At 31.9% G+C, this 144179-nt stretch overlaps 8 protein-coding genes, 2 long non-coding RNA genes, 1 other non-coding gene and 1 pseudogene across 17 annotated transcripts in view; 10 read left to right on the top strand and 2 right to left on the bottom strand.

Moving 5' to 3' along the window:
- The window catches only part of LOC125855463 (uncharacterized), a 22745-nt gene extending 12716 nt beyond the window's left edge, over nucleotides 1–10029 (top strand). Inside the window, exon 2 of the long non-coding RNA XR_007445492.1 lies at nucleotides 9698–10029. This is a non-coding gene — a long non-coding RNA (uncharacterized LOC125855463). The remainder of the gene's footprint in view (nucleotides 1–9697) is intronic.
- Nucleotides 10030–43615: 33586 nt separating this feature from the next.
- Nucleotides 43616–43771, top strand: LOC125857315 (U6 spliceosomal RNA; annotated as a pseudogene).
- Nucleotides 43772–47786: 4015 nt separating this feature from the next.
- Nucleotides 47787–49219, top strand: LOC125854270 (phosphoenolpyruvate carboxylase kinase 2-like). Its single transcript, XM_049533767.1, has 2 exons — nucleotides 47787–48570; nucleotides 48686–49219. Exons 1-2 carry the CDS (start codon nucleotides 47787–47789, stop codon nucleotides 48739–48741), a joined length of 840 nt encoding a protein of 279 aa, XP_049389724.1. The 3' UTR covers nucleotides 48742–49219.
- Nucleotides 47807–78371, bottom strand: LOC125854272 (uncharacterized). The gene is made up of 2 exons (XR_007445393.1): nucleotides 78128–78371; nucleotides 47807–47915 (listed from the first exon to the last, which is right to left on the bottom strand). It is a non-coding gene; the product is annotated as an uncharacterized LOC125854272 (long non-coding RNA).
- LOC125854269 (inositol phosphorylceramide glucuronosyltransferase 1-like) lies at nucleotides 57809–64292 on the top strand. 2 transcript variants are annotated; one of them, XM_049533766.1, is made up of 10 exons: nucleotides 57809–58295; nucleotides 59515–59635; nucleotides 60326–60511; nucleotides 60811–60974; nucleotides 61768–61875; nucleotides 62127–62264; nucleotides 62345–62449; nucleotides 62701–62968; nucleotides 63059–63182; nucleotides 64037–64292. In XM_049533766.1, exons 1-10 carry the CDS (start codon nucleotides 58068–58070, stop codon nucleotides 64176–64178), a joined length of 1584 nt encoding a protein of 527 aa, XP_049389723.1. In that variant the 5' UTR covers nucleotides 57809–58067; the 3' UTR covers nucleotides 64179–64292. The 2 variants fall into 2 exon arrangements, with proteins under 2 accessions (XP_049389723.1, XP_049389722.1); XM_049533765.1 differs by having other exon boundaries at nucleotides 62683–62968.
- Nucleotides 77971–79721, top strand: LOC125854271 (phosphoenolpyruvate carboxylase kinase 2-like). Of its 2 annotated transcripts, XR_007445392.1 has the most exons (3): nucleotides 77971–78782; nucleotides 79314–79432; nucleotides 79476–79720. XR_007445392.1 is itself a non-coding variant. In XM_049533768.1 (2 exons), the coding sequence occupies exons 1-2, from the start codon at nucleotides 77999–78001 to the stop codon at nucleotides 79361–79363; spliced, it is 834 nt and encodes a 277-aa protein (XP_049389725.1). In that variant the 5' UTR covers nucleotides 77971–77998; the 3' UTR covers nucleotides 79364–79721. The 2 variants fall into 2 exon arrangements, 1 of the variants encoding a protein (XP_049389725.1); XM_049533768.1 differs by having other exon boundaries at nucleotides 79314–79721.
- Nucleotides 79722–94508: 14787 nt separating this feature from the next.
- LOC125856201 (beta-amyrin 16-alpha-hydroxylase CYP87D16-like) lies at nucleotides 94509–101189 on the top strand. Its single transcript, XM_049535746.1, has 10 exons — nucleotides 94509–94846; nucleotides 97300–97434; nucleotides 98077–98209; nucleotides 98974–99123; nucleotides 99276–99533; nucleotides 99653–99742; nucleotides 100037–100115; nucleotides 100340–100446; nucleotides 100545–100672; nucleotides 101096–101189. The coding sequence occupies exons 1-10, from the start codon at nucleotides 94509–94511 to the stop codon at nucleotides 101187–101189; spliced, it is 1512 nt and encodes a 503-aa protein (XP_049391703.1).
- Nucleotides 101190–101850: 661 nt separating this feature from the next.
- TRNAR-CCG (transfer RNA arginine (anticodon CCG)) lies at nucleotides 101851–101923 on the bottom strand. Its single transcript has one exon. It is a non-coding gene; the product is annotated as a tRNA-Arg (tRNA).
- A 108-nt stretch (nucleotides 101924–102031) lies between these two features.
- Nucleotides 102032–107456, top strand: LOC125856585 (uncharacterized). 2 transcript variants are annotated; one of them, XM_049536168.1, is made up of 10 exons: nucleotides 102032–102211; nucleotides 103264–103360; nucleotides 103468–103572; nucleotides 103680–103757; nucleotides 104113–104168; nucleotides 104832–104889; nucleotides 105986–106108; nucleotides 106318–106413; nucleotides 106581–106652; nucleotides 107285–107456. In XM_049536168.1, the coding sequence occupies exons 1-10, from the start codon at nucleotides 102090–102092 to the stop codon at nucleotides 107345–107347; spliced, it is 870 nt and encodes a 289-aa protein (XP_049392125.1). In that variant the 5' UTR covers nucleotides 102032–102089; the 3' UTR covers nucleotides 107348–107456. The 2 variants fall into 2 exon arrangements, with proteins under 2 accessions (XP_049392125.1, XP_049392124.1); XM_049536167.1 differs by having other exon boundaries at nucleotides 103249–103360.
- A 1830-nt stretch (nucleotides 107457–109286) lies between these two features.
- Nucleotides 109287–114634, top strand: LOC125854356 (cell division cycle 5-like protein). Of its 2 annotated transcripts, XM_049533877.1 has the most exons (5): nucleotides 109287–109665; nucleotides 110707–112401; nucleotides 113122–113403; nucleotides 113661–114105; nucleotides 114181–114634. In XM_049533877.1, the coding sequence occupies exons 1-5, from the start codon at nucleotides 109489–109491 to the stop codon at nucleotides 114513–114515; spliced, it is 2934 nt and encodes a 977-aa protein (XP_049389834.1). In that variant the 5' UTR covers nucleotides 109287–109488; the 3' UTR covers nucleotides 114516–114634. The 2 variants fall into 2 exon arrangements, with proteins under 2 accessions (XP_049389834.1, XP_049389833.1); XM_049533876.1 differs by having other exon boundaries at nucleotides 113661–114634.
- A 10234-nt stretch (nucleotides 114635–124868) lies between these two features.
- On the top strand, nucleotides 124869–130674 carry LOC125855327 (low-specificity L-threonine aldolase 1). Of its 3 annotated transcripts, none has more exons than XM_049535048.1 (11): nucleotides 124869–124960; nucleotides 125545–125606; nucleotides 126799–127251; nucleotides 127687–127798; nucleotides 128198–128248; nucleotides 128468–128539; nucleotides 128613–128745; nucleotides 128821–128879; nucleotides 129539–129639; nucleotides 130265–130331; nucleotides 130420–130674. In XM_049535048.1, exons 3-11 carry the CDS (start codon nucleotides 126809–126811, stop codon nucleotides 130459–130461), a joined length of 1080 nt encoding a protein of 359 aa, XP_049391005.1. In that variant the 5' UTR covers nucleotides 124869–124960; nucleotides 125545–125606; nucleotides 126799–126808; the 3' UTR covers nucleotides 130462–130674. The 3 variants fall into 3 exon arrangements, with proteins under 3 accessions (XP_049391005.1, XP_049391003.1, XP_049391004.1); XM_049535046.1 differs by having other exon boundaries at nucleotides 124944–124960; nucleotides 126804–127251; XM_049535047.1 differs by lacking the exon at nucleotides 124869–124960 and adding an exon at nucleotides 125119–125133 and having other exon boundaries at nucleotides 126804–127251.
- Nucleotides 130675–133445: 2771 nt separating this feature from the next.
- Nucleotides 133446–141290, top strand: LOC125855029 (uncharacterized). Its single transcript, XM_049534668.1, has 6 exons — nucleotides 133446–133467; nucleotides 135329–135610; nucleotides 138368–139019; nucleotides 139099–139298; nucleotides 139386–139630; nucleotides 139893–141290. Exons 2-6 carry the CDS (start codon nucleotides 135342–135344, stop codon nucleotides 140684–140686), a joined length of 2160 nt encoding a protein of 719 aa, XP_049390625.1. The 5' UTR covers nucleotides 133446–133467; nucleotides 135329–135341; the 3' UTR covers nucleotides 140687–141290.
- The last annotated feature ends 2889 nt before the right edge of the window (nucleotides 141291–144179 follow it).

Raw genomic sequence — 144179 nt, 5'->3', positions numbered from 1 at the left:
TCCGCCCAATAATTAATATGCAAAGAACAATATTGATGGTTGTTGTAGATTTACCTGAGGGTACCGCCGTCTCGTGAGTTGCAGGTAAGCATTCGCTCTATTGTCTCGTCTTTTAATTATTTAGGGTTAATAATTATCAACTAATTAATAATTAAATAACTACTAAACCCTATAATTTCTTTCTACAGAATATTTACTCCTTAATTGTTATATAAGACCAACTATAAAAGTGTGAAAGCAACCCACTATAAATTTTAATGTTATTTTCTTTAACCACCAACTAAATAAATTATTAAAAGTACCCCATTAATTATATAATTGTAGTTATGAATAGTCCAAAATATCCATTTAGAATCTATCGGAAAGTATTTTATGAAATAAAAAGCTCTAGTACTCAAAACGACCAAATGGGTCGTTACAGATTCCACCACTGTGAACTTAATACGGACAAGCGAAGAATCGATACACAAAAAAATTAGCTCTTTTTTTTTCGTCCTTTCAATGTATGAAACCTCTATATATATTTTTTTAGATGGTAAAAATCTTTTTTTTTCCCTCCCCTAAACAGTGATCATAAGAGAGCAATATATATCTGGAAATTCGGAGGAAATCCCGTGAAATTTTGAATTCGTTCCGCCCCTTTTAAGACAACCCTAGAAAGCTTTGAAAAAATCCCTTAAAATGGGGGAAAGGGGACGTGAGGGGATGAGTCTGCAGGGTATGGGTTTTGCAGGGTAGTTGGATGATGGCGCTGGTTTCATTGCAAAGAAGAAAAGGCGTCCCGGGGTTAGTTTCTGATCGCGTGTGATTCTGGGTTTGCAGCGCAATTTGCTTGCTGGATTTCGATTATCACGTGAAGCAGAAGAATACGATGTACAGGGGTGGGGTCGTCTGGTTTGGGCGTCTGCTGTAGATGCTGATTTATGTTGTATTTGATGGGTTTTTCACGATGGAGAAGAAGATACGGTGGGGTCAGTCGATGGTAATCTGTTTGTATGTATTGTAATCTTGATATATTGGGTGGGCCTTTTACTGAAGGAGAAACGGGCTGGGTCGGGAATTAAATCGGGTTATTAGGATAGAAAAGAGGTGGGCTGCCGACATTGCATTTGGATGCTGGAATTTGGGATTGGCTGAAGGGAATGGGAATAAGAATTGGAAAAATGAGATGGGCCACTCGACTTTACAAATAGGGCCCAAGTTAGTTTATCACAAATGGATTAGTGAAGGGAGGTTAAATTTGAATTGATAATTTAACTCATTTGATTAAAATTATAGCTAATTGAATTTAAGAATTTAGCCGAATTGAGCTTAATTGGTGATTCGGCTAAAAACTAATTAAAACGAATTGATATAAATTGATTAATGAGCTTCTTAATCTTAACAAAATAAAATAATTAACTTAATTATAAACTAATTAACTCAAAATATAAGCTATTAATTAATTAAACTAAATAACCAAATATTTAAATAAAACTAAAATCTTTTTGAGCCAATTTTCGAACATTCGTAAAATATACTAATTAGACACATAATTATATAAAATATCATATTTATTATTTTAAAATTTATAAGAGTGACAAAACTACTTAAAATGACTTGAAAAATATTTTGAATTTTATAAAGTCAATTATTTCAAATCATTTAGAATTTAGGAAGCTCGATGATTAATATATATTGTGGAGGTCCAAAATTGGGTGTCAACAGTCGCTTTCATTAACTTATACTTATTTTAACTATCTTTCGGATATATTTTTATAGGCCATGATTTGCTCACATTTTTTATTTGTTTAACTTTTATTAGTCTTAAACCGGATGCATAACTGCATTCTCGATCTTGACATTTGGAGATATAATTGTCTTCCCCTCTCGAGTTCATCACACTTAATAATCTCAATTTACACCTCTTGGTTTGAATTAACAAAAACTAATTATTAAAACAATTTGGACAAGGTGCGTCATTGCATCCTTGAGTTTCTTTTAAGTGTTTCAAAGAAAAATGTGTAACCACATTCTTAATTGAAACCGACCTTTGAAACGGGTCTGTATGTATAGTACTGTAGTACGTAGTATATGTGTGTGATGTGTTTTCTAAGGGTGTGTAGTATATAGGAGTGTGTAGTACGTGTGTGGGTGTGTAGGTATTGAATGTATATAGGATGGGTTGTGGGATCTGATGGTATGTGTGTGTGGTGTGTGTTGTGTGGAGTGGGAAATGTGGGTAGAGCGAGGTTTAGGGGTAATGGGTAGTGGGGTAAATTTTTTATTTTTTTAAAATAATATAATATAATATAATATAATATTATTTAGTTATTTTTTAAAACAAACAAAAATTGAGTAGCTATTAGTAAATTATAAATAAGAAATACTAATTTATTTATTAAACTAGTATAAAAATAAAACATATCTTTTTTGTTATTTTTAAATCTTTTAAAAGAAATTTACTAAAATAAGACAAAATTAAAATATCTAACTTAGACATAAAAGAAACATTTAAGGAATAAAAATAGTATAAAATTTTATGTTCGGTCAAAAATTATGTGTCTACAATATTAACTAACACTTAACATATGTACACCATATAATTTTCTGACGAAGGGTGTGCACCGGAACACCCTTTGCCTAAGGTGGCTCCGCCCTTGGGATGTTGAAGAGTCCCACATCAAATGAAAAGAGATGAATGGTCTCCTTATATGGCCTTAGAAAATTTTCTCCTCATGAACTTTATTGCTTTAATTTCGAGGTTATGTGTTAGATACAAGATCCATAATTTTACGATAGCTACTTCTTCATTTTTTTTTTAATTTTTAAAGAACTAACTATGTACGTTGTCTAATTTTATTACCCCTCAACAAAAATCTGTTAAATATATAGTTAAGGGACCATTTTAGACCTACTACTATAGTTAGACAACTAGTCAGGAAAGAACCTCGTTTTGACCTTGTAGTATGAATTTGAGTAACATATACGTACTAATTATTGTACATTAAACTTATATTGTCATCCAACTATAACAAATAGCACCTTGATCAATATGGAGGTGGGGGTGCGGGGAATAGTACTTTTGGCTTGATTTTGTAGTGATCCTTCAGAGAAGAGCGGGCCAATAATTCACTTAATATAGACCAACAAGCCTCTCATATTTGACTTTTATAATAGTGCATTCATCCTCTCAAAATTTTGTGTTTGATTGGAGGTATTAGGTTATCCTGAGATTATTTATCCTAATATTTATACCTTAGTGATAGGATAAGTTATCATATATACGTGATGGAATAACTTATCCTGAAATAATTAATTCCGAACACATCTAATTTTATATTCTCAGAAAAATTATATTCACTGATTAAATAATTCCATTCTTGTTAATCCCCATATTATAATCTTATCATTAATTATAATTCTCATATAATAAACTTGTTCACTGATCAAACAACTCATAAACATTTCTCCCCCTTTTCCTTCTCATCCTTTTAAAAAAAAAAGAAAAGATAAAGAAAACACACAACCACAGTATTGTCACAAATTTGAATTTAGTCAGATTCTAATACAAGTATTAAAATGAGGGGGAAAAAAAGAGGGAGAGAAAGAATGAAAGCCTTGCTTTATTATATGAAGTAGGGGTGTACAAAACCGAACCAAACCACAAACTGAGTCAAATCGAAAAAAAAAAATTCGACTAGTGGTTTGGTTTGACTTGGTTTGGAAATGGAAAAAAAACCCGACTATATTTGGGTTGGTTTGGTTTTAACTAAAAAAAAACCAACCCGACTTATATATATATATATATATGTAATTTTAAAATTTTATTTTATACATAAAAATATTTACTTTAATATAATTTTAAAATATTTCTTATACTATTTCATAGTTTTTATCTTTTAATATATTATTTCAAGTTTAAAACTTAGAATTCGGAATGGTCCAATAAAGATTATAGTTCATATATAGATGTTGATAATTATAATAAAACTTAAATCAAAATTAAATTAATACTAATGCAAAAAGAAAATCAATTCAACACTAAGGAAGACAATATTATTGAATATTTGTTCTTTAGTTTTACATTGGTTTAGACAATTAAAATACATAATCTAATTTTAATTTTCCTTAAATATTTAGTAATGTAACTAATACTTATTAAACTTATTTTAGCATGATTTAGTATTTTTAAATTATGATCATTTTCATTATAACTTTGCAATATTTATTTTATATGATGATTTCATTATTATTTTTTATTGAATATTTTAGTGTCATCAGTACTCATCTCATATTTTGTGTTATTTTCTTAAGAAACACCTTAGATAATTATATTTTGGTTGGACTAAAGAAATATTTGGAGCACAAGTTAATTATATGTTTGTATGCAAACTTTACTGAAAAAATCCGATGTTTATAAGTTTGGTTTGATTTATAAATTTAAAAATTCGACACAATGGTTTGGTTTGGTATTTGAAAAACCTGAACCAACCCGCGGTTGAAAAACCCGAAAAAATCTAAATTTTATTAGTTTGGTTTGATTTATAAATTTAAAAATTTTATACAAATGGTTTGGTTTGATATTTGAAAAATTCGAACCAACCCGATCATGTACACCCATGAAGTAAACGCAATCATATATATAGTGAAAATATGAACATGGTAACACACCATCAGTGGTGGAGCTACAATCCTACAATGTCACAAGAAGGTTCACCAGAACTCAATAATTTTGACTCAAACCCTATTTTGTATTTTCACATCTACGTATTACGTATAAATAACTTACAAAGACTCTAATGAGGTACATTTTCTAGAATTCAGAATTCATAAACTCAAAATCCTAGCTCCATCTCTGCACACCAACAAATCAAAACTTTGAGTCAACTATGGAGACAGCGGGGTAGGTGGTACAATTAGTAATCTTGGCCTAATAGGTGACGCGGCCTTTGGTGGTGGTGGTGGCGGCGGAGAAGGTCTCATCATCTCACCATAAACACCTAGTAGTGGCCATATTTCTAAATGGCTATTTTGAAAAATGGCCATTTCTTGTATAACAAGTAATGCAAAAATACAAGTTATAATCATTTTCATGATTTCTAAAAGCTTATTGTTTGAGGTTTTGGGAATATGAGTTATATATATAGTAACATTCATAATTTTTTTTATAATGTTTATGTCTTGGTCGAAGGTATTTGATTATTCAAAATTGTTGAAAAGTACAAAAATCAAAGAAAGTTCATGAGTTTGCAATATGACTTTAATAATTTTCAACCTACTTGTGTTGAACTTGTCTTCAAATTAATCGAACAAAAGCAAGTACTGAATACCAAATGAAAAATCATTATAAAAAGGAATTGTTAACGCCTATGGTTTTACAATTTTGGATCTCACATAATCCTATGATCTTGCGTACGCACTATTATCCTTATGATCTAGTTTTAGTGGTTTGAGTTAAAATAAGGGTCTCAACGTTTTTTTTATTTTAATCATAGTATCAATTATAAGTCAGTACCATCACATCTTATTGTTTACCTATTGTTGGGCTCCCATATAATATGCGCTTCAAATATTCCATCTTGTGTGTCCATCTCAACGCGTTCATTTCTTTATCGATGAAAATGCTGATCAAAAGAGAAAACTTGGAAAACATGAATTTAATAATTTCTTCTCTAGTCTTCTGTTGAAACGTTTAATAATGTCACAATATTATATTGTTGAATAATGTGTGATACATCTTTAAAAGACTGATGAAATTTCATTTTCAAGAAATTAAAAATATATTACAAAACCGTGTTTTTATAGAAGTCACAAGACATGGACAAAATAATTTTATGTATATTATTCGAGAAAGTGATGGGACTAATCCCATCCCAAAAATATTGATCATTATTTCTTATATCGAGATATATATTTTTTTCTCCGATATTTAGTGTCTGCTATTACTTGATTAATTTGAATTAGTATTTTTTTCATTATTTCTATTTCTAAAAAAAAATAAAGTTTCGAGGCCTCTATTAGTAGAGTACGCTAAAGGGGTTTCTTATCTTTGGCTAGTATCATATGTATATTTATGAGCTTTGATATACCTATGAGCAATGCAAATACTTATATTTCAATATCATTAAATTATTTCTAATTTATCTTTTTCTAACTTAAATGATAAATTTTATTTTTAAAATTTTAGCAATATTCTAATTTGAGTTCTATTTCTAAATTAATAGTTTGAATAATCTAATTGTATTTGAGGTAAAATGTTTAATATAAATAAAAACGAATTCAAACATAACATATATATGATGGTACAACACAAAGATTCGTAATAGATTAATGGCATGGAAAGAAAGCTTTGCTTCATTTATAAATGTAAATAATTAAAAGAAATCATCACATTAAATAATTGGAAGGAGAAAAAAAAACAGATATACATCATGGTATAGAGAGTACCAACTTTCGATCGAGGAGACAAATTTGGTATACTGTCTTTCCATTATCAACAGGTATATAGTAAAAAAATATGAACATGATAATATGGCCAAAAATGATCATCAATATGGAGATGGTGGTACACGAAAACCTGGACTAACTGTTTCTGCGGCCCTAGGTGTTGGTGGAGGCGGCCTGCTTCGTTGGGCTGAAACAACTAGTGGCCACATTTCTATACCTAAAGAGGCTTTCTCTGTAAAGCTATTTTGAAAAATGATCATTTCTTGTATAACAAGTAATGAAATTATACAAATTCTAACCATCTTCATTTTTATTTTTAAATTTGGGACTTGTTTATTATTGTCCTAGGTTTATGGTATATAGGGTTATATATATAGTACATACTTTAACTCTTTTCTTTAATTTGACTATTCAAAAATGTTGAAAACACATCATGAGCACATAGGAATTCCTTTAATGTTTTGCTTCATAGGAATTCTCATTTTCTTAGGAAGAAAATGACATGACATGACACTTAGGGAGTTTTAATTTTCTAATAGGAAATTTATATAATTAACAAGGTAATTTCTTCTAGTATGGAAATTTTGCATGAGATGATCAAATCATGACTTTTTAAAATGTAGCAAGAGAATAATGGATTAATGACGAAATTTACTAGTTACACAATTTGAATAAAAGAAAATAATTCTATAAATATTTTCAATGAAATTAATTTGTTGTTGAAATCATAATCTCAATCCCGCTATTAGAACACCTTTTTTCCAAGATTGGAAAAGTCATTGAACAAGATTTTACCGATCTCGATCTCATGTGTTAAAGATATTCTACAAAAATATACGTATAATTAAAATAAAATATATATATTTTACCATAAAACTCCAAACCTCGACTACTTCAATTTCTTTTGAAAAAATAATGAAAATCCATTTTAGCTTCTTGAATTTAAAGTATATACATATATAATTCTTCGAAAGGTAGGTCTTTTGAAAAATAAAAGATTATTTTCAATACACGTCTCAACAACCAATTCAAGGAAAATTATTCATAACTAATAAAACATCAAATAAATTCATCACACGTGTCACTTCTAGGAATTACATGTGAATTGGAGACTTATTGATCATTCTAAAACATGGAGGTGAAATGCAAAGAAAAGTTATAACTTGAGGTCCAAGAAAGAAAAGAAAAAATAGGGATGACAACGGTGCAGATCAAAATTTTAAGGGATTGCCATGGTGATTTAATATGATCATGATATATATTTTTTGTTTGGATTTAGTGAAATAACAATAATAATATGATTGGAGCATTAACAACATAGTTTGAAGTGAAATGTTATTGTACAATCTGATACAATGAACCAAATTGAATAAGTTGTTTAATATTTATATGTTTTATTTTACTTCTACTATAACAAATCTCGAGAGAGTAACCATTTTCCAAACTAATTGAAATACTATTATTCAAATTTAAATTTTCAAAGTAATATTCATAAGAATAATTTTTTAATAAAATAAACACTTAATTATTTTTTTTTTAATAGGAATGCGAAATACAAAATGGATACAAGCAAAACCAAACATAGAGTGTATAAAAAAAGAAAAAAAATATATTTGTTGTTATGTTTACTAACAACAATAATCTTTATTATTAGGTCCATAAAACAAAAAACTAAACAAAGATTTTAAAATTGTTCATAAGCAACAGTACGACTTAAGTCCATTAAAAGAAGGACCAACTCCATGTTCTTAAATGCATTACTCTTATAGGACTCGTTCAATATGGAGGTGGGGGTGGAAATAATGTTGACCTAGCTCGTTGGCCAGTTATTGGCCTGCCCTTTGGTGGTGGTGGAGATGGTGGTTTTGGTCACTTCTGGGTAGGAACAGCCAGCACTAGCCACATTCCTATACCTATAGAGGCTTTGTGTATACATCTATCATGTACATGCACACCTAAAGTTAGAGGGCTAAGTGTTAGCTAAGACCAAGTTAAAAAACATGAAGCCTTTGGCGTTGTGCTTGTTAAATTTGAAGTCTTTATATTAGTCCTTCAATAAGTAGGTCCTTTGGATAAAAAGATCATCTTATAATACATTCAAAGAAAATTATTTAAAACTAATGAAAATAAAGATCAAGAAATTTAGGAATTACATGTGAATTGAAGACTTGTCTTTCTCAAAAAAACGTGGAGGTGAAGGGCAAAGAAAAGTTGTTACTTGAGATCCAAGAGAGCATAGGGGGGCGATGGGGCGGGTTAATTGAAATTTCCGAGTAAAACATTAAGAAAATGACTTCTCTACATAAAATAAGAAAATTAAAACATTTTTCAAAACTCTCTTTAAACCTCTTGACCACTACCTAATCCACCCATAGACGTCATAGGCCATCGACCACTGACCCCGAACCCACCACTCGCTCCTACTCGCTATCTTCCCGGCCTCCGCCTCTCCTTCTAGAAAAATATTTTTTTTCGTACCAAATATGATTTTCAATTTTTTAAATGTTTGGTTGGTCAAGATTTTTGAAAAATATTATTATAAGAAAACAAATTAGTTAAAAATGACAAAAATTGACTTAACTCCCTATTGAATAAGTTTTATACGTACACATAAATTGTCTCCTCCCATCCTTCCAACACAGTACCCCCATCCCCACCACTCCCACTCTCTACATCCATTCGTATATATCCCAATAGTGTTTGTCTAAATTATATAAAATATTTTCACAATAATATATTTTGTTTACTTATCAAGCACCTGAAAATAAATAAGAAATAAACTTATGTTTTAAAATATTTTCTTTATAGTAAACATATCCTAAGGTTGAACTTGTATAATTATAACCGCACCACACCATTGTCATCCTAAGGAAAAGGATTCTCATTATCACTACTAAAAAATCTCGAACTACCTATTGAAAATGAAAATTAATTCATTAGAAATCTCATATTCTTGATAACGTTCCAATAGGAATGTCCATCGAAAATACCCTCTATCTTTTTTGTGAAATAGATAAAGGAAATTTCCAAATTTTCTTTTATGTTGATTTTTTCAACATTATTGACTAATCAAATGCATGGCCCCTACCAAGCCATACACACTATAAATACTAACGAATTAAAAAGAGTTATCCTAAAATCTCCAACAATAATAATAATAAGGTTTTAAGAAGAAAAATGAGGATGATAGTAATATATATCTTAGCATTTCTTGTTATACAAGAAGTGGCTATTTTTCAAAATAGCTTTACAGAAATAGCTACTTTAGGTGTAGGAATGTGGCCAATGGCTGTTTCTGCACTGAGGCCTGCTTCGCCGCCTCCACCACCACCGGAGGCCGCGGATAAGTCAGGCCATAGATCATCTCCTACACCAAGTGAAACTTTGTTGGTGTAAGTGATGTATATATATGTGTGTGTGTGTGTTAGTTTTCACTATTTCAATTATAGCATTCTTTGTGACTTGTTAGCGTATATTGTTGTATTTGTTCAATAATTGAAGAAATAAAAATTTGTATAGTAGACCTCAGTGTGTTTGTGATTGAGGCGTAGTTATTGTATTTAGTTTGTTGCTCCATTGAATGGTATATGATATTCATGTATGTGTAATTCTTAATTGGGCACTGAAGTTCAAGAAAAAATTTGAGGCTCGCATGAGTTGTATTTAAAAAACGATGGATCAGATTGTTAAAGAGATTCAGTCTGTTAATATATTGTTATTAGCAAAAGACTTAGAGATTATATTCAATCTATCCAAATATTATATTCATTTAAACAATACATACAGTACGATATAATACAATACNCAGATTGTTAAAGAGATTCAGTCTGTTAATATGTTGTTATTAGCAAAAGAGGTAGAGATTATATTCAATCTATCCAAATATTATATTCATTTAAACAATACATACAGTACGATATAATATAATACAATACAATNATATTCAATCTATCCAAACATTATATTCACTTAAGCAATACATACAGTACGATATAATATAATACAATACAATACAATATGATAAAATACATAAAAAATTAATGCTCTTATTGTTGGAGGTTTTGGGAATATGGTTTATAACTTTTTCTTTTTATTTGTTAGAAGAATAATATAAGGATCAAAAGAAACCTTGTAAATGTCCCGTTTCTTTAGAAGAATTTGAGTTACTCTAATGAAAACAAATAATGATAAATAAAATATTGGAAGTAATAGAGAAAATGATTTGGCCAAATGAATGGGAGTAGGGGTGTGAAAAAAACTAACCGAAAAAAGTGTTATTGATTTATTGTCATTGGGTTATTGAATTAACAGTTCTTTAATGGTTCTATAAAAAAAAAAACCGGGTTATCGGTTCGGTATTGGTTTTAAATTTTGGGTTATTGGGTAAACCGATAACCCATTAAGCCTAGTAATTTACTACATTTACTTGTACATAAATATTATATATCAATCTCAATATCTTACAGCTAGTTACTGTATTTATCTTTTAGCCTTCAATTCACACTTCAAAGTGATTTTCAGTTCACAACTTCACATTATACAAAACGTCAAAATCTAAAGTAAGAACCACATTCCTCTTAATTTTTCTTTGTGTTACACTTGTAAAGTTTTTTCATTACATTATCGTGTTGTCGCGTCAAATTTATTAGAGAAGTCATATATTTATTTTATAACTATTTTCTTATTGGTTAAACCGAAAACCAAGCTTTTAAGTACCAAAACCGATAAACCAAAAAACCGATAAAAGATCTCTTATTGGTTTGGTTATTGGTTTAATGTATTTTAAAATTGAAAACCGATACACCAAATCAATAATACATAAAATCAAACCGAAACGACCGATGCACATCCTTTCAGGGCCTAATTATGTATAAACATGAAACAATTAGTAGGTTAAACTAATGATTAGGGGACTCAATAGTATGAGCAAATTATTGTTATAGGGATTAAGATTAGTTCCTAGGTTGCATTTTTCGTAATTTAAATTTTGTTGAGGCTACAATTTTAGTAAAGTTCCAAAGTACCATTCATAAGGATAATTTAATAAAATAAACACATAATTATTAATATTTCTCAAGAGAAATACAAAATACAAAATGGATATAACTAACAACAATTATCTTTTTTTTGGTACATTAACAAAACAAAGATTTTAAAATTGTTCATAAGCAACACAACTTAAGGACGAATATCAAAGCTTCTTTTATTAAGGTCATTTGTACCCTTATAGGACTCGTTCAATATGGAGGTGGGGGAGGAAATAATGTTGACCTAGCTCGTTGGCCAGTTATTGGCCCGCCCTTTGGTGGTGGTGGTAGAGGTGGAGGTGGTATAGGTCTCCGCCGAGCTGAAACAGCCAGCAGTGGCCACATTCCTATACCTATAGAGGCTTTGTGTATACATCTATTGTGAAAAATGGACACTTGATCTTGTATAACTAGTGATGCGATGATAAAAGTTAAAATAATCTTCATTTCTTTAAGTTAAAATAAAGTTTCTTCACTTCTTATTCTTTTGGTTAGAATTTATAGGAATATGTTTTGTTAGGAGGCCTTGAATTAGTAAAAATAAATGAAAAAAGAAATATTATAGAAAAGTTCATGAAATTTCAAAAAGACTTGATCAATTACCAACCTCATTGAACATTATCATTTTAAATTCATTACCATATCACTTTTTTCTACATTTAGGAAATTTTGATTTTCTAATACAATTTGCAAGGTAATTTATTCTAGCAAGGAAATCTTGGAGTACTACGAGATAACCCACCTAATTAGACGTATGTTGACACCTAATTTTGACCCTCTCCGATAGAAATTAATTCACAAGCTTTTTAATTTCCAAACGATTTAGAATAATTAGTTTCATAAAATTCAAATACTTTTCAAAGTCATTTTAAGTAATTTTAGTCGATTTTATAGTATTTTATAATTATATATGAAATCAGTGTTTCTTAAATATTCGAAAGTCGTTTAAAAAAGATTCTATTTTTATTAAATCTTCAGTTGAGTTAATTAGGTTTAAAGCATAATTATAGTTTTAACTTATTTAGCTTATTAGTTCAATTATTTTATTTTGTTGATTTTGAGAAACTTGTTAATTAATTAATTATAATTCATCGTGTTTAAAGTTTAGCCAGATTCACTAAATTAGCTATATTTTGAATCCTATATGGCAAAATTTGCAATTCAAGTGGTCATTTCCCTATTACAAATCTAGCCCTTTTGACCTTTAATCCTATCCAAATTTCAGTCCATTCTTTCTCATCAAATACCCAGCCCACTCCTTTATTCTTAACCCAACCCACTATCAATTTTCAATACAACAGCATACCAAAATTATCCCATTCCAACAGCAACATACGCATACCACCCAACCCTGTGCGTTCTTCTTCTTCCTCCAGCAGTGAGTGAAACCCAAAGCTCTACGCAGCAAACTCAATCGCAAACCAGCCCAGCGATCCAACGAGAACAAACCCAAATCGCAATCCAGTCCAGCGAATCAACCCTAATACAGCAGTAGCTCACAACAATATACGGCGACAACAGACGATTCCAGCTAAACGACAATAACAACGGACACATACGAAGCAATTCGAGACGGAACAATACACAGCGACTTTACGCCTTGTACGCGCGCAGGCAGTACGTAGCAAATTTTGTCTCATTCCTCCCGTCCCTCTCAATTCGCAGCCGCAACAATAAAACAACCCAAGTTTTCGTCCTTGTAACCTTGCGATGGAGCCACGTCGCTCGCCAAGGACATTGGAGTTGATATGAGGCGTCGATTCGCCCTTTCCTCTTTCGTAATTGGGTGAAATTTTCAGAGAAAATGTGTTTATCCTGAGTTGTGAAAGAATTTTTTAAGTTTGAATTCAGAATGGACCTCATTTCTACCTATTTTTCATTTGTTTCCCCCCGACTTTGGAACCCTAGCTCCCCTCTATAGAATCCACTATTGTTTCGATATGACGGGTTGGAAAATTTTGAGTCAAGAAAAAAGGGTAGGATACAGTGAAATACATAAGTTTTCTTTGAGGCTAAAATAGACGCTAAAATCAACAAGTATTTAAAGATCATCTCATTTCCAGTTTCTTCTTCCGAACACGACCCTCCTGCTACTCGTTGGAACTTTCTAAGTTGCTGGTGGTGGAATAAAACGCTCCAAGCTCGTCCTATCTCAGTTCCTACTCAACCAAAAGGTAAAGTTCTTTCTCTTTTATGCTCTTTACCATCTTCGAAATGAGACTCTTGTGTGTTGTTTGCTTGATACTGGTTGTAAGTTCCATCTTGAGTGTTTTCAGCTCTTTGTGTTAGTGTAATCTGCTTTCATTTTGTTTCCTTCTAATCATGACAGCAAGTAGGGGTTGAATGTTAGTGAAATTTTTACTTAGTATGCTATGGTGTCGGTTTGATTCATTGGCTCATTGTTTTATTTGCATAGTAATTTGGTTGGCTTTGCTCATAATAGTTTAACGTTTTGGTTAAAATTCGGATAGCATAAGTTGTGTCACTTGGTTTCTCCACTGTATATTTTTTTTTACTTTGAGTTAACACAACATGAAGTTTGTTGCTATCTGGATGACTTGTCTATGTTCTTCCCCTTGATTATATATCTTTTTTATAGTGATTTAGCTTTGATTTAACTCGTAATACCATGTTCAATCTTAAGCTATCGTATATTGTCATTTAGCCAATGTTACTTTTATTTTCAACAAGTAATCCCCCATCATTGTCTAGTCAGAAAACATCTGTTCCAAATAGCATGTCGTTTAATTTAGTCATGGGTTTGGTATTACTACTCAATCATGCTATTCTCTCTGGATAGTTGTTCATTTATATTGGTTTGTGCTAGTGTCTAGCATGATAGTTTGAGTCACAAATGTTTTATTTATTTATTTATTTAATCATGTCTAGTCTCTTTTCTTTTCTTTGCCTATAATGGTCTGCTATGCTACTGCCTCTAATGTCTATGTGTTTATTTTATCATGATAAATTAGCATCGTTAGGTTCTATTGGAAGACCCCAGACCCCACTTTGTGGGATTTCACTGGGTATGTTGTTGAGGTTCTATTGGAAGAGCATAGCATGGGCTATTTGAGACCATAATGTGTGGACCATTTTTATTTGATGTCTTTTCTTTATACTAAATTATCAATGGATGGTACTTATGCACTTCTTTTGTTTTCTGATGCATGTGATCAAAGGACTCATCCTTTACCCTTGCATTACCAAAGGGCCATTAAGGCCTGATATCCTCTCTTCCTCGAGTCAGCTATCATGGAAAATTAGGGAAGTAGGTGCATAGGTTGAAAATTGATGAATACGGGTTGAAAAAAATTAGATTTTCATGTTCTGGAAATTCAAAAACAAGTTAAAATATAGCTTGTAGACAACGGCATACGTCAATATATATGATGAAATACAATATACAGGTTCGAAATGCAGAAATATAGATTGAGAAGGGCGAAAATACAAAGTGCAAATAAAATACAGGTTTTGGAAGGACCAAATGGGTTGGATATGGCATGTACACAATAGTATACATAGAGTGTATACACATATTTTTGAAAGCAAATAGGGCCAAAAACACAAGGAAATCACAACAGGCCCAACAACAAGAAAATCGGCCAAAGCCCAATAAAATAATAAGCAAAATTGAAGGGGAGCTCAAATGGGCCAAAACCCTTGATTTTGATTTTTTTTCTTTTAGACTTTAGGACATATTTTGAATATGGTTTGGCCCAAATTTGATATTTCCTTCCTTTACTCTTTATTTGTATTTGAATTGACTAACTTTTTTTTTTATGTGAATTGGTTTGACTTAATTAATTTCCCAAAAATAGTCATTTCTCTTTTATATTTAAAAAATAAAAAATATTCATTTTTTGCGCATTTATTTATTAATCAACTCTATTTTATTATTAGTCTTGGAAATATTTGAGTTACTTCTCTTTAGAATGATCCCCCTTAGTTTATTTCCCCTTAAAAAATAATTAATTAAAAAAATAATAGTAATAAATAATTGAGTTCTTTTATGTAGTTAAAATTTTAAAAATTTGTCAAAGTCATTTTTAGTCAAATCGTCGGTCAACCGCAAGTTAGCGGACATTCCGAGGGCCTAACACCTTCTCGGAATATACATTGAACTCGAACCTTTTTTCAATTGATTTTTTCTGTTCAAGTCTTTTGAAAACCTTAAGTTTTTTCTTGATTTTTACTAAAAAATTAAGTGGTGACTCTGTTTCTTTTGGAAATTCGATTTTTCTTAAATCATAAATTTAATCGATTTTTCGTAAACTTAGTCATTTCTTCTATTTATTTTTTTGAGTAAAACAGAAATGATGACTCTGTTGGGAAATTAATTAAGTACTAATCATAAGATTTGACTTATTTGACTAATTGTTATTAATTGTTGAATTGTTTATTTGCGCTTAATGTGTTTAAACTGCTATAACTGTCATGACATTTTCCGTTGTATGTATAGCATATTAAAGGATGATTTTGCGAAACCGCAGCCAGACTTTCTTTATAATCAACCATTTTCCGGAATGATCGGCAATTTATTGGTTCGTCATGCATCCATTGGTTGTCGTGAATTCTAGCTTAAATTCTTCACTTGGGTTCCCAGTCTTACAAAAGTCACTCTTAGTCAACTAGTGTAGAGCAAAACGAAATCTCAATTTCTAAATTATTTTGAACTAAGTCGACCCAACACCCAAGGCGTGTTGGGCCCATTAGAAGTCCACCTTGTGTCTATTTGGCCTATTTGCCAATAAAAAGACAATCATGCTTATGTGTTTAATTGAAGGATGTATATGTATTTTAAAACAAATCAATTATCTGTGGGGGTAACTTACCTATGTCTGTTTTTCTTGAAGAATGATTCCAACACATGAGCCTCTGACAACTCGAATGGTGACCACACCTGATCCTTACCTCCAAGTTTGGTGGAAATTCATGAACAATAGAGACAGGAGAAAGGTTCAAAGACACATAAGCAATCTCCCGTCACTAATAGAAATGGTGGCTTGGCCCGGTTTAATTGGAAAAATGGTACGTTTTGGGTCAGAGACAATATGGTATTTCGATTTGCGGAAATAGAAATGATGCCGACTATTGAAGAAGTCCTTGCAAGTTATGAGAGTGTCGACATGTGCAACAAGAGGAAGCGTCAACCCGATACAGATCTTCTTTTCTCCAAAACATGGGATTTTGCCGAAATTAAAGAAAAACTGTCACTCGTCAAAGCCAAATGGAAAGACAAGCTTCCCGGACAAAACATTCCGCTTAGAAAGCTCTATTATCGATTTGGACGTGCAAGAGCTTACGAGAAATTTAAAGAAAAGTTTGTCTCAAAACAAAAATGAAAGGAGACACCTCATCTTACCTTTGCAATAAGCCTACTTGGGACGATGGTATTTTCCTAGGGACCAAACTACACTATCCATCCAAGTGTAGGAATGGTCACTCATGCTATCTTTTATGGAGTGGGCTACAGGTTGGCAACCAAGTACTACACTTTGGAGCCCATGATTTTGGCCGACATTTATAAGGCTTTGGACAAGTGTCAAAGCGGCTAATTTTTCTTTCAGAAATGCAACATGATACTTCAATGGTGGCTAATGAGACACTTGACCAAAACCCATAATCCAGAAGAACTAGATTCGTTAAGACGATCAGACGAACTTGCAGGCCACGATTGGTGGATGTACCATAATCATTGCAACAAAACTGAAGGTCTAAAATTCTGGTATCCGAGACTTCAGGGCTTAAGAGAAGAAAATGTGCAGTGGTCAATAGAATGTCTAGTGGTGACCAAGTAAATGGTGATTCGAGTGCAAAAGGTCCATTACTTGATATTTGCCGAATTAAGAGGGAGTAGACCATATGCTCCCGGTCGAGTCCTTAGACAACTATGAGGGAAACAGGAGATTCCCCAAACCGCAGACATGAAGAAATTTGCAACCGGTCATGAAAATGGACGAATCTCTTATGTTGAAGACATAGATAGAGCATGGAAAACTCGAAGGCTATTGGGTGAGCCGGTACCAAACAGGTTTCATCCTGAATATTCTAAGCATTATAAGGAATGGTTAAAGAAGAGCCTCGCCGGAACTATCAAGTTTGGTCCGAACGTTCCCCATAATATTGCAAATGTTGGAGTCAAACATCAAATTTGACTTCATCGACTCCAAGAGAAGTTTGATAGGAATGAGTTAGAGCATCAACGTCGGCATTCAGAAGACGCCGAAGCCATAACTCAGTTAAAGCAAAAGCTACAAAAAGCTAGACAATGTATGTCAGAATTGGATGATAGCATGGAACATCAGATTCAGTCGGTCGAGAAGTTCAGGCATCAAGAAAGGGGTCAGTTGGCAAGAGATCACCTATGGGCGAACAGATATGCTATGTGGGAAGAGGTCAGTATTGCCAAAAGGACCAGACTTGGTGAAGGATCAAGATGAGCTTGAAGTTTGTTATCATCCCATGCGTGGGATTGCTTTATTTGTACTTTGTTTTGTGATTTACTTTCCGAACTCATTTCCCTAATTTTATGTTTGTAAAACATTTTTTAATCTTATTAATGAAATATTTTTGGGGATAATTAATTGGCTTAAAAAGACACATACACCATTCAATTCGCTAAGCCTACCCTTGGCACAAAAGGGTCAGATGTATGTTTAGGATGCGATATTTGTATGTTTACTTGTGTACTTTAACTGTTTATGTGGTACGTTGCTTTGAATGAGGACATTTTTAGCCGACTCTTTGTCAAAAAATTTCTGAAAAAATCTCTACAATGCCAAATATAAGTAACTACCAAAGTTTTTGAGTCTTGAGTTTCTCAACAAAAAATAAAATCCTACCACCAAATCCTAAAACATTACTCTATCATCTCAGAAAAGGTAAAATTGCTGCTAAGATGGAAAAAGGCAAGAATGTCGAGGTGAGTGTGAAGCTTGCATCCTCGGTCTGAAAATGGCGATTAATATGAACGTTCATGAGATATTGGTTATTGGAGATTCAGATTTGCTAATTCACCAAGTTCAAGGAGAATGGGACATAAAGAACCCAAAGATCACACCGTACGTGCAGTATATACAGAAGTTGTACAAAAAGTTCCGCAAGATTAAGTTCAGACACACTCCCAGGACACAGCCGATGCTCTCTACACCATTGCCTCGATGATTAAACATCCAGATACAAGTTATATTGATCCAATGGATATAGAGGTAAAAAGAGCAGCGTGTCCATTGTTCATATGTTGAAGCAGAACCAGATGGTTTGCCTTGGTATTTTGACATCAAAAAGCATCACTTATGTAGAAAATGCAACGTTCAACCAGAAGAAATCAATACGTCGTATGGCTAATAATTTCTTTCTAAGCGGGGAAATCATTTATAGGAGGACTCCAGATCTAGGCCTTCTCAGATGTGTTCATGCAATCGAAGCTGCGACGCTTCTTGAATAGATACATATTGGAGTTTGTGGTACTCATATAAAAGGACTTACTTTGGAAAGGAAAATCCTTCGAGCCGGTTACTTTTGGATGACTATGGAGCATGATTGTTGCAAGTTTGTGCAGAAATGGCATAAATGTCAAGTGCATGGTGATTTGATTCGAGTGTCACCTCACGAACTTAATGTTATGAGTTCACCTTGGCCGTTTGTAGCTTGGGGCATGGATGTCATCGGTCCAATAGAGTCAGCCGCCTCTAACGAAGTTTGGAGCATGGATATCATCGGTCCAATAGAGCCAGCCGCCTCTAACAGACACAGATTCATTTTGGTTTCCATTGACTATTTTACCAAGTGGGTAGAAGCAGCTTCGTATAAGTCGGTGACCAAGAAGGTTGTAGTTGATTTTGTTCGTAACAATTTGATATGTAGGTTTAGAGTACCAGAATCCATTATCACCGATAATAAAGTGAATCTCAACAGTCACTTGATAAGAGAGATATGTAAACAATTCAATACTACTCACCGGAACTCAACCGCCTATCGTTCCCAAATGAATGGAGCTGTAGAAACCGCCAACAAGAACATAAAGAAGATTCTGAGGAAAAAGATTGACAATCATAGAGGTTAGCAAGAGAAATTGTCAAATGCTTTGTTGGTATACAGAACGACTGTCAGAACGTTAATTGGAGCTACTTCATACTTGTTAGTATATGGAACAGAAGCAGTTATACCTGCCGAAGTTGAGATACCTTCCTTGAGAATTATCCAAGAGGCTGAATTAAGTGATGTAGATTGGGTTCGCAAACGGATTGATCAGCTAACATTTATTAATGAGAAGAGAATAATTGATGTTTGTCATGGTCAACTTTATCGACAGAGAATGATTCGTGTTTTCCACAAGAAAGTAAGAGCCAAGATATTTGAAATCGGTCAGTTGGTCCTTAAATACATTTTCCCCCATCAGGATGAGTACAAAGGGAAATTCACACTAAATTGGCAAGGACCCACATGGTTCGCAAAGTGTTATCTGGAGGTGCCTTGGTCCTGTCGAAAATGGATGGCACCGAATGGCCAAAACCGATCAATTCAGATGTTGTCAAGAGATACTATGTATAAAGTTTCAGTATGTTTTTCTGTTACTTCCTTGTAATCATTTTATTGGCTTGTAATCGCTTGGTTTAGAATTTTATCCCCTCTATAATGAACTACGTCTGACCTAAATTCTAAAGAATGAGATACGTAGGCGGCCTACGCGGCCTCGATCACCCTTTTATCCCCTTTTAATATTTCTTTATACTTAAACTATGTTCGACCTGAATTATTAACAATGAGATACGTAGGCGGCCTATGTCGGCCTCGATCGGTTCCTTACTTTATTTTCTTATTTTTGTTAATCCTCGAGAAAGAGAAACTACGTTTGACCTGATTCCTGCCTCAACGGGATACGTAGACACTACAACAACTCGGTTATTTCTACTTTTCTTACAGTTGAAACTATGACAGAATTTTGAGAAGGACTCAAAATTCTTGAGAAGAAAATCATTTCAACAAACCAAGACTGAAGTTACTTTGAAATTTGCAACTGGGTTAGAATTTTTGAGAAGATCTCCGAAATTCCGTGATTTGCTCACCAACAGTTCAAGATAAGCCAAGACAGTTAACTAGGACAAATATTGTTTAGGATGACCTCAAATTTTCAATAAGGTTCATCGAGAGTTTAGAACAACTTTGAATACTTCCCAGAAAATAATCAGATAGACCTCGACGCATCAACCTCAAAGGCGTTCGTTAAAGCTCGACGTGACATGACACTAGGCAGCTACCTTTTTCAAATATTTTTTTTTTGAAAATCTATTTTTCTTAAAACTTTTCTTTCGTGTTTAAATTATTTTGCATAAATATGTATTGTCTTATCTATCAAGAAGCGGGAGATCAGAAGAAATCAAATGGAGATAGTCAGACAAAGAGCAAACAACCGAAGAGATCGACACAGATTAGTTCATTTTTTAAACTAATAATTTTTCTGTGGATGCAAGTCTATAAGTTTGCCTCAAGATCAGCATATTTCTCCATTCAACGAATATGGAGAAGTCAAAAGGGCGAGGAGCTCCCCAAAATTGATAATTTTTCTGTGGATGCAGGAAATATTTTATGTTTCTTAAATCAAAGAATTAGGAATATAAATAGCATTATTTCATTCAATTCCCAGCAAGGCAAAATTTGTAATGGACATACAAGTGTGTTCAGAGATAGAACAAATGAAAACCTCGAAGATAGCAATATTGTTGTTTTCCAACAACTAAAGACACCTGGAGGACATTATCTGTATCACATTATCAAAGATAATAATACTACTACACAAAGAGTCATCTATATTGTATTGTCAAATGAGATGATACTAATATTCGGAGAGTCATTTATATTGTATTGTCAAACGAGATGATACCAATACTCAGAGAGTCATTTTTATATTGTCAAATGGGACGATACCGTCACCCAAAAAAATACCCAGAAGATCTCTTATGTTGCTTGGTAAAGCATTATCTTCGTTCGGTACTAGGGACGGCATCATCAAAAGATTCATGCATTGCAAGAGAAGACTCGTACATCGCAGAGAAAGAAATCATGCATTACAAGAGAAAGAAGTCATGCATGGCAAGAGAAGGAGGTCATGCATAGCAACAGAAAGAGGTCATGCATAGAAAGAGAAATGAGTCATGTACAACAAGAGGAAGAAGGCATGCATAGCAAGAGGAAAAAGTCATGAGTCGCAAAGGAGGATTCATACATAGCAAGAGGAAGATTTATGCATAGCAAGTGGAAGAAGTCACGCATAGCAAGAGAAAGTCAGGAACTGCGAGAGAAAAGAGTCGTGCATCGCAAGAGAAAGATTAACCCATCATAAGAAGATCAACATCGGCTGCATCATTTTCTCTACAAAAATAAAATCAAGAGAACCACCAACAACGGCATAAAGAGAACTATCAACATATTACATCAACCTATTTTATTACTTTGACATCAAAGGAAGAGTACATTGAAGATTACATTGCAAATATGAGACACAAGCTTTATTTGCTTTACGTCAAACCCGATGAAGTTAACGTCAAATGTTTAAAGAGAGAAACTAAGTGTCAACACGGTAAAAGACATTACTCTCCATTTGAATTACATTTTTATGCTAATGAATTTTATCTCAGTCTTTGTCGAGAGCATACGAGAGGATGAATTCTCAAAACAAACCACAGGTGTGGATGACATCAAAAAGAATGCAGCACAACATGAAAATTTTTTCTCAAGTAGCAAACTGGGACATAGTCCAAAGAGGAATGTCAAACTCTTAGGACGCGAGCAGAAGAGCGACTTCCACCACAATCAAACCACACCCCTATCAGAAGGCATGTGGATTTATCTTTGGGTTTGTCGATTTCAATTTCGCATCCGGAAATTTTGTCTCTACTGGAAGCAACTTTCCAATCTAAGTGACAATACACTAAGAGCTTTGGAAATGATGTCCGTGTAAGTTATTAATTATGGCTGTGAAGCGCACCACATTCATAGCTAAGAGGTTGCAAACCTCCTTTTAATACTCGATTTACTTTGTCGCTTTTCCAAAACCAAAGATGATCTAGTATAATAGATTTCCTTTTCACCCAATTGAGTCGAACTACAAGCAGCCTGATTCCCTATGTTGATGGATATGTAGGCGGGATCAATATTGAAAACTCGATTGTATTCCAATATTCGCTCTTAAATCTTTTTCTCAACCATTCTGGTACTTCCATAATTTGATATAGGGATGACTTTTGAATTCTTTTAAAATTGTGCGTCAAATCAAGAGTACCGAACTACATTTGGCCTGAATTATCATATAACCTGAGATATGTAGAAAACCCACTTTCGGGGTTCAGCCATAATTCCTAAGGTCCGTACCAAATCCCTTTTCCAAGGATGAAGATGTGGTCAGTCAAAATTGGATTAGTCAATTTCATTTTCCTCAAATTTCTTGCATAAATCCAAGTAAAATGAGGGATAGTTGTTGATACCTAATTTTGACCCTCCCCGATAGAAATTAATTTGCGAGCTTCTTAATTTCCAAACAATTTAGAACAATTAGTTTCATAAAATTCAAATACTTTTCAAAGTCATTTTAAGTAATTTTAGTCGATTTTATAGTATTTTATAATTATATATGAAATCAGTGTTTCTTAAATATTCGAAAGTCGTTTCAAAAAGATTATATTTTTATCAAATCTTCAATTTAGTTAATTGAGTTTAAAGCATAATTATAATTTTAAATTATTTAGCTTATTGGTTCAATTATTTTATTTCGTTGATTTTGAGAAGCTTGTTAATTAATTAATTATAATTCATCGTGTTTAAAGTTTAGCCGAATTTACTAAATTAGCTATATTTTGAATCCTAGCAATTTAAGTGGTCATTTTCCTATTACAAATCTAGCCCTCTTGACCTTTAATCCCATCCAAATTTCAGTCCATTCTTTCTCATCAAATCCCCAGCCCACTCCTTTATTATTAACTCAGCCCACTATCAATTTTTTTAATACAACAGCATACCAAAATTGGTCCATTCCAGCAGCAACATATGCATACCACTTGACCCTGGGTGTTCTTCTTCTTCCTCCAGCAATGAGCGAAACCCAGAACTCTACGCAACAAACCCAATCGCAAAATCGGCCCAGCGATCGAACGAGACAAACCCAAATCGCAATCCAATCCAGCGAATCGACCCAAATTCAGCAGTAGCTCACAACGATATCGGCGTCAAAATACGATTCCAGCTAAATGACAACAACAACGGACACATACGAAGCAATTCGAGACGAAACAATACACGACGACTTCATGCCTTGTACCCGCGCAGGCAGTACGCTGCAAATTTTGTCTCTTTCCTCCCATCCCTCTCAATTCACAGACGCAATAGTAAAGCATTCTATGCTTTCGTCTTTGTGACCTTGAGATGGAGCCACGTCGCTCGCCAAGGACATTGGAGTTGATCTGAGTCGTCGATTCCCCCTTTCCTCTTTTCCTCTTTCAAAATTGGGTGAAATTTTCAGAGAAAAGGTGTTTATCCTGAAGTTTGAATTCGAAATAGGCCTCGTTTCTACCCATTTTTCATCAATTTCCCCCCAACTTTGGAACCCTACTCCCGTTTATATAACCCACTACTGTTTCGGTATGAGGGGTTGGAAAATTTTGAATCAAGAAAAAAGGGTAAGATACAGTGAAATACATAAGTTTTCTTTGAGGCTAAAATAGACACTAAAATCAACAAGTATTTAAAGAGCATCTCATTTCCAGTTTATTCTTCCAAACACGACCCTCCCGCTGCTCGTTGGAACTTTCTAAGTTGCTGGTGATGGAATAGAACGCTCTAAGTTCGTCCTGTCTCAATTCCTGCTCGACCAAAACGTAAAGGTCTTTATCTTTTATGCTCTTTCCCATCTTCAAAACGAGACCCTTGTGTGTTGTTTGCTTGATATTGGTTGTAAATTCTGTCTTGAGTGTATTCAGCTCTTTGTGTTAGTGTAATCTTCTTTCGTTTTGTTTTCTTCCAATCATGACAACAAGTAGGGGTTGAATGTTAGTGAAATTTTTACTTAGTATGCTACGGTGTCGGTTTGACTCATTGGTATTTGCATAGTAATTTGATTGGCTCTGCTCTTAATAGTTTAACGTTTTGGTTAAAATTCGAACAGCATAAGTTGTGTCACTTGGTTTCTCCATTGTATTTTTTTTTTTTTACTTTTAGTTAACACAACATGAAGTTAGTTGCTATCTGGATGACTTGCCTTCGTTCTTTCCCTTGATTATATATCTTGTTGACAGTGATTTAGCTTTGATTTAACTCGAAATACCATGTTCAATCTTAAGCTATCGTATATTGTCATTTAGCAATGTTACTTTTATTTTGAACAAGTAATCCCCCCATCATTGTCTAGTCAGAAAACATTTGTTCCAAAATAGCATGTCGTTTAATTTAGTCATGGGTTTGATATTACTGCTCATTAGTGCTATTCTCTCTGGATATTTTGTTCATTTTTGTTGGTGTGTGCTAGTGTCCTGCATGATAGTTTTTCACAATTGTTTTTTTTTATGTTTTTATTATTTAATCATTTCTAGTCTCTTTTCTCTTCTTTGCCTAGAAAGGTCTAATATGTTACTGCCTCCAATGTCTATGTGTTTATTTTATCGTGATAAATTAGCATCGTTAGGTTCTATTGGAAGAGCTATTTTGACTATAGCATGGGCTATTTGAGACCATAATGCGTGGATCATTTTTACTTGATGTGTTTTCTTTATATTAAATTATCAATGGATGGTACTTATGTACTTTTTTTGTTTTCTGATGCATGTGATCTATTGATGAGTCCTTTGGGACTTAGGCCTTTACCCTTGCAGTACCAAGGGGACATTAATGTCCGATATCCTCTCTTCCTCGAGTCAGCTATCATGGAAAATTAGGGAAGCATGTGCATAGGTTGAAAATAGATGAATACGGGCTGAAAAATTTGGATTTTCATGTTTCGAAAATTCGAAACAAGTTAAAATACAACTTGTATACAGCGGCATACGTCAATATACATGATGAAATACGATATACAGGTTCGAAATGCAAAAATATAGATTGAGAAGGGCGGAAATACAAAGTGCAAATAAAATACAGGTTTTGGAAGGCCCAAAATGGGTTGGATATGACCCATATATAATGGTATGCATAATGCGTATACACAGATTTTTGAAAGCAAATAGTGCCAAAGCCCAATGAAATAATAAGCAAAATTGAAGGGGAGCTCAAATGGGCCAAAACCCTTGATTTTGATTTTTTTTTTTTAGACTTTAGGACAGGTTCTGAATTTGATATTTCCTTCCTTTGCTCTTTATTTGTATTTGAATTGACTAACTTTTTTTTATGTGAATTGGTTTGCCTTAATTAATTTTCCAAAGATAGTCATTTCTCTTTTATATTTAAAAAATAAAAAATATTTATTTTTTTCGCATTTTATTTATTACTCAGCTCTATTTTATTATTAGTCTTGAAAATATTTGAGTTACTTCCCTTTAGAATGATCCCCCTTAGTTTATTTCCCCTTAAAAAATAATTAATTAAAAAAAATAATAGTAATAAATAAATAAGTTAAAATAAATGAGTTATTTTACGTAGTTAAAATTTCAAAAATTAGTAAAAGTCATTTTTAATCAAACCGCCGGTCAACCGCAAGTTAGCGGACATTCCGAGGGCCTAACACCTTCTCGGAATGTACATTGAACTCGAACCCTTTTTCAATTGATTTTATCTGTTCAAGTCTTTTGAAACCCTTAAGTTTTTTCTTGAATTTTACTACAAATTTAAGTGGCGACTCTGTTTCTTTTGGAAATTCGATTTCTCTTAAATCATAAGTTTAATCAATTTTTCGAAAACTTAGTCATTTCTTCTATTTATTTTTTCGAGTAAAACAACGTACTTCACTATCATATATATTATTATTACCTATATATTCAAAATATTATGTATCTTACCATTGATTAACAGTTTCTTACTATATATTGAGAAAGATACACTCATATACATGCATTTTTGCTACCATATATATACACTAAAATAGGGAGAGAAACGAGTGAGATGGGGAGGGAGGCAAGTGAGATTTTGTTATGTATCTCAGATACATGCAAATAATACTAGATACACACTATATACATGTATATGGTATGATTCACATGTATCGGGATACTAGATACATAGAAGTGTGGCGAGTGAGATGGGAGAGAGGCGAACGAGATCTGTTATGTATCTCAGATACATATGAATCTACTTTGATACAATATATCTAGAACAATTTTGACTTCATATCGTGAGATACATGTATATGGACGTATCTGCATGTATTTAGACGCATCAAAATCTGGTAAAATAGTAACATTACAAACTAGAGTTTATCTTAGTAATTAGTTCCTAAGCTAGTGGATTTATGCAAATTTTCCTTTCATTTATCATATTTTGTGTTATATAATACTCATGATATTCTATATAGGAGACGTATAACTAAAAGAACATTTGAATGCACCATAACACCATTCTTCGATTCCCAACTCATTTAATATATCTTTTGGAAAAGATGTTTATAGTTCATTGTTCTTGAGTTACCTCGCTCAACAGCTCCCAACATATGCAAGACTGTTCTACTCTCATCGTTCAAATTTAATTAAACGAGTTTTTCTTTTATCGTGATTTTTTATATTTTTTTAAATATTTCGAACTGTTAATTATTATGACTTATCATTCAACTTCTTATTTCAAATATCTTATTCTTAAAACTCTAAGATTATTTGTCTGAGTTCAGGATTAAAATTAAGAAATCTAAACATCAAAATCTAAATTGTGTCACATAAAGCAGGACAGAAAAAATATATTCTAAGGCATGTCTAGCTAGGTCAAAATCAACCCTCAAATTAATGGGTCTTTTTCCTCTTTAATATCCACTCTTGGAGCATAAATTGGGATAGAAAAAATATATTCTAAAGTGTGTCTAGCTAGGTAAAAAATAAACCCTTAAATCAATGGGTCTTTTTCCTCTTTAATATTCACTCTTGGAGCATAAATTAGGATAGAAAAAAAAATATTATGACTTATCATTCAACTTCTTATTTCAAATATCTTATTCTTATTTTTAAAAACTCTAAGATTATTTGTTTGAGTTCAGGATTAAAATTAAAAAATCTAAACTTCAAAATCTAAATTGTGTCACATAAATTAGGACAGAAAAAATATATTATAAGGTGTGTCTAGCTAAGTCAAAATCAACCCTCAAATTAATGGGTCTTTTTCCTCTTTAATATCCACTCATGGAGCATAAATTGGGATAGAAAAAAATATATATTCTAAAGCATGTCTAGCTAGGTCAAAAATCAACGGGTCTTTTTCCTCTTTAATATTCACTCTTGGAGCATAAATTAGGATAGAAAAAAAAATATTATAACTTATCATTCAACTTCTTATTTCAAATATCTTATTCTTATTTTTAAAAACTCTAAGATTCTTTGTCTGAATTCAGGATTAAAATTAAGAAATCTAAACTTCAAAATCTAAATATTGTGTCACATAAATTAGGATATAAAAAATAAGTCAGATGCAATGAAGTGGTTGGCATTAATTATGCTTGTTGAATTTAAAGTCTTTATTAGTCCTTGATCAATAAGTAGGTCGTCCTTTGGGGGAAAAAAAGATTATCTTGGGGTAAAAGTCAAAAAGATGTTACTTGAGGACTAAGAGAAAATTAAGCTAAGTAGGATGGTGATGGGGCGTGTTGAAATTTTTTTTGGGTGTGGTTGGTATAAAGGATTCTATTTTTTTAATATTTGATTGGCATAAATATTTGGAAAATATTTATGAAATAAATATGTAAAGTAAGAAAATCATTTTCCTAACCTCTCTTCCAAATCTACCAAGACACCATAGGCCATCAATCGGCTCCCAATTCTGACTTGAGTTAGGTTAGGTCAGGTCTTGGGTCAGGACAAGGTTTTGGGTATGTGCTAATGGTGATTCAATATCATAATATTTGCGCAGATTGTATCTAAATGCTCTTGGGATAAAATATTGTCCTTGCTAATAAGTTATAACCAAAGAAAATAAGTTAGAAAATTACTTATTTTCCGGAAAAATATTTGATTTTGTGGAAAAAACGTTCCTTCAAACCAAATACATGTTAGTATTTGGTATGAAGGAAAATAATACTTATCAACTTTTTCAAGTTTAATTGCTCAAGATTTTTGAATTTCTTAAGAAAACAAATTCGTTAGTAATGATACAAATGACTTATCCTATTAAATTAGATAAGAAAAAAAAAGTTTCACAAACCGCATTACACATTAATTATTGACTCATCCCACCACTCCCACTCTTTACTGATCCATCCATACTTCAACCGTATTTGTCTAAATTATGTAAAATATTTTTATTTGAACTACCTTCATTGATTATTGATTTGTGTAAAACGCCACATCTTTGAGTTTGGCATTCCAAACTATTACATGATCATTGAGTAGAGACAATTCTAAATTGTTCTGCTAAGTTAAACCAAAATTTAAAAGGCACAACTTAGATCCCAAAAACTTGCTTGGAGGGGCCTCATTTATCCACTGGCCTTTATTTGGATAGCAAAAGAGTTGAAAATTAATTTAAAAAAAAACACTTATTTTCCCTGAAAACATCTTTCGACAAAAATACTTTACTTTATAGCAAACTCACATTGTAAATTGCACCAAGGCCATCTTAAAAATCCTTTTGGCCAGAATTTAACCAGAATGGTATTTTACCTTTTTGAACATTTTTACCATTTGAACTTTAATACATTTTAACTAAAAAATGAAAAAAAGATCAGTTTATTTTAAAATAAAAAAGATATTATAATTTTTTTAAATTTTTAGCTAAATTCTAGCTAAATTTTTTGGCCATTTAGCATTACTCAATTATTTTATTACAAATCTCATATTCTTGACTCATTCATTCAGATAGGAATTTCCAAAAAAAAATTGATGTTTACTTTTTCAACATTTTGACTTATCAAATTCATGCCCCCTACCAAGTCATACACACTATAAATTCTAACAAATGGAAAAAAAAATACAACCCATCCTAAAATCTCCAACAATATGAGGATGATAGAAATTTATATCTTAGCATTTCTTGTTATTCAAGAAGTGGTTATTTTTCAAAATAACTTTACAAAAAAAGACTCTTTAGGTTTAGAAATATTGTGGCCATTGGGGAGGCCGCAGATAAGTCAGATCATAGTTCATCTCTTTCACCTAAGTTGTTGGTGCAAGTGATGTGTATATATATATATATTCGCTCAATAATTAAAAAAGTAAAAATTCATATAGTGGGCCTCAATATGTTTGCGACTAAGGTATAGTTTTATTGTAATAATGTAATTTATATATTGCTCCGCTAAATGAAATATTATATTCATGTGTAGTTTTTATCATGATGATGAAGTTTTTTTTTTCTCTCACTTTTGGTCTTGATCATTTATTATTTTCTAGGTTTAGTAGCATCATATATTTTGATTTCTCCTTTCTTGTGCTAAATGAACTTTATTTGAAGTTTGAATTTGAAAGCATGAAATTTGAACTTCAGATTTGAGGTCTCAAATATGATTTTGAAGAGGATAAATTTATAATAATATATATGAATTTTGATTGAGTTTTAAATAAAGATTGTTTAAACAGTTATTTGTGCACTTACCTATATAATTTAATATCATTCTTTTATTTCATCCATCGATATTTAGGTCAAGTTATCATCTTTTTTCAGGTTATAAACAATTAACATACATTCAATTAATTCCAATAATGAATACCTTAAATGAGGAATAACCCAATAGGTTGTCCGTACAAGCGATGGAACATGTAGTTTAATAGTATTTAACCATCATATTCTTTTAGTGAATGGTTATTAAGGACATCTTTTACATACTTAACCCATTTCAAGTGAATCGGGTCAAGAATTGGGTCCGATCTAGAATGAGTGGGTCCTCAATAAATCAAAATATTGATTTAAAATTTTAAATATTTTTTTCTAAAAATTTAGAGTTGTCACAACATCAATAGATACGAAAAATTATATTTCTAATTAAAATAATCATGAAAGTTAACTGGGCAAAGTTGGAAAATCATGAAATGATTTTAGAAAGACAAAACCAAATTAAGTGACTTTGAAGGTCAATTACAACCGACCATTCCAAGTTTCATGTGAAGTCTTTTGTAAAAATGGAATGATTTTTATTAAGCAATTGGATGGACAACTTTTAAGATTAGTCTTTCTTTTAACAGAAAATTATGCAGAATAGCAAACATTTACCCTATATTAGGTACTATAGTTATAGTTTAAGAAACTTGTAATTAGCGGCTACAGTTTCCCCAATTCTTGCTATTCACGTGTTTTGTATTATTCGCCTGATTGTATAATTTGTCTGATTTGTATAAATTCAAAATTTGTATAATTCGGTTCCTAACTGTATAAATTCAGAATTTTATATAGATTTATCCTAGCTATTTGTACACGATTAATGAAAAAATCATAATAAATTACCTTGTTTGTATATTGGCAAGAGAAATATACAAACGAAGTTCTGAAAAATATGTATAAATATAGAATTTGAATATACTTACGCTATTTGTATATTCGCAAGTGAAATATACAAACCGACAAAAATATACAAATCGCAACCTTCCTAGCAAACGAATTAGAGCGCAATTATCGAGATAAAACATTATCCTATTTCTAAAATTCTCTTTCTTTTAACACAACATTTGTTCACCATATTGCCAATTGCAATTAATCCATGTTCCCTAAGATGACAGTCTTAAGTTTGGGCCAACTAATAAATCAGACCAATGATGAGATATTGGGCTGGGCCATTAAATGCATTATATCTGAGCCCAGTCCAAGTAGGACCAGTAAACATTATTGGGAGATAAATAGGACCATTTCGCGCTGTCATTTAACTTTTGATCCCGTGCAAAAATAGTTGTCACGTTAAAAATTAAAGCTCTATTATCGACGGATCATCATAAAACTTATTTTGCCACAAGTCCTAGCGAATCACCAGAATTTTAGTATAAATTGTATCATAACTTTTGAATATATGAGACCTATTTGAACGAACAAACAAAAATGAATCATGATGAAGAGGGCATATCTTCACCTTTCTCATAGCCATAGTCTTTTCTTTCGAAGCTATTTTTATTTGCCTCGAGGCATCAAGAACCCTCCAAGAATTTTATTTTATTTTTTTCACTTCATTGATCGTTAAACGACATTCTTAATTTGTTTTTTCATGCTTCATGTATGTCATGATTTAGTTATAGGATTATCTTTTTCTATTTTTCTTCCTAGCAGGAAAAGAGAAATAAATTAAATAAATAAATAAATAAAAAGTTTATGTTATGAATCAGCCCAGCCCACTAGAGATATTGGGCCTAGAATCAGTTACAAGGCCAGGCTCCACAAAAAGGTTAATCTAGGATTAATTCTTTCTTTTTCAACTTCTCACTTGATATTCAATATTCGTATTAGGGTCAGGGACGTCATAGTTATATGGAAACAAGGGAGTTATACGAAATCCTTCGACGAAAAGTTACATTGTATATTCAAAGGTTAAAATTATTGTTTTTATATATATAGTAGATGTTGAATCCTCTTGACTTCTTCATGTGTTTAATTCTTCATATTTTGAACTTTTTAATGAATCATGTGTTTACCCGCCCCATATCTCCCTGCACAACCTTAAATCTAACCTTGCCCCACATAGAGTTAAATCCACCCTGCCCCGCATCCGTCCCGCCCCATTGCCATCCCTATAGTTGGTACTAGGCAGGCAGAGTGCCTAACACCTATCATTTATTACATTAAATAATTAAAGTGAAAGAACAAAGCACATGACATGCTACCACATGCAAACTAATTAACCTACAACTACTTTATAAGTACTCTTACCTCTCTCTTTTTAAGAACCCTACTTGCTTATCCTTTTAGTCAAACGTCTTCTAGAAGAACTCAAAAGGTAATATATTCTCCATTCACTTTTACTTGTCACGTTCGCTTTTCGAGGGTCAACTTACATAAACTTTGATCAGCATTTTAAGATGTATGCTTTCATCATACTATATAAGATCGATTACAACTTATATATTTTTCATATAATTCTCAAACACCAAAATGTAAAATTAAAATTAATTCGGTTTAGTTTTTCTTCAAAAATTAATCAAATTGACTCTTACGAAGTTGAACATGAAAGTATAGGCTAATATAATTTTTTAAGGGGCGTGTATAAAAAAAAGTGTCATATAAAGTAGTCTGGACCCGGGGGGACATTAATTACATCTAGAAAAACTCCAAATTCAGACCAATATAAAAATGGTTCTTGGAACTACTAATGCCATCAATGACTAAACCTAAAAATTATGACCATTTAGAAGACAAGAAATTAAGGTTTCATAGAATATATGGAGCAAAGAGAGATTCAAAGAACCACTCACATGCCCACATGGGCTATACATATAAAGCCAAATTACACAACTCCCACATAATATTGTGTACTTGTAAATTACCAAATATAATTGCTAATTTTTATAAAATTTTGGAGGAATATTTTTAGGAAATCTTTAATTTCGTAAAAAAATAAAAAATCTGATAGTGAATCCCAACTTATTAAAATAATATTCCCTATTATCTTTCCTTAATTAAAAGCTTTAATAATTATATAGATACTATTATATATTTGAAATTAAATCCTAAGTCAAATTATGAAAAATAAGATGACATTAAACACTTTTAATAATAAGTTAGAATATGAGAATGAGAGATAAAATATTTTATCCACATTAATGGTACCCACTACCTCATCTCTAATACTATAATATACTTATCATATAATATAAATATTTTACATTATTGACAAGACCATACTCTTAGGTCAGTGTGTTCACGTGTTAGTTTGGCTCTGATGCACGTATAATAAAATAAATATTAATTATTTATACGTAGCATATGTAAACTATATAACAATATAATAAATTTATTAATTTTCTTTTATCTAATTTGTTTGTTACACATATTATAAGTTTTATTAACTTATACTAATAAAAAATATCTCCATCAAGACCTAATTTGCGTAAATTGTGCAACCTAACTTTTTTTGGACTGTTCTGGAGACTCTTTATAATTAAGAATTCTTTTAATGTTTGGTCTTCTTATGTAAAGCTATGTTTGCTTATCATTACATTTTTAATCAAATGAGCGCCTTCTAGAAATACTCACTACTAAATACTAAGGTCATAAGTTATGAATTATTTGGGCGGACGTGGATTTAAAATTTGAAATTTATGGGTGTTTTTTAAAGTTTTGATTTAATATATATAATATATAGTTTTTATGTTAATTCATGTGGTATCTTTTGAATTTCAATATTTAAATAAGTTTATTTTTTATTATAATTTTTTATATATCTTTTAAATATTTTGAATTGTCAATCTGTCTTATTTATAGTACTTTTTTACTCGAATATATAAATTTTGTTTTAAAATATTTGAAGATTCTACATATGCCTAAGTTCATTTAACTTTTGATCCCATGCAAAAATAGTTGTCACGTTAAAAATTAAAGCTCTATTATTGACGGATCATCATAAAACTTATTTTGCCACAATACATGAATGGACTTGTCACATGTCCTAGCAAATCACCAGAATTTTAGTATAAATTGTAGGGGTGTACATCATCGAATTGGTTCGGGTTTTTCAAATATCAAACTAAATCAATTGTGTAAAAAATATAAATTTATAAACCAAACCAAACTAATAAAATTCGAATTTTTTCGGGTTTTTCAACCTCGAGTTGGTTCGGGTTTTTCAAATACCAAACCAAACCATTGTGTCAAATTTTTAAATTTATAAATCAAACCAAACTAATAAACCTCGGATTTTTTCGGTAAAGTTTGCATACAAACATATAATTAACTTGTGGTTCAAATATTTCTTTAGTCCAACCAAAATACAATTATCTAAGGTGTTTCTTAAGAAAATAACACAAAATATGAGATGAGTACTGATGACACTAAAATATTCAATAAAAAATAATAATGAAAACATCATACAAAATAAATATTGCAAAGTCATAATGAAAATGATCATAATTTAAAAGTACTAAATCATGCTAAAATAAGTTTAATAAGTATTAGTTACATTACTAAATATTTAAGGAAAATTAAAATTAGATTATGTATTTTAATTGTCTAAACCAATGTAAAACTAAAGAGCAAATATTCAATATTATTGTCATTCTTAGTGTTGTATTGATTTTCTTTTTGCATTAGTATTAATTTGATTTTGATTCAAGTTTTATTATAATTATCAACATCTATGAACTATAATTTTTATTGGACCATTCCGAATTCTAAGTTTTAAACTTAAAATAATATATTAAAAGATAAAAACTATGAAATAGTATAAGAAATATTTTAAAATTATATCAAAGTAAATATTTTTATGTATAAAATAAAATTTTAAAATTACATATATAATGTCGGGTTGGTTTGGTTTCGGGTTGATTTTTTTTAGTTAAAACCAAACAAACCCAAATATAGTGGATTTTTTTTTCCAAGTCAAACCAAACCACTAGCCGGATTTTTTTTTCGGTTTGACTCAATTTGCGATTTGATTTGGTTTTTGGTTCGATTTTGTACAATCCTATATATGAGACCTATTTGAACGAACAAACAAAAAATCTAATAGGGCATATCTTCACCTTCCTCATAGCCATAGTCTCTCTTTCGAAGCTATTTTCAGTTGCCTCGAGGCATCAAGAACCCTCCAAGAAAAATTTTGGTTTTTTTCACTTCATTGACCGTTAAACGATATTCTTAATTTTTTTTTTCGTGCTTCATGTATGTCATGATTTAGTTATAGGATTTATCTTTTTCTATTTTTCTTCCTAGCAGGAAAAGAGAAATAAATAAATAAATAAAATTGTTCCATTGTAGCTATTGCTGATAATCTAAAAAGTTTATGTTATGAATCAGCCCAGCCCACTATAGTGATATTGGGCCTACAATAAGTAACAAGGCCAGGCCTCCACAAAAAGGTTAATCTAGGATTAATTCGTTCTTTTTCGACTTCTCACTTGATATTCAATATTCGTATTAGGGTGAGGGACGCCGTAGTTATATGGGAACAAGGGAGTTATACGAACCCCTTCGACGAAAAGTTACATTATATGTTCAAGGTTAAAATTATAGTTTTTATATATATAGTAGATGTTGAATTATCTTGACTTCTTCATGTGTTTAATTCTTCATATTTTAAACTTCTAAATGAATCATGTGTTTACTTCTTGATATTTTAAATCTAGTTAAAATTCTAACTCCACCACTAATTAAAATCTAGACTAATTAAGTGTAACAACCCATCCCGCTAAATTTTGACTCCACCACTAATTAAAGTTTAGACTAATTTAGTGTAACGATTCAACCCGCTAGTGATATTGTCCACTCTGGATCTAGGGCCGTACGACTTAAAATGTGTCACTAATTGATAAAAACATGTTTACTTATATACCCAACATCTCTTTGTGTTTTTACCGATATGAAATTTTTTGTCTTAAGTTGACATTCAAATTTTTACCGCATACGGCCTATTTAAAGGAGAGTGCTCAAATTTTAAACTTAAAATTCTAATTAATATTAATGAATCATATCAATCCCACCATAACCCTAATTGGTATGTATAACATGAGCAAGTCAAAGGAGTATTAGGCAGGCAAAGTGCCTAACACCTTTCAAAGAAGTTGAATTTCTGCCTATAATATGCTCTACACATCATTCATTACATTAAATAATTAAAGTGAAAGAACAAAGCGCATGAAATGCTACCACATGCAAGCTAATTAACCTACAACTACTTTATAAGCACTCTTACCTCTCTCCTTTTAAGAACCCTACTTACTTATCCTTTTAGTCAAATGCCTTCTAGAAGAACTCAAAAGGTAATATACTCCTATTCACTTTTACATGTCATGTTTCGCTTCTCAAGAATTAATTTACATAAACTTTGATCACCATTTTAAGATGTATGCTTTCATCATACTATATAAGAACAATTACAACTTATATATTTTTCATTTTTTTTTTTTTTTAATGACAAGGGAAACCTGCAGCCACTACCCTTTGGGTGCGCACAGGGTAAAACCCCCGCTCCTATGCAATAGCTCGCAAACCACATAGGAGAGGTAACCCGCACTAGGTAAGCCCGGTGCGACGAGCTCGACCCAGAAGGCAAACCCCTTGCTTTCGCTGGCAAGGGGTTTCGAACTTGAGACCTCCAACATGGAAGTCCCAAGCCCAAACCACTGGGCCACCCCGAAGGGTACAACTTATATATTTTTCATATAATTCTCAAACACCAAAATGTAAAATTAAAATTAATTGGATTTAGTTTTGCTTCAAAAATTAATCAAATTGACTCTTACGAAGCAAAACATGAAAAGATAGTTTAATTTAATTTGTAAAGGAACGTGTAAACTAAAAATGTGACATAGTCCGAACCCGGGGGACATTAATTACATCTTGAAAAACTCCAAAGTCAGACCAATATAAAAATGGTTCTTGGAACTACTGATGCCATCAACGACTAAACCTAAAAATTATGACCATTTACAAGACAAGAAATTAAGGTTTCATAGACAGAGAGATTCAAAGAACCACTCACATGCCCACATGGGCTATACATATAAAGTCAATTTACACTACTCCCACATAAGATGGTGTACTTGTAAATTACCAAATGTACAAGTCATTATCAGATAATTGCTAATTTTTTTAGAAAAAATAGGAGGAATAATTTTACGAAATCTTTAATTTCGTAGAAAAAAATAAATAATTTTCTGATAGTGAATCCCAACTTATTAAACTAATATGCCCTACTATCTTTCCTTAATCAAAAAGCTTTAATAATTATATACATGCTATATTATATTTGAAAATTAAATCCTAAGTCAAATTATGACAAATAAGATGACACTAAACACTTTTAATAATAAGTAAGTTAGAATATGAGAATGAGAGATAAAATATTTTATCCACACTAATGATTCCCACTACCTCATCTCTAATACTATAATATACTTATCATATAATATAAATATTTTACATTATTGACAAGACCATACTCTTAGGTCGGCGTGTTCACGTGTTAGTTTGGCTTTGATGCACGTATAATAGAATAAACACTAATTATTTATACGTAGCATACGTAAACTATATAACAATATAATAAATTTATTAATTTTCTTTTATCTATTTTGTTTGTTACACATATTATAAGTTTTATTAACTTATACTAATAAAAAATATCTCCATCAAGACCTAATTTGCGTAAATTGTGCAACCTAACTTTTTTTGGACTGTTCTGGAGACTCTTTATAATTAAGAACTCTTTTAATGTTTGGTCTTCTTATGTAAGTTATGTTTGCTTATCATTATATTTTTAATCAAATGAGTGCCTTCTAGAAATACTCACTACTAAATACTAAGGTCATAAGTTATGAGTTATTTGTGCGGACATAGATATAAAATTTGAAATTTATGGGTGTTTTTTAAAGTTTTGATTTAATATATATAATATACAGTTTTCATGTTAATTCATGTGGTATCTTTTGAATTTCAATATTTAAATAAGTTTATTTTTTATTGTAATTTTTCATATATCTTTTAAATATTTTGAATTGTCAATCTGTCTTATTTATAGTACTTTTTTACTTGAATATATAAATTTTGTTTCAAAATATTTGAAGATTCTATATATGCCTAAGTTCATAATTAAAGTTAAATTATTTGACTCTCAAAATCTAAACAACACAACATAAATATAAACTAATATTTTGTGAATACGTACCTGGCATGCTTGTATCTGCCCTTGCATCTGGAAGACACTAAGGGATCATTTGGTACGCGAAGAATTATAAATATTTTCTCTATTCAATAATAGTTGTGTTGGAATTTATGTAGTTTTGATGATTGACAAAGAAAGATGAAACACGTCATTCAACATGGTCCAAAGGTACACTATTATGAGCAATTAAATTCGGAAAAGCTTTCAAAATAAATAGAGACAAGAGTGCAGAAATCAAGAAATGAATAATGTTAATTTCATATAAAACTCAAGGGATCAAACTAGTGATGAATTGAAGAAAAAGAATCAATGAGTTTGATTTGAAGAATGAGTCTAAAGAAGCGAGCAGTTTGACTTAAAGAAGGAGTCTTACTTGAAGTAGAACTCTAAGAGCCCGTTTGGATTGGCTTAAAGAAAGTACTTTTAAAAAGTAACTTTTTAAAGTGCTGAAAGTTATTTTAGAAATAAGTAGTTATAAAAAAAAAAGTAGTTATGTGTTTGGATAAAAGTGTTGAGTTGAAAAAAAGTTGTGATGTGATTGGCAAATAAGTGTTGTTAAACACTTTTTTTTAATCAAAATGTCTGAAATATCCTTAAAACTGTTAGCATAATAAAAAGTTGATTAGTCTAAGGTTTTTATTTCTAAGAAAAATTAAAACAAAATTAATTTATATTTTAATTCAATTTCAATAACTTAATATTTAAGTTAATTTTAAATGTGCAAATTATTTTAATATCAGAAATATATAATTTGAATAGATCACATGAAAGAATTTGGGAATTGTTTAAAAGAATTAATGATAAAAAAGTAATATACTTGGTCAAAGTAAAATGACTTTTAAGTTAAAAAAAAAGGGGGGGTCACCCTACTTTTAACTTTTAACTTATTTTAAGTTGTTTTTATAATTGTCAAAAACTTTCACAAGTCAAAAACTGACTTTTAAGTCAGTTTGACCAACTTAAATGCCCATCTAACCAGGCACTAAGTCAAGAGAGTTGAAGTCAATAAGGAGTTTGAAGTGAATAATAACTCTATGAAGAATTGTGCTTAAATAGAGGGAAGTTGTCCAAAATACTTGTGCACTTACAGAGAAAAAAACCAATTGAAAAATTGACTTCGCAAGTGCTATCAGCGAACGGAAGGAACACATCGAAGAATCCTTTTACAGAGTTTATGTGTTAGGGTTTTTCCTTTGTGATTAAGTCTTGATGTGATTTTAGTTCAATGATTATAAACTGAATTAAGTGTGTTGTCTTTAGGTTGTGATAACTCGAAGAGTTGGGAACACATATTTTGGGAGGTTTGTGTTGAAGTTTTGGAATTATAGTTCATAATTCCTTAGGTTACATACAATTGTAATATGTTTTATGTGGAAGCTCAGTGATTTAGTGAAGTTGAAGTTAAATTTTGTAGGGTTACAGGTCGTGGTTTTTTACACTTTTTGAGTCGGGTGTTTTCCACATAAAAATATTGTGTTTTTACTTACTGCACATTAGGCAACTTGTTTACACATAGGCGAAAATTTAAAATCAGTAAATTACTAAATCGTGCAGATTAACAAGTTGTTCATTATTGATTTGACACGAACATTAAAAAGCAATAAAAAATAGAAATAATTTTATCAAATCACCCTTATTAAATATAAGTTATCTAAACATTGAATAATGAATAATATTTAATAACAATAGTAACTAGATACAACATGGTAAATTATTCATTGATTTTATAAACTGGACAAATATTATTACAAATTTCAAAACAATATAGTAGACAAGTAAAGATGGACGAAAAGAGTAACTAATTTCAAAATTAATATCAGGATAAATTTATCTTATTTTATCTGAGATAAAATTGCGAGATGATTATTTCAAAATTTACAATATTATTTTTATCTCATAAAAATAAATATAATCATAATTTTAAAATAACTAATCTCAAAATAATTTATTATATGATCAAACAAAATGTTTGAATGAAGCACAGCGATTCCAAAAACTACTCACATGGGCACATCAAGACAACTTATAAAACTTCCAAAAAAACTTCTTTGTTTAATATATTTCTAAAAAAGAGGTAGTTGCATGAAGTACATTTGGCTAAGGGTCCATAGTCCAGGGGCAGAAGGAATCTCCTGCTCCAATGAGTATAATTTACTCGATATTTACATCAAATTATATAAATTTGTTATAATTTAAAAAATTAATAAAAATGAGAGTACATTTTAATTAATTATGATAATCGCTAATTAAAAATTTACATATAAATATATATTATGTATTTATTGATTTGATATAAATATATCATACGAGTAAATATCAATACAAGAAGACATGAAGCTAAAGTAAAGATCTACGAAACTTATATGACCGTGATATTATATTTGCGATATTTTTAATTAAGAACGAAGAAATATTTATCAAATATAAATACTAGTGGAGTACATATATTAAACTAAAAACCAAGATAGCTTATCAAAACTTGCCCCACTAATCTAGATTTCTCTTTCTTGAATTAAAAATAATGATAGCTCTATTTGACTAACCACATGGGATGTCTAGTGTTGCTATGTAATTGTGTTGTTTGAATTTTTTAAAATTACTAGTGTATGTGTTAATGTTTGATATTTCAAATAATATTTTTATTTTTATTTTCCACTTGATATTTAATACTTGTTGTAGAGTTAGACTAATACAAATCTGATACATAAAATCTCATTTTGAATGTAAACCCTTCCCTTTCCACTTTTTAAAATATGAAATTATTTACGAGTACTCTGTGTTACTAAATAAAATTAGTGTCGTATTTTGTTGTTTAAATATAGAATTTGTTGATTGCTAGTGATCAACATAAACTTTATTCTCAAAATAAAATCCAGAATCTTATTAAGAATAAGGACGGAGAAACGCTTACAACCCACCAAAACCTTTTTGACATTACTATATTTCTTCATATTTGGCATCATTGGTTTGGTTGAAATTTGAGTACCTTATATAATAACTAAGAAATAATTGAATACCTTAGTAACTAAGAAAATGCCAACAAATATACTAGCTAGGCAAGTAGACAAGTTATTTTCATCTAATAGAAATTTTACACATCTTATATAAGTCCCCAACTTTACTTTGGTCTACTTGTTGGTGACTTCAAATAATTTTATTTTAAACTTAGACATGCATTTAGCTTTTCTTAAATTTAATATCGAGTCAAATTATATTATATAAATTAAACTATAAATTGAAAAGGGCTTAGTTTTGATTTTTTTTTCCACTTTCGAAGTTCTATCTCATACTTTTCATCAGAATTGATTCTCTTGTCTGATTTTGAAATCCAAACATACGTACTAAGTCAAATAAGATTTTTTCTTATTTGCATGTGAATATGCTAATTATTGTACGAATAACTTTATCCTAAACAAATTGTGTCCAAGCTTAAATGTCCATTCGATAAAACATTGAGACGCAGAATATATATATCATATGACAAAATAACATCACAAATATCTAAATCTCTTGGTTCTTGATGTAACAAATTAGGTCCACTTATTGGAAAAATTGGGACTATAATACTATTTTTTTATCATGCGTTTGGTCCTTGCATTGTACCTCACAAGTGTTATTTGTGCACCACTAAAAATTGTGGTAGGTGATAAAGTAGTTTTATATTCTAAACAATAAATTTTTAATTAGAGTTTTGAAAATATATTTTTTTGATAAAAAAGTATTGTGTTTCAAAAATGAAACTTTTTTTCTACAAGAATATAAGTTAGCCAAGTCCTAAAATAAGTATTGAATATCAGATAAAAAAGAGAAATTTAATTCTACACTCTTTACATAATAAGTATTGAATATCAGATAAAAAAGAGAAATTTAATTCTACACTCTTTACATAGTTTTCAAGTAAATGATAATAAGAGATTATTTTCACGATTAAAAACAAAAAAGTTTATTGTTATTTGTGTCATTGTTTTGTCAATTTATTTGGGGCGGTCAGTGCTTAAAGTAGTACGTACACTAATTTGCCTAACTTCCACGTCTTCAAACATTCACATTTTTTTCTTACAAAAGAAAATGTAATTAAAGAAATTAAAAAGGACTTTTGTTTTATGTCAAGAAAATCTGCGATTGATATTTTTTGAGTGCGTATTAAATAAATTAGGAACTCTACTTTTATGTAATAGTTCGTAAATAACATAAGAGAAATAAATAAACTCAATTTAAAAGATCAATTTCCTACAATCACAGACAAAAAGTTTCGAACTTGAAAAATCAATTATTAAAATCGAAGTCAAATTATTTGAGCCACCTTTATAACAAATTATGTTCTACATGTGTGTATTTAATTTGACTAGCTTAAATTTTGCAACCTAATTTTGTTGGACTATTCTAGTGACTCATTTCATATACCTAGTACACTTGAGGAGATATGGAGAATATAACCAATATAGGTTGTGGTGTAGTGGTGAGAATTTTTCACTCTTAATCAGATGTTTTGGGTTTTGAGCCCTCAATATGAAAAAAAATCATGTTTGAAGCGTGATCCCCGAATGAGCCCCGTAGTGTATAATTCGGTTTAGTCGGGGATTCGGACACCGAATGAAAAACAAAAAAAGAAATGGAGAATATACCTAAATTCAAGATTTTGACCAACCCTAATATCTCCAAAAAGCCTCCTTGTGAAAGTTTGGTCACTCTTCTTTTAACTATGAGAAGAAAAATCATCAAAAGTTATAATGTGAAAGATAAAATTTAGAATTCGTCTATTTTCATTAAAATTATTGTGTTTAACCTAATCGAATGAATAAAATTTTGATGGGAGCACTTCTTCTTTTAATAAATCATATACATTACGAATCAGATTAATCAACAATTCAAAGCCGGTATGCGAAGCAACGAGTGGAAAAAAAAACTTATAGAAGAAATTGATAATAATGTTGGTTGACTTATGATTTTTCTATAAGCATATTATCAGAATATACTTTTATTATTTTCCTTTTAGGTTCTTCTTCTTTTTTCCTTGTTTATTTTTCTATAGTCAAATGAGAAGAAAATGCATTTCTAATTGAATTTCAAGCAAGGGAAAAAAACAGTTTGAATCAATAACAAAGAAACATGAATATTTGACTAAAAAGAGAGTTTTTTAGGAATAATTTAACAAGTTTCCCTTTTTTAAAAAAAGTTTTGCTAAATAAAGTATCAAGAAAATAATTTATTATTTAAAATAAGATGCTACCTAGTAAAGAAAATTATCGAACAAGTCCCTTTGAGGATATCCGATAAAATTTGAACGATATATAGAAGATTAACATAATTTTAGCCCAAAGATAACACCCACAAATCAAAACGATACAAAGATTAACTTGACCTCTATGCAAGGATGACATGCACAAATCGAGAAATGATAACATTTTTAATTGTAGAACAAATTAACCTATCATCACTTATGCACCCTTGACTTGTAGGAATGATATATACTTTATAAGCAATTTGACATCTCTTTTTCTTTTCTCTCTTATTGATTAATTAATATATATATATATATATATATATAGAACTTAATTCATTTTAGTCAAATGAGTCTCTTCTAGGAAATTTAAAGAAATATAAAAATGGGTCCTTCAAACACTACTAATTAAGTCATATATGAACCATCTAGAAGACACGCAACGTGTGAGTGAAGCAAAAAGATTTTGTGTTTGAAATAATAAACACAAAGTTCAATAAATAAATAAATATACTAACTTAAACATACTATAATATTTGTGTAAATGTTTTAACATTTGAAACTTTGACTTATTACCGGCTACCAACACTGAAATCACCTGATATGTATAATATCATAAGATTCAAATAAATATTTTAATAGATTTTACATATGTTTAATATTCAAAATTTTAATTTTTTTTTCCTCAAATTCGTATTCAATCAAACTAATAGCATATTTAGTCAATCTTTAAACAGTTTCTTATTTTGAAAAAATAGTCTTTATACTTTTCGAGAATAACACTACATATTTGGATAAGCAATTTATAAATTATTTTCGCTAATATAAAAGTAGCAATTTATACTGTTTGACTAAGTGCTTTCAATAGTGCTTCTGAAAAAAAAAAAACCTCTTATTACTATTCATGAACACTTTTTTATCTATAAAAAAATTTGACGAAACACCTCCATTTCTTAAATAAGTATATATATTTTTTTTCCAAAAAATATGCAATTTTAATTTTCTAAAAATTGGCCAATCAAGTTATAAAACACAAAAAGTAAAATGGAGGGAGTAATTAATCTTTTTACACCCCCCCCCCCCCAACCCCAATTTTCTTTTATATATTTTCTTTATTTTTTTGAAAATGACTTAAAATCAAATCAAAAATATCAAATTAAAGTAGGGGAAATAAGATCTAAATGGAACAAAATATTGATGCCAAAAATAAAAAAAATTTGGTGTTCATGTGGTCTATAATTAATGTGGGAACACACAACGAAGATAGCTTATCAAATGTTCCAAAGGGCAATAAGTCCATGTTAGGTTTATAAATATCAATGTCATATTCTTCAAAATCAATTTGATACGTTATCAAACTGATCTTTTTTCGTTTGTTTTGACTTTTCATTCGGTATCTAAAAAGATTATTACTGTCTCGCTATAATCTTTGATGATACATAGTATTTTTTGAAGTGTGAAAACAACAACATAGTTATCGTTACGAGATAACTTATCAAAGTTACTCCCCCCACAACTCATTGATATACACACATTATGTATACTTTTATGTATAGTGCTCATATCAATGATCAATTGACTAATTTATCTTAATTTGTGCATAAAAAATTGATAGCTCCATTTACCCTACCACATGGGGTTACAGTTTAGGTGAGCTGTATACTAATAGTAACCTGTGTTTGGTCCCCTTTTTTCCAATTTTCCGTTATCGTATTATTTGATATTGTTATCACTCTTTTCCTCGTAATTTCTTTACTGTCGTATTCTCTTCTAATTCATATTTTGAAATGCTTTCTTGAGCCGAAGGTCAATGAAAACATCTTTTAAGCTTTCACAAGATAGTTAGACTTTATGTACACACATTCTCTCTAAATTTTATTTATAAAATTATACTGAATATATTATCATTATTTAATTTATACCATCACGATATTTGATTGTGAGGGCTTTAGGCAGCTTAGCCGACTTATTTTCATAAAAAATTCATCACTACATAATTAATTAATTCCACATTTTACACATTCATTTTCTTGAGTAAATAGAAAGGTCGTCCCCAATTTTACTTTGAGTTTGTTTACTTGTTTGAGACGAGACGTATAGCTATGATACTATTTTAATATTTCTTTCATTTTTAATATGAAATTTTATTTATCGTCTCCGTTCTCAACTAGCACACCTAAACATTGTTTGTTAGTGGATGCGAGAATAATCCAGAACATGTTAGGTCCACATAATGGAAAATAAGAGGATTTTTGGGACCATAATTTCTTTTCACGTATATTATTTTTGGATTATTTATGCCAATATTAATTATTGTATTGTCAATTTATTTAAGTACCGTACAATTATTTTTTCCAAGCCTCCACGTCTCAATTTTCTAACTCCTTTTTTTGACTCCATAAAACGTACGTTCATTATTCGTTTGTTGACATTTTTTTCACAAAAGAAAATGTAGCAAATAAAATAATATTTCATTCCGTTCCTTTTTAGTTGTTATAGTTTTTTTTTTAGAATCAAACAATATAAGTTTTGACTAATAAGATATATTTTTTCATCGTATTGATATTTTAAAAATGGCAAATTACAAAAATCACATACTTTTAAGGAAAAATTACAATTTATCCCTTAAAAGTTTATAATTACAGAAATCCCTCAAACGGATACAATAATATAAGCGCTGATACATTAATCTGATGCGCGAGATACAACAATATAAACGATGATACATGTGCGAGATATAATAATATAAACGATGATACATTAATCTGATGCGCGAGATACAATAATATAAGTGTTGATACACTAATTTGATGCGCGAAAATGAGGGATTTTGGAGATTTGTAAAACTTATAGGGGATAATGGTAATAAGTAAACTAAAAGGTGGGATTTCTGTAATTTTTCCTAAAAAAATTGCGACTTATAATACTTTTTGTAGAATTTTTGAATACCTAAAATTTTATATTAAAATATCAAATAAATGTAATCTAATTTAACTTTATAAATTAATCAAATTGACTCTCGAAAAATGTAACATGACAAGTAAAAAGGAACGAAAAGAGTAATAATAACAAAAAAGGAATAATCTTACATGTAAGGATTAAAGTAACTTTAAAACTTGTATAAACATGGTTTAAGATTAAATTTATCAAGAAACGCCAATAGCAACAAATCCCATGTTTAAGGGAAACAACCTAGTTTAATTATATTAATTATACAAGTCCAATTTTTCTAGTAGTGTTATTTTTCTAAAAAAAAAAATATTTGCAATTTCATAAATAAATAATAAAAAAAAGAGTCCACCTTAATTCACGCCGTTCACAATATTGTATGGAATATGCATGAAATGAAGAGTGACACAATTGCTTACGTAGTCAAGTTTTTTTTTTTTTCTTTTTGAGTTTTTACTTCGATTAAATTTGAATTCGCGTATAACAAAATCCATTTTTAAAAGGTAACACTTTCAACAAGATTTTTCCATTATAATTCAAACTCGAGATATCTAACTAAATGTGAAGAAAATCAGGATTCCTGAACCATCACAACATTAAATTCAAATTCGAGATATCTAACTAAACGTTGAAGTAATCTCATACCATATTACTACCATTGATGTTGAATTATGTATTTACTAACTAGTAGTGGTTCAAAAGATACCAAAAAAGAGAAAGTCGAATCAAATTGTGTTCCAATCGATTTACAATTCCTACTAAATCTATATTTACTATATTTTGTGTATGTTCCAAATATATTACGTTTTTGAAATATAAACTCTAAATTATTTAGAATTTGTTATTTATTTATGTCTAGCTATGATTTGTTTATCTTAGTTTATATAAAAATATGTTTTTTAATCCTACTTTAATTTGGAGAGAAATAAGAGAGCTTGTAGTGAGATTCAATCTTTTTAAGTTTTTGATAAAATATTTTATTTCAACATTACTCTACGGCTCTACCATTAATATATAAATATAATTATTTTTAATTGACCGACTAAATACTCGCGTATTTTATTTCACATAGTCAAACGATCCTTAAACGAGAAGCTTCTAAATATTACATCTCTCCTCCAAATAAAACGCACCTCCACTTATGCGAATATTCGCTTTTATTTTATTTCCATAAATACCCTTCCCTTAATTTTATAAATACACCTTATTCCCTTTACAAAAACCCCAAAAACCAAACAAAGCCTAAAAAAAAAATATGTTTCAAACCTTGAAAAACGAATTTCAAATTTGCGAAGAAATCGGCCGTGGTAGATTCGGTACCGTCTACCGCTGCTTTTCTCCGGCGACCGGAGAATCCTTCGCCTGTAAATCTATCGACAAAAACCTCCTCATTGATTCCACCGACCGTGAGTGTCTCGATAAAGAGCCCAAAATTCTTCAACTCCTTTCCGGTAACCCCAACATTCTACATCTTTACAAGGTTTATGAAGATGACGATTTCCTTCACATGGTTACCGATTTCTGCCCGAATAGTGATTTATACGAAAGGGTTTCATCTGGGTCGTTGTCAGAATCGGCTGCCGCGGCTATTCTGACTCAGTTGGTTTCTGCGATTAGCTATTGTCATCATATGGGTGTAGCTCATCGTGATATTAAGCCGGATAATGTGTTGTTTGATTCGGAGAATAGATTGAAGCTTGCTGATTTTGGATCTGCGGAGTGGTTTGCTGGTTGTGAAGGGAGGATGATGAGTGGGGTTGTGGGTACGCCGTATTATGTTGCGCCGGAGGTTTTAATGGGGAAAGAGTATAATGAGAAGGTGGATGTGTGGAGTGCAGGTGTTATTTTGTATATTATGCTTTCTGGGGTTCCTCCTTTTTATGGTGAAACGCCGACTGAGACTTTTCAAGCTGTTCTCAGAGGGAATTTGAGGTTTCCGACGAGGAATTTCAGGTCAGTTTCGCCTGAAGCGAAAGATTTGTTGAGGAAGATGATATGTAAGGATGTTTCCAGACGATTTTCAGCTGAACAAGTACTGAGTAAGTTAAATTTCTCTGATTTTCATTTAATTTCACTTTCCCCTGTTTTTTTTTTCTTCTGTAAAGTATCTCTGTTTTTTGAGTTGCTGATTTTGATGTTCTTTGTTATATACAGGACACCCATGGGTGATTAATGGAGGAGAAACAAGATCAATGGCTGATCTAAACTGAAGAAGAAGAAGATGATGATAACTGGTTTTTCCCTAACAACTCTATAAATACTACTGATAAGTTTTTGCTGTATATACACCAATGTCAGCAGCTCCATGTGAAAAAGGAAGAAAATGAGGAGAAAGATAAGCTCTTTCTTGGTATGATATCAGTTCTACAACAAGGGGTTCCCTCTTTTAACTTTTTTTCTCCTTTGAGATGTTGTTACTGTGTTGTGGAGAAGAATCTGAAGAGGATAATGAATCTCCTAAAAAAAAAAAGTTTTCTGGCTATGTAGAAATAGATGATTTTCCCACTTTTATGTGTTTTTTGGTATATGAAAGGTTGTGGAAGAGAAGGAAGGATAAGTGTTTATCCTTCAAGTTTTGTTTTAGAGGAGCACTATGTATTATGTAATAATAAAGTTTGCTTCTTTTTATGTAATCTTTGAGATATCTCCTATAATATTTGTGTCTTGAAGCACCATCTTTTGTTGATAGTTTGTTGTGGAATTGTAATTTCAGCATCTTGATTATGTATTTCTGGTTTATTGATATGAATTATCGGAAACAGTTTTTTTACCCCCTACAAAGGTAGAGGTGAAGTCTACGTACATCTATCTACCTTAGTCACCACTTGTGGGAGTGATTATACTGAGTATGCTGTTGTTGTTGCCGCTTTACCAAGAGGTAAAGTTTGCGTATTACCCGCCAAGAGTAAAGTTTGCATACATCATACCTTACCTTGGCTATACTAATGGGAGGGATTATACTAAGAGACTGTTTGGATGAACTTAAAAGTTGGTCAAATTTACAAGTCATTTTTACTTTTTGAGAGTGTTTGACAAAGTTAAAAATAAGTTAAAAATCAAACGGGGTTTAAGTATGTTGTTGTTGTTTTACTAATATGAATCTTGAATTGTTGATATTGGGTTTTAATCTTAGCTTAAGCTTTATTGATGAGGAAGTGTCCATACTCCATAGATTCTGCAATGTGTTTCTTGAGTTTGGAATATTAAGAAAGGAGTGTCTTTTTGACTTTTCAAAGAGGCATAATATTGCTTTTCTCTAAGTTGGATTCATCAAGAAAATGAAAAAAAAAAAAAAGCAAAAGACTTGAGGTAAAGTACAGTTGATTGTACTGATCCTTTAAGCACCTATCAAGAAAGGAATGGTGGATCTTGTAGTTTTTAGTTGATGTGTGGGTGGTGGTAATGGAATCTACAAAGATAAGGTCTATTTTGTATCTTATAGCATATGCTTTTTAGTTTATAAATATTGCCAATCTATTAGGTGTGGTACATATTCTTTTATTTGCTTCACTTCAAGTGTCCTAATTTGATTAAACACAATAACAATAATATATCCCGTAAAATATCACAAGTGAGATCTGGTGTAAAATTAGAGAAACACAACAACAATAACATATTCTGTGAAATATCACAAGTGAGATCTGGTGTGAAGTTAGAGAAACAAAACAACAATAACATATCCCGAGAAATATCACAAAGTGAGATCTAGTGTGAAGTTAGAGAAACACATAAATTGAAACATAACAAAGTTGTTATAATGATAAGGTATCTCCTATGTATTAGGATAAGAAAATAAAAAGAGATTCCTTGTTATGTGAAATTCTCTATACCTTTATGTAATTTTTGATTGAGGAGGCATTAGTGCTTGTCCTTTAATTATGTTTATAGGAGCACTATGTGATAAAGTTTGTTGCTTTAATAATGCAATGGATATATAATAATGTGTTTGAAATCACAGATAGAGAAAGCAACACTTTATATTAATATTGTTGAGCTATGTTTTTTTTCCTGCTTTATTGATGTGAATCTTATTTGTGTGCAACTTGTTGAAAGCTAATACTCCCTCCGTTTTAAAAAAAAATGATCTTCTTTCTTTTTTAATCTGTTTAAAAAAGAATGACCTATTTCTTTTTTTGGTATCATTTTATTTTCAGTTTTTCACATGACATGTTTAAAGCCACAAGATTGAAAGACAATTTAGTACATTTGATATAATTTTAATTTAGGACTATAAAATTCAAAAGTCTTCTTTATTTTTTAAAACTTTGTGTCAAGTCAAATCATGTCACTATTTGTGAAACGGAGAAAGTAGTATGAAAGCATCTTATTGACTTTTATGCTTTATTCATGTGGACTTCAGCTATTATGTGATGTGTTTCTTAAGTTTGGGATATTTTTGTAGCATATTATTAAAGCGTATACTGAAATTTTTAGTATGTATGAGGTACAACTAGTACTAGTTGTGTATGAGAGGAAATATTTTATTATAGATATATTCTAATCCGTGGACCCATTTTTTGTTTTTTCTTCTTTGCCTTTAATTTCTATTTCCTGCTCTTCTCTAATCTTTCCCTTCTTTTTTCTAATTTTATGTTTTTCTTAATTCTATATCCAGTTACTCCCCCAATATTTTTCAGTATATAGATGATTTTTTTTTGTTTGTTTTAACAAAAAATATTTTTTTAAAAATAATATTCTTATCATAACTACATAATATATTAATAATTAACATAATTTTTTAAATATAATTAATAAGACTAATTTAGTAAAATGAATCTCTAATACAATACAATTTTAAATTTATACATAAAAGTTATAAAAGAAAAGCGAAACACTTGTTATTAAACTAAACATTAAAGAATATTTGCCATTTGACCATAGAATTTAATATGTTTTTTTTACTGTATTTGAAATACATGGAGCAAGAGTTGAAAATAAAATTATGTTTTATTTTAATAAAAATATATTTGAAATAATATTCATATTTGAATGTACTTAAATATAATATCAAAAGTGAAAAATGAGTTTAAAAATGGATTATACTAACATGTTTTTCAAATTTGAAATATACCTTCAAGTTGAAAAGTTGTATTTCAAATTTTCATGATCAAACATCAATTTTTAAATAAAGTAAAAAAAAAAATTAAGATAAATTCTAAAAGTAGAATTTAAAATGATACGAAATATGAAGGTGAAATTTTTTAAAGTAGTATAAATGAAAAATGAGAGAAAAAAATAGAAATAATTTTAGTGGTCAATTTTTATGACATAAGTGACCATTTAAAGAATTAACTTGAACTTTTGTATGCTCATGCCTTTTTTATTTAATGATAAATAAATTTTTTTTTTAAATTCGGTTAAAACAAATAAGTAAAAAAAAATATTTTCATATGTACAAAATGAGAGAGTATTAAATTGGTTTCAAAATTAATTTAAGAAAAAGAAAACAGAAAATGAGAAAAGAGAGAAAAGAGAAATAGGAGGCAAAGAAGAAAAACAAAGTGTAGGTCTCACAAGTTCAAATATAATAACAATTAAGTAATCCCTCATATAACCAGTATAAGTTGTGCCTCATTCATAATAAAAAATTTCGTGGTGTGATGGAATGAATGAAATTTCTTAACCATCAACTAAAAATTTTGTATTCAAGTTTTAAGAGTCCTAATCGACATAAATCTGAATTGGTTAGACTAGTCCAAAAATGTGGAAATATGATTTAAAAGAAATAGTTAATAGTTTTATTGCATTTATATTATCTTTATTAGCAACAACAACAAAAAGGGAAATATATAAATGTACCACCAAATTTGATTTTAGCTGAAGTAATTATTCCAATTTTTAATACACACATTATGACACCTCAACTCGCCTTTTTTGTGTCAATTGAACATTTTAACTTACAAAATAATCATCAAGACAATTTTAAAAATTTATGTACGTCAAATTTGGTTGTTCATGAAAGTTTATGAAATATAGTAAAAACGAGTTGGAGTATTTAATGGTTAGTTAAGACCAAATTAAAGTATCTAAATATATGCCTTCAAAATTAAAATAGTTATTTATCAGCTGAGATTAAATTTAAATATCTTTTTATGTCTTATATAAAAATATGAAATGTTTCTCCAAGTGTATATCAAATAGAAATAAGATCAGCATATACTCCATCTGTCTCAATTTATGCGACACAGTTCGTTTTTTAAGAGTCAAACAATTTAAGTTTGACCGACAATTTACGCATGGAATCTTCAAAATTTTTGAAATGAAATTTATATATTTATAAACTACGTAAAAAACACTATAAGTCACAATAATTGACAATTGAAAATATTTAAAAGATGTATGCAAAATTTATGGTTAAAGATAGAATTGTTTGAATCTCGTAATCTAAAAAATATCATATAAACTAAGACAGAGAGAGTACTTTTCTGAAATATTGTTTTTATTTTTCTTTTGTAACCTAATACACTTGTTCATCATCCATACACAATCTTGAGAACAAGGTAGTTACAATTAATTAATTATGAATAAATGGACAGGTCACAAGAAGTTTGGTAGGTGATGTGACAATTTAATTGATTAATAAATGAAAGGGGGGCAGAACTGCCAGACACCACAACCAAAGACCCATGTGATAAGTCAAGTGGCCAATTATTTCATTTTCCAACTTTCAATAAGTAGAAAAATTGCAAGAGATAAAGACATATTGCATAGATCAGTGAGTAAACCTATCAAATGGAACCATGTAGGGAATGGGAATCCATAGTAGTTATAAATAGACCTTTTTGATTTGGAATGACACAAGTACTCCTGGATTATAATCGAAATTTCAAATATATACTTTAATTAAATTAAGGTTCTATTATTATTTTGAATTCATTTTTTTGTAATTTTGGCACCTTTTTGGCTTACGTGGCATTCAAATATCTCTCACGCGCTTCAACTGATAGAGTGGAGTCACGAAGTGTGTCATATAAGCCAAAAGATGTACAAATTACAAAAAAAAAGAATTCAAAGGAATAATAAGACTTACTTTAGTTAAAATGTGTCTCTACAATTTTGATCATAGTTTTTTGAATAGTTTTTTTACCCTAATTTCTTTATTCATTTGTTTTGTCTTTGTGACACATTTCAGCAAATATTTGGCAGGTGAAAGTTGAAAGGAAGCTGGTTGGATTAATGCTATTTATTTTGCAAGAAATACAAATAATATTTAATTCAAAACAATTCATTGAAGCAAGTAGATGAGGTTCACTAGATTGAGTGTGCCAAGGGGGTGGGGGATTGAATCAAAAACAAAATAGTAATGTTATCGTACGGAAAAATTAGAAAGGTTCCCACTATTTCACTGAGAATTTTTTCCGCCATGTATTTTCCTAATAAATTGGTGAGAAAATCATGTATTATAGTATAAATTTCTCACTAATTCACAATGAGAAAAACGTTTATTTCTAATAGTGTTAGATAGAAACTACTCATATTTTTGCATAAACACTCAAATAATATATTGATTGATTTCATGTAGTAATTAGGTATTTCTTCCAAAAATATTGCACAAAATAATTATTTCTCAACTGTAAACGTCAAGAGGATAAAGTGAAATTAACTCTCATTTATTGTTGTAAAAAGTCTGATTTCCTTAACCGTATTCTATATTTTAAGTTCACTTAACTTTAATATAAAACTTTTAATATAAATAACATCAATTTACTTTCATCTAAACACACACAAAAGTTCTTAATTAACTAACAAATTATAAATCATGAATTTTACTAAGTTTTTAGGAATAATTTTTCTTAGTGTGATTTTTATAACAAATGTTGAAGGTGTTGATGAAGTTATTAAAGTATCTTGCCAAAAAAAATGTAGAACATGGTGTGTCTTTGATTTTTGCTATCAAAATTGTTTGAAGAATTATTGTCATGAACGTCCTCCTATTTCTTCTAAAGCCAATAATTGTCACGTCACTTGTTCAACTCATCGCTGCTCCAAATTAAAAGAAGGTATATTTATTTTCCTAATCAAGTTTTTGAGAAATCGAAAATATTATTTAAGAGAATTGTGAAGGTGTGGTTGATTAGCTATCAAGAAGAAGAGGAGGAGGAGGAAAAGAAGGAAGAATCGTTTGTTCGAGTTTTAAGTGAAAATATAAATATTTTTTATTAGTAACCAAAAATATTTTCCAGATTTTAAGTAAAAGCAGAAAAAAATAGCTTCTCCAAAAATAGGTATATTAAAATTTTTAAGGACAAAATACCCATATAAAACTTTATATTTAATTAATTTTGATTGGCCATTACTTCTTTTTAGCTATTTGTCATGTAAAATGTTTTTCTGAAAATATTGAACAAACCCAAATTACTAAATTGAACAAACCCAAATTACTAAAAGAAAATACTCTCTAATTTACTTAAGTCAAACACAGATTATTACTCCCTCCGTTTCTATTTATATGTCATCATTTTAGATTTCACTTTAAAAACTATGTGAGTTTACTATTGTACCTTTATTTAGTATTCTCTTGAAGTCAAATTTTCAATAAATGAACATAAATTAATTTATTTTGATAAATTAAATTAACCAATGAACATAAATTAATCATTTAGGGTGTGTTTGGTATGAAGGAAATTTTATTTTTAAACCAAAAGAAATTGTAATTTGAAGTTGGAGGAAAGTTTTGGAAAATGTTTTCCTTAATTTTTGAAGGGAAGTTATTTTCCTTAAATTTGAGGAAAATGAGTCGATTTGGAAAACATTTTACTCAATCAAACATGAGAAAATTGAAAAATATTTTCCGGAAAATGTTTTCCTTCATACCAAACACACTCTTAGTTTTCCTATTTTGGTCAAGTCCATAATTTCAAGGTTAATAACTCTCAAGGGTAATATAAGAAGAATAACGTTATTTATGCATTGGTTTTGTGAAATAATAAGTACTCTCTGTCCAATAATATTTGTCCAATATTGACTTGACACATCCCTTAAGAAACAATAAATAATAGGGGTAATATTACGATTTTATCCTTGATTTTATTAAATTTAATGTTTTGAGAAATATGTTAGATGATAAATAGACACAAAAGGTAAATTATCTCTTGATTTTTTAAACTGAACAAATATTATTAAACAACTATTTTTAATATAGTGAACAAGTATTATTGATCGGAGAAAGTAATAATTTCGTAATCACCATATAAAATAGAATATGTCCATCTAAAATGGGATGGACGGAGTAAAGTCAATATTACATTATTATCTACATTTAATATTTTTTTGGCGCAGATGAAAAGCCAAGGGGAAATTGCTTGGATGAATGTTCTAACAAAAAAATGTATCCAAGATTAACAATGTTATAGTATATGCTACTTGTTTTAAAGAAACAAAGTTATCCAAGAAAAATAAAAAAATAAAAAGCTATCTTGATGACTACAAGTGTAAATCAAGATTATGCTTCTAATGAAATAAACAATTTGGCAACTCAATGTTTTACTTGAGTAGCTGATTTAATAGAAAAAACTTTTCTATTTTCGTAAGGTATAGAGATAATGTTGCATACACATTACCTTTTTCAAATTTTACTTGTAGAATTATATTGGGTATATTGTTGTTGAGCAACTCGATCTTTTGATTATTTTTTTTATGCTTCCCTTGGAGTTTGTGTTGGATATATGAATAAAAGTCGTATACTGGTAACTAAAAATAAAAAGAAGCTATATAAAGATGTAAAAATTATTTTAATAATGTGAGATATTTTGTGATTAAAAAACGTACAAATCAATTTTAAATAGATAATATCACATCATGTTAAGAATATATTTGTGTTAACTTAACCACACAACAAGTTTACTTTCAAAATTGGGATTTTTTATGATAACACAAAATATTTCGTGCATCAAGCTTCTCAAATCCAATTGACGACTTGAAATTTAAAATGCAATAGTTTGAGTTTTAAAAACTTCAAACAGACGTCTCTAGATCTATATTGGTCAGACTATTAAAAAATCGCACTATAGTGTGTCAAATCCTTTTTAAAAAATGGCTTTTGAAAAATTTGATACGCACACAATAACATTTTTAAATATTCGAACAAAATAGCTCTGGTGTAAAATATAGAAAAATTTAAAACACATGCAAGTTCTTTTTGTAAAATTCCATTCCCACAAAATAAAGCTACAAAAGCAACCTATTACTAAGCATATGCTAATAATATTTCCTCATGGAATTTCAAACTGATTCCTTCCTTTAAATATTCAATTTTCAAGAAACACATTTTAAAACAAAAAAAATAAAATAGAGGAAATTAATTTAAACAAAACCAAATCAGATGCTTTTGTTAAATATTCAACACATTTTAAGATGATCATAAGCTTTATACACAACAAAAAAAATAGTTTTTAGCGACAATAAATATATATATTAACAAAGAGTGATAAAGTCTTTATCGACATTAATTAACTGTCATTGGATCCAGTATTGGTATAGGTTTTAGGGACATTTACAAAGAATATTAAATATCGCTAAAAATATGTTTTTAATGACAATTAATCTATTGTCGTTAATTAATATTTTTTTTTAACAAAAAAAATCACCAAAATATATTGCATAAAAAGGTTATCATGAACATAAGAGAAGATATTTTTTTTGTGATCCGTAAATGTTAATGAGGTAAAGTTAAATTGACTTCTTTTTTTGTTTGAATCTCATATCCTTTACCAAATTGAATGGTGAGTTGATTTAAGAGTCCGTCTAAATTGATTTTTGACTTAAAGTTAGAAAATTTAATTTAAATTTTTGACTTATTTTGATCATTTTAATTTGAAATTAAGTGCTTGTAACTATTTTTAAAAAATTAGTCAAATACTCCAAAAATAATCAATAAGTTATTTTGATTAAAAATACTTAAATAATAAATTAATCCAAACCAACTCGAACTTAAACATAAAACTTTTAATATAAATAGCATGTATTTGCTTTCATCTAAGCACACAAAAATTCTCAACCAAAGAGAACAATTCCATTATATTATTACAAATTATAAATCATGAATTTTACTAAAGTTTTAGGGCTAATTTTTCTTAGTGTGATTTTTGTAACAAATGTTGAAGCTATTGATGAGGTTATAAACGTATCTTGCCAAAAAAAATGTAGAGACAACCTCATTTGAATTCACGCATTGAAGAGCCCATTTTAGAAGACCACACTCCCAATCAAATTTTTTTATATCGAAACTCAAATACGAGACTTACCCTTCCACCAGGACCTATGTTGGTATGGTGTTATTGTTCCTTGTTCCATGCAATTTCCTTTTATCCATATGAGCACGTTGAGAGACGGTTGACAACTCCTATTTTCCAGAAAGACAGCCAAACCCAAAAGGGAGACGACAAACAAGACTATGAACATTGCCTTGGAGCAATAAAAATTCAAGAATCCATATGAACTTTGAAGAATTCAAAAACCCCAGTTGAAAATAGATCCCCTTTTTCAATTTCCATTTGAAAAAGAGAAAAAAAAACGATCTTTTTTTCAGTGTAGTGTGATGAGAATCAGTTATTTACGATTTGGGGTTTTATTCTTGTTGTGTAATTGTTTAATTGGAGTTTATTGTTCCAAATCTGATGAAGCATATGTGACCCTTTTGTATGGCGATGAGTTCTTGCTTGGGGTTCGAGTACTTGGCAAGTCCATTAGGGATACTGGATCCACCAAAGATATGGTAGTTTTGGTCTCTGATGGGGTCTCTCAATATGCCAAACAACTACTCCAGGTAGGTTTTGATTGTAACTTTGAGTAATACTGAATACTAGTACAAGAACATAAACCCCTTGATCTCGAACTAGTTGAGGTCGGCTATACTAATCTTATTTTAATTTGTTTCATTTGTACCTGTATCGGATACTCAATTATAGTTTTTTTTATAAGGTTGAGCTGGGAGATGTGAAGACTGTTGAATTGTTATTGTTCTAGGACTAATGAATTCATTTTTTCGCCTTCTATGTGTTTGCTTATAAGAACATAAACCCCTCGATCCCAACTAGTTGGGGTCAACTATATGAATCCATTTCGTTCTGTTTCATTTGGATCCATTTTGGATATTCAATTATAGAAACATCTCTCTACCGTTTAAAGGTAGTGGTAAGGTCTGCATACATCTTACCCATCCCAGACCCCACTTGTGGGATTACACTAGGTATGATGTTGTTGCTGTTGAGCTGGGAAATATAAAGCTAGCTGATTTGTTATTGTTGCTGAGCTGGGAACTGTAAAGATAGCTGATTTGTTATTGTTGTAGGACCAATAAATTAAACTTTTTATGTGCTTGCATGTTAAGAATAGCTCAGTATTGTCTCCAAGAGGATGACTCAGTGTTTAAGCCATAAGGGAAAAACCTGGTGATTCTGGTCTGAATCCCCCTGTACAATGCTTCAGTGTGTAAGCCCATCTATCCAGCTTCTGTGAGCAGGTTTTTCCCATCACTTGCATTGTGGGTTTTAGCTGATTGCCTTGTGGATTAGTGAAAGTACACAAGCTGAGCCGTAAACATAAATTGTTAGAAAAAGAAAGTTCACTTCCTCATGGGTATTCTTTAAGAGTGTAAATTGATGAATGTTTAGTTGATTGCTTTATTAGTGATCTAGGACTAGTAAGTAAGTGAATATTAAAATCTAATTCGAGTGTTGCTCAATTGTAAGAAGTAGTAAACTGGATCTATCTTGAAGATAGATTCTTTTTTCTATTTTGAAACTAAATCACTTCACATTCTTTCCAGTCAGTAAAAGCAAATCGTAAAAGTGGTACCTGTGAATTGTGATTTACTTTACCTGGGTGAAGTCCTATAATAGTCTTTGGTTTAGCTGTTATTCTTTATTGTAGCATTTATTCTTAAATTAATTGTCAATCTTTTTGTTTATTGTGTTGCTATTTCTATGCGGTGCTTAACTTTCCTGTTAAAATGGTTGTTTTGGTGTTTGGTTTCTTTCTTGCAGGCAGATGGTTGGATTGTGGAGAAAATTAGTTTACTGGCAAACCCAAATCAAGTGAGACCGAAGAGGTTTTGGGGCGTCTACACAAAGCTAAAAATATTTAACATGACCACTTACAAGAAAGGTAATTCTATATTGTCAAACTTCAACCTAAATGCTAAAGAAAGAAAGGGATGTAAAATAGAACCTTGGATATTTCTTAGGTGTTTCTAAACTTTGGCTTGATGAATTTTATTGTCTTCTTGATGATTTCCACCATTCTATGTCCTGTTATATAATGGATGGTATAAGTGGTCTAATTTAATTCAGTTTTCTTCTTCCAATTTTATTCCTTTAATTCAAACGTCATTTTGTCAGCCTGTTTTTAAAAAACTGATGTAGCTGCAAGTACATCGAGTATGTAATTGTACTAACAGTAAAAAATAGGTGAATATATCTGAAGATAAAGAGAACCATGTTCTGCTTCCATAAAACTTTATTTAGATGTAATGTGGCTTGAGCAATTGGAACAACAACAACATACCCAGTGTAATTCCATAGGTGGCTCGAGCAATTATACTGGTAATTTTTGTTGCCGATGTTATGCGTGTACTACCAGGCTCTACGCATTAGTATAATTAAGTCATCTCTTGTGTATGCTGTTAAACGGAAGGGCCATGGGTATGTGAAAGATAGAGACCTAGCTTGTTTCATTACCTGAATATTTCAAACAGATATCTCATTACTCCTGTAGTTTTCTTTTCTGCTAAGCAATATGCATATGGTTTTCTGACTTGTAGACCTTATTCTTGCCATTTCTCCCTTGTTTTGGCAGTGGTGTATCTTGACGCTGATACTATTGTTGTTAAAAGCATTGAAGATCTGTTTAAATGTGGGAAGTTTTGTGCAAATTTAAAACATTCTGAGAGACTGAATTCTGGAGTCATGGTGGTTGAGCCATCAGAAAAAGTTTTTAATGATATGATGAGCAAGGTGACCACTTTGCCTTCTTACACTGGAGGTATGGTTTAGCTGTGAACTGCTTCGGTTTTAAGGTTATATGTTGTCATCAGTCATCACATCTTTCTATAGTCCAACTTATGCTTCGGTTTTAAGGTTATATGTTGTCATCAGTCATTACATCTTTCTATAGTCCAACTTATGTTTCTATTGAAAGATTTTGATTATCTTTTATCATCTAATAATTTTTGTGAGATATTTTTCTAGCTCTGATAGTTCGTTACACAGATTTTTTTTTCCGTTGTCCTAATGGTGAAAATATTTTTGTTTTGATGATTATTGTTGCTTCTCTTCTAACAGGTGATCAAGGTTTCCTCAACTCCTACTATGTTGGGTTCGCTAATGCTCAGGTTTATGAGCCAAATTTGCCGTCAGATGTCTTAAATTCCAGAAAGGTTCCAGAAATGGAGAGACTTTCTACTCTTTACAATGCAGATGTTGGCCTCTACATGCTTGCTAACAAGGTGTGTTTGGGTTCAAGAGACTGTCCTTTCTTTGAGTGTGTTTTTAGTTGGTTGGGATGTGGTGTGTAAGCTTTAGCCTTTGATGAAAATATGGACAAAATACAATTAGTTTTTACACTCTTGGAGGATGCTTTAGTGCTTTCCTGGACCCTGCACATAGTGGGAGCTTTAATGCACCAGCCTGCCCCTTTACTCTTAGAGGAAGGATTCAAGCTGCCATATTTGTTTGATATAGGAAAAGAAGAAAAAGTTGACTTTCATGTGATTGGAATATGCTGATGTAGTATAGCACTTAGTTATCAACAATTAGAGAAATTTGATTGGTTCATACTATATATTTTATCCATAGAATAGTCTTTTCATAGAAAGAGAAATTTTGGAGAAAGCTCACAAACCATTTAGGAGAAACTGCTGCTAAATGTGCATGCTATTAATAGAAGGTAGTGAATGAATATATCTTGGATGGCCAGAGATAAGGGAGGAAAAGCCTAATACTAGTACCTTCCACCTCAAACCATAAAGTGGGAATGGATCATTGTCTGACTCCTGTTTTCTTTGGAGGACTGGACTCGTTGGTTTTGCCATGGGTAGGCCGTGGGGGTGAGGGGGTTTACCATATCCCGGGAAAAAAAAGATTTTCTTGTATGGCAGGAAATGTTTTCCCGCTGAAACAAAATGAGAAGGTTTCATATAGATGAACATAGCCAATTGTTTGCAGTAGATATTTTCGGAAGTGCATTAAATTTGCTTCCTTCTTTTGACCTTTATCTTTTCTTAATTGATGTATCTGCAGTGGATGGTGGATGAAAAAGAACTTCGAGTTATTCATTACACTCTTGGCCCGCTTAAACCGTGGGATTGGTGGACGTCTTGGCTGTTAAAACCTGTTGATGTCTGGCAGGTATTCTTGGTGTTCTCTCCTCAAGCCATTGCTAGTGCTCTTTGCATTCTCCAAATGTGATTGTCTTTTTCCTGCAATAGTATGCTCCCTGGTTCTGTCCCCCACCCAACATAAAACCTTTTTTTGTGTCTTCATGGAAGCTTCTTTTTTCCCATCTTGGAGATGAGGATGTCTTTTGATGTGGAAAAGGAGGACTTTTGAACTTGCCAGTACAAGATTGTGTGACTTTCTTGTGTATGCCTATGCTGCAGAATGTCAGGGTACAGCTTCAAGAATCTCTACCTGGAACTAGAGGCGGCAAAAATTCCAGAGATGAACTTCTTGTCAAATTTCTTTATTTGCTTCCGTTGCTTCTGATAGCATTTTGTTACTATCGGTCATTCTTACAGGTTGGTGATTTAAAAAAGAGTTAATTACTTAGACACTAGTCAAACATTTGAATGTATATTCTAAAAGATTGCTTCTGCAGACACAATCACTATGGCATCATATCAGACAAATGTACTACAAGGTCAGAGGAGGTGTCCTAGCTTATGCCTCTGTTCCTCCATCTGCCATCAGCTCCAACCAGCAGGTACCTCTTCTTCTTCCTCTCAGTTGTTGAGTTGTGAACATCCTGATTAAGTTCTGCACCTTCCTTACTATTCATAAATTGCCTATCATACAATGCAGAGACCGTAAATTCTTGCCTTCATAGTTGACATATTTTGGCTGCTGAAATTAATGACCATATTTCTACCATAATATTTATTTACTTATTGATAAGCATATGTTGACTTTCTCACATAATCTTAAAATGATAAACAGTCCCCAAATGGTATGAAGTTGAAGATGCCTACTTATCTGGGTGCGATATCTGTCTGTGTCTGTTTTGCTGCTGCTCTGGTGTCCCTTGGTCTTCCACTTTTAATCATTCCGCGCCAAGTAATGCCATGGACTGGTCTCCTTCTTATGTACGAATGGACATTTACACTTTTCTTCCTCTTGTTCGGAAGTTATTTGCACATAGTTTATCAGTGGGGAAGGGTTGCGGCAAATCAACCTGGACAATTTCCGGCTCATCCTGTATCTTTGGATTATGAACCTGGAAAAGGTTTGTTATGTAACCAGATCACTGAATTCTATTTTACTAAATTTGTTGGTGCATTTCTTCAGTGTTGCTGCCTATTTTGTTGCTTTGTAGGTCATCAGCGGCAGCAATCATGTTGTGACAATGCAGCGTGGTACTATGGGTTAGGGATGGCATTTCTTGCCATTGCAGCCCCAGCATTGCCTGGTGTTTTTGGAGTCACTTCTTTGTTTTTGAGGTACTTTCGACAGGATTTCTGCATTTCAATCAATTTTGTGTCATTTGGTTGTTGTCTATTCAGGCTGGATTTGAATTACATGATGGCACTTGATGTCTACTTGCCATGTGGTTCTTCGTTTCACCTAGGAAACTCGAAATCTTTTAGCCATCCATACGTATGAAGTTATAAGTTTATTGCAATACCATTATATAAATGGAGTCTTAATCACATCTTTAACTCATTCATGAATACGAAAGAAAAGTACGTGAAGATGATTCTTATAGGAAGTCCATTGGGTGAGAAAATACCAAGTAAATTTAGGCTTTTGTTAGACGACTGTCTCCTATGTTCCTTTTATGTTATCATAGTGAATTGCTTTGTATCCTTTTTTTTTGCTGTCTTATTTTCTTATAGTCGTGCTTCGAATTCTTCTTCTCTTTTGAGCCGAGGGTCTATCGGAAACAACCACTCTACCCCACAAAGGTAGGGGTAAGGTCTGCATTCATCTGACCCTCCCCAGACCCACTCATGGGATTGTATTGGGTATGTTGTTGTATGTTATCATAGTGAAGCTTCAACAGCATTGCTGGGGTGTTATGTAAGCCATCTTCTGTGACCACATAGCATCGCATATAGTTTCATTGCTCAAGTAAAATTTCTTGGTGATGCTGTTGGCTTCTCTGGGCTTCCAATTTCCTGCCCTCTCCTTTGTTTTCTGGTCCATCTTTACAGATACCTTTTTCTTGTGATAAGGCACTAGAATATCTTTCTATGTAAGTAGTCAAATAACATCTCTAGTTGAAGATGATATGATACAAGTGAACGTCTACCAAAAAACATTATAAAGCTTCGTTCTTATGCTTTTTCTACAGGTTAGGTTTGATGGTGGTAGGCGGCCTTATTTTGGCGTCCTTCATGACATATGCTTCGGAGCATCTATCGATTAGATCATTCGTGAGGGGATATGAAGAAAGGAACACACCAAAGAGTAGGAGTGTGTGTTTCTTATGCTGATCATGTCAATAATTTTGGTTTTAGCTAACTACAGGCAATCATCTTCTTAATCTCATTTGTAACATGCAGAATATGCTGGGAATTTTTTTATTTCTACTATGTTCTTTTCTTTTTTTTTTGGAAAAAAAAAAGTTGAGGGGTAATTCTTTTGTAAGGTTAAAAAGGTCTTATGTTTTCTGTATATGCTTCTTAAATTTGATTGATGTGGATGAGAGGATTGTTTATCAATTCTCAACTGTTGGAACACTTCCGTACCGGTAGTCGTAGTATTACTTTTGTAGGTTTTTGCTCCTTTAATTTATGTAAATATTTATTGTTCCTTGTACTTCGATTATCATATTATTTTGTTGTAGTTATGCTTCTTTTGGGAATGCTTTGTCATGCCTTGTTTAGTGTTTTGCTTGGTTTTTCACTGTTATTGTTATCTTGAGCCGAGCGTCTATCAGAAAACAATCTTTCTATTTTTTAGGTAGTGGTAAAGTTTGTGTACACTTTATCCTTTCAAAATTCTACTTTGTGGGATTATATTGAGTATGCTATTATCATATTAAAACATTACTGATGGAATGATCTTCGCGTCTTATTAGTACGCTAAGTAGACTCAATCAAAACTCTTCTTTGCTACCGATATCTTGATATTCGCTTTGAATTTCGATTAATTTGAATTTGGACCCCCATAGGATAAGCAAAAGCTCTTTAAACAAGTGAACCTACAAGGCAACAACAACTAGTTTATATTCAATCAATCACTTTTACAAATTGGAAAAAAGTAGACAGATAAAACTGCCTCTTTTGTCTTTGCATCCATTGGGACCTCAAAAGTGAATCATCATATTCCATTGTTGTCATCTTTTATCTTCTTTTTCTTGTGTGTGTCTGTCTTTATAAGTGGTTTGGACAGAGAATTAGTATTATCCAAAATGAGCAATCAAAGGCCTTGTCATGTCCCAAGAATTTAAGAATTCTAAATTATAAGATTCTCCTAATTTTTTTTTCTAACATTTAATCAAGCTTTTGTTTGAATGAGCTTTAACTCTCTTATTTTGTGATCTAAGATGATTAGATAAGGTTTTCTATGTGTGTTGGGGAGCATCTTTTCCCATTAAGTCATAATCAACTCTTTACTATGAGTGATTATTTGATGCAAAAGATTGACTCATTGTGAAAAAATTACTTCTTCTGCCCCATTTTATGTGACACTCCTTTTTTTAGTTCGTCTAAAAAAATGTCAGCTTACTATAATTAGAAACAATTTAACTTTGAAATTTCCTTCTTACCCTTAAATGAAATGAATATCAATCACATAAATATCCAAGTTTGTTTTAAACCACAAGTTTCAAAAGTTTTTTTATTTTAAACATCGTGTCAAGTCAAAGAATGTCACATAAAATGAGACCGAGGGAGTACTATTTTCTCTCTTATAATGTATATGACATTTTTTTTGACAAATATTTAATAATATTATCAACATTTTACCTGTATTAAGTTCCATGTATTTGACTAAACATTAAGGGTAGTTGTGAAACATTACAAATCTTCTCATATTTCTCGAATTTTGGTGTACAGTCAAACTACGAAATCCGTTGGGTTCATCGGTGCCTCAAACTCAACTTACGGTGACTTCTGAGAGACAAAGTCAAAATGCAATATCCTTTTACCATACTTCGAGATGCTCCTCCCCGACGATAAAAGAGCGAGGCTGGTCGTGATAGTTTTGTTTTGATTTACTAGTTTGATTATGAAAGATTAAATATCAGCTGAGTCCAAATTAAAAAATACATTTATTTATTATGTTATTGTGAGTACATTGAATCTTTAACAGTTGAATAAAGTATATTCCAATCTCAAGTTTGGAGGTCATTTTCACTTGCTCCAAAAGGAATTATTTTCAATCACATATTTTGTTTATGCTGGCACACTTTAATATTCATTTATTGGTACCAGCATATAACTGCTATTTGTGCCATGTGCATGAGAAGACAAATTTTGATTAGAATCTAATCAAATATAATAGAAACTATATGACAAAATAATGGATAAGAAACCATAGTATAAGCATTTGTAATTTTATAATAATTAATATTTTATAGTTACTAGTAATACATCTCTTTCAGAGTGTGATTACCTTTCGTTTTCTTTTAATTAAAACATATAAATAAGTATTTAGATGGTATTGATACACTATCTTCATTATTAATTAAAGATTTCAAGTTCGAATGCTGACTAACAAAGGCCAAGTTAAAATTTGATGAAAGTGCATTTTTTTTTAATTGTGTTAACAGTGTGTAAAATTATTAGAGATAACTTTAAAAAAATTCATTAATTTAGGAGTTAATTCCATAGATTCATGCTAGTTTATAAGCTTATGAATTTAACCAGATTTTCGTGCGTCCAAATATGTCCAGATTACCAAAATTAGGTTTAATTTGTTCTAGATATACTGTATTCAAGTGAATTAGTATGCATATGGGATACATATACAAATCTCGCTCGCCTCCTCCTATCTTGCTCGCGTATCTGATTTTTCATATACAAATCATACCAAATATATGTATCTAGTGTGATTCACATGTATTTGAGTTGCATAAATAAATCTTGCTCGTGTCCTTTCAGTTGTCGTTCGCCTTCTCTCCCAATTTCAATGTATCTGATAGCAAAAAACATGTATTTCGATGCATCTGATTTGAAATCTGATATAGAATTACTAATTAGTGAGATAAAATTTAATTATCTCAAATTAGAGAGAGAATTAGTAAATATGATAGACATATTTGTATGATTAGAAAGTACTTCTCTCATAAATAGATTTTACGCGATATAAATTTAAATTATCAGGATTATTAATACGGATATCGAATACAAAATATATAGAAAAACCAAACTTTCTTCTCACTTCACAAAAGCACTTATCCTGGGACATATGTCATCACTCTTTCAAGTGGACGGCTTTGTAAGGATTCCAAAAAAGCATATTAAATGAATATTCTTAGGTTATACTTGACAAGATACTATTATGCATCCCTTGAATAATTAATCTTAATTATTGATGATTAATCAAAAACATATTTTGATAATATATAATATACTCATTTTAAAAGAGAATTTAAAGGCAACAAAACCTAAGAAATACAGTTGTATACTAGTATAATATTTAGTGTGATTGAGACTGTTTAATAATATTATTTTAAAGTGCTAACGAATTTAAAATTTAAAATTTACGTATTATTTTGATTCACAGTTAAATATTTGTTATATATATATATATATATATATATATATATATATATGCCAGATAGACATGTTAGGAATTACTTTTGAAAGATTTCAAATAATTATAGTATTTTTTTTTATAACTAGTTGCTATTTGACGACAAATTCTATTATCTATATATAATATTATTAATTTCTACCAAACAAAAAAAGTATGGAGTGTGAAAGTTGAGTCACCCCCACATTATTGTCATTTGGTGGCTCATGTGGCACTTTATTACACTAATTAATAAGATAGCAAATAGTTGAACTTTTTTATGAACATGATGTGAAAAACTATGGGCTATTTCGAAAATCTGTGGTCTTGGTATACAGGGGCGGACCCACGTGATATCCAGGGGTTCACCCGAACTCCCTCGGCAAAAATTACACGATATATATAAGGTAAATTTTTTGTATTTCTATAGATATATATATTTTGAACCCCCTCAATAACAAAGAGAAACTGATGGCACAATGACAAATACCCCTGAAATTAAGTTGTACATCACGGAATTGAATCCTAGTGATAGCACTTTATTTTTTTCTTTTTCAGTTTTTGTTAGTTTTTCTTTTAATTTTCAGTTCTGTTTTTCAAGTTTTTTATAGTTTTTTTTTTAGTTTAAGAAATGTGTTAAAAGTTTGGTTTTAAACCCAAAAGAATTCAAGGTTTTCATTTCTAAATGCTTATTTACACGTTTATACTTTTATTTTTCGAACCCCCTGAACGAAAATCTTGGGTCCGCCACTGTTGGTATAAGGTATTGCTATTTGAAAAAAATTAAATCTAATGATATAAAATTTATGGCTAGTTTCAAATATATACTCTATGTCCTTAATTACTTGTCCACTTTTTCTTTTATAATTGTCCCTAATTACTTGTCCATTTTGACAAATCAAGAAAGGACGTTTTTTTTACCTATTATACCCTCAATTAAATGACTAATTACTTTTAAAAATGTAGAACTTTTCATCCACTTCATAATTAATAGGGGTAAAATGGTAAACTCACTATGTCATTAATCGTTTTCTTAATAGGTATGTCAATTCAAAAGTGGACAAGTAATTAGGGACAGAGGGAGTATAAAATAGTTTATAATAAATATGTTAGTAATTTATTTACATAAAAAGATAGTTAAAAGTTATAAAATGTATATTGATTAAACAATATAAAAAATATATATTGATTATACAAGATAGTTTATTAGCGTACCAATATTTAAGCTATACGTTGTCTATTCATTATGATACACTCAAAAAATTTAATATAGTTTAATTATGTATAAAGTAGAGAAAATTAGCAAATTAGTGAAAATCCCTAATATAATTATTAAAAATATCTATACTTTAAAATAATTATTGAAAATGTCAATATGTCAATATTTTAGCAAATATAATGTATCATAATATAATTAATTTCCTTTCCTTTTATTTTTCAAATCAATGCCACATTGGACTCATTTTTACCACTACCTAGTGAAAAAGTAAAATAATAAAAAAACCTTATTATCCACTTTCACCTCTTTCTAGGTTTTTACTCCAAATTCCTCCTTTCTCTCTCTCTCTCTTTGATAGGTAACGTTTTTTTTTCAATTATTTTCAGAAATCTGTAAAAATCTCCCAAAAGATATTCACAACAATATATTGATTTAGCCACAACTGAAATGTTCATCATTTTTTTCAAGTAAAAAATGGGCATTTTTTGTTCTGATTTAGCACCACGTAATCCCATCAAGTTTTCCTAATTATTGTGCTATAGACTAAAGCAAAATTCATTTTGGAAGATATGCCAAATCCTTGAAAACTTAAATTGATAGTACTATTTTTCCATTTTTTTTAATCTTGAACAAATCGTGGCTTAATGAACAACTTCATAACGTTTTGTAATCTTATTTTCTTTTTGTTTTCATATTATGAATTGGATATAATTTTTGTAGTTCATAATCTCATATTTTTGGGATTATGTGGAATACAACATATTTTTATTTTTTCTTATATTTGTATGCCTGTTAATTTTGTATTTATGTCATCAAATTGTATTCATCCTCAAAAGTGGATACAAAGTTAGTAGTTCATAATAGTACCTTTGCAGCTGATTGTGTAGAATACAACATAATTTTTGTTTAGATACGACTTTTATATAGTACATAATATTATTTTGTGGGGATTATGTAGAATACAACATATTTTTTGTTATATTGCTTCTTATTTTGTATTTACTCTAACTGTATGCCTACTAGTTTTGTATTTTTATCATCAAATTGTATTCAACCTCGGCAACGTATACAAAGTTAGTCGTTCATAATAGTATCTTTCTAGCTGATTATCTGAAATACAAAATAATTTTTGTTTTTATTTATTTTTTATTTGCTTTTATTCTAATTGTATACCATCAAAAGTTTTGTATTTCTGTGCTCACAATGTATCTCAATATTTCTCTATTTAAATTTCAATTTAAAAGTTTTTAAATTACTCTTTCCCATAATTTTCTCATTTCTGTTATTAACTAATTGTATTCTTTAAAATTAAACAAATGAAAAAAAATACATAATCAACCCTATAACAAAAGAAAAATATTGGCATTTTTAATAATTATTGAAAGTGTGGCTAAGGTGTCACGCCCTGAGCTACCCCCGAGACGCGGAAACGGGACCTAGGACCACAAGTGATCCCAAGCTAACCCTGCTGGCATGATCATGAGCATACTAAAGATAATAAACTGATGCGGAAGCTAAATCATAAATAAACTGAAAAGATGGGGAATACCCATATACTATAACTGAATATATCAAATCTGTGAGTTTAATACAAAAAGAAATATCAAACTCAAAATACTAAGCTGAATCTAACTATGTCTGAAATAAGCCTCTAAACTGACTAGAAATGTTGAGACATGCCCCAACTAGATCTAGCAAAACTGAAACTAAAGAATAAAAGCGATAAAGATAAACATGTCACTAGTCCTCGAAGAATGAGGATTCACCACTGATGCTGCTGAACTGAAGATCGAGAATCGATCTAAGCGTGATCTGGATGCTGAGAACCTGAACCTACATCACGAGAAGATGTAGCGCACGTATGCATCAATACTTGAAAGGTACTGAGCATGCAGGATAGAGTAAAGCTGAAATAACATATAACTGAACAAAGCAATAAAGCAATGAAATAATCTGAACATGATATAGATACTGAAAATACTGAATACTGAGCTAACTGATGCAATGACCAAATTTATAACATACTGAGACTGAATACTAACTGTACTGAAATATGATCAATGCAATAGAGTCTGACTGAACTGTGGGAGTTACTAATAACCGACATAAAACCACATGAGCTAAATGTGGAGTCCGATGTATACGCCCCATCGAGAGGACCCAATATACCCTGCCAGAGGTATAGAGGCATGCTGGCGTGATCACTAAACTGATGTTGCCCACAGAGGGGACTTACACCTACGTGGCTCGTAGTTCTGGGACTATATGGGTACGCTGAAACCCTAGTCCAACTCGGTATTATGCTACTCCCAATGAATTAAGTGGTTAACTGGTTATGACTGAATTTCTGTAAATACTGGATAGCTCGAAACTGAACATGCAAACTGAGAATGCAACAATTAATCTGATAATGATGCATTCATAAACTGAGGCATGTAAAACTGAATACTGAAATATCTGACCTAGCATGTGTAATTCAAGAACTAAAGAAATACATAGCTAGGGTTCTGAAATTCATGCGATAAACTGAGCAATAACATGATAATCTGATTTGGAACATTTAAATAACTAATTCATGATGATCTGCTATAATTCTAGAAACCCTAGGTCTGTTCATAATCATGGAATCAAGAATCTGACTGAATTCTAGGGACCTAATGGGCGAAAGGAACCCACTAGTGAAATCCCACATACCTGGTGACGAATTCTACGGAGAAATCTTTCGATTTCAGGGCTGGAACTGATGGAACCTTGCTACGTTCTTGAACTAGGGTTCTTGACTTTTCTTCTCCTTTTAGCGTTCTAATTTTTCTAAGTTTGATTAATGATTTGACTTAGGTAAGTTCTGGTTATGTTTTTAGGCTTAAACTGACTAAAACCTCATGATTTAGGGTTTAAACGACGTATCTAAGAGGTTAAACGAAATAGGAAAAGACCAAAAGACCACTGACTTAGCTGCTGTCGGAGTGACTGACGGGCCGTCATTCAGTCGACGGTCCGTTGATTGGATCCGTAGGTCGAGTCTGTCTGACAGGGCTTCACTAAAACGAGTATAACGTTTTACTCGGAGGTCGAAATTTAGGAAACTCGGTGGCGTTGGAAAGATAACTAAATTATCTATCTAACCATAAATCCTGGGACACATAATTCATTTTGTATTAAAATTTATGACCATCTGAAGTTGACTTAACCACAATTTTCATCTAACTGACTGGTAATCCTCACCTATGGTCAGACCTACGGACCGTGGATCGATTGACGGTCCGTGCTGGTTAACCGTCAATCGGGACTGAAGGTGGGCTATTGGGGCATCGATCCACGGATACGAACTATGGTCCGTGACCTCACATACGGATCGTAAGTCCAGCCATGGTTCAACACTTAGCCAAATTTTCTGACTGAGTTCTGGGGAAGTTTTTTGTCACGAATCACGGACCTGCAGGACGGACTGTGAGTCCATCTACGGTCCGTGGATGGTGTCCGTGAGTGCCACCTGTAACACCAGAAATCTGAAATCTCTATTTTCGGATACGGGGTGTTACATTATCTCCCCCTTGGGACCATTCGTCCTCGAATGAAGACTAATCTAGCTGAAATAGAGGGATAGGGCTGCAATCCCTACCACTAAACACTGAGAACTGAATTTTTGACTGAACTGAGTTCCAAGAACATGCAAATACACTGAAAATGCAAGTATAAACTGAAGGAACATGATTCTAAGACTGAATTTAGGCATGAATAACTGAAAAACTGAAGAGGAACTATTACCTCAAGTTGGAATGGAATCGGAAGGAAAGAGGTGAGGATACTTGAACTTCATCGCTGCTTCTGCTTCCCAAGTAGCTCCCTCTACGGACTGACTCCTCCACAAAACCTTGACTGAAGCGACTTCTTTGTTTCTCAACCTTCTAACTTGACGATCGATAATCTCAACTGGTACATCCTCATATGAAAGGCTATCTTTCACGCCACACTCTCTAATGGTACTATGGATGCTGGATCACCCACAGACTTCTTCAAAAGAGAAATGTGAAAGACTGGATGTACTGCTGCTAACTCATAAGCCACTTTACCAATCCTTTTCAAGATCCGGTAAGGGCCTACATATCTGGGACTAAGCTTCCCTTTCTTGCCAAATCTCATCACCCCCTTCATGGGTGATACTTTCAGGAAAACCCAATCATCAACTTAGAACTCTAGTTCCCTTCTTCTCACATCTGCATAAGACTTCTGGCGACTCTGAGCAGTTTTAAGTCTATCTCTAATGAGTTACACTTTCTCCATAGCATTAAGGACCGAATCTGGTCCCATCAAGACTGCTTCACCTACTTCAAACCAACCAAATAGAGATCTACATCTATGCCCATACAATGCCTCATAAGGGGCCATCTGAATGCTGGAATGGTAACTATTGTTGTAGGCGAACTCAATCAGAGGAAGGTGATCATCCCAACTACCCTTGAAGTCGATCACACAAGCTCTCAACATATCCTCTAAGGTCTGAATGGTACGCTCTGCCTGACTATCCGTCTGGGGATGAAATGTTGTTCTAAGGTTAACCTGAGTACCAAGACCCTTCTAAAATGACTTCCAGAAATGAGAGGTTAACTGAGGACCTCTATCTGAGATGATAGACAAAGGAACCCCATGCAACCTCACAATCTCATTAATGTAAAACTTGGAGTAATCCTCCACCGAATCTGTAGTCTTGACCGCCAAAAAGTGAGAAGACTTAGTAACTCTATCAACAATCACCCAAATGGAGTCATGTTGTCTGCGAGTACGAGGTAAACATGTGATGAAGTCCATGTTGATCACTTCCCACTTCTAAGTAGGAATGTCAATCTCTTAAGTCATACCTCCTGGTTTCTGATGTTCTATCTTGATTTGCTGGCAATTGGGGCACTTAGCCACAAAATCTGTTATATCTCTTTTCATACCATTCCACCAATAGACTTCCCGTAGATCACGGTACATCTTAGTGGCGCCTGGATGAATAGAATATCTGGAATTGTGGGCTTCTGCGAGAATATGCTGTCTCAATTCACCCACATCAGGAACACACAATCTACCTTGATAGCGAAGTACACCATCTTCCCCTTGGGAGAAAACCTCCACTCTCTAATTATGGACTGCACCCTTAAGCTCAAGCAAGATTGGATCACTGTCTTGCTTTTCCAACCTCTACTACCAAAGAAGATTTTGCCCCATTCTGAACCGTTACACCACCATCTAATATGCTCATAAGACGAATTCCTAGGTGAGCAAGTCTGTGAACATCCTTTGCTAACTCTCTCTTTTTTTCCTCAACATGTGCTACGCTACCCAGGGATAAACTGCTAAGAGCATCTGCTACTACATTCGCCTTACCTGTATGGTAATGCACACTCATATCATAATCTTTGAGGAACTCAAGCCACCTTTTCTGGCGAAGATTCAACTCTTTCTGGGTGAATATATACTGGAGGCTCTTATGGTCTGTGAACACATCTACATGAACACCATACAAGTAGTGTCTCCAAATCTTGAGTGCAAACACCACTGCTGTAAGCTCGAGCTCATGAGTTGGATAATTTTTCTCATGTACCTTAAACTGTCTGGAAGCATAAGCTATAACCTTACCTCGCTGCATCAATACACAACCTAGGCCGACTCTGGATGCATCACAATAGATCACGTAACCAACTGAACCCTCTGGTAGAGTCAAGACAGGAGCTGTAGTCAACCTAGTTTTCAGTTCTGCAAAGCTTTTCTCACAATCATCTGACCATTGGAACTTAACCTTTTTCTGAGTCAACTTAGTCAATGGAGAGGCTATGGATGAAAATCCTTCCATAAATCGTTTATAATAGCCCGCTAGACCCAAGAAATTTCTGATATATGTAGCAGAGATAGGTCTGGGCCATTGTTTCACTGCTTCTATCTTCTGGGATTCTACTCGAATTCCTGCACTAGTCACAATATGCCCAAGGAAAGCAACTGATTGTAACCAAAACTCGCACTTGTTAAATTTCGCAAATAACTGGTGATCTTTGAGAGTTTGCAGAACAACTCTCAAATGACTTGCATGTTCTTCCTCATTCCTAGAGTAAATGAGGATATCATTAATAAAGACGATAACGAACAAGTCCAAATACTGCTTGAACACTCTGTTCATCAAATCTATGAAAGCTGTAGGAGCATTGGTTAGTCCAAATGACATAACTACAAATTCGTAATGACCATACCGAGTTCTGAAGGCTGTCTTCAGAATGTCGCTATCTCTGACTCTAAGCTGATGATAACCTGATCTGAGGTCTATCTTTGAGAAATGACTAGCACCCTGAAGTTGGTCGAACAAGTCATCAATCCTGGGGATGGGATACTTATTCTTGATTGTGACTTTGTTCAACTGCCTATAGTCAATGCACATTCTGAGAGAACTATCTTTCTTCTTTACGAATAACACTGGTGCACCCCATGGCGAAATACTAGGTCTGATGAAGCCCTTATCTAGAAGGTCTTTCAACTGCTCTTTCAATTCCTTAAGCTCAGCTGGAGCCATTCTGTAAGGAGGAATAGAGATAGGCTGGGTATCTGGAAAGAGATCAATTCTAAAGTCTATTTCCCTTTCGGGAGGAACTCCAAAAAGATCTTCTGGGAACACTTCTGGAAACTCACTAACTACAGGAACTGACTCAAGAGTTGGGGATTCGAAACTAAAATTCTTAACCCGAACTAGATGATAAAGATAACCCTTAGAGATCATCTTTCTGGCCTTAAGGTAAGAAATGAATCGACCCATAGGTGCTAAGCTACTACCCTTCCATTCTAGGGTTGGTTCGTCTGGAAACTGAAAACGAACAATCCTAGTTCTACAATCGACTGAAGCATAACAAGAATGTAACCAATCCATGCCTAGAATGACATCGAAGTCTACCATTTCTAACTTTACAAGATTTGCTGAGATGACTTTCTCAGAGACTGTGACAGGGCAGTTTTTTGTATACCCGTCTAGCTATAACTGGGTCACCGACAAGAGTAGAGACTGAGAAAGGTTCTGAGAGAATTTCTGTGCTAACACTGAATTGGACTGGTATGTATGGAGTTACAAAAGACAAAGTAGCCCCTGTATCTAACAATGCATAAACATCAAGATCAAAGACTCGTAACGTACCAGTGACTACATCAGGAGAATCTTCCTGATCTTAACGAGCTTGAAGAGCATAAAGCCTGTTTTGGCACTGTCCGGCACCAGTACTAGAAGAGTTACCCTGCTGAGTCGGGCGACCTGCTGGTGCTGCTGAAGTTTAGACTGAGCTCTACCACTATTTCCTCCTTGACCTTGTCTTGAAGGACAATCCTTCAATCTATGACCATACTGACCACACCCAAAGTATCCTTCCTTACCTGCAAGGCACTCACCCGGATGGTTCTTACTACACTTCGGGCAAGTTGGGTAGGTTTTGGTGCCTGAAACACTACCTTGAGACTTAGAGCCTGACGCCCTACCTTTCTGATCATTACGGAACTTGGGGAAGTTTTCTGTCACGAACCACGGACCTGCAGGACGGACCGTGAGTCCATCTACGGTCCGTGGATGGTGTCCGTGAGTGCCACCTGTAACACCAGAAATTTGAAATCTCTATTTTCGGATACGGGGTGTTACATAAGGGGTCCTATTAAATACTAAAATATTGACATTTTAAAAAACAGTATACACCGACTATTCAATCTCAATCAACTTAAAATCATCCTTAAATAGTTCCAAATTTTAGATATGAAATTATCTCGATGTTTATATTTTTTGATATATAATTTGCTTAAAAGAATACTCATTTGCGGTAGTGATTCAGACTTCACACTAACGAGCCTCTTTCACCCCCAAATAATAGACAATACGAATAATAATCACGTCTCTTAGTACCAAACAAAAAAAAAAGTGATAATTGAAGTGACACATGATCATTTTGCAGTTGTTGAATTTTCATTTGCTTTTTCTTTGATAGGAAGGTTTAAATTATTTATTGGCCTCCAATAATTGACATTTTATTTTAATTTTTTAAAATTTTATTTGTTATTTGATATTTATATTAAAGTCTGATTAATCTGAATACATACGTGATACGACATAGAGCTCATTCGGAGAGAGTCCTTTCTACTAAAGATATTTTCCATTTTCAAAATTTATAATCGAGACTTCTGATTAAATGAGAAACAGACTCATCTTCTGCCCTACACGTCTACCCCTTTGAATGGTTCCCATAATTGACTCCAAATATTGGAGTTATCCAACACTTGTCTTCCTCAAATAATTTTAATTTTATTAAAGTGCATTATTAAGGAGATGATAATATTGTTGAAGTAGACAAGTGAGGTAGTTTATTAATTTTCCAAGGTTTGAGTTGAATCCAATTATCACTATGAAATTTTGATATTATTGGTGTTTCTTTATAACTATGATAAGATAATTTTTTGGTGATTCGTTATAAATTATGAACTCCAACTTTCAATATAAATATATATTTTTTACGCAACTTTAATATTTTAAATAGAATCAAAAGCTAAAGCAACGAGAAATGATCTTACTTGTGTAAATTCGTTCTGCCTCGGTAGATGTGCAATTCGAATGAGTTTTCATAGATCAAAATTTCAAACGAAATTACTATTTTATCCTCAACGTCAACTCCATGAATTCAAAATAAAATAACCAAATGCCTACTAATTTATATTCTTTAGTTAATAAAGAAAAGTCCACTTTCTTGCCGTTAATATACAAACAATACCTGATATATGACCTAATTGCTTACACTATAAAAGTCAATTAACCAAACTTCCTCCACATAAACCTTAAATTTATTTTATTTTATATCATATGATATAAAAAAAATATTAATATATGTAGAATTTAACGTTGATTAAAATTAAACAATTTTATAATATGACATGCAATATTCCTCGTGCCCTGTCACATTCATGACTCAACTATTGCCATAATGTTTTTGTACTCGTAATATAATTTAATTTGACATAAAATTTAAGCATTCTTTAACGATAAAAATATTAATCCATGAATCATCATTTTTTCAATCACGTTAAGTTTGTATGAGTTAATGACTGACTCAACTTATAATTTTGATTGACTAATGAAAAATAGGGAGTGAGTAGACGTAAAATTTTTAGTCAAATGAAATAATGACTTGTTTAGTACATCAAATTTTTGCAAATTAAAAATCCACTCATTTATTCACTCGATTAATGACCCCATGTAAAACCTTAGGCTACGAATATTCGATTTTTTAAGAATTTATAAATATAACTTCTTTCATTCTATTAAAACCAGAAAAAAAGAAACAGAACAAAGCCTTGAAAAAAATGTTCCAAACCTTGAAAAACGATTTTCAAATTTGCGAAGAAATCGGCCGTGGTAGATTCGGTACCGTCTACCGGTGCTTTTCTCCGGCGACCGGAGAATCCTTCGCCTGTAAATCTATCGACAAAAACCTCCTCATTGATTCCACCGACCGTGAGTGTCTCGATAAAGAACCCAAAATTCTTCAACTCCTTTCCGGTAACCCCAACATTCTCCATCTTTACAAGGTTTATGAAGATGACGATTTCCTTCACATGGTAACCGATTTCTGCCCGAATAGTGATTTATACGAAAGGGTTTCATCTGGGTCGTTGTCAGAATCGGCTGCCGCGGCTATTCTGACTCAGTTGGTTTCTGCGATTAGCTATTGTCATCATATGGGTGTAGCTCATCGTGATATTAAGCCGGATAATGTGTTGTTTGATTCTGAGAATAGATTGAAGCTTGCTGATTTTGGATCTGCGGAGTGGTTTGCGGGTTGTGAAGGGAGGATGATGAGTGGGGTTGTGGGTACGCCGTATTATGTTGCGCCGGAGGTTTTGATGGGGAAAGAGTATAATGAGAAGGTGGATGTGTGGAGTGCAGGTGTTATTTTGTATATTATGCTTTCTGGGGTTCCTCCTTTTTATGGTGAAACGCCGACTGAGACTTTTCAAGCTGTTCTCAGAGGGAATTTGAGGTTTCCGACGAGGAATTTCAGGTCAGTTTCGCCTGAAGCGAAAGATTTGTTGAGGAAGATGATATGTAAGGATGTTTCCAGACGATTTTCAGCTGAACAAGTACTGAGTAAGTTAAATTTCTCTGATTTTCATTTTGCCTTGTTTTTATTGTTTGGAAAATTACAGAATATATTCCTTATTAGTGCTCTCCGTTTCACACTATTTCGTTGTTGTTACTGTTCTCCATGTCTGTATTCTGCGTCGATATGCTTTATTTACGATCCGCAAACCTTCTATCCTTCCAAAACCTCACGTTTAGGATTACATTGCTGTTGTATTTTAAATGAAATGAGCTTAAATAACAAAGTGATTATTCATATATCGAATTCCAACTTATTTAAGATTGAGACGTTGTCCTATTTTAGTATAGGAGCTAAAGTAACAATTTTTTTTAATTTCTTGAACTATGAAATGTTTCTTTTTCACCCCCTCTATAGTCTGCTACCTTCGTGACTCGAACTTAGATAGGATTGAACGTGAGGGATGCTTACCATCCTAGCAAATCCCACTTGTCATCAATATGTTTTCTTGATTCTTCAAACTAGTGTTTTCTCTTTGGTGAATATTAGGTGATGTTGATGTTATTTGTTAAATACAGGACATCCATGGGTGATTAATGGAGGAGAGACAAGATCAATGGTTGATTGAACGTGAACAAGATAAATACCAGTAGCAGTACAAATTCTGATAAAAAGCTTCTTCTAATGTGTTGTTGTGTATATTACACCAAAAACAAGAAAATATGGGTTATTATGTTGTGGAGATTGGAGAAGAATCTTGTAGATGATAATGAATCTCCTACTTTATATTATAACAAGAAAAAATCAGAAAAAAAAGATTTCAAGCTATGTAAAAAGATCCAAGCTTTCCCCACCTTTATATATTTTTTTAATTATAAAAGGTTGAGGGAGAGTAGGAATATATGTATTTTGGTGCTTTATCAAAGTTTTGTTGTTGAGTTGAGGAGTTTGCTATGTAATAAAAAGTTTGCTGCTTTTGTTATATTATGAATCTTTTTAAGTAAATTTCTACATGCCTTTTATTTAGTATTTCATTTTGATTTCTTCATTTGTGTTGTTTTCTTGAGCCGAAAGTTTATCAGAAATAGTCTCTCTATCTCTCAAAGTAAAGGAAAGGTTTATGTGTATATATACTGTCCTTCTCAGACTTCATTTGGAGGATTACACAAAATATATTATTGTTGTTGTTGTTTCAAGTTAATTCTTGTCTATCTTGTTTAGTATTTTATGTTGAATCGAGGTCTATTGGAAACTGTCTCTCTACATCTCCAAGTAAAGGTAGGATTTACATAAATATTGTTCTCCTTAGACATTACTTATAGAATTACTCGGGATATATTATTGTTGGTGATGTTGCAAGTAAGTTTTTACATAGGCTTGTGCTTAAAATTCGATCAAAGCTCCCTAAAAGAACATATAAATAAACATGATTTGGTTTATTGATTTACATATAAATAATTTACTAATATGTACTAGAATAATTTTCTCCTAAACAAGACTTTTGAACCATAGAGAATTATAATTAAGGAAAAAGGATTATAATTATCCTTGAATTATTTGAAATACGTTAATTCTGTTTTTTTATTACGTTTTTTTTTTTTTGCATAAAAATACCTTTTATCGTTAGGCAACTAGCTTAAAAATACATTTATTCAACTATTCAAGTAGCTCAAAAATATCCTTTTCACCGCCGATTGCTCCAAAATACTAAACTATTTAAGATAAAGACAATTTTATCAATTTGACCCTATTACTTTAATGTTATTTAAAGTGAAAAGAAAGTTTAACAATTTTTACTTTGTAGAACTACAAAAGTAAAAAATCTACAAAAATATGAAAAGAAAAATATATACTGTACATCAATTTTTCAAAATAAATTAACTGTGATGATAAATCATCATTCATATAAATGAAGGGTGGTCCCTTTGGATTTTCTAGAAGAAAATAATGTTTTTTTTGTTTTTATTTTTTTTCCATTCGGTGTCCAAAGTTTGTATTAGAGCCTTGACTAAATCTGGATCAGGCATTACTTGGCTCATTCGAATATGACGCTCCCAAAAAGATTTTCTTCATATATAGAACTCGAATTCAAGACCTCTAATTAATGATAGAACAGTCTCACTCAGGGGCGGAGGCAACATGTCACTCCTCGAGCCTACACCCTGGACGTGGCCGGCACTCGAGAACCATTGCTGACCCCAAGTGAACTCTTGGCTTGTCTTTCTTACTCAGCGGAAGACTTTATTCAAGATAAATACTTTTAAAATAATACACTGAAGTGCTCAATAAATAACTGAGAATGTAATAAATAACATTCACTGCCAAAGTGGAAACTCAAGTCTCAACTTAACTGAAAAGGAAAAGTAAAGACTCATGAACTAACATCAACTAACTCTGTCTATGAAGCCTCTAAACTCTAAGGGATGTCGGGACAAGAGATCATCCTAACAACTGAAATAAGCAAGCAATAAAACAAAACATAACTAAAGGGATCCTCCGGAAAGCAAAGAGGCTCACCAACTGACTCTGAGTGCTCAACTGGATCAACGATGCGCTGGATGTTGATCATGGTTACCTGTGTCTGCATCATAATAAGATGCAGGCCAAATGACATCAGTACATTGAATGTACGAGTATGCGAGGGGAATTCTAAAACAAGACATAAGCTTGAAAGGAATTGAAGAACTTACCTGGTTCAACTCAACTCAATTGGTTTCAATATAAAGCAGTGTATATAAATGCAATATAAAGAAAAGCTTTAAAACATGGTTTTCAACTCTGTGTATTTAGAAATACAATAATAACTCTGTATGTATGCAAAGATACAATATGAACTATGTTTGTATATGAAAATACAAAGTACTGTTGTGGGAGTTTCTCTAACCAACAAACATCACTTAAGAGCGATCGTGATGATACAACGTTTTGCCTCACGCTGCCAGGGTCGTCCTATACCTTGTCGGGGGTATAGAACATGAACTACTAAGTGGATTCACTAGTCTATGCTAAAAAGCACTAAAGGAATCATCTAAAAAGTATGACCCTTTTCTGCCCATGATTGCTACATGGTTTATAGCGGCTCAGTGTTCTTTGAACTCTCCCCCATATCAGTGCTTAATACTACTCCCAAAATATACTAGCTCTTTATGTTTTAAAAACACAACTTCTTTCTGTGGTTTGAGATAATTGCTCAAAACTTAGCTCAAAGGCTATCTTGGAAATCTCAGTTTCCCTTTTTGCTTAATTGTGAAAGCATTTACTCTTTTCTGAAAACTAGCTCAAAGGCTCTTTGGAAATCAAAGTTTTCCTTCTTGCTTAATTGTGAAAGCATTTACTCTTTTCTGAAGACTAGCTCAAAGGCTCTCTAGAAATCAAAGTTTCCCTGTTTAAATGTGAAAACATTTTAAACTCTTTGGGAATGCATAGTCCCCTTATACTTTTGAAGATATGAACTTCAACTTTACTCTTTACTGAACTCAAAACTCAAGTCTTAAAACAAAGTTAAATCATTTGTAAAAGACTTTTGGAAGATTCTATGAACTTCTCTTGACTTGTCTCATAACTTTTCTTGACTTGGCTCTTAACTTTCCTTGAATTGAATTGTGGATTCAAGGATTACGATTTGTGATAGGAAAGATCTCACGATGTTTAGAAAATGATTTTAGATAGTTAAACATGAGAAAAGATCAAGAAATCACTACCTGAAAGTTGGTCCGCGATGCGGAGGTGTATTTAAATTTTGGTCGCGAAAATAACTTTTGAGGCAGAACGGTATGTGACCGCTCCACGACGCGAAGGGAAAATTTTCAAATCTGAGCGAACATGGTACCCAGATTTGCCCGACTTGTTCCTTCTTCGTTTTCTAGCCCAAATCCGCCTAATTTCGATTATTTTTCTCCATATCTCTTTAGATTCAGGTACCCACAACATATACACAAGAATCTAACTCAAAGCAACTCTAATAATCAATCTTAAACTCTCAAGAACTCCTCAATCTCATCCCAAATTCAAGAACGAAAGCAATTCAAGAAAAATAACTCAAGAACATAAAATTCTCAATCTTTTTAGGACGAAATTACATTGAATAAAAACATATTTGGCGCGTGGGTGAACGAACCCAATGCTGTGTGAACTCACATACCTCGTAGGGATCACCCCTTGATGAAATCCACAAGCGATTCGTGAAAATCTTGACGATTCTTGCTTCCTTTCCTCCTTTCTCCTCTTTTTTTCTCTTTTGTCAAAACCCTAACTCTTTTTTCCAAAAGTGCAAACTGACTAAGATCAGTTTAGACCCCAATTAATTACCCAAAAACGAAATAAAATAATTGGGTAAGGAAAAGATTATAATGCCCCTCTAAAATCCGGATTGGACATTTTTTTATTTGAACAACCCAACTTCCAACGGGCATATCTCTCTCATACGAATTTAGAATCGCGCAAACTTGACGGCGTTGGAAAGATTATTCCAAGATCTTTTCTACGATATGTTGAAACACACCTAACTCATCTTGAGCTAGAAGTTATGGTTGTTTGAAGTTGACCAAAAACTCAAACTTAACTTAACCAATTTTCCAGATTTTTATTATTTCCAAAAATCACTCTTTCTAATTCTAGCTCTTTCTAGTTCTTTCAATTTGCGAGATGTTACACAACATATACTTAGGGGATTCATCGAACCCCCTCAACGGAAAATATTACTATTTATACATGGTTAAAATTATTTTTTAGGTATGTATAATAGATGTCGAACCCCCTTCCACTAGTTCATGTGTTTACTTCTCAGATTTTGAACCCCCTTATTAAAAAATTCTGGCTCGGCAACTGATCTCACTATTTTACCATAACTCATATTAGTAGAAGAAAATAATGTTAGCATATGTGTATTTTTGTGTTTGTATTATAAAATTTGTTAGAAAAGGGTACGGTAGAGGCATGTGTTCTACGTAGCATGATACTAATCAATTTGAGTATATTTCATGTGAATGGCTATGTAAGGCACATCTACTTGTTCAATTTTATACAAATCCAAATATCTAATTATGTAGATCTAAAATTAAAATGTGTAGATGACAACATAATGAAATCCACAAAAGATAAATTTCTACGTACACTTGTGGTTAAAACTTCAAACAGTAAATGATTAATATGAAGGATAAACAATTATAAATAATTTTTAACTATTCAAAATAGATTAATTTCATTCTTTATTACATTTTTGTCATAAAAATATCTTTATCGTTAGCCAATTAGTTCAAGATACCAAACGATTCAAATTGACCCTTTTCCCTTAATTGTTATCATCTTATGTGAAGTAAAAAGAAAGTTCAATCAATTTATAGAACTACAAAAGTAAATAAATTTATTATAAAAAACTAATGTAATAAATACATATAAATGAAGGGTGGTCCCTATGAATTTTATAGAAAAAGGAAATAAACCAAAAGTTATTAGAAAGGGTACGATAAGTGTACTCATTTAATTTTGATATCCATCAATCAAGGAAAGGAATCCACAAAAGATAGCATCTCCATGTACTTTTGAGTTTTTACTATCGTTTTTAGATATAAAAATTATGAAATTTGAAAAATAAAAGAAGTTGAAAATGATATTTAAAAATTTAAAACATATTTGAATATGAGTGATGTTAAATGAAAATTACGAAAATAATTTCTTAAGTTGATTTCAAAAAAATTATTACTATAATCCTACAAAATTAATTCTCTTGACCAAACTTTATTATTGCGTGCAATAAGTAGTGGACAAATTAGTTATGATAAGCTATATTGCGTGCAATAAGTGTTGTGTGTATTATTACTTTATTGACCACTAAGATACAATCAGTGGCAATAATATTAATTTAACACTAAACATTTATTTTAATTATTAATTATTCTCAATTCCAATACTTTTATTTGACTTTTTGCCATTGTTTACGATTATATTTTTGGTGTAGATTGTACAAAAAGCAATTTACAAAAACCATTTTTTTTCAAAAGGGTTAAAATGAGGGATTATAGCACTTTCAATCTTTTAAGTAGTAACGAATTTTTATTTTGATCCTCCTAATATATGACTTAATTCGTGATATATAATTCAATTTGTCCTGTCTCGCAAATATCTTATCTGCACTATTCCACAAATATTATAGTTTGTCATGTCTTATATTGTTCTATCATGTCTTGCTCTGTCCTACCCTGCACCATCTCATTGTTATCCCTACTTTTTTTTTTTAATTCCGAGTTAACAAATCACACAAATACTATTTTAGTCAAAATGCTTGTAATGTGTGTTTTTGTTTTCTTCCTAATTGGTTCAATGACTGAATTTTCTCAATGTTGCTTGGAATATTACTCATAAACAAATACACATTTTCCATCACATTGAAAGAAAAGATGGAAAAGGCATATATTTGGGAATATGCTATGGAAAAAATGATACTTTGGGAAAATGTCTAGAAACCAAGAAATAATGTCAATTATTATAGTATATATAGTAAAAAGTAGGGTAAGGGGTGATTTGATTGTTGGGAGGAAAAAATTATACTTTTGGAATAAATGGTGGATTATTTTATTTTATATTTGACACATTTTTTTTATATCAGGATTAACAATTTCGAAATTATTTATAATCACCTTTTTGTAATATTTTTTAGAATAAGAAAAGGTGTTATTCGATTTCTTACTCTAAAAAATAAGTTATATTTACTCTCTATTTCACTTTCTAATAAACATATGTCTGCCTATTGTTTTATTTTAGAGTTGTTTGATCCCTTAAAACTTCATTTTCTTTTAACCCTCCACCCCCACCCCCACTCACCTTGGTGACCTTAACCCACAATTTTTTTTTAAAAAAAATCTAAATGTGTTTCTTGAGTATTGAATAATTAAAGGAATTAGACAATCATTCTTAGATTTCTTTGAGGAAATATTATTAGCATATGCTTTTTAGTGTGGATGAAGAATGTTAAAGGACTTGAATAAGTGTAACACCAATGTTGCTTTTGTAGCTTTATAGAGTGGGAATGGAATTCTATAAAAGAATTGGCATGTGTTTTGATTCCTTTTTATTTTTTATTATTATATATTTTGAAGATTTAAAGATATTGAATGTTCAAATTTAGTTTTTGACTCTAGATGGGAATATTGAAGCAACGACAAAGTTATCTTTGTACATGTGATTTAGATCACGAGTTTGAAGTGTGAAAGTAGCCATTAATGTTTACATTAGAGTAGATTGTTTACAATTGTCTTTTAGGATGTGGTCCTTCTTTGAATCCTGATAATATAAAATACTTTGTGCATCGATCTGTCCTTGCCTTTAGTGTTTGAGTATTTAGAAAAAGTGTTTGCTTGAGTTTGCTTTTGTAACGACCGCGTTCCGTCGTTATAGAAAAGCCAACGGGGAAAAATTTTGGGTCGAAGTTTTTTTTCGTAGTAATGGAATTTCCCAACCTAGTCCAGATTTGGACGAAATCGGAGTCTTTGAGGTGTAGGGAAAACTGGTAGCAATTGGGTGACTTATTTATGATTTTGATTACATAAGTAGTTAGATAAGTCGTTAAGGAATCCGTACGACTTTACGGAATTGAATTCGGGTGAGTAGAACTCTCGGAATCGCTCTTAGCGTGAACTATATTTTCTGAGCGTCGTTGGTTAAAGGTGTGTTGTGAAATGAGGGTCTTGGAATTATTAAAATAGCTCATTGTTTTGTGCAAGCCGCTTTGGTGGAGGTTTTGGTCGCTCGTCCCCCGCCGTAGCGGGGTGAGGGCCGTTGTGGCCAGGGGTGGACCACATGGTCTCCAGGGGTTCACCCGAACCTCCTCGGCAAAAAATTACGCTGTATATATAAAGTAAAAATTTTGTATTTTTGTAGATATATATATATTGTGAACCCCCTAAATAACAAAGAGGAGATGATGGCGCAGTGGCAAGACCCCTAGAAATTAAGTTGTGCATCACTAGTTTGAATCTCAGTGAAGGCGTTTATTTTTTTCTTTTTCAGTTTTTTTTTAAAAAAAATTCAGTTATGTTTTTCACTTTTTTAGTTTTTTTTTTACTTTAAAAAACGTGCTAAAAGTGTGGTTTTAAACCCAAAAAAATTCAAGGTTCCCATTTCTAAAGGCTTATTTACATGTTTATACTTTTATTTTTTGAATCCTTGAACAAAAATCCTAGGTCCGCCACTATTTATGGCGAATTCGACGTAACTTAAAATCGTAAATAAACCCCAAAACGTGTTTGGATTATAAAATTTGTTCGGAAAGGGTACGGTAGGCTGTACTCACCTAATTTGGTGGCCATTAATCAAGGAGTGGTGGGTCATATTTCTTTTAGCTTTTGTGGGAGTGGGGAATGGAATCTACAAAAAGATAGCATATCCATATGCTTTTGAATTTTTGGTTATAGTTTAGATATAAAAATTGTAAAATTTAAAAGAATATAACAGTCATACTATGTACAGTGCTAAGTTTTTGGTTAGTCGGACATTTTTATAGTATCATTGAGTAATGAGTAATTTATGAGTAAAACATTTTAATGATATCAATACAATATATATATATATATATATTTATACTGATTTAGTATTAATAAAGCAAAAATTAATTGAGATATATAGTGTAATTATTTAGTGAGGTATCAATATAAAGAGATATATGTTTGTAATTATTTTGCTTTTATAGAGTATTTGCTTAGTTTTCCCTTTGATTCGTCTTAGATAGAAATTATTTACTAGTATATTATAGAATATAAAAATATTGAAAGAATAATTTTCTTCTAAAAAAGACTTTTGAATTATAAATTATTAATATGAAGGAAAAACAATTATAAATATTTTTTAACTATTCAAAATAGATTAATTTAATTTGTTATTACATTCTTGTCACAAAAATATCTTTATTGTTAGTCGATTGCTCCAAAATACTAAACGATTCAAAATAAGACAATTTTGATTCTTTTCCCTTAATTGTTATCATGTTATGTAAAGTGAAAAGAAAGTTCATCAATTTATAGAACTACAAAAGAAAATCTAAAATAATTATAAATATATTTATTTTATAAAAAAAACTAACTATAATAAATACATATAAATGAAGGGTGGTCCCTATGAATTTTTATAGAAAAAAAGAAATAAAGCAAAAGTTATTAGAAAGGGTACGATAAGTGTACTCATTTAATCTGATACCCATCAATCAAGGAGTGGAATCCACAAAAGATAGCATATCCATGTGTTTTTGAGTTTTTCGGATCGTTTTCGATATAGAAATTATAAAATTTGAAAAAAAATAGAGTTGAAAATGATATTTAAAAATTAAAAATATATCTGAATATGAATGATGTTGAATGAAAATTACGAAAATAATTTTTTAAGTTGATTTTAAAAAAGTTATCACTATAATCCTACAAAATTAGTTCTCTTGACCAAACTTTATTATTGTGTGCAATAAAGTAGTGGACAAATTGGTTATGATAAGCTATATTGCGTAATAAGTGTTGTGTGTATTATCACTTTATTGACCACTAAAGTACAATTAGTGGCAATAATATTAATTTAGCACAAAAAATATTTTAATTATTCTCAATTCCAATACTTTTATTTGACTTTATGCCATTGTTTATGATTATATTTTTGGTGTAGATTGTAGCAAAAGCAATTCACAAAAATCAATTTTTTCAAAAGGGTTAAAATGAGGGATTATAGAACTTTTAATCTTTGTAAGTATTAATAAAATTTTATTTTGATCCTCGTAATATATGACTTACTTCGTGATATATAATTCAATTTGTCCAGTCTCTCAAATATCTAATCTGTAACTATCCCACAAATACTGTAATTTGCCATGTCCTGCCATGTTCTGCTTTACCCTTTCGTGCACCGTCTTATTGTCATCTCTACTTTTTTTTTCTTAGTTAACAAATCACAAAAAATAGTCTTTTAGTCAAAATGCTTGTAATATGTGTTTTTGTTTTCTTCCTAATTGGTTCAATGACTGAATTTTCTCAATGTTGCTTGGAATAATACTCATAAACAAATACACATTTTCCATCACATTGAAAGAAAAGATGGAAAAGGCATATATTTGGGAATATGCAATGGAAAAAATGATACTTTGGGAAAATGTCTACAAACCAAGAAATAATGTCAATTATTATAGTATATATAGTAAAAAGTAGGGTAAGGGGTGATTTGATTGTTGGGAGGAAAAAATTATACTTTTGGAATAAATGGTGGATTATTTTATTTTATATTTGACACATTTTTTATATCATGATTAACAATTTCGAAATTATTTATAATCACCTTTTTATAATATTTTTTTAGAATAAGAAAAGGTGTTATTCGATTTCTTACTCTAAAAAATAAGTTATATTTACTCTCTATTTCACTTTCTAATAAACATATGTCTGCCTATTGTTTTATTTTAGAGTTGTTTGATCCCTTAAAACTTCATTTTCTTTTAACCCCCCCTCCCCCACCCACCCACCCACCTTGGTGACCTTAACCTACAATTTTTAAAAAAAAATCTAAATGTGTTTCTTGAGTATTGAATAATTAAAGGCATTTGACAATCCTTCTTAGATTTCTTTGAGGAAATATTATTAGCATATGTATAACACCAATGTTGCTTTTGTAGCTTTATAGAGTGGGAATGGAATTCTATAAAAGAATTGGCATGTGTTTTGATTCCTTTTTATTATTATTATTATTATTATTATTATATATTTTGAAGATTTGAAAAATATAGAATGCTCAAATTTAGTTTTTGAGTCACTAGATGGGAATATTGGAGCAACGACAAAGTTATCTTTGTACATGTGATTTAGATCACGAGTTTGAAGTGTGAAAGTAGCCACTAATGTTTACATTAGAGTAGATTGTTTACAATTGTCCTTTAGGATGTGGTCCTTCTCCGAATCTTGATAATACAAAATATTTTGTGCATCGATTTGTCCTTGCCTTTAGTTTTTGAGTCTTTAGAAAAAGTGTTTGCTTGAGTTTGTTTTTCCACAAAAACATAAAATGAGAAAAATAAAAGGAAGTCCACCTCTCATTTAAGATTCAAAATTTAAACAAATGCTGAATTTTCTTCTCAGTATTAACTAGGTAGATGTTGATATATCGATAGTGATTAACAAATTATACATCAAACATGTTTGATTTGATGGACACATATATGATATCCGATTTCATAAAAATAAAATAGCTTGATATATACAATATTTTATATTTATACAGATTGCGGTGATAAAATAACAAAATGACAAAGGAAGGCAAAAAAAATTTAAAAGATTTATCAAAAGTATTATTTCATTAAAAACTTGTATCTTGATTTATATAGGTAGACATCAAGATAACTTTGTTACTCCAAAACATTATATGGAGTTAATATTGAGTGCAATATTTTGTTGAACATTCATTCAAGCAATTTTCCCTTAGCTTCCCATCTGCACCAAAAATTAATAAATGTAAGCAATAAATTAGGTAATAATGTAGTGTTTAACTTTACATGTAGAATAAACAAGCATAGTAAATGATTGAATATACAAAAAAAAATTAACGTATATGTCAAATAGTCAAAATCAACTTAAAGGTGAAAACTTTAGATAACCAATCAAACAGTTTCATGATTCTCTTAAATAATATTTTCTTTAAAAAAGAATATTTTTACGATTTTTCAGAAGCTTAAGTGCTTAACCTAATAAATGGGAAAGAAATATACCTTCTTTAAATTCGGAGCAACGATGAGTTGAACAAGTAAGTTGACAATTCGATGTTTTAGAAGAAATAAGAGGTTGTTCATGACAATAATTATCCAAACAATTTTGATAGCAAAAATAAAAGACACACCATGCTCTACATTTTTTTTGGCAAGATACTTTTATTTCCTCATCAATAGCTTCAACATTTGTTACAAAAAGCACACTAAGAAAAATTACCCCTAAAACTTTAGTAAAATTCATGATTTATAATTTGTAGTAATATAATGGACTTGTTCTCTTTGGTTGAGAATCTTTGTGTGTTTAAATGAAAGCAAAGTGATGCTATTTATATCCAAAGTTTTATGTTAAAATTAGAGTCTGTTTGGATTCATTTATTTTAAGTATTTTTAGTCAAAATAACTTTTAATTATTTTTGGAGTATTTGACTAATTTTAAAAAATGGTTACAAGTTCTTTTATTTTTGGTTAAAAACATAATATTGATATTAATCTAGTTAATATGCATTATTATTTCTTGCTTCGTAAGCCTTACAAAAGGAATTTCTTATTTGTCTTCTTCTAGCTCTTAATTTTAAGTTAAAATAGTCAAAATCAATAATTAGAATTTATAACCAATGACTTATAAGTCAGAAGCTAATACAAACAGATTTTATAATCAACTCACCATTCAATTCGGTAAAGGAAATCACATTCAAACAATAAATAAGAGTCAATTTCATTTTATCTCCTAACATTTATGGATCGCAAAATAATATTCTCTTTATGTTCAATGAAAACGATAACCTTCCGCAATATTTTTTATTAAGCCTTTTTTTAAAAAAAAGCATTAAGATATTAATTTATGTTCATCTCTCTATTCAAAGAAAAAATTCTATTAATTAGTGGAAGTTCTATAATTAATCTAGAACTTATAACCCAACTTGTTCAATTCTTATTAAATTTTAAATTATTTGTTTAATTTTTTAAAATTTACTTGAGTATCAAATAATTTTTTTTTTCTTATATTATGGTACGACTCCAATCGTTGTGAGTGACACCCAACACTAAATCACCTGGTGGGAGAACCAACTATCAATTGAAATCAACCCAACTCACCAATGTTAAAACCAAGTCATGAATAATTATTAAGAAAGCAATTTTAAAACCAACTAATGAATTGAATATAAATTCAATAGATAGTCAAAACAATTTATGCGGAAATAAAACTCCTAAAAATTGAAAGTCATCATATCAAAACTCTAAATAGTCAAGACGGGGATGTGACCCCAAAACTAAAACATAAACCTAAAAGACTAGAGTTTATGTGTCCGAAAAGATGGACAAGAAGATGCAGAAGAACCCATAACAACCTGAAAGAGTAGCTCACCCTTAGATTTGAAGTCAAACATCTCTTATATGAGGTCTCAGATCAACCGTTGAGACATACTTTGTACTTAATAATAATTAGGTAGATATTGTTGATATATAGATACGTGTATATAATAGTGAACAAATCATACATCAAACATGTTTACTTTGATGGACACATAAGATATTCGATTTCATAAAAACAAAATTGTTCGATGTATACAATATTTATATTTATACGAACTATTGCGAAGAAATTTTAAAAATAGTAAGAGAAGCAAAAAAATTAAAAGATTAAATTATCAAAAGTATTAATTTCATTAAGAACTTATATCTTGATTTACATTGGTAGACATCAAGATAATTTTGCTACTCCAAAACAAGTAACATAATATTATATGGAATTAATATTGAGTGCAATATTTTGTTGAACATTCATTCAAGCAATTTTCCCTTAACTTCCCATCTGCACCAAAAATTAATAAATATTAAGCAATAAATTAGTTAATAATGTAATGTTAACTTTACATGTGGAACAAACAAACATAAAAAAAAATGATTGAATATACAAAAACTAACATATAGGTCAACCTTATTTTGAAAAGTATTTTTTATGATTAAAATTAATTTTTAAAAATTATGATAATAACAATTTGCATTCGACTTAAATAAATTTAAAAGTATTCTTATCAATAGATTGTCTTTGACCAATATTTTCAAAAAGTAACTTTACAAGTCAAATTATGATGAAGAAGTTATGGACAATTTGAATTTAATAAAGCTTTTAAATTATTATTATTATTTTAAATAAATATGAATTGAAGCTTTAAATGAGTAATTTTATCCATAAAAAATAAATATAAAATACCTTTTTTTAGAAGCTATCTTTTCAGCTTCTGCTTAAAATATGAAAAGTAATTTTTGCTACAACTAAAAAATATTTGTATTTCTATTTAATTTTTAAAAAATCGGGGTAGGAAAAATGGGGAGAAAAATTGTAAGGTAGGGAATAAAACTTTTACCAACTAGAAGGTGAAAAATTCAGATAACCAATCAAACATCTTCATGATTCTCTTAAATAATATTTTTCTAGAAAAAATATTTACGATATTTCATAAGCTTAACCTAAAAAGGGGAAACGAATATACCTTCTTTAAATTCGGAGCAACGATGAGTTGAACAAGTAAGTTGACAATTCAATCTTTTAGAAGAAATAGGAGGATGTTCATGACAATAAGTCTTTAAACAATTTTGATAGCAAAAATCAAAGACACACCATGCTCTAATTAGGGTAGCGGATACTAGATGAAAAAGAAAAAGAAATAGAAGAAGCATAATTTTGATTCGTATTGATTGAGTATAACGTTTGTATTAGACACTTTCTACTCATATTTTTGTTAAGTTGAGTTTCCATTACGTATATTAGTTAATTATGTAAAATGTTCTATTTTAGTTATGTACATCAACATTAATTGGAACATACACAAGTGTTTCAACACTTATTGAGATTAATGTGTATGATTAAGTAGGCCTGGACATAATATGGTTAAAATCGACCGACTGGATTTTTTGAAATTTCAGTTTCGGTTTTTTGATTGGTTTGGATTTCAAATTTCAGTATTTCGGTTTTTTAGCTATAGAAACTCAATTAAACGAAAAACCAAAATTATATTATTTATTTATTTATTTATTTTTTTAAACCCTTAAATTTTAATTATTACTTCAGTCTTCAACCCATGCTCCAGCCGGTCCATTACCCATAGCACAAAATGTGGCCCAAATTCCAATCAGAATTGAAATTCCTAAACTGAAAGAGTGAAATCTCTTTAACTTATTTTAAGTTATTTTTTATCTTATCAAACACTTCGTAATTTATTTTTAAGTCATTTTTGACTTATTTTTTATATTTATCAAATACTTTTAAAAGTCAAAAACTGACTTAAGAGTAGATTTGATCGACTTTTAAGCCAATCCAAACGGGCTCTTATTCTTGAATGGGAACGCCGTTCTTTTCGGTGTCCACTATGAGTTACCGGTAACATTGTTCTGCCAATGTCTAGTATAGCAGAAAAATGATCCTCCAACTGCACTTAAGAAAAGGAAAGAAAGGGCTGTGTATTTGTAATGAATAGAATGAAAGGATGAATGTTTCTGATTCTAAGTTGTGAATGGGCGTAATCGTGAAGCAGTTACCCAAGTTTGGTTGGTAGACTCGATTTTCCACATATTGGAAGTTAGTTTAGCTTGTTTGTTGCTATAATAATGCTCTTTCTTTGTTTTTGGGTTCCTTGTATCTGGAAAAAAAAAAAAGTGAGACCTACTTAAAACACGAAAAAGTGATTGAATTTTTAAAATGTACCACTATTTATTAAATTTGGTTAAAACTGAACCGAAATTGTAATAACCGAACTGAATCGAATTTATTTCAATTTGATTTGGTTTCACATTTTTGCCAAACCGAACCAACCGAATGCCTACCCCTACTTTTAGAAGTGAAAATCCATATGCCTGATAGATTTTGAGGGCTCAAATTTTTTCTGCAGATTAAGAGATTTAGTGAATTATGAGTTTGTTTTAAGTCTTTAATTTATAGTGGTATCTAATTCATTGGAGAGCTAATTTTGTGTGGTTATTTGTACAATGTCTTGATGTCAATGTACCTAAAATATATTTCCAGGGCTTGAGTTTTCTAGATAGAAGCAACATGTTGACAGATTCAAGCAAGGAAGAATCTTTGCCCCTTACTGACCTTGATCTCGATCTTCTTGTTGATGCTGCAGGGGAGATCAGTCTGAGACACTATTTGGCTCGGGGCAGTGTCTTCAAGGTTTCCGATGCTAATGTTCCATTATGCACAAACATTGCCGCTGAAGCAGAGAAGGCTATGATCTCACTAATCCTGAAAGATTTACCTTACCACGCTGTGTGTGGGGATGGAACAACAATTCCTGAGTTTGTTTGGGTTTTGGAATCTATTGATGGTGCAGAGGAGAGACTCGATCTTGCCTACATTTGGCACGTCGCTAGCTGTAGTTCACAACGGTAAACCGGTCATTGGATGCATCTGTAATTACAACAAAGATGCTAAACACACCTACAACCGGTTGGCATAGGGCTAGTGTTGGGATATACTATTAACCATGTAATTGTGTTATAGTATTTTTTATTTAATCCCTTGTAAAGATTTTTTATGTTATTTATTTAATATAATAAATTTTTGTTTAAATAGATCATTATGTATATATGTGTGTCCATTGCTTATATAGTAGACAATTTTGTGTATGGAGTATTTTAACTCATACACGGAAGATTAAAATTGTTGGTGCATATAAGTTATAAATTTATGTTCACGATCAAAGATGAAGTAGGACGAACATCTTGATGATCGTAGCACAAGATTAAATATAATTTGATCTTAATTATGAGAATGGTTAAATTCAACTTCTTGTGCTAGTACATTTTGTATGTATTGAACGGACCAATTAGAGACATTTGTTTATGTTCTGAATATTTATAAATAAATTCTCTAGTCCACTACATGTACTTATACTCTCAATCTTGATATAATTATTATGATCTATGTAATTTATTTTATTGTTTTAATCTATTAAAAGGTGAGACTTTTTGATGAGTCAATAAATTCCTAATAGATTAGATAATGACAAATTACATTAGTGAAATAATAATTAGTTGATAGAACCGTGTCTCGGACCCGAGTTGAAGACACCCCTTTATGGTTACTTATAAGTTTTCACGTGAAAACCCTGCAGGTGGATTTTAGATCCGTCACGTGAAATAAGTTAAGTAAATATAATAAAGGATTAATTTAGTCAATGAATTAAATTTTCAGATAATTTTGATTTAATTGATTGGTGTCGGTAATTCTAACACGGGGGGTTAAATAAGATGTAGTGGTAGATTTCGAAATTAAATCGAGGAGTGCAATTACAGAATTTTAGTGGAATACTTTGTAATTTATTGCGATATGGTTAATTCGTTCATTTGAGAATTATTATCGTAGTTGGAAGCCTCTATTAAATATATCTACGGTCCCTACTATGCCTGATTAATTGACCAAGTTTGAAAAGAAGGACAAATTAATTTTATTGTTGATCTTCTTTAAAGGATGAATTATTTGAGAATTAAAGATTGAGTTAGTGACAAAAACGTTTGGCCTTAAATGGATGAAAACGTTTTTGTTCTTATTACAAAAACGTTTGGCCTTTAATGGATGAAAACGTTTTTGTTCTTATTACAAAAACGTTTGGCCTTTAATGGATGAAAACGTTTTTATATCAATTTATTCTCATGATCCTCTTGATTGCTAATTAAGCTTGAGATTTATTTGGACGTTTTTCCTATTCATTCTTGAGTTGGAAAACTAGATAAATAGGCTGAATGTGGCATGAAAGAAATGATCCTTTTGAAAAACAAGTAATACTTGCCCACACAAGTAACTTGGTAGTAACAGTCAATCAGGAAATAGGAGAAGATCGTAGCTCTGGATCCTTGGCATCTGGACGATTTTTGTAGAAGTTTCAACAGGTTAGTGCTCTTCTAAATTCGTTTATGTTATATTGTTTAGCCTATATGTAAGATTTGTGATCCTGAATATAGCTTCCGTTGTGCATATTCTAACAACTAGTTCCTATAGTAGAGGGTGCTGGTGGAATCATAACTGACTGGAAACCTTCTCCAGCGTCTTCCGTTCCTCGAAATTCTTTCAAGGTTGTTGCTGCTTCTGACTTGATAACTCACCAACAGATCATTTCTGAACTATCATAGAAGTTTAATTAGTTACAATTCTATTCAATGAACTGATTTTTTCAGATTAGTTCACTGTTTTTTGTTTGGTTCATGTAGAAAAAACCTTGAGTTTCACTAACAAAATGAAAACTTCATTAATGTTGTGATTATACAGAAATTACTAGTACTACTACTACACTCGTCCTACATGACAACTGATGTTGTGGATCTGTAAACACTTTAAGTTTACTTTAATAACGTTATGTGTTGTATATTTATTGATTTGATAATAAATACTAATATCTTAAAATTTCTGTTATTATCCCCAAACATTTGATACCTTAAATTAACCTATTCATTCTTTTTATTCTTTTTTAATCTTCTTATGCCAAACTTTGGAATAAACCTATCATTTTTTTGTAAAATAAAAATGAAGTTTGATCCTAGCCAATGTCCTCTAGTCAACACATAACAACAATTTTTTTAAAAAAAATAATCTTTGGAGTAATCACCACAAAGACTATATATAATGCACACTATACATGATTTTTTAGATAGTGAAAAACTTCATTTCTATCTCTTCTACTTCTAGTTTTTTAATCAGATTCAAGTTCACTCCAGTATAATTTTACGACGATGGACACTCTATTCTCCTCCTCCTTGGAAGAAATGAGAAAGATAAATTTATTGGGAGTTGGGTATTTTTTGTTAACAATTTTAATTATTTATGTTACTAAATGGATTTATAGATGGAGAAATCCAAAATGCAATGGAATTCTGCCACCAGGTTCAATGGGATTTCCTTTTATTGGGGAAACTCTTCAATTGATAATTCCAAGTCACTCATTGGATCTTCCTCCATTCTTGAAAAATAGAATTAAAAAGTAAGTCCATGTTCTTGCTTCCACTTTAATGTGGTAAATAGTGACAAATTCATAATTTAGACGTAGTTTTGAATTGAAAATTTGAGTTCTTGAAACGTGTTTGTACTTTTATTTATCCGACCAAAAATAGTACTATTGACCCTCCATTTCAGTTTAAGTTTCTTACGTTTTTTTTAGTTTGTTTCCAAAGAATTTTTCTATCAAAATTGGAAATAAATGTATTTTAAAATTTTCACTTTATCTTAATGAAAAGATTTTATAGTCACACAAATTTTATAACATATTTAATATCATAAGTTTAATAACCACAAAAATACTTGACATATTTAACGTGACATGTTCAAAAGTGTTCATTTCTTTCTTAAATTCCGTATTCAATCAAATAACAACCACAAGAACAATAATATATTCAGTGCAATCTCACACGTGAGGTTTTGGGAAGGGTACTGCTGTATGCATGGTAGATACGCAGACCTTATCCCGAAGATTGCATCCGAAAGACTCTCGACTCAAGTAAAGCATATCCAAATAGTTATGAAAAGGGGATACCTTCACATCAATTGAAACAGATGAAGTATTACTCTTTTATTGTACTGAAATTTGTCTATTACATCAATATGATTTTTTTTCTACTTATTTCAGATATGGACAAATGTTTAAAACAAATATAGCAGGAAGGCCAGTGATTATAAGTGCTGATCCAGAATTCAATAGTTTTATTCTTAAACAAGATGGAAAATTAGTGGAAACATGGTCATTAGACACTTTTGCTGAAGTATTTGAACAAAATACACATTCTTCAAGAAAATATACAAGACATTTGACTCTAAATCATTTTGGTGTGGAGGCATTAAAGGAAAAATTACTTCCTCAAATGGAAAATTTTATTAATTTGGTTCTTGAAAAGTGGTCAAGTCATGAGTCTCTTGAAGTAAAAAGTGCAGCCATTAAAGTAAGTAAATTCCAAACTTTATTATATGTTTTATTTTTTGAAATTGTTGTAGAAAATGACAAAAATAATCTTCAACTTCGAGAATGCACATCTAGACACTTCAACTCATTTTTAATTGTATCTCGTGGATATTCAATGCTGATGTGACATATAAAATTTTGAAGGTGTCTAGATGATTATTTTGTAAGTTGGAGTGTTCAATTGGCACAGTAGAGACGAGTTGATATGTCTGGATGTGCATACTCTAGAACAACTAAACACTCCAACTTTGAGAATATACATCTAGACACCTAACTTGTCCCCGCTACTGTCTCGTGGACATGTGTCAATGACGTGATACATAAATTTTTGAGGTGTCTAAATAATTATTTTGTAAGTTGGAGCGTTCAACTAACATAATACAGATTGAGGTATTTAGATGCACATATATATGAATGTTAGAGTGTTTAGTTGTCAGTTAACATCAAATTAATATGTCCATTTATGTATTATGCCTTCTTTTTTTTTAATGGAAACACTATTTGAGGTGCATTTTTTTTTGTCTATTTATGATGTTTGATATATCTTTTTTTCTATTTCTATTGCAGATGACAGTTGATTTTGCTGCAAAGCAAATTTTTAGTGGTGATCTTGAGAATGCACCATTTAATATAAGTGACATGTTTAGAGATTTAGTAGAAGGTTTAATGTCATTCCCAATTAATCTTCCTGGAACTTCTCATCATAAATGTTTAAAGGTACAAAAAAAAATACTTAAACATTATTTCAATCATTCTAACAAAAGAACAGTTTATTAGTACTTTTTCAATCAATCACATCAACTGCTTATTTATAATATCAGTTTCAACACTTAAAACTTATCAGCTAATCCAAACGGACTCTGATGCAGATACATAAGAAAGTACGTGAAACAATGAGAGACGTACTGAAAAAAAGGATAGAATCATCTACAAAAAAACGCGAAGGAGAGGAAGACCTAGTTGATCATCTTCTAAGAGACATGGATTCTCAGAATTTTTTAACAGAAGATTACATAGTTCAAATGATGTTTGGTTTGTTATTTGTCACTTCTGATTCTATTTCAACTACATTGGCCTTGTCTTTCAAGTTGCTTGTTGAACATCCTCATGTCCTAGAGGAATTAATAGTAAGTATTTTTAATTTTACTTATTATGACAGTTACATAAAGTTATTCTTTTAAGCGATTTGATTTTATATTGAAAAATTATGTATGTATTTATCTAATCATATGTTATTTCAATTTAGGTTGAGCATGACTCAATTTTGAAGAATAAAGACAATTTGGATGCCCCTCTCACTTGGAATGACTATAAATCCATGACATTTACGCTTCAGGTTTGTTCTATACTTGTAACATAACGAGTTTAATTTCTATATGTTGATGATGTAATATTTGTATACTATTGGACTATGCAAAAGGAAAATTATCAATATGATTTAAGTTATATGTGTTGATTTATAAAGTTATTTGACACTATCAATATTTTTCTATATATAAATTTATCAATAGATTTTTCTATAATTATCTTATAAATGATCTTATTTGACATAACCTATATTCATGTAATTATAATGTGGCTAATATTTTTTTTATTCTTATTTTATCATATGTATATATATACTATATAGGTTATCAATGAAGTCTTGAGGTTGGGAAATATTGCACCTGGACTATTTCGTCGAGCATTAAAGGATATTTCAATTAACGGTATGATATATGTCAGAAAAAAATAAAAAAGTTCAAGGGTATGTTTAGTACGATAGAAATATTTTATAAAAAATAAGTTATTTTCTGATATAGAAAATGAAATTATTATTTTTTTCAAAAAAAAGTATCATTCATACTATATACATATAAACTTCAAATTCTTAAATCGAAATCGAAATCGAAATTTGAGATTTTTTTTTTAACTTTGTTTATTTATTATTTAGGATATACAATTCCAGCAGGATGGGTAATTATGATTGCAACTGCTGCTCTTCATATAAATTCAGATCAATTTGAGGATCCCCTTTCATTTAATCCATGGAGATGGAAGGTATATATATTAAAAAATATTTATTTAACAACAAGTAAAATTATAAAATAAAATCCTAAAATAATGATTTTTTAAAAAATTTCTGAAAAAAAATGTAGGAAATTCAATTAAGTGGCGGAGCTAAAAATTTCATGCCGTTTGGATATGGAATGAAGCAATGTGCTGGTGCAGAATATAGCAGGGTCTTTTTAGCCACTTTCCTACATGTTTTAGTCACTAAATATAGGTACTTAATTACATTGTTTTATGAATTTTTATTTATATATATATATATTGATTGTGTAAATATTGTTATGTTATCTAAGTTATATAAATAGACAATATAAAGATGTTTTTATTGAAGTCGCTTTTGGTAGGAACATTTTATACACATAGTAGATAGTTTAGGTATATTGTTTGAATTCTCCAAAAATGTTTTTGTATTTGTGTTGAATCCTGCAAAAAAAATATGTTTTTTTGGAGAATCCGATATAAAACATGTATCCAAACACAAAAATATCAAAAAACAATGTAAAGATACTTCAACCTATTAATGTATATAGTTCAATCTTTCATATCATATCATATAAGTTTTGTTATCATTTTTCTTGGTTAATAATTAATTCATATGAATTTCTTATTTTTCCTTTTTTGAACATTAATTTTGCAGATGGACAATGGTTAAAGGAGGCAAAATAATTAGAGCACCAATTATAAGATTTCCAGATGGATTTCACTTCAACATTTCTCAGAAGAACCAATAAAATAATATTACTATCATTACTAGTTTTTTGCAAATTACCATTTGTGATTCCTTTTTTATTTGTTTGTTTTGATCTTTCTGTTAAATAATTATGAAGAAAATAATAATTTCTTGATGTGTATCTTTTGTACCCTAAAAAATTCCATTTATGATTCTCTTTTTTGTTTGTAGTGTACATTTGTTACATAAAGAAATTATTGCTTCTGCTTTTACATTATCTTTTAAAAAGTTTCATATTTACATACAATAATTTATTTTTTTCTATATACATTTATGACTATTAGTTAACATGATACACATGTATAACTATTGCTCGACAAAAAATAAATATTCGAACTCAACATTACACATATACCAAAGCACAATGTAAAAAAGTATTTCCGAGCTCAATGTCCACGATGGGACTCAAAACCACCATGTTTATTATAATTTAACACGATACACACGTACAAAAGTGCTATGGAAAAAAATAATATTCGAGCTCAACTATTCATGGTGAAAAAGTATATTTGAGCTCGACATTACACATATACCAAAGTTCAATGTAAAAAAGTATATCCGAGCTCAATGTCCATGATGGACTCAAAACCACCATGTTTATTAAAATTTAACACGATACACACGTATCAAAAACGCAATGGAAAAAATATATTAGAGCTCAACGTTCACGGTGGGACTCGAACCCACAATCTCCCGCTCCGGAGGCGAGCGCCTTATCCATTAGGCCACGCGAACTCTTTGATGCTATATTTTCTTACAAATATTATACAAACAATTTATCAAACTTCAAGAATCAACATGCTGAAGAACAAGAAAACCAAATGCTTAAGCTCTTCCTGCTAAGGCTTTTGAGAAAAACCCTAATCCCTGTAGCAGAGAAGAAAGTGTTGATAGCTCAAAAATGGTGTTTACAATATCATCAAACCCAGTTCAGTTTACACATAGTACTTCTTTAATTTCTCGACCCAATTGTTATCTCAAAAGTTCAGTTCCAGTTTCAAATTTATCATTTTCTTTCTTCAGGTAATTCGTTGTTGTTGTTGTTGTTGTTTTGTAATGTATGGATTAGTTACATACAGCGAATTGCAAAATGAATACTAACCATAATGCCTAATTCATGTTTTGCGATTCGTTTTTGTTGTTTTGTGTTGTAATTTCTGGAAATTGAATTGGGGTTTTGTAAAAAATTGGATAGGATATGAAAGTGAGGTTTAACTGAAAAGGGTTCTTCGTAGAATCTTAATTGAGCTCACGGAAGTGGAATTTTCATGTTATTGAAATTGGGGAATGTATGGGTATGAACGATTCATATAAATGACCCTCAGCTAATTAGAGATTGATGGATAGTTGGTTGGTTGATATTTTGTTTAATTGTAACTGTAAAATGGCAACGGGGATTGTTTTGGAGATTAAAGTTACGGGCTTTTTAACTACTCTTTTATGATTGCATTTCCTCCTTTTGAGAGATTGACATGTAGTTGATTGATTGATCATAACTGTAAAATGGCAATGGGAGGTGTTGGAGATTAAAGTTTTGGCCTTTTTAACTACTTGATTTTGATTGCATCTCCTCCTTTAGAGATTGACGTGTAGTTGATTGATTGATCATAACTGTAAAATGGCAATGGGGGTGTGGAGTTTAACAAGTTGCGGACTTTTTTACTACTGGATTATGATTACATTTCCTCCTTCTGAGATTGATGTGTAGTTGATTGATTGATCATAAATGTAAAATGGCAATGGGGGGAGTGTTGGAGATTAAAGTTGCAGCATTTTTACTGCTTTATTATGATTACATTTCCTTCTTCTGAGATTGTTGTGTAGTTGATTGATTGATCATGGCTGTAAATTGGCAATGGGGGTGTTGGAGGTTAAAGTTGCAGCCTTTTAACTACCTGATTATGATTGCATTACCTCCTATATAGAAATAATGTGTAGTTGATTGATTGATCATAACTGTAAAATGGCAATGTGGGGAGTGTTGGAGATTAAAGTTGCAGCATTTTTACTGCTTGATTATGATTGCATTTCCTCCTTCTAGCAATTGACTGTGTGATCAGACATGAATACATCAGGTTTTCCGTAAAATCTCAACTGAATAAAAGGATGGTCTGTGCTGCTGCTTCAGCTGCTGGAAGTTCTAGTTCGAGTGATGACTCAAATCCTTATGAGGTAATTTAGGGTTATTTCATTAGGCCACGAGAAATGTTTGTTAAGTTCAGCTCCTCTAGTGAGGGGTGTGCATCTCTGGTCCTTTGTGCTAAACTGTCTTTGTACAGGTTCTGGGTGTAAACCCTATTGAGGGATTTGACATGGTTAAGGCAGCATATGCAAGAAGAAGGAAAGATGCTGAGCGGAGGGGTGATGAAGCAACTCTTGCTCAGGTAGTTTATGCTTGGCAATCTCTCTGTAATTCACTTTCCTTCTTCTTATGTTTGATTGTTGTTAGGAGTGAGCACTCAATGTAAGCTTTTTAAATTTTTTGTTTCAGTTGGAGAAGGCTTATGACAAAATCATGATGTCACAGTTAACGAAAAGGAAGCAGGGTGTCACCTTTGGCTCTTTTAAGGTATTTTTTTTCTTTGGTTTTAAAGCGCTGAAATCTTAGTAGCATGCAGTTTTGGCAATATGTGTTCACTCTTGGGGTTTTGTAAATATTTTGTATTCTCTGTTCATGTTATGTAATGGGGGGGATTTTGATTAAAATACTTATAGTCATTTTATTATTTTTCTTTTCTATTGTCACAAATTTTCCCCACCTTTTACTCTATGAAAATAGAATTGCTCTTCTATCCCTGGATTAATTGCAAGGGTTTTCTAAATAATTTTATTTATGACGTTCTACTTGTCTTAAGATGTGGCTGTTTAGCTTTGTTTAGGGGCAGCTATTGATTTCTCTTATAAGTTTGTTATTTTTAATTCAGGTATCTAAAGAGGTACGATATGCTGATAAGCAGCCTATTGTGCCATGGGGTCCACGGTACATATTCTGCCAATAATGCTTTCATGACAATAGCTCTCTGAAACTAGATAGTTTTCTTGCTTGCAACTATACGTAATTGACACTTAATTTTCAATGATTTAACAATTAGTATAAATTACATTTGCTGAATTTAGTTGGCTGTTGTGTAATTAACGCATACATGCATTAACCCTTTGGGGTGGCCCAGTGGTTTGGGCTTGGGACTTCCATGTTGGAGGTCTCAAGTTCGAAACCCCTTGCCAGCAAAAGCAAGGGGTTTGCCTTTTGGGTCGAGCTCGTCGCACCGGGCTTGCCTAGTGCGGGTTACCTCTCCTATGTGGTTTGTAAGCTATTGCATAGGAGCGGGGGTTTTACCCTGTGCGCACCCAAAGGGTAGCGGTTGCGGGTTTCCCTTGTCATAAAAAAAAAAACACATACATGCATTAACATCTTTACCACACATATAGGTAAATGCCTTACTGACTCAACCAAAGCTATTTGTATGCAAACATTTCAGTATGCTATTAGTTTCTCTTCTCCTTCCAGTCCTTGTCCTTCGAAACATCTCTGCTTCACATTTACTGGTAGGAATTTTATGCAGTAGATTATGTAAATTTTTTTCCCTTTTTCAGTTATAAATTTTAATTGTGTTGTTTAACTTTATCATCGGTATGCTTTCAGGTTCACCAAATCTGATGACAAAGATATCAAGATCAACTTGGCAATTTCAGCTGTATTTGTAAGTAGTAAAATATCCATCCCTCCATTCCAATGTGGTTATCTTGTTTGGCTTTTAGGATGCTAGTTTACAAATTGTTGTAGTAAAATCATGGATAAATTCATATACAAGTGTGATTTAGAAAATTCAAAAAATTATATGAAGAATTCTGAAATTGGAAGTATTTTCCTTTCAAAATACAAAAAATAGATATGGTTGACTTGAAAAGTGACAATCTTTTGAGACAGAGAGTAGTTATTCCGTCTTCTACAAGGGCCTTCTTTTGATTTTTTTCTACTTTAATGTATCTATGGATCTGTTTTGTTTCTTTATTGGTTTTCTAGGTACCTGCCTATCCTCTTACAATTTTAGTGTTAACTTTTATTAATTGGATAGTTTATATGTGCTTATTCGCATCATTATGGATCCTTGGATGTTTCATAATAGTCATGTATGGAAAGTACAGCTGCGGCAACTCCAAATATTGGTTTCCATTCAAGCATGGCTTGACCCTACATAAAGTGCATGAAAGCTTACTGATGCTTCAGCCCGTCTCTACCTGTGTCCACTTCTATGAGTTCTTTTTCAAGTTCTGCACTATTATTCTTTTGGTAATTAAGGAGTTCTATGGTCTGCCTTGGGATCTTTTAAGGGTTACCACTATATAAAGTAACCAATAATCAGGAAGAACTGAATCAATGATTTTTTAGGACCTAAGAATTTGTGCTTGAAGGTTGAACCTTGCTTTAGCTGAACCTCCTTTGTTTAAGGCTTCAATCTCTTTGGTGATATGCTCTGTTTCTAAATACTTGATACCAAAAAAGGAAACTATGTATTCCAACGAGAAATGCTTCAAAAGTGCCAGATAAGTAGATAACAGCAGTAATTCACCGGATCTTCCGTCTACAAAAATGGAAGAGATGTATGTTAAGGTCGACTTCATGAAAGCAAGAAAGGAAGCAAGTTCTGCCTTGCCAGAAAAAAAGAAAGATAACAGAAATAATTTGTTAATCATTGTCACCACTCTCTGTTAAATGCAGTTTTCATTCTTGATTTAATGAAATATTGATCTCGATTCCTGATGGTACTCTGTTGTTTCATGTATTATCTTTTGCAGATAGCTTGGGTTTTTATAAATCGTAATGCTGAGTGGAAGCCTTTACAGTTTTTGGCCTTCGCCTTTGTATATAGGATATTTGAGAAATTAAAAGCATTTGAGCCTCCAACTCCCACGTTTACCGTAAGTATACTTAAAATAGCATTCCTGTCTTCTTCTGCTAGTGAATGCAATTGTATCTCCTAACATGTCCATCATTAATGTGAAATTTTACATGAAAATCAACATTTCTTTCGCATATTTTGCAATATATAACAGAGATTTATGTGGATTTTATGAGACTCTACATATTGCTTTTCAAGTGCATTCATCTTTCAGCTGGGTTTTTTCAGGAGGAAGGCGAAGATGAAGGACGGATGATGAGGATGGGAAAAAGGCTGCTTCGTTCTCTTGCATTAGTTTTTGGTTGCATAGCTATTGCATCCTTGGTATGTTTTCTGTCAGAGTAATATAACCTGACTGTTCAATTTGTTGGTCCATCTGTAAAGTCATTTGAAAGAATCTGGTTTTTCTTTCTGAATCATCTCTCATCTTGGAATGTCCTACATATTTGTTGCCTTTTATTAAATTAAATCTCCGTTATTCATCTGTATAGGGATATACTGGTTTCCTCAATTTTATCGAGTATGCTGGTGGTTTCATACCTGTCTTTCTGTACAACAATCAGGTAAGAGAAGATCTTCCCATTGCAATCTCTACCACCGCTGCACAAACAAAAGGCTTCACAGACCTTCACATATCACAGATAGGATAACAATGTTTTATCATCTTTTTTCGGCATTTATGAGTGTGATTTCTCTGAATAGTTATGACTCCTCCTCATCTTATGAGTAGCTAAAGAAATATTGCATTCAGTTAGTTTTACTTTGCCTAAACGAATTAAGGCTACGTTAAGGGGGGAACTCGGTTCTCAAATATCCATGTGTGGTCGGAGGAGGTTGGATTGAATTTACTCTCAGATACACCCATCAATTATATTTTCTATTTGCCATCTGTTCTTTCTTAGGGCCCGAAACTTCTAATTTTGCCTTCTCGGTGAATGACTCATTTGGTGAGTGGTGACGTAGCACATATACTAGGAAGGCTAAGGCATGTTTTTCCCTCTTGCATATACTTTTTTCGTGTATCCTGCTGCTGGCTTCTGTATACTTGTACTAGGGTTATAATGTTGAATATATTCAGATTGTGCATAAGGTCCTCTTTTATCTCCACTCAACATGAATATGAAAACGAATATCAGGCATTAACCTCAACTTATACAATGCTTTATCCACGGTGTTGAATCTTTTATGCGTGCAGGAATTGCTTGTAACTGGATTCACAGCCATCGTGCTTCACATCATCGCATCTTATTACAGATAGTCTACCTTCTACACTTGTTGAAGAAGAGATGCAGTTTCCTTGTGTTAGCTGTCAAATTTTGTAATTCTACTTGTTCCAGAAATTTGCCTTGTTTTGTCTATAGGATTGACCAGCTGTTGTAAGGATGCACCAAGTTTTGAGGATGGTAGGATTAAACAAGACCACAATCTTTTCAAAATTGATGGATGTTAATGTGGAAATATAAATGATAATGAGGAGGAAATATAACTTTTGACAGTGTGTCGGTACTGAGTTGGAATTCAACCTTCAGGTTCTTAGCATTGAACGCATTATATTTTTGAAGTTATGAATTCATATTTACTATTTATAGTAATTTTAGTATATTTTTTACACAAAAATCTTTATGTTGCACGAAAAACACTGGATTCATATGAACTGGGTACCGCAAATGACTAAAATAGAGAAATGTTTAACTTAGATATGTTCGTATGTATCTCAATCTGACTTTTGTGTGAGCCTTTTATATTTTGTTTAAAACATAAATTGGTTATGTTTGCACAATATCTTAAAAAGGCCAAATTATAAATGACATCTCATAAAATGTGTAAATTACACTCAATGACCTCGCAAATTGGTGGTCTCAAATTTTTAGTTTTAGTTTTTGCCAATAAGGCAAAACTTATGATTAATTGAAAGATCTATCGTCTTAAAATATCCTGTATTTCTATCTTTATTGGCAAAAAACTAGAACTTATGCCTAAGTATTGTCTTTGTTTCCCATTAGACAAAAGTTCAAACGTTTACCTTTAAAGGCAAAGCTTGTGGTCAATTAAACAAGTTCAATGTCTTGATATATCCTTAACTTATGTCTTATAGGTAAAATTAATTTACGTCCACAACTTATATTCGGTAGGCAACAAAAGCTTTTTCTAGTGAATTTTCTGAAACAGAAGATAATTCTTCAATAATTGATTGAGTGGAGCTATAAAATCAAGATCACCCTATTGTAAGACCTAGAGTTGTCAAAATGGACCAGCCCAAGCCTTCATATGAAAGGGCCTTGAAATAGTCCATCCATCCCAACCCTAGAAGGGTTGCGGGCTTGAGCGGGCTAGCCCTTCTTTTCCCCCCTTCATGCTTCTAATAATTTTTTTCTTTTGAATCTAAATTCAAACTTAAAAATTGTCAATAGTGGGTTGGGTTGGACCGGCCCCATGGACTAACCCATTTTGACGGCTCAAGTAAAACCATTTGTGAATTTAACCCAGTCAAAACGTTTTAAAGTTAAAGTTTTTTCCCATCAGTAAACGAGGTCAAACGTTTAAGACCATCCACTTTCATGGTCATCTCTCTTATAAATCATGAGAAAACTATCTTATTAGACATACATTCATACCATATATACTAGTTCTGTCTATATTTTCAAGTAATTGTGTATTTACCACTAATTAACAGTTTCCTACCATATATTAGGAAGATACACCTAGATACATGTATATTTGCCGCCACATACACTAAAATAGGGAGAGAGGTGAGCGAGATAGTCATGTATATCATATACACGCGAATCACACTATATGTATCAGGGATACCATATACATATGAGAGTGGTGAGTGAAATGGGAGGGCGGCGAGGGAAATTTATATATACATCTCGAATATACCTGGATATAGTGTATCTAGAACAAATTATACCTAATTTAGACCTCATGTATTCCGAGATATATGTATCTAGACGTATCTTGATGCACAAAAATCTGGTAAGATTCGTAATATTACAAACTAGAGTATATCTAAGTAATTAACTCTTAAATTAGTGGAATTTCGGTAAGTCGAATTGTCATCCCATGCAAACAATCCATTTTTAAACCCAACAATTTATTGATGGGCCAAAATAAGCCCAGCCCAGCCTAAACTATCCAAACCCAAATTCCAAAACAAGTCGAATTTGGAGAACTCATCGAAAGGTCTAATGGAATCTCATCAGCTTCGGAGCTAAAAAGCGATTCCGAAATATCTGTCGCCGCGGCCTGAATCTTCTCTATCGGAGTCTACGGGAAACCCTTATTTCTCGACGGTGTATAGATTTCAGCACATTGACAGACAAAATCTGAGGTACACTTCTCCAAAACCCTAGATTTCTCGGAGTCTCCCTTGGGAGACTGAAATAGTTAGCAAACATGAGGATTATGATAAAGGGAGGAGTATGGAAGAACACGGAGGATGAGATTCTGAAGGCGGCTGTGATGAAGTATGGGAAGAATCAGTGGGCTCGTATTTCTTCTTTGCTTGTTCGTAAATCTGCTAAGCAGTGTAAAGCTCGCTGGTATGAATGGCTCGATCCTTCAATTAAGAAGGTCAGTTGTTTTTTCTATTGAATTAAGCTTGTTTCTGAGTCATATGCTGTTGTTGTTTGGTAGCTAGTAGATACATGTATAAGTTATGAGATAATTGTTTTATTATCTTACTTGGGGTAGAAAATGGAATAACTACTACCTGCATTACTAGGGTAGAAGATGGAATAACTAATACCTGCATTACTAATACCAAATGAGCTCTAAATGTTTGTTCATTGGTTTTGGTAAAAGGTTATGTGAAAACTGTTTTTGATTGGTAATTTTTGCTGTGGAGAGGGTATAGAAGTAGGTGACATATGCTCATAGTACCAGCTGCAGGATAGGTATGGGGATAGGTATGAGGATAGGTTTGAGTGTTAGATTTTGACGAATCAATGTTCAAGTGCCAAGGTAGGGGTAAGGTCTGCATGAACTATACCATCAGAAGACCCCACACGTGGGATTATACCGGGCATGTTGTTGTAGTGTTGTAATGTTCAATTGTTGATTCAAAAGAGTGTCAGGAAGTGTGTGTTAAAGATGTCTGAGAAGGAAACTAGTTAGTGTGAAAGTTATTTTCCCCCAAAATAGAGTAAAATATTTAACATTTTCCACAGACCCTGACAACCAATTATTTAACATTCTAGTTCACTGGGTGTTGGTTTTTTTTCTTGCTTAGTTTAATGCGACATGCGAGTTATCTTTCTTTGTACTGTGTGATACCGTTATGTATTTGTTGATAGCCGTCACATTTCAGATTTCATCCCATTCCATTGTGAACTAGAAAAGTTCTGTTTTGTGAGCATACTGTGGCTTTGCCCCAGTTTGTTTTTGGCTTGATTACTGGCATACAAGATCTGAAACTAGTTTTCTGTGTGGAGATTTCTGTCTGAGTTTTTTCAATATTTTTCTGTTACTTCGTTTATCAATGACATCTAATGATTTTCTGAATAGAGAAAGTGGAGAAGTCACAGATTTTCAAGTTTACCTCAAGACAGTCAGTAGGAACTTATGTTTTAGCTTAACCACTTCTTGACACAACTTACTGCTATTTTCTTCCAGACTGAATGGACTAGAGAGGAGGATGAAAAACTACTTCACCTTGCAAAACTCATGCCCACTCAATGGAGGACAATTGCGCCAATTGTTGGCCGTACACCATCACAGTGCCTTGAACGTTATGAGAAGCTTCTCGATGCAGCATGTACTAAGGATGAGAACTATGATCCTAATGATGATCCAAGAAAATTGAAGCCTGGAGAGATTGATCCTAACCCGGAATCCAAGCCTGCTCGTCCTGATCCTGTTGATATGGATGAGGACGAGAAAGAAATGCTTTCTGAAGCACGGGCTCGGTTGGCCAACACAAGAGGCAAGAAGGCTAAAAGGAAAGCCAGAGAAAAGCAGCTTGAAGAGGCGCGAAGGCTTGCTTCTTTACAGAAGAGGAGAGAACTCAAGGCTGCTGGAATAGATGTCCGTCAAAGGAAGAGAAAAAGGAGAGGTATTGATTACAATGCTGAAATCCCCTTTGAAAAGAAGCCTCCTCCAGGTTTCTATGATATCACTGAGGAAGACCGTCCAGTTGATCAACCTAAGTTTCCAACTACCATTGAGGAACTGGAAGGTGAAAGGAGAGTCGATAAGGAAGCTCGCCTAAGAAAGCAGGATGTTGCGAGGAATAAAATTGCAGAAAGGCAGGATGCCCCTACATCCATATTGCATGCGAACAAACTTAATGATCCAGAAGCAGTGAGGAAGAGGTCGAAACTGAATCTTCCTGCACCACAGATTCCAGATCATGAATTGGAGGCCATAGCAAAGATAGGTATTGCCAGTGATCTAATAGGGGGTGATGAATTGTCCGAAGGGAATGCTGCAACGCGTGCTCTTCTTGCAAATTATGCCCAGACACCACAGCATGCAATGACTCCTATGCGAACACCTCAAAGAACCCCATCAACTAAGCAAGACGCCATTATGATGGAAGCAGAAAATCAACGAAGATTGACTCAATCTCAAACACCATTACTTGGAGGTGATAATCCTTTGTTGCACCCCTCAGATTTCTCGGGTGTCACTCCCAAGAAAAGGGAGGTTCAAACTCCAAACCCACTTTTAACTCCATCAGCGACTCCTGGAGCCATGAGCCTTACTCCTAGAATTGGCATGACACCTTCGAGAGATTCTTATGGGATGACACCCAAAGGAACTCCCATGAGGGATGAGCTACGCATTAATGAAGAAATGGATATGCATAATAATGCTAAACTGGGGCAATTTAATTCAAAAAAAGAATTGCTTTCTGGTTTGAAAAGCCTTCCTCAGCCCAAGAATGAGTACCAGATAGTCGTCCAACAACCTCCTGAAGAAAATGAAGAACCAGAAGAGAAGATTGAAGAAGACATGTCTGATAGGATTGCCAGGGAGAAGGCTGAAGAAGAAGCAAAGCGACAAGCATTACTCCGTAAAAGGTCAAAAGTATTGCAAAGGGAGCTCCCTAGACCTCCCATTGCTTCTCTAGAACTAATAAAGAGTTCCTTAATGAGAGCTGACGAAGACAAGAGCTCCTTTGTTCCTCCTACACTAATTGAGCAGGCCGATGAAATGATTAGAAAGGAACTTGTGTCCTTGCTAGAACATGATAATACCAAGTACCCTCTAGATGAGAAGCCAGAGAAGGAGAAGAAAAAGGGGGTCAAGCGAAAAATTGTTGCTGAACCTGCTATTGAGGATTTTGAGGAAGATGAATTAAAAGAGGTATGTTCATGTTACAGAGAGAAAAAAATGGTTTCCTTTACATTTTTTGTTGATTTATTTTAAAAATGAGGGCAAAATCCCAAGTTAACTTTGTACTTTTGAGCGGAAGACTTTCAAATGCATGTAAGACTTGAGAGATGGTGTCACATAATACTAGAAAAGACAAAAGAGTTGTCTAAATTCCATATAAAGCATTTGGAAAGTATTTTTTTAACATTACCATATAATCTTTTTGTATAAGAATTTCTGAAACTATTCCTGTAATTGCTGATAAATCCTGAAATATGGCTGAAAGAATTGAAGATTACAATAGGTTCAATTGGATCATCCAATACTATATTTGTCAAGTTATATTTAACTGTATGTAGTGTAGATGTAGTATGTATATATGTTATACTTGACTCCACACTACACAAGCTAGCTTACATACTCAACTTTTTAGACCCTACTGCAGTCATGACACAATATGTGGTGTCCCAGCTTTGTTTTTGGTATTTGTTGTTATGAGGACGAGTTAACTGAAACTGGATATTTGAGTCTTTAGTTAAGACTTCAGACACCAAAAAATGTCAATGGTGAATAGACTCCTTGTTCCTTTTATTGTGTGCTAATAGATGTGCCCTTTTCATTACCAAATTTGTGTGCAAACAATGATGTTTTTTGGAGTTTGTATGATTTTATCTTGAGCGTACTGCATTATTACTAACTCCACTTGTGCAGGCTGATGGATTGATCAAGGATGAGGCTCACTTTCTTCGTGTGGCAATGGGACATGAGAGTGAATCTCTTGATGAATTTGTCGAAGTACACAAAACAACTTTGAATGATATCATGTACTTTCCTACCCGGAATGCTTATGGTCTCTCAAGTGTTGCTGGAAACATGGAAAAGCTGGCTGCTTTGCAGAATGAGTTTGAGAATGTGAAGAAGAAAATGGATGATGATACTAAGAAAGCAACAAAACTTGAGCAAAAGATCAAAGTTCTTACTAATGGATATCAGGTACAATTTAGTGGTTTAATTGTTTAATCTGAATTAGTTGCCGCATCCTGTACATTTTTCTGTTTACTTCATTTGCTTGGAGGTTTTATTGCAAGGCATAGTTTTATATCACTTCTGCAGTCAGACAGGTTTCTGGTTCTTACACTGGATCTATTTTTGGCTACTCTAGTTTTTGTTTGTTTTTCTTTTTTGACTATATGTTGAGAGTTGTGATGTAAGCTATAAATTCGAGCTAACTATTCATTGTGGATGAGCAGATGCGAGCTGGAAAACTTTGGTCACAGATAGAGTCAACCTTTAAGAAAATGGACACTGCAGGGACAGAGCTTGAATGCTTCCGAGCATTACAAAAACAAGAGCAGCTAGCAGCATCCCACAGGATCAACAATATGTGGGAAGAAGTTCAGAAGCAAAAGGAGCTTGAGCGTACTTTACAGAAAAGGTACGGTGACCTCATAGCAGATACGCAAAAGATCCAGCATCTCATGGATGAGTATAGAATACAAGATCAAATGCAGGAAGAAATCGCAGCAAAAAATCGTGCTCTTGAGTTGGCCAAGGCAGAAATTGCAGAAAAGGAGAGTATACCATCTGCTGATGATGTGGAACCTTCAGGTACCGTACAGTGCTCCAATCCAGAGGAAAATTCTGCTTCTGCCTCTCATGTACCAATAGAAGCTGATGTGCATGTAGAGCCTTCAGGTATCGACCAGTGCTCTAATGCAGAGGAAAATTCTGCTTCTATTGAAGCTGATAATGTGCATGTGGAGCCCTCAGGTACTAGCCAGTGCCCCATTGCAGAGGAAACTTCTGCTTCTGTCTCTCACGACACAACTCCTCAAGACGTTGAGGGACAGGTGCAAGTGGCTGACGTTTCCACAATGGATGCTGAAGCCCTAAGTGACCATGTACCTATGGAGGGTCAGCAAAACCTAGTAGAAGAGAGTAATACAGATGTCACTAAAACAGAAGACTCTACAGTAGCATCAGATTACGTGGATGTTACTAAAACAGAAGACTCTACAGTAGCAGCAGGTGACGTGGATGTTACTAAAACAGACGACTCTGTAGTAGTAGCAGGTGATGGTGAGGCTAATCCCAAAAACATGTAAGGTTCTACCGAGAAAGTGGTTGGTTATTCACTTGTTCTGTAATCCTGTTTTCCTACATTTTTGGAACCAAGTTTTGCTTCATTTCAAGAATATGTTGTATGGTTGGATGAAAATTTGAACTGTGGTTTAGATACCTATGCTGGTATTTGCATAATAATGAAACTGCATTTGCCTACCCTTTCCAATTTTTCTTGGGAATCAACTCTTTAGGTCCTTTATTCCCTGTCTTCTATGGCTAGTTGCTTCTAGGTTTGTGTTACTGTAAATGTGAGCTTAGCTTTAACAAGCTTTCTGGTTAAAATTGAATGTTGTCGTCAACATTACTGTAAAAATGGCTTCTAATTGCAATTGATTTGGGTCCTTTCCCAACTTCCAAAAGACATGTATGTTCTTAAAAGGCAGAAATTTGTTTAACTATAAGGTCATCTTTTAATTGTAATGTCAACATTCAAATGGACACAAAGTTTCTAAGGTTATCATTTTGAGTTACTTGATATATGTATTGGTGGGAAGATAGTATAAATTTTGGTGGAATGGTTTGAGGTGACAGAGAGGTAGTAGGTTGTTGATAGGTTATTTGATATTTGTACAGATGCGAGATAGTAAGTATCTGATGAAATAATCGAACATAACATGTATCATTAGAATAGGTGATGAGAAGGTAGAGGTAACAGGGTAGTAGGTAGAGTTGCTCAATATCTAGAATAGTGGAAAAATAGTTAAGATATCTAGTGAAATAGTTCAGATGATGAAAATATAATAGATGTCTAACAAAATAGTTATGGTGAGCGCAAGCTAACTAGGTGATGAAGAGGTAGTATGTGTCCCACTAAAATACATGTGGTTGGTGTAAGTTGATGAGGTGGTGAAGTCGTAATAGGTAGAGTTATTCAAATATCTAGAATAATGGAAAAATAATAAATATTTCTAGTGAAATACTCCGAATAATAAAAATATAGTAGGTGTCTAGTAGAATAGTTATAGTGAGGATAAACTAGTGTGGTGACAAAGAGGTGCTATGTGACCACAAAGGAAAAAAATCATTTTGGCCAGAATAATTTGGCCATAATGGCCCAAATACATATTCACACTATAAACTAATTTTTATTTTGACAATTATAACATTCTTTGTCAAATGTACATTTTTTTTTATCAACTTATGTATTAATTATGTTTCAATAAATGAGAAAGTTTTTCGATACAGAAAATTGACTAATTTTCATATTTCTCTAACTTCCATACATATATGGTTTTTAATTTCTTTTAGAAATGTTATAAAATGACCAAAGACCAATACGTATGTATTTTTTTTTCCTTTCTAATTAAAAATCTATAAAGAATACAAAATTTAAATGGATAATTAGAAAAAAATAAATTAAAACTTAAATTACAAAATAAGCTCACTCATAAAATTAAATTCAAACTAATTTTAACTCACATTCATCTTCTTGTAAAGTCTATCATAGATGCGTCGATTTTTTCGCAACTATAAAAAATAAATTACAAATATGATCGCAAAAGAAAATAATTTTTTTTCTTTTCTCTCTTTTATTCCATTCTCACTCTTTCTTTTTATTTTTTATTTTTTTAAAATAAATAAAAAAATTCAGATAATGATAAGCGAATATGTAACACCCCGACTTTCCGAAACGTCTAAACTTACTCGTATCTCCATGGAAAGACAAGGAGGGTGGGTAATAAATTAAGAATGATGTGGTATGTCCTATTTTAAGTGTTCAAGTGTTGCATCTCAAGTTTTGAAGTTAGGTAAGTGGCAAAATAAAAGTTGGCGGAAGTTATCGTAAGTTCCTTCTTAAAGATTTCTCTGAAATTTGGGTCAAATGTCTTGGAGGTTTTCTCCCAATCTATAAAGAGTTATGGGGCCCACAAACTATCGAATCGAAGGTCTACGAGTCTAGTTTCCAACGCATCAAACCGTTTGTTCATACGACTTCAGAATAGAGAGATATTCACGTTTTCGTAGGACTGCGCAAGCAAGCACGTGAGGTGGGGCCCTAGGTCGGTGGAAAGTTGCATATATCTTCTTCTTCGAATTTTTTCTTCATTTTTAAGCTAATAACCAGAGAAATTAGAGAAACCCATCTCTAGGATCAAGTGAAGTATTAATTTTCTCGACTTAAGTCCTTGACGAAAGTTGTTCTACGAGTTGAGCTCATCATCGTGGTATAATTTATTTTATCGATTGCGTAGCATATCACACTTTAGTGTTGGGACAGCAGGGGTTTGAATATATTTGAAGGTTTTGAGGTGAATTACGAACCTAAGATCGAGGTAAGACCCTTCTTTCATCGACTTTAGCATTTATAAGCAGCAAACATCAATTTGCGATGAAAATACATATCTTTTATCATATTGTCTTGGTATCTTTTATTTTTGTATGTTGATTATGGTCCTACCTTGTTGTAGTATTGAGGGAGTTATGAGTTAAAGTCGTTAGGCCACTTGAATTTAGCGAAAAAGGTATGTTAATGCTATTATCTTCCTATGGCATGTTTCCTTAAAGCTTAGGAGCAATGTAATTGAGTGTTATCGTTGTTATACTTGTAGCCATTATTGTTGATTGTTGGCTGCTCGAGTGCGTATAATCCTCTCTTATCGGGATTTTTATTTAGTAGTAGCATTCGTATGTTGGACATGACTTAGAGGCTATTTGTATAGGTTGCCTATAACTAAATTGCTCACTTTTAGTTGTTGGATTGTTATTGTTGCCTTTGGGCTATTGTGGTTAGCTGCAGGAATGTGATCTATGCCTAGCAGGGTTATGTTCTACCTACAGGGCTATATGGATGCCTAAAAGGGCTATGAGTTGCCTATGGGGCTATATTGATGCCTAGAAAGGCTATGAGTTGCCTACATGGATATATATTGACGCCTAAGAAGGTTATGTGTTTCCTACAGGGCCATGTTGTTGCCTAAGAGGGCTATGAGTTGTCTATAAGCTATGTTGATGCCTAAGAGGGCTATGTGACTGCTTGCGGGGCTAGGAGACTACCGATAGGGGTATACAGGCTGATTGGCACCTTCCGGGCTTATGGGGGCCTGAGTAGGTGGTCTTGTGTGCTATTTGTACCTGTCGATTATGGGGGCTTGGTTAGGTTGTTGTTTTGTTATTTTTGATAAATTTAGATTTAGAAGCAGGTCAGTACAGTTATCTTAGCCTTAATTTATTTATCAGAATATTCCAGTATATCAGGATACCTTATCATAGTCTATTGCCTTTCATACTCTGTACATTATTTTGTACTGACGCCCCATTGCCTTGGGGGCGCTGCATTCATGCATGCAGGTCCTGACAGACGATCGAGTAGACCTCCTTATCAGCAGGATTGACTTTTATCTGGTTGGTCAGCCCCTTTTCCTCCGGAGCTGCCAAAGTTGGGAGGTTTGTTACCTTTTGTTGTATATATTCTCATGGGTAGGCTGGGGCTCTGTCCCACCAATCTTTACTACTCTTAGAGGCTTGCAGACTAGTGTGTGGGGTTTATAGCTACGTTATGGCCAAACTGGCCTATGTTGTTGGTTTGCTGAAGCTTGTGAGCTGTTTGATGTATTGTACTGCTTTTAGTTTCGGTATAGATATCATGGTGGCCTCGACGGCCCAATCAGGACTTATGTTCTAGTTGGCTATTTATTTATATGATTTCCTGGGAGTAGTTGTTTCCTTTATAGATCGGTTGACAGGGGCCTTGCCGGCCGATGACTTAGTTTTAAGCCGAGATATACTTGTTTGATTTCTTGATTGAGTGTGGCTGTCATGCGCTAGTAGCAAATGGTTCAGCAAGGTCAGCTCGGGCTTGAGTTTTGGCATTAGGAGCCAGTTGTCCCCCTCGAGTTTGTGCCGTGACATAATAAATCCACAAATAAGATATTTAATACTAAAATTAATCTTTGAAATAATTTTTTTCTTTTTTTAAAATCACTTGTGAGAAGTGTCAAATATATTACTGAACTTTGTGAGATGGATCATATATCCCTATATGAATTTTGTTTTAATAAAAAAAAAAAATTTTTTTTTTATAAAAATCAAACAATATGTTAAAAATTGACACATTATAAAAACTATTTAATTTATTTTTTATATTTAAATATTATTTAAAATTATACCAATAACGATATTTAAAACTCAAAATACTTTAGACATGGTGAATATCAATACATTATAAAAATTATAAAAATCATATAGTTTATATGTATTGACCCTAGTTAATAGCAACCCAAGAAAATCTTGTATCAATGTTATAGTTTCGCGTCCATGTGTTGTGCCTATTTAATAACTTGAGATTGATTACTTATATTTATAAAGTATTAATACAACCTCTAATTGAGTAATTTTATTAATTATTATATTTAATAAATTTAAATCATATATTTAAAATAATGTAAATAATGATTGTTTTATATCAAATCAAGAATTATACATTGTATATGTATTTTTAATCATTTGCTTGATTAAGTTATATACTCTTCAATCTTGATAATTACAGTTAATAGAATTTTTTGATTATATAATTAAAAATATGCCTACATAAAGTTAATAGAATTTATTGATTATTTCTATATATGATTTTATTGATATTTAATTAAGAATTGGGCCTAAATATTTATAAGCATATACAATACATACATATGCATATGATTTTATTTTTATTTTTGTTTTTATTTTAAAACAGCTTCTTAATTAATATAATTGAAATAAATAATTATATATTCGTGGTTAGAAATGGTTAAATAAATTTAATAATTTCTGCAAAAAAAATTCCATTTTCAAAGGCTTGAATGGGATGATTCAATTGTAATACATATTGATTATTTTTTAAATTTAAAGTTTAAAGTTTAAATGGCTAAGTTGATGATTATTTAAATTAATTTTGTTATTTTACTGAAAATTAATACTTTTTTTTCTAATTTATTTGTCTTACTCTCTTTATTTAGTATGTTACGAAAAGAATGGTTTTTTTTTTACAACTCTTTAGTTCTATTACTTTCTTTTCTTAGTATATGTTATGAAAATAAGTTTTTTCTTTTTTTTTTACAACTCTTTAATTCTAATTTTTCAAATGACATTTAAGTCTTTAAGAAGTCGTTTGGTTTGAGGACAAGTTATGTTGGGATTAATGATAATTGAATAAGTTATGTTGAAGTTATTTTTTATTGGTTGTTTGGTTTTGTCAAATATATGTGACATAATTTTTAAAATTAAGTTGTTTGTTTACAAAAATATCCTCTGAAAATAAATTTTTTATTTATAAAAGAGGGTCTAAGGGGGTACTTTTGTTATTTACATTTTTATCTCGAGATAAGTTATTTCGGGATTAGTATTTCACCCACAAGTAGAGATAACTTATCCCAGTCATAATTATTAATCTTGTGATAAGTTATCTCATACTTTGTAACCAAACAAAGAATTGAAGGGTACTAATTAAAAACTTATTTGTGGATTATTTTTCTTTATCCATCACACTAAACGACCCCTTTAGGATTAGAAGACATTTTGTTACATTTTATATATCTTTAATTTTAGATTATAAAATTCAAAGAATTTTTTTTCGTCTTTAACTTCGTACTAAATTAAAAATCAGGCAAATAATTTAAAACGTGACGATTATTATGTTTCAAAAATGGCCTTTGATTCTTGCCCACTTAATTGAATCAGATGCAAAAAGTCATAAATGACTGGCCATTATACCAAGTGTTCGTGCTTAACCAATCCAAAAGAAAAGACAACAAAAATAAATAAATAAAATAATGAATAAAATAAAATACAATAGAGCAAAAATAAATTTCTAATGGACAAGAAAGTGCTTACATCCAAAACCAAACACGTCATTACGAGACTCTACTATTTGGGCTAAGTAGGCAAATGCCAACTTCTCCATCTCTTTCGAATTTTTAAAATAGACACACGTATCGTACATGTTACTATTTATTCCAATCTCATATAAGAGTTTATCGATGTTTTAGTTAGTTGTTGATAACTTAATATTGCGTTGTCAAAGATCACCATGCATAATTTTAAAACACATACATTACGAAATTCATGTTTCGCTTTGAAAATATAATATCACATATTTAATACAATTAGCCACACATACATGCTATAGTTATAAACATACATTGTATCCGAGCGATTTCAATGATATTATATGCGTGTTAATTAATATATTTAGTTACATTTTGAAATCAAAATGCATGTACATTTTATAACTAAAGAAAATTTTACTACGAGTATTTTTTATATATCTAGACGCAAATAACACTATTTACGAAATTTGTCCCTTTCAAATTATGCTTTTATGATTGTGGGCCCAAAAGGTGGAATGAAAAGCCCAAATGAAATTATAATTCCAGATTCATTGGAGGTAGGCTCTTTCTTTATCTTCCAGCTCAGGTTAACATCATAAAGTTTTCAAAACATATCTTCTGACTTTTTTTTACACACACAAAAATCAAATAATAATAATAAAAATAAGTTATGGTAATCTTGAAATTTTTAGGATTAAAAAAAAATAGTTATGGTAATCTAGTTGAGCCATCAATTATCTTATGTAATTATTCATGTATTATTTATTCATTGCTTAACAATTTCGATTTTATTATGTGTAATAATCTAGGTATTATGATTATGTATAATAAAAAGAGTTGTTCATGATTATTAATTTCTATTTAGATTGTAAAAGGCTATGTTTAACTATTTTCAATTTTTTCCACTTTTATTTAATTTATTGGATAAATTTCATATCTAGTCACTCACACACATGATACAACTCACACTATAGAGCAAATGTGGAAAGATATTGATGGAGTAATAAATATTATCATAGTGCTTAAATGCTTTATCCATATTAATCTAGTAAAAATTAAAAATAAAATAAAATATGGTTGAATAATCTTTTCTTTATTAAGAAAAAAGATGATAAATCTGTTTATCTATATTAATCTAGCAAAAAATAAAGAACCTTTAAAAAAAGGGTGAAAGAAGCTTTTTTCTTATCATTGTTGAATGATGAAGTAATAAATATATTATAATGCTCAACGGTTTTATATATATACTAGTAAAGAAAGCCCGGGCGCTGCCCGGGCCCAACATTAATAAAGTTATATTGTTACTCTCTTTGTCCCATATTAGATGAGAATCTTACAAAAAAAAAATTCATATTATTTGAGCACTTATTAAATTAGGATAAAATTAATTAATTCTTTTCCATTTTACCCCTACAATTAATATGACCATTCCTATATTGCATGTGTATTTTTTGTAACTCATTTCAATGTGCATTGATATAAACAAAGGGCAAAATGGTGAAGTCTTCCAATGTATTAATGATTTCTTAATCACCGTGTAAAGTTGGAAGTGCCCATCTAATATGGGACGGAGAGAGTATAGTTTCTGTATTGTTATAAAATTAGTAAAGATTGTTATAATATATTTTGCTCATAAGTGAGCTAATATAAAAACTTATTTGTCATTTGTCTTTTTAATTTCAATTTCAAATAGCAAATAAATGTAGCGATAAGATTGAGGGTAGAAATGAAACATATCTTTCTAAATTTAAGTAAAAATAAACAGAGTAGAAGTAACATTAGGGTTATCGATAGGACGATTCATTCGGTTATTTTTAAAAAAATTATATCATTCAATTTTTCGGCTATTTTATAATGTATAACCAAAATTAAAATTTTAAAATCATCCCAATCCTAATTTATGTGACACAAGCAGTACAAAAATTAGTCTTTTTTTTGTTGTCTTGTAGATATTTTAAGTTATTATTTATTGTAAATTATAGTACTTTTTATTAAAGTTTTTAATAACATATGTTACTTTTTATGTTTGAGAGTTAAACCAACTTTTTTTTATATGTCTTTTAATTTTATATGTGTTTTGTCCTTTTCCATTTTCAAAAACTAATACTCTCTCCATTTCATTTTATATGTCATTTCTTTTTATAAATATATTGGTTATTCCCTCTTCTTATGTCATATATTATGAAATTTGAGAAGTTATTGAAATTTTTATATGATTCTAAAAATATTTTAAATTGTTAGCTATTGTGATTTGTAGTACCTTTTTTTTACAGAATTTTGAAAATAATATTTATTACTCTCTTTGTTCTAATTTACGTGGCACATGCAAAATTTCAAATATTAACCATTTTTTATATGTCTCTTTACTATATTAAGTTGTTAATTATTGTATTTTATAGTACATTTTGAACTTAATTTTTAAAGAATATATGTTATTTTCCATGTCCCAATTTATGTGGCATTAATTGATAGATTTGTTGGAGTCGAGAGAATTTTTTTGTTAATTATTGTAATTTATAGTTTCTTTTTCGTCAATTTGAAACAATATATGTTCTTAATTGATAGATTTTTTGGAGCCGACAATTTTTTTTGTTAATTATTGTAATTTATAGTTTCTTTTTCGTCAATTTCAAACAATATATGTTTATCATATAATCCATTTTATGTGGTAGCAATAGAATTTAGAGAGTCAATTAAATTTTTTATATAACTTTTAAATATTTAAGCTATTAATTATTGTAATGTATAGTATTACTTATATTATTTTTGAATATAAATGTTACCTTTTTTATCCTAATTTATATGGCATTGATAGAATTGAAAGTGTCAAATAATTGTTAATTATTGTAATATGATATGTAGTACTTTTTATGTAGTTTTTACTATTTTTAAGCATACTAAGTATAGTATTACTTATATTATTTTTAAATATATTTAAATCTACTACTTATATATATTTTTTTTAGTAGATAAGTGTGAATGTGAGGGTATTTTTAAATACCCAAAATACCCTCACTTTCACACTTATCTACTACTTATATTATACATTATATTATATATATATATGGCTCCTTTTATTTGGTGCCACGTGTCGAAAGAAGAGTGAATTTTATTCACTCTTCTTATATAGTACTCCCTCCGTCCCATTTTATGTGGCAACATTTCCTTTTTGGTCAGTCCCAAAAAGAATGTCACTTTCCTTATATGGTAAGTATTTAAAGGTGCAATTCCTCTTTTACCCTTGTTGGTCCCACTTAATCTTAAAATAATACTCCAAATCATTTATGAGGAGAGAGAAAAGTGAGTGTACTTTTTAAAGGGCAATTTGGTAAACATTTCAAAGTCTTCATTTATTTCTTAAACTCCATGCCCGGTCAAATGTTGCCACATAAAATGGGACGGAGGGAGTAATATATATACACACACGACACAAGTGTCTGTGCTAGCACGAGCTCGATTAAATTTTAATATGATTTTAAAATATTTTAAGTTGTTAGTGATTGTAATTTAAAGTATTTTTTACGTAATTTTTAAATAATATATGTTACTTCTCTTGTCCCAAAGTATTTAGCACAGATAGAATTTAAGAGTCACTCAAATGTTGTTAATTATTGATATTTACAATACTTTTTATATAGTTTCCAAATTAAATAATACATGTTACTTATTTTGTCCCATTTAATGTAACATATATTAATTTTATGAATCCATCGATTTTTTTTATAAGCAATCAAATTATTTATATATATTTTTTTTAAAATAATTTATGCTTTCAATTGTCATGATTTATAGTATTTTTACACAATTTTCAAATAGATAAAAAAACAAAAAAACAAACAGATTAAAACAAAAGAAAAAATAATTGAATAAAGGGGAAGCTGTGAGGCAGACATGTCGACCATGACCTGCCTGGTTATCCCCACTTATATATTAGTAGGGGATGTATACCTTGTATAATTAAGCGTGTATTATCATAAGGGAAATTACATAGTTAAGCAAACATATATTAGTTAATTAGTCATCATAGTCATAGTTTTAGTCAATTATCACCCGCGATCAACATTCAATGATAATTAGATGGGCTGGGTTTTCGAGTTTGTATAATTCAGAATTTGTATAATATACTTTGTATAACCATTTAAAGTTTAGATGTTTGTGTTTGTATAAATTCATTATTTCGAGTTTATATAAAAATATAGCTCAATTATACAAACGTGCCCGAAATTATACAAACTCATTTGCAAAATTACACAAACGAGATAGCTTAAACTGTTGCTACAATCCGTAAATAGACAAACTATAGTTATGAAACATAATTAAATTTATTATAGTGCTTATTTGCTAAAATTCCCCTCATGAAAATATAAAACATCTTGTTACAAATATTATTGTTTTAGATAAAAATAACACAATAATTCTAAAATAAATTATCCCATAATTTTATCCCAATTAAATATAAAATATTTTTTAAGAAAAATTAATCCCGAAATTTGTTATCCCTGTCCCTCCTACCAAAGGAGTCCTTAAGAGACGATCAAAATGAGCAACTATAAATACGAAATAAGTGGAGAGAAAAAAATAAATTACTAACAAAGAGGAACAACCAATTCATTAAATTTAAGGTAAGCAAAACTGAAAAAGCTATAAACTTGCCATATGAATCTCTTTTCTTCAGTAACAAAATCTGGAAATTTTGTTAGTAACAAAATCTTTGATAAAACCCAAAAAATTAAAATAAATTTGCATGCATGTAATTAAATGTGCTTATCTGCTGTCTCATATTTAGACCTAACAGGTGTTTGATGATGTTTTTTGTTCATGTGATAGTACTTCTGTTTCACTGTTTTTTTTTCCTTTTTTGTTTTGTATCACTGTAATCAGTCCAAAAGATGGTATGTTTAAAGTTTTTATCTTTTTGTGATTGTTGGGGTTGTGGGGTTTCGTTGAAAAAGATTGAATTTTTATGCAAAATTCCAAATCTTGATTACTGGGCTTTGTTAGTAATTGTTTGTATGTATGTGTACTAGTGCTATTTCTCTTTGATTCTTGAAATTTGTGGCTTAGAAGACAGACACCCATTGAGTTAGGAAGTGAAAAAAAAATGTATAATTTTTTTTTTTTGATTTTGGGTTTTTTATGCTTCTTTGTATGTGATTTTTTTGTTGTTGTGTTGGTGATTGATTAACTTGTGGAATTTGGTTTGCAGTTGAGTGAATTGTCTCTCTAGCATTGCTTGTATTGAAGAAACAGAGAAGAGAAGCTTATAAAGTATGAATTTTTCCATATCTCTATTTCCTTTTAGCATTTATGTCTGTGTTAGACCTGTATAATGTTTTGAAATGTAATACTACCTCCATCCGTCTCAAATAATCTGTCATTTTTCTCTTCTCGAGATTCAAACTACGTGAACATTGACCAACATTTTAAAATGTTCTTTTTTTGGTCAGAATTGCAACTGATGATAGTTTTCGTATAGTTTCTGAATATCGAAATTTTAATTTTAAAACACAAAAACAATATACAAAGTGTAATCCCACAAGTGGAGTGTGGGGAGGGTAGGTAGAGTCTGTAGGGAGGTTGTTTCTGATAGACCCTATATTGAGTTGATTTTATCTAATTTAGCTTTGAAGATTAGTCAAATTGATCCTCGAAAAGGGAAAATCGACACTTATTTTGCGATAGAGGTAGTACTAATATATAATGTCACATATTTGTGTAAGATTTTGGGCTCTCTATTCTTTAACTTTAGGATTTGAGTTAAATGCTCATATTGATTGTGTGACCTAACTGTATACATCATCATTTATCTTCTTTTTTTTTAATATGTAAAGAGAATGGAACTTAGTTTTATCTTGCTAATCTCAGAGAAGGTTACTCACACCAACATGGTTTATTTATTTAGTTACCAGAGCAATTTTTTTGTGTGTGGGAATTTAAAGAATATCAGGGGTGTGCTTCCACACTATTAAAGATTGAATGAGCATTTCCAGTTTATCTAGTTTGTAGATGATTTTAGCCAACTCCAATTAGTTTGGGATTGAGGCTTAGTGAGTGACAGTTGAATGTAGATTATTCCTTTTGGTGGCAAAGCCAGGATTTTCCAGCAAAGGGGTGTCTAGTGTCACTCCTTGGACGGGGTGGCTCTGCTACTAATTCCTTTACCATTTGTAAACAAGTTTCTTCTTGAGACAGGTTTACTTATTGCATGGTGAGTGATAAAATTCTCTTTTTGTTAACTGCTGACCGTAGTTCATCCGCCATGTTGTTTGAGAGCCTATAGGTCCATTCCCTGAAATTCCAGCTAAGAATCTTTTTTGTCGGATGTAATGTTTTACTGCTGAAAAAGTTGATTGCAATTTATTATTTTTTATTACATGGGGATACTAAAGCTAGATGGATGGCCCTTCAAGAATGAAATTATTTACTTATATGGGACATGTTGATTGTTTCTGTTTTCTAGTTCAGTGAAGATGGTGGTTAGAACTGTGGATCTTCGCTCAGACACAGTCACTAAGCCAACTGAAGCCATGCGGAACGCAATGGCGAATGCTGAAGTGGATGATGATGTCTTAGGTTATGATCCAACAGCTCAACGCCTTGAAGCAGAGATGGCAAGGATAACGGGCAAGGAAGCAGGATTATTTGTTCCTTCAGGCACTATGGGTAACCTTATCAGTGTGCTGACTCATTGCCAAATCAGGGGCAGTGAGATTATTCTCGGTGATTATTCCCATATCCATATTTATGAAAATGGAGGCATTTCCACCCTTGGAGGTGTTCATCCAAGGACAGTGAAGAACAATGAAGATGGTACAATGGATCTTGATCTGATTGAAGCTGCGATTCGAGATCCTAGCTTTGAAATATGTTACCCAACCACTAGGCTGATCTGCTTGGAGAATTCGCAAGCTCAGTAAGAATATTCTCTCACCATTAACTCTTTTTACGGCAACCCTCATATTGATGCATTATCTGGTAATGCTATTGGATTTGTGCTAGTTTTTGTTAGAGCTGTAAATAATTAGTATATCGTGGACCATACAACAACAACTATGCTTCAGTTCCAAGCAAGTTGGGATCGGTTATATGAATCTTCACCAATCATGTCACTTTGTTTAAGCCCACATCAGTCCAATATTTATAAAATCACTAGTGCCCCTTGCATTAAAAGTTCTCTACATGTCAATTGGCATAAATCTCTAGCAAGATTAAAAGATTCCTAGCAAACATTAGATACAAAGCATGACTAAAATTTATATAGATCTTTTTCTTCACATTACTTTAGTCAGTTTTGAGTAATCTCTCTTTATAATGCAAGTTCTTAACCAACAACATTCTATGAGTGCAGCTCAGGGGGGAGATGCCTTTCTGCGGAGTACACAGACAAAGTCGGAGAGCTAGCAAAGAAGTATGGTCTGAAGCTTCACATTGATGGAGCTCGAATATTCAATGCATCAGTTGTGAGTACAACATTTTCGTGCTTGTTAGGAAACAACTTTTTGTTTGGAGCCTGTCAAAAATGCTACCTTGAATCGGATGGATCTTCAAATTAGGGTGATTTTCAGTAGTTTCTATAAAGAATATCCTATTATAGTTCAATGCCACATAGCTAGGTGCACATTTTTATTCTAGAAGCATACTTATGCACAATATCTTAAGTGCCTGCTTTGACTTTTGACAGATCTAATAATCATCATTCTTTTCTATGGACATATGACTTCATGGATTTTTGAGTTTTATAGGAGTCTAAATTGTAGAGTTGTCCATAATTACTTTTTATAAGGGCTTCTACGTTTGTCTTTCTGTATACATTCTTTATTTATGTTCATTCTGATTAACTGGATTAATCTGTCATTTAGGCACTTGGAGTGCCTGTTCATAGGCTTGTACAGGCTGCTGATTCAGTTTCGGTAAGTGATATTATCCCCAAAAATCTGGATTACCTTTTCTCTTTATTGTCTCTAGTTGTTTCTGATCCACTTAATGAGTAACGAACAAATACATTTTAATTCATAACATGGTATCCTAAAGGAGAAACAAAGAGATATTTCTATACTTTAGCTTGTAATGTATGACAAGTTTGTTAGTGTATTTTTCCCGAATTTCTGCTCATTTAAGAGTCTGTGCAGGTATGCTTATCAAAAGGTCTTGGTGCTCCAGTTGGATCTGTGGTTGTTGGTTCGAAGAGTTTCATTGCCAGGGTATGTATGCTTTTGTATAAAAAAAAATTATTTGTTCCTTGCCACATTGCTCATTGTTTCCTTTGGTTTCTAGGCCAAAATCCTGAGGAAGACTCTAGGCGGTGGGATGAGGCAAATTGGTGTCCTTTGCGCTGCTGCTTTTACCGCTTTACAAGAGAATCTTGTTAAGCTGGAAGGAGATCACAGAAAGGCTAAGATTTTGGCTGGTAATATTTTCTCCATTCGATAAGTTTATTAACTAACTCTATTCATTTGTCTAATGATTCCCATTTACTTCTCAGCGGAACTTAACAAAATCAAAGGGCTTAAAGTTGATGTTGCTACTGTAGAGACTAACATTGTAAGTTGACTCATCAGAAATGATGCTTAATTTTCTTTTAATTTAAAAGATAATGCTTACTTTTGAGTTTTTTAACAACTGATACGTGTTTCCGGAAATATGTGCAATTCAGTCAGATGAACCATTAACAAGATTCTGACTGAACCCTGCATTTCTGCAAGAGGTTGATTCAAGCCAAGGAAACAGCCTCTTGTAGAAAGTGGGGTAAGATTGCGTATGATGTACCTTTGTGGTCCGCCCTTTCCCTGAACCCCGTGCATAGCGGAAGCTTTAGTGCACCGGGCTTCCCTATAACCATTACTGCTGTGACATTGATTAAAAAGCCAGCCCGGCTAACCCCCTCTCCTCATAGACAACTACCTCACCTTGCTTGTAGCCCGACGGAGTTCAGACTTAATCCCCTAAAGAATAGATGAATCCAGTGATACAAACCTTCTCATGAGCCAGTTATCATGTTCCATTAACTATTTTACATTCGGGAAAAAAACCTCCATAAAGCTGAGATCAAATTGCAAGAAGGAAATTTTGGCTTCTGGTGAGGGATGTCTTCCTCTGGAAGGAATCTCTCCTCTCTAGTAGTCAACAGAGAGAAACCCCATATTGCATTACCAATGTAAAATTTTCTTTCAGCTCCTTACGATTCCTTTTGTTATCATCAGGTATATTGCGATATACTGAAGGGGTCAAGGATCAGCGAAACAGAATTGGTCAAGACTTTGGAACAATATGGTTTACTTATACTACCAGAAGGCCCACTGAGGTGCGCTTGCCTTTTTGTTCTTCAAATCTCTATCTAACACATCTACGCAATTTCCTTGATTGTTTATGCATATGCTAAGCTCGTTTGGAGTTCAACTAGTGAGAAATTACATAACATGCATGTTTTCGAGGTACAAACACTTGGATTATCACATCCATAGTTGCACGAGATGCTTATACATATGACACCAAATCTTTTCCTTTCTTGATGACAATGTTTTGTACAATTGATGTTTCAAAAATGATGTCGAAACAAACACTACTTTTGGAGGATCTGACACGCCTCCGCTGACTTTTTTGAAGAGTCCGTGCAATATAGTGTATAATTGAGAGATCATTAGCATTTCTAGTAGACGATCCCAGTAATGTCAGGCACTTATAGCCCCTTAACTAGTTTTTCAATTCAAAATCTGCTAGTAGTGTTCAAATTTGCATATGTTGGTAAAATAGAAAATTGAAAACACTACAATGGTTTTTTCCATAGTTTGATATGTTTCGAAAGATCTGGTTGTCTATTCTCCTTTAGTCGACGTATTTATGGAAAAAACGAGACCTCCAAATATTGGTATCCTCCAGGTCGTAATAAACCTTCCGAGACTTAGAAATGTTGCCAATTCCTATTGCAGAGTCAGATTTGTTCTACACCACCAGATTTCAGAAAGTGATGTACACTATGCATTGTCTTGCCTTCAGGTAAGAAGTTAAATAAGTCGAAGCATCTACGTTCACAAATGATCACCCACTCTTCGCTTACATTTTTTTTCTCGTTAAATATCTGCAGCGAGCTTTAGCAGGAGTGGCTGAAGAAAACGGTGACATGTAACCGGATAAACGGTTTCAGACATGATCTCTTTCTGTTAGAAACTCTTCCAAATGTTACATGGGAGAGACCAGTTTCATTTGCAAATTTTAGTAAAATCTTTAAACTTCTCATCATGTCCTTTTAATGATCAAAGACTGTTTGTTCTTCATATGTTTGTGGTTGAACTAGTTTTAAAATTTATCCTAATGATTTAGTAAGAGATGTATGTTGGCTCATATGCAGCAATGCTGATGTGGTATCTCGGAAACTATTCGGTACAACCTAACGATACATCCAATACCAATGATTGTGTGACTTTCTTATGTTATGGTGTCTCGAAGAATGAATTTAGCCATTGGCTCATATGCAGCAATGCTGATGTGGAATCTTGAAAACTACTTGATACAACCTAACGATACATCCAATACCAATGATTGTGTGGCTCTCTTATGTTATGGTGTCTCGAAGAATGAATTTAGCCGTTGGCTCATATGCAGCAATGCTGATGTGGTATCTTGAAAACTACTCGATACAACCTAACGATACATCCAATACCAATGATTGTGTGGCTTTCTTATGTTATGGATAATATGCAGCAATGCTGATGTGGTATCTTGAAAACTACTCGATACAACCTAACGATACAACCTAACGATACATCCAATACCAATGGTTGTGTGACTTTCTTATGTTATGGTCTCGAAGAATGAATTTAGTTGTCAATCCTAGTCAGTTGCCCGTATGATTTTAATTTACAATTACATTAGTTGAATAAAAACGATTCTCAACTTTCAATCTCACAACATTTTATGGTGATTAAATTTTATAAATTTCAACCATTGTAGCTAGGTTCAAGCCTATGAGGATATTTCGTTTAGACACTTAAACTAAACTCTATTTCAATTAAACAACTTTAAACTGTGTGCGCAATCAAATGATTATTATATTCTATTTTTAACCAATAAAAGTATGCAACATGTCTATGTTTTAGTTATGGTAAATAAGCCAGTTATGGTTATTATTGAAATGGTAGATTAGCAAAAAAATAATTTTAAAAATAGATTGATTTTATTATTCTATTCATTTTATTTACGTAAAACAATTGAGTTATAAGATCAAATCTCTTATTTTTCTTTTGTATGAAAAATAAAATTTTAAAAAATTCTCACTAATTATGAACCGTTAATCGCTAAAAAAGGGAACACACCATATTCAAGTCATTAGCAATAATTATATGCTTTATTTTATCCTCCATTAAATAAAATTAGGACTTATATCTTATTTCTTTGTTAATTTTATTTGGAATCGTTGAGGTCATTGTTATTTTCACTAGAGTAATTTGAAGAAAAATAACGGGAATAGAGAAACAACTTAAAATGGGTTAAATATTTAATTTCACGAAGAATTCCGTTAATATAAATCTAAGCTATTTGTATAAATTTTTTTGGATAAAGATCAAACCTGATAAGTTTTTGAATACTTAAAGGACTAAAACCGATAAGTGTATAATTAAGGAACCAAACCTGATAAGTTTTGAATACTTGAAGGACTGAAACTGGTAAGTGTATAGTTAAGGGACCAAAACAGATAAGTTTCTAAATAGTCAAAGGACTAAATCTGATAAAAATATAATTAAATAATCATTTTAGACCTACTCCTATAGTTAATGGACTATTTATGACCTTTTCTCAAGAAATTACACACAATAACCTTGAACTCTTGACCCCCACTTGCTTCATCGGCAAACCTTGAACATCAAAACCTGAAACTTATTAGACTTGAAGTTTCTACTCATAGCATTCACCTCCAAGTCATTCTTGTAAATCACTATAGCACCAACCACTGAGGGGTCGTTTGATAGGAAGTATTATTATTTGTGTAATATCTAAAATTTTCTTCTTTATTACGATTATTATATAAAAAACATTAAATCAACAAAATATTGTTAACATACTTTTAATAAAATTTCTCGAGTATACAAATCAACCTGGTTTTTAATTATGTTGAATTAAACAAACCAAAATTATTTAAGTTAATATCAATCCATCCAAATTCAAGAAATTTAGTGAATCATATTTTCATTAGTTAAATTTATCCCCTTAAAATTCAAAAAACCAAAAAATGAAAAATAAATAAATAAGATTTTTTTTTTTTTTTAATAATTAGCAAAACCCCTTCTCCACATTTCTGCTGCCGCTGCTGCTGCTGCGCCTTCATCCCTGTTACTTCTTTAATACTCTCATAATTTGTTTACTTCTCCACAAGAACAAGAATTCTTCTTTTGGGGTCAGTAAAAATACAATCTTTTTTGGTTCTTTAATGTTAAATATCATTGTTTTTTTTGTTTTTATATTATGAACTCTGGCTATGTGAGTTAGTTTTGTGAAAAGGGTCTGCCCCAAGATGTTGAATAGATGTTCAGCGTAAAAATTAGTGTAAGTATAATGAACCCTTTTGAATATACTGATTAAAATGGAATGAGTTTGGTGGTTTCATGTAGCTGATTTTAGCTAATTTGGTGGGGGTGGGGGGCGTTAGAGGTTTAATTGTTGTTTGTTTGTTGATTTTGTTGTGTTTTTTGGCTGTATGCTGAAATGGATTGTTCTTAATGTTGGTTTCAGCATTTTCTGTGTTAATTTCCTCTTGTTTTGTTAAAAAGGTTCAATTGTGGTGCCTGGGTGGAGCTCAAATATGTTTCTTTTTGTTGTGTATCTGCTGTATGTAAATATTGCTTTTTTAGAACGTTGGACCTTGGGCCTAGTATTGGAACAGGACCCATCGCAATTATTGTTTACCGATGATGGGTCCTTGATTAAATTACCCACGCACTAGATGTCCAGCCCGGGCGTGAGGTGGGTGTTGAAGAGTCTCACATCGGATGAAAAATATTGTTTTTTGTTCTGAACTCTGCCCATGTTAGCTAGTTTCGCGAAATTGAATTGGTCCCGAGATGTTGCAGTAGATGTTCAGCGTGAAAATTAGTGCAAGTTTAATGGATCATTTTAAATACTGAATAAAATGGAATAGGTACAGAGGGCTTTGTGTAGCTGATTTTAACTATTTTTTTGGGGTTTGAGGTTTGATTGTGGTTCATTGGTTCATTGTTGTGATTTGTTATTTTGTTATGTTTTCGGCCGTATGCTAAAACGAATTGTCCCTAATGTTGCCCTTAACATTTTCTGGGTCAGTTTCCTTGTTCTTTCTGTATTTTTCTTCTTCTTTTTTGGTGACTTGGTGAAGACGAATTAAGATTTTTTTGTGGGTTTTTTGCTGTATGTAAATACTCTCCTTTGGTTGTAAACTGTAAATATTGCTTTTTAGAACATTGTTTTTTGTTCTGAACTCTGTCTATATGAGTTAGTTTTGCTAAATAGATTCGGTTCCTAGATGTTGCAGTAGGTGTCAACGTAAAAATAGTGTAAGTATGATGAACCCTTTTAAATACTGAATAAAATGGAATGGGTAGAGAGTCTTCATGTAGTTGATCTTTACGAATATTTGGGGTTGAGGTGTAATTTTGACTTGTTGATTGATATCTTGCTGTTGTGATTCTTAACTTACTCTGTTTTCACTTGTATGCAAAACCAAATGTTGACCATGAACGTTTTCTGTCAGTTTTTTGTTCTGTTTTTTTCTCCCCTTTGCTGTATGTAAATACTCTTGTTTTCTTTTCACCTTTTGTTTCCCTGGTTTTCTTTCAGTATTACTCGTCATATAAATTTTTGGGCTAGGTGGCAGCAGATATGTTTTACCTATTTTGACCTAGTCATTTGATAACCGATTCCCCTCTAATTTATTGAAGGCCTAGTTTTCCCTAAAAGATAAATTAATTGGTATTGGAATGAAATGGTTTGGATAGTGCTGAATGGATTAAGAGGATTCATGTAGTGGACCTTGGCTAATTTGGGATTGAGGGCAGTTGATTGATTTAGTTTGGATTGGGGAAGGAAGGAGGGGCTGAGAATCAGAGGTGGAGAAGCACCAAAAGGTCGACACTGTCAGTTTCAGTTTCTTCAACTTAAATGACGGTGACAACCTCTTGCGTTTTAGGAGCCAAAAGATTTTGGCTTCCTAATCGTTTTTTCCTCCTTCCAATGTCAGGGGCTCAGGGCATGCTTTTCTTATCATATCTTATTGTTGGTTATGAGTTTTTGTCATTTGTCAAGATTTCGAGAGAATTTGAACTGTTGATGTAATGCTAAAACTGCCATCAATCTTCCAGCTTGAGCTACATTTTCGTGGATATATTATAGTTTTTAGTGCCTATGAATTGTCCAAATACATGTCTTTCTATTTGATTTACCTCTGATGCTTGTTATCATCTAGTTCTAACCTTCATCATATACCTTAGCAACTAATTTTGTAAAGTCTATTGATACTTATTGAAAGTGTAATAGGCTATAAAGAAATCAGCTTCATATTAAAGCAAGTTTATGTGGATTTGTCGTTTGATCAAGCTGCTGGAAAATCTTACTTTTGAGTAAAATCAAATCAAGATTTTCCCGGTCCTCTTTTCATTCACCTCTATCTATAAGTCACTTCCCATGTTTTATTATATGTTTTGGGTGGGGAATGCTACGTTGCCTTCTGTCTGTTTATGTTCGTCTGCTTACTGTTATGAATTCTAACCACTTATGTCATATTCACCTTTTAGCAGACCCCAACATAGTCGGGAAATTGAGGTGTAGATAATTGAAATGTTTTCTTCTCCTTCTCTAACCTCTGGAAGTTATTGTGTCTGGTGCTTTCAAATGAAAATGCATGCAGATAATGTGGGCCAATGGAGGCAGCTAGGCCCTGCTATCTTTTTTTAATTGATTTCCTTCTCGAAGTTGATTTTCTGTTGCTAGTTGGACTGCCTTAGTAACTTGCCTTACTAATTATTCAGAATATTTTAGAAGATGGAGATAGTTGAGTCCATTCCTGATCTTGCTGTGCAAGATCCGCCTGGTGAAGACTTCTCAGCATCTGATTTGAGTTGGACCAAATTCGGAACTGAAGAACGTCATGATGATGTTGCCCTTATTCATTATGATCGAGTTGATGCTTTTATCATTGGAGAGTGTTGTAATGTGGAATTCCCAACAAGGTTTCACATTGAGAGGGGAAGGAAAAGAAGCAAAGGCAGTTTAAAGGAGTATAAGCCTGATGAATATTTGGAGTACAGGCTGTAAGTGCTTCAACCATTTAAGGATATATCATTTGATAACTTCTGCCCTTCTTTCTTTTTTGAAATGAATAATGTGGGTCATGATGACCACTTTTTTGTTCTATTTGTCTTAACTAGTAAACTATGTACTCGTTTGAATTTTTGCTTACTTGATCTCTTGGGGAATTTTTGCTTACGTGATCTCTTGGTGGATTAACTCAGGAATGAATTTTCTGGGCAAATATATCTGAATGTTGATGATTGTTTGTAAATGTTTAACTCTTGGAGGGGAGGGGGGGGGGGGGTAAAGGGCTATCTATGAAGACTTTGCTTAATGTAAACGATGGTGTATGAAGAAATACTCTGTCTTTTTCAGTAACATTTGTTTTGTATTAGTAAGTTTAAACTTCTTAAACTTTACTTTATATAACAAAGTTATATATCCGACATATGTTGCTAAAGCCTCAATTTCATGTAATTGTTTTAAAGGTCATATCATAATCCTGTATCAGTCATTCATGTATTTAGACGTTGTTGGACTTGAAGTTTAAGTCTCCATCTAGTCAAAGATGACCCAAAATTTGTAAATTTTCTGAATCTAGTGGACATCCAGTGCCGGAAAGTACCAAGAAGTACTCTATTACTAGAGTACAAAAAAAATTACCAAAGAACTGTCTCTGCCTAACCTACAAAATCAAAATCTTTAAGGACTGAGTCATATCTTCTACCGTGATCTTCTTACACCAAAAGTACAAATTCGGAAACGTCTGTTTTCAACAAAATATATATGTTGTTGTTTCCCCTCAAAGCATCTTTTATTCCTTTCAAACGAAATAGTTCACAAGATGCATATAGGGGTGGGCCTCCAGATCTTCTTCATCTTCTTCTCTACTTTCTGATGTTGCCAGCTTCTCAGAACACCAAAAGGATTAAGAAAAAGTGTACCAAATCTGCCATGTCTGGATGCAATGTGAGAATAGATGACTATAAATTCCACATAATTCCCACAAAAGAAACACCTGCTGCAGATGATATGGCCCCTTCTTTGTTAGTTTACCCGTGTCAAGGAGACAAGGATTGCATTTAAAGCAGCATTATCCATCCAAAGCATGCAAATGTGGAGGAGCTTTTGTTTTCCACAATATTAAAATGGCCAATGCGTTCCCAGTCAGCATCTTTGTTTCTGGATAAAATTGTAACAGCTCCTCACTGAAAATTTTCCATCCTTCTTGGCAACTTGATTGGAGAATCTTTTCTGTTAACATCCAGGGTATGGGTTCCAATAGATATAGTTGTTGACTAATATCTTCCAATTTCCAATCATTAAAATTCCTTCTAAATCTTAATTGCTAACCAGTTTCAGGATAACAATCAGCAACTGTAGAATGTCTGTTAACAGCTTAACTATACAGCACAGGATATTTCTCCCTTAACATCCCATCAACAACCCAAAAGTCTGTTCAGAACTTAATAGTGGATCCGTATATCCAACTTTTTGTTTGAAGTTCTGTCCAGAGTTTGCTGATATACGCCCAAACAACCCATTTTGTGGGCATTGACAGTATGTTGGACTGCAAGAGTCTTCTTTTTTACCTTATTTAGTAATTATAACTCCTTTCCACAACTCTTCACCATCATGATTCAGTTTCCACAACCATTTAAGCAACAAGCTTTCATTGACAAAAACAATGATTAGAGATGAACGCAAGTCAATAAATGCCAAACCTTGGTTCAACATGTCAAATCTACCTCAAAAGATGGATATTCTAGTCTGTAGGTTTCTTGGTTAAAAAAACAAAAGAAAAAACATATTTTGCTCTGTAGGCCTTAGTAAATAAGAAATTTCACGACTTCTATGGAGCTAGAAAGGAGCTGCATTAGCTCAGTTGTGCATCCCTTCACTTGCTTAATCAATTTCTTCTTTGTAGGAATCTGTCCTTGTGGATATTACTCGTAACAAGTAACAACCTGGCTTTATGCTGCTTCTAGAATTTCCTCAAGCATAAATTTATTTTACTGAAGTTTGTTGAGTGTATATATTTCTTTCTCTGTCTTCATTCCATTATGTTTTTAATTAGTTAAAAAAAATGAAAATATATAATGACTGGAAAGGCTTCTGCAACTTGCTCAAAATTGTAAATTTCCCAAGCTTTTTCAGACCTTCGATTTCTCTAGTTGTTTCATCATCTTTTTAAAAGATTTGATCGATCTCACACAAGGAACAGATTTGAGCTTTCTACAGCTTCAAGTTTGAGTCACTTCTCATTCTGTACTTGCTTATGGCTTCCTGAGTATTACTTCTGTTATGATAAAGAAGAGAATTAATTCAAGATTCTTAGATCACTTCTATTATCCCTGGAATGCTTACCTTTTCGACCAATATGTTATTCCTTTGCCCCATAATTATTTACCCATATTTGACTTTCTATAGTCAAACTAGATCAAAGTCATCTTAGGACTAAATTTTGCAATGGCTAAGAATAAAACTCATAATATGTACTATCGTAAGAAGGTTTATAACTTTCTACCACATAAAAATATATAAAACATCTGCTTTAGTGAAATCCTGTTTGACTTTTTAGGGACAAAATTATGGGAATAAGGGAGTAACACCTAGTTGTAGCTGTATGAAAAGTCATGAGATTTCGATAATCGTTAGGGTTTGACTCTTATTACAGAATATGTGACCTTTTTTCATAATTTTTGGTATAATATGAATGTGAAAGCTAAATTAGTTTACGAGTTTCTCCTTCATATCTTGTCATGCTGTTATTTCAGGTATTGGTGTTCCTTTGGCCCGGAAAATTATGGAGAAGGTGGTGGTATTTTACCAAGTCGACGATATAGGCTTAACACTCGAAACCGTGCTGCTAGACCCCAGTCAATGAGGGGCTGCACTTGTCATTTTATAGTGAAGCGTTTGTATGCCCGTCCATCTCTTGCACTTCTTATATATAACAACAGGCGTCATGTTAACAAGTCTGGTTTTGTATGCCATGGGCCACTTGATAGAGATGCTATTGGCCCTGGTGCAAAAAATATACCTTACATTTGCAATGAGATTCAACAGCAAACTATGTCTATGATCTATCTTGGCATTCCCGAGGAGAATGTTTTAGCAAAGCATATAGAGGGTATTCAACGCTACTGTGGTTCTGATGCCAAAGTGAACAGCCTTGCTGCTCAGTATGTCCACAAACTTGGCATGATTATTAAAAGATCTACTCATGAGTTGGATCTAGATGATCAAGCTAGCATAAGATTGTGGGTTGAGCGCAATAAGAAGTCTGTTTTCTTTTATCAGGATGCATCAGAAAATGATCCATTCATCTTAGGTGTCCAAACTGAATGGCAGTTACAACAAATGATTCGTTTTGGACATCGTAGTCTCATAGCCGCTGATTCAACATTTGGTATAAAGAAACTAAAGGTAATGAAGCAATTGTTTTCTTTCTTTAAACCTTGACAACATCTTCCATAGTTCTAATTTAATCTGTGTAAAATGGCAGTATCCTTTGTGCACACTTCTTGTGTTTGACTCAAGACAGCATGCCCTTCCTGTTGCTTGGATCATCACCCGCACAATTGCCAAGCCTGACGTGAGTAAATGGATGAAAGCTCTACATGATCGTGTCCTTGCTGTTGATCCAACATGGAAAGTCAATGGTTTTCTAGTCGACGATGCTGCTGCAGAAATTGACCCCATAAGGCAAAATTCTTATAGTTTACCATTTCTCTGTATCTAGTTAGTCACATGGTTCTATAACTAATTTACATGATCTTAATGTCTTTTCAGGGAGATATTTTCATGTACGGTTCTATTTTCCCTTTGGCGGATCCGTAGATCATGGTTGAGAAATATCATCAAGAAATGTAGTAATATTGAAGTTCAAAGAGAGATATTTAAGCGTCTAGGGGACATAGTGTACAGCATTTGGGATGGAACTGATCCTTTTGTTGCTTTAGAAGAACTTTCTCAAGATTTTGTTGATCAAACGGCCTTCTTGCAGTATTTCAAAGCCACATGGGTGCCGAAATTTGGTTAGATCATCTCTTTGTTTGTTATCTACTTCTGTTACCTTGAAAAAGTTTTTCCATCACAAAGAAAGAAGAAGAACATAATCTGTCATATACAAAACATATAAATCAGATAGAAACAATATAACTTCTACTATATATGCACTCCATTACTTGCATGTACATTTAGTTTATTTCACCATACCATATGAAAGCATTTGTTTAGAATAATTTTCTATCTTTTGCCATTATTTAATTTGTAATAATTGCTCTTTTCATTGTACAGAAATGTGGCTTACTACAATGAAGACGTTACCTCTTGCGAGCCAGGAAGCATCTGGTGCAATAGAAGCATATCATGTCAAGCTGAAAGTCAGACTATATGATGATTCACATCTTGGAGCACTCCAGAGGGTTGATTGGTTAGTTCACAAATTGACAACTGACTTACACTCTAGCTACTGGCTTGACCGATATGCAGATGAGAGTGATTCTTTTCAAACTGTGAAGGCTGAATATATTGCCACCACTTCTTGGAATAGAGCTCTGCAGATTCCTGATGCATCTGTGACCTTGGATTGCAAGGATAGCTCCTTCGCAAAAGTTTTGAGCCAGAAAGACAGCACTATAGCACGACTAGTTTGGAATCCTGGATCGGAATTTGCCCATTGTGATTGTGAATGGTCAATGCAAGGAAATCTGTGCAAGCATGTTATTAAAGTCAATATGATATGTGGGAATCTTCAATCGTATCGACCTTCTATGTCATTTCAATCATTCAATGAGATTCTAGATAGTCTGTCAAAAAAACCGGCAGATGATTCAATTGCATTGGATTTGTCAACAGCATGGACACATCAGATGCTTGATCAAATTCGGAAGCTTGTTGAGCTAAACCAGGCAAATAATATTGGCACCATAGTAAATAATATGCCTTTGAGATGGGTTGCTAAAAAGGGCAGAACATCTGTTGGCAGACCATCAACTCTTGCTCTTCTCCCCTCCAGCGCCAACAATAATTCAACTAGTTCTGCTGCTAAAAAGAAGCAAAAACGGAAGAGATTATCAAGATTATGCTGATTGCTTGTGGAAGACGGACAAATTTCTCATATGGAACTTTGCATGGGTGCCAACGTTTTTCCCAGCGGCTACCAGCCCTGGCCGTTTCATTTGGCAATGACTATTCTGCGTTTAATTCCTTGATCATATCCCATCAGTTGGTTCCCTGAATACCTAATATTCCCATTCATGATTGTGGGATTGGTTTTGGTGCTGTTTTAACCAACATGATGTCGCCACCAACCAGACAGTCAGATCGATGCCAATCCTCGTGTATCAAGCAATTGACTGGTTTCAAGAAATGACCAGAGAAATTTGCTCATCCAGCAAGAAACCTACCGGTGAATGTGAATTCCGGGCTTCATTGGTGTAGATGCAAAGTGATTTTGTGGCTACATCAGAAATTATCTGTGAGTCAGTGTACTTCTAGCTTGAGATTTTAAAAAATTGACCTTTGAACCCGGTACGTTTTCAGCTTGTCCTAATCATCTACACAAATTTGGAAGCAGAAATTTTGTAGAAAATGAATGTTCATATGGATAACTATCTTATTGTTGAACACAATTGTGGCTTACAAGTTACAACCATTAGAATAATTTGTTCATGATACACTGTACATATGATTTAGACACAAGTTTCACTATAACGGTTAAGTTTTCTTTGAAACTGGCTTTTCATGTTAGGTTATATTATATATCCTCTAAAACAACATTTTGCTCTAACTTCCAAGTATCTTGACAAATCATGCCGTTATAGAGAGGTTTGACTGTATTAGTTTCCCTTTTGGATGGTCTGTAAGGGAAAGAGTAGCTTTTCTTTCAATAAAAAAAAAAGGAGACTCATGAAGATTTTGTTTTGGTAACAGTAGAATTGTATCAATGATTCTATGTAAATAGATGTTTGTGGTTCGGCCTTTTCTCTGACCCCGTGCATATCGGGAGCTTAGTGCAATAGACTGCCCTTTTATGTAAATTATTGCTCTAACTATTGTATCATAATCTGTAACCAAAGCACTTGCAGCAAACAGGTGTGAATTAAGCAGCCAAAAGTTGCAGGACAAGTTCTGTGTTGAGAGTGCAAAGGTCAAACTTCAAAGTTACAAAAGTATTTAATTTGGACATTGAATTTCTAATTATCAATCTGTAGTTACCTGCGGCTAGAGCTGTCAATATGGGCTGACCAATCTTATTCGGACTAATTTATATCGGCTTTGAAATTTGACGGGTCAGGTCGGGCTGGTTCATTTTTTTTGTGGGCCAGAAAACGGCCGGCCCAACCCACAAGTACGCGGGCTACGGGTTGTGCCGGGCCAATCCACTTTTTTTTTAAAAGTATATTTTTATAATTTCTTAAATCAAATTATAATTTAAAAATATTATCATGAATATCAACAAGATAATACTACATGGTGTTAGTGTTATTACTTTTTTTTAAATTATTATGTGTCAGTGTTACTACTTGTTAATCAAATCTACAAATAAAATTATTTTTTATAATATTTATTAAATTTGATTTCAACTTAATTATTTTTCAATGATCACAATAAAACACAAAATATATGACAATATTTCATCCATAATAAAGTGATAAATAAACTCCTTAAAAAAATCATGGAACTGATGGCGTATCTAACACCAAAGCATCATCTTCATCAAGCACATCTGAATCAACTTGTAGCAAGTTTGTCTTAACATCTTCATATTCTTATGTAGTTTATAAGAAAAGGTAAACTACTAAGAGAATATGGTTGTCGGTAAATAATTAAGCTACGGCTTACGTGGTGTTCCCTAGAAATTTTAGAAAATTTTTATTTTATGTATTACATAATTACATATTTTATAAACATAATTTGTAATTAAATTTTAATATGTAAAACTTTAAATAAATTTTGAGTTTGAACTCTTTTTATTTTTAATACTCAATTTTATTTTTATTTGGCCCACCGGCCGGCCCTTCTCATATTTCTCAAGCCCTACAAATCAGCAAACTTATTCAGATCAGACTAAAATGTTATTTTCTTAAATGGGCTCCAAAAATCTTAGCCTAATCCTATTAAATCACGGGTTATGACAGGCCGGCCCAACAGGCGTAGCCCATATTGACGGCTCTACCTGCAGCTAATACCTCTTCGTTGAAAAATTACTCCAACAATAGATAAAATTTTCTTTTTATGTATATAAATATATGTTAAATCCCTTAGTTTATCTATGTATGTTTACTTCTTTATATTTTAATTTTTCTTGATAATTTTTTACTTCATTACTAGGTCATGCTGTTATAACGGTGTTGTTTGTTCGGATATATTTCACATTTTAAAATGTTTCTAAGAGAATTGGTTGAGTAGTTAATATAAATTTTTATTTCATACATTTTATCTTGCATAACATTCTAACTTATTTTATATTACTAACTTAACTAAGATAAATTAGCATGATTTGATCTTCCCAACAAATATGACTCTGCACCAAAAGGGGGATTGAACCCGAGATTTCTTGGTTATAAATGAAGGAGTACTTACCACTCTACCAAAATTTTTATCGATGGGATTAATATATCATTCTAAACTCATTACTTAACTATCAATAGAGGTGGAATTTCAGTTATTTTTATAATTGTTACTTCAAGTGATTATAAAAACTCAATTGAAGTTAGCTGCCAAATTTAATGATCATTTATAATGTACTTTTTTTTGTTGTTTTATTCATGCCATAAATTGTAGTATGCATATTTTTAAGAATAAGACCACAATTCTGCGAAATTTCCTCAAAATGGTCCCTATACAATAATGCTACTCAATTAATACACTTCAAATGTGTGTATTATTTACTTAAAAATATATTTAATTTTCTGGCACATATATTCCTCTGATGAGCATTCTCATTATACTATCTTCATCTTCTGAACGTGTGAATTTAATTTAGACCGACCAACTAACAATAACATAATTAACCTAACAACTATGCACTCGATAGAACTTACATGTAAGTCTCGTTGACATATATATTTTTATCATATATAGGACACCTAATGTGGGCATCAATTTAATCACCCCTTTCAATATGAAGTGTGACGTCCTCGATATGATCTTAATTTCCTTGTATTACAGATCCAACATATTTAAATTTTCTTCTCTTAGAGATGACTTGTGTATCACTCTCCACTTCTTCATCCTCTCCGGTGATGCGACACTAAACTCGCACTCATGTATTTTGTATTAGGCATGCTCATCCTGGAGCAGTTGAGCTCTAGGGTCTGTCTCCAAATCTTCAGTCTATCGTTAACTTCGTTGTGTGCCTTGTCAATCAATATTATGTCGTCTGCAAATAATACACATTATGGTATGTACTTTCTCTTGATGAATATATCGTGTCAATTCATTCATCACCAAGACAAATAAAAATGGGATCAGAGCTGATCGTGGACGTGCAACCGGATCTTGACTAGGAAGTATTTCGAGTCTCCTCCCATTTTCCTCGCTCCATCGTACATATACCTAATCACTCTAATATATGAC

The sequence above is a fragment of the Solanum stenotomum genome, chromosome 2, assembly GCF_019186545.1.
Source record: "Solanum stenotomum isolate F172 chromosome 2, ASM1918654v1, whole genome shotgun sequence".
Taxonomy (NCBI): Eukaryota; Viridiplantae; Streptophyta; class Magnoliopsida; order Solanales; family Solanaceae; genus Solanum; species Solanum stenotomum.
Note: the sequence above shows the minus strand (reverse complement) of the source record. Positions and strands in the feature narration are given on the sequence as shown.

Coding starts and splice junctions, on each gene's coding strand:
- LOC125854270 (XM_049533767.1), top strand. CDS start 47,787: ATGTTTCAAACCTTGAAAAACGAATTTCAAATTTGCGAAGAAATCGGC. Junction 48,571..48,685: donor TTCAGCTGAACAAGTACTGA/GTAAGTTAAATT, acceptor TGTTATATACAG/GACACCCATGGGTGATTAAT.
- LOC125854269 (XM_049533765.1), top strand. CDS start 58,068: ATGAGAATCAGTTATTTACGATTTGGGGTTTTATTCTTGTTGTGTAAT. Junction 60,975..61,767: donor TCTACATGCTTGCTAACAAG/GTGTGTTTGGGT, acceptor ATGTATCTGCAG/TGGATGGTGGATGAAAAAGA. Junction 63,183..64,036: donor GTCACTTCTTTGTTTTTGAG/GTACTTTCGACA, acceptor CTTTTTCTACAG/GTTAGGTTTGATGGTGGTAG.
- LOC125854271 (XM_049533768.1), top strand. CDS start 77,999: ATGTTCCAAACCTTGAAAAACGATTTTCAAATTTGCGAAGAAATCGGC. Junction 78,783..79,313: donor TTCAGCTGAACAAGTACTGA/GTAAGTTAAATT, acceptor TGTTAAATACAG/GACATCCATGGGTGATTAAT.
- LOC125856201 (XM_049535746.1), top strand. CDS start 94,509: ATGTTGACAGATTCAAGCAAGGAAGAATCTTTGCCCCTTACTGACCTT. Junction 97,435..98,076: donor TTGAAAAATAGAATTAAAAA/GTAAGTCCATGT, acceptor TACTTATTTCAG/ATATGGACAAATGTTTAAAA. Junction 100,116..100,339: donor AAAGGATATTTCAATTAACG/GTATGATATATG, acceptor TTTATTATTTAG/GATATACAATTCCAGCAGGA.
- LOC125856585 (XM_049536167.1), top strand. CDS start 102,090: ATGGTGTTTACAATATCATCAAACCCAGTTCAGTTTACACATAGTACT. Junction 103,758..104,112: donor TCACCTTTGGCTCTTTTAAG/GTATTTTTTTTC, acceptor TTTTTAATTCAG/GTATCTAAAGAGGTACGATA. Junction 106,653..107,284: donor TCTTTCTGTACAACAATCAG/GTAAGAGAAGAT, acceptor TTATGCGTGCAG/GAATTGCTTGTAACTGGATT.
- LOC125854356 (XM_049533876.1), top strand. CDS start 109,489: ATGAGGATTATGATAAAGGGAGGAGTATGGAAGAACACGGAGGATGAG. Junction 112,402..113,121: donor AGGAAGATGAATTAAAAGAG/GTATGTTCATGT, acceptor CCACTTGTGCAG/GCTGATGGATTGATCAAGGA. Junction 113,404..113,660: donor TTCTTACTAATGGATATCAG/GTACAATTTAGT, acceptor GTGGATGAGCAG/ATGCGAGCTGGAAAACTTTG.
- LOC125855327 (XM_049535046.1), top strand. Junction 127,799..128,197: donor GAATATTCAATGCATCAGTT/GTGAGTACAACA, acceptor TCTGTCATTTAG/GCACTTGGAGTGCCTGTTCA. Junction 128,746..128,820: donor AAAGGCTAAGATTTTGGCTG/GTAATATTTTCT, acceptor TTTACTTCTCAG/CGGAACTTAACAAAATCAAA.
- LOC125855029 (XM_049534668.1), top strand. CDS start 135,342: ATGGAGATAGTTGAGTCCATTCCTGATCTTGCTGTGCAAGATCCGCCT. Junction 139,020..139,098: donor TTGGTATAAAGAAACTAAAG/GTAATGAAGCAA, acceptor GTAAAATGGCAG/TATCCTTTGTGCACACTTCT. Junction 139,299..139,385: donor GCAGAAATTGACCCCATAAG/GCAAAATTCTTA, acceptor ATGTCTTTTCAG/GGAGATATTTTCATGTACGG.